Genomic DNA, 136,307 nt, shown 5'->3' with positions numbered 1-136,307 from the left:
ATTACACACTGTATAAGTGTACCAAGATATTACTCTGTGTCCCATAAACACGCACAATTATTACATGTCAACCTAAAATAAAAGGAGAAAAAAAGTATTCTATAAAGTGAAACAATAGAAAGCAAAACAAAAACCTTGTCATATTAAATACCAAGAAAACCACAATCTGAACAAGAAAAAACAATTGACTGGCACTGATACAGAGATGAACCACACATTTGAATTGATAAGGATTATAAAGCAGATGTGATAAAAAAAAAGACTCCAACAATTTATTATAAATTCTGTTGAATTTCCAAATTCTCTGGAAGCAAATAAAAATATTCATATCATAAGGGTCCCAAAAGACAGATACACATGAGAGAAAGTGGTACTGAAAAAAGAGTTTGAACTCATGATGGATGAAAATTCCCCCAAAGTTGACAAAAAACAAACCTACAGATTCAAGAAGCAGAGTAAATCCCTATTTGGATAAACTCAAAGAAATCCACCCTAAGATACAGCATAACTAAACTTCTAAAAATTAAAGACAAAATAAAAAAGTATTAAAAGCAACTGGAGAAAACCATGTCTTGCCTATAAGGGACCGCAGGAGAATCACAGTGAGTTTTTCACATGGCATGATGGAGGCCAGAAGGAAGTAGTGCATATTTTTTAAGTAACAAAAGAAAAGACCTGTCACTCACAAATTCTGCATCCAGTGGAACTATCACTCAGGAATGAAGAGTGAAATCAAGACATTTTCATGTGAAGGAAAACTAAGAGAAAGAATATGTTACTAGCAAACCTACCCTGAAATAATGGCTAAAGGTAATTCTCTAAAGAGAAGGAAAATGTTGGTAGTGCCTGTGGCTCAAAGGAGTAGGGTGCTGGCCCCATATATTGGAGGGGACAGGTTCAAATCCAGCCCTGGCCAAAAACTGAGAGAGAGAGAGAGAGAGAGAGAGAGAGAGAGAGAGAGAGAGAGAGAGAGAGAGAGAATGTTAACAGAAGAAGGCATGAGTTTTTAGAAAAGAAAGAAATATAATGGAAAGGATAAAAATAAAAGTAAACATAATAGAATATCCTTTACCTCATGAGTTTTTTAAATCATATTTTGTAGTTGAAGCAAATGCTCTTATACTATCTAATCTGAAGTGCAATGTTTACAGAGAAAATACTTTAGAAAATTATATTTGAAAAGTGGGGAGATTAGAGGATCTAGCAAGATGGTGGCTGAGTAACAGCTTCCCTGCAACTGGGCACAGTGAGTCTGGGGAGATAAGACTCCAGGCATCACTGGCTGGTGGGATCTGCTTATAATCATCCCCTTGAGGATACAGGGAGTCAGCAAGGGACTTCGGGACCCCAAGAGGAGGAAAAAAATAGTGGAAAACTGGCAAGTGGTTGTGTGTGTTCGATCAACCTAATCCCGCCGGCAGCCGTAAGTACAAGCAGCAGTGAGACTGCAAACAGGAAAGGCCTTACCTGTGAACTGTTTCAGTGTTTTTGGACTTGACACTCAATTGAACTGCATTGGGGAGAGCTTGAGCAGGAGTGTGGAGAACTTTGGGCATTGTCTAGGGCACCAGACTGAGCCGCCGAGCCAGAGGAAGCTTAGTGTTCGAATGTGGGCTGCAGGGAGTCATTGTGAGAGAACTGCACTGGCAAGCTCCACCCTCAGGGTCTCAGAGCAAGGATAGGGTGGGAGATAGTAACCTAGTGACTGAACAGCCTAAAGGCAGGGACTGAGCTGCCTTATAGCCTTAACCATCAGGGGCAGAGTGAGACTGGTTTTGTCACACTGGAGCCCTGGACTGTTGCCCAGGGTAGAGTGCCGTGGCATCACAGCCCATAGCAACCTCAAACTCCTGGGCTTGGTGCCACCTGAACCTCCATAAGAGCTGTGCTGCCACCCCCGACCCACAACCTGCACCTGCTGGGCCTCCTCATGCCCTGACCAGGAATTGCGGGAGCCGTGCAACCCTGCGTCCTCCCTCCTGTACCCTCCCTGCCTCCACACTGGCCCGCTCATCTGGCCAGGAACTCTGGTAGCCACATGCCCTCCAGAGCCCTCCCTGCCTCTGCGCAGAGCCCTTCCTCCTGGCCAGAGACTGCTGGAGCCTTGGGCTCTCTGTGCCAAAGTCACTGGGCAGCAGGCACTCCCAGAACGATGTGCACCACCTCCTGCCCTGTTGCTAGATCCAGGTGTGTCACACTCCGGAGCTGCTTCCACAACCAGAACTCCCTGGCTAGAGCAGCCCCAGAGGAACTACACGGGGTTACTCACTATAAAGATCCAGCCACAATAAAGTGATCCTGCTGGTGTCTAATCTTTGAGACACCTCCCCAAATCTGAGGACAGCCAGAGGCAATGGTGAAAAACAATCATGAGGCAAAATCAACAGAAAAACTCTGGCAATATGAATAATCAGAGTAGATCAACTCCCCCAAGGATCAATGGGGCAGACACAGCACAAGATCCCATACACAACCAAATAGCTGAGATGTCAGAAATCAAATTTAGAATCTGGATAGCAAATAAGATCAAATCAGAATTCCAAGCAGTAACCCAAAACATATCTCAAGATTTCAATGAATTCAAAGACCAAATGACCAAAGATTTTGACACATTGTGACAAGAAGTTTCAGCCCTCAAAGATCTGAGAAACACAGTAGAATCCCTCAGTAACAGAATGGAGCAAGCAGAAGAATGGATTTCTGACATTGAAGACAAAGCTTTCAAATGCTCCCAAACTCTCAAAGAGGAAGAGAAATGGAGGGCAAAAACAGATCACTCTCTCAGAGAGCTCTGGGATAATTCAAATAAAACTAATATTCATCTTATAGGGATCCCCAAAAGCGACAAAGTGGCTTCACAAGGCACAGAGTATCTTCTACGTGAGATTATGAAGGAGAAATTTCCAGACATGCCAAGAGATTCCGAAGTTCAGATAGCAGACACTTTCAGAACCCCAGCACGACTCAACCTGAATAAGACATCCCCAGACACATCATAACCAATTTCACTAAAGTTAATATGAAGGAGAAAATTCTGAAAGCAGCCAGACAAAGAAAACCATTACTTACAAGGGGAAGAATATTAGAATAACTGGAGATCTCTCTGCTGAAACCTTTCAAGCTAGAAGAGGATGGTCATCGACTTTTAATCTCCTAAAACAAAATAACTCTCAACCCAGGATCCTGTACCCAGCTGAACTGAGTTTCATTTATGATGGATAAATTAAATACTTCAATGACATTCACATGTTGAAGAAATTTGCCATAACTAAACCAGCTCTCCAGGATATTCTCAGACCTATCCTCCATAAAGACCAGCGTAATCCTCCACCACAAGAGTAAACCCACCCAGAAAATTTTGATCAAATTCCAACTTCAACAGTCGCAAAAGGATTAAAAATGTCCACCAAACTCTCAAAAGGCTTATCAATATTCTCAATTAATGTGAATGGTTTAAATTGTCCTCTAAAGAGGCACTGGTTGGCTGACTGGATACAAAAACTCAAGCCAGATATCTGTTGCATACAAGAATCACATCTTACATTAAAAGACAAATATAGACTCAAGGTGAAGGGATGGTCATCTATACTCCAGGCAAATGGAAAGCAGAAAAAAACAGGTGTTGCTATCCTATTTGCAGACGCAATAGGCTTTAAACAAACCAAAATAAGGAATGATATGGATGGACACTTCATATTTGTTAAAGGTAATACTCAACATGATGAGATTTCAATTATTAATATTTATGCACCCACCCAGAAAGCACCTCAATGTATAAAAGAAACTCTAACAGACATGAGCAACTTGATTTCCTCCAGTTCCATAGTAGTTGGAGATTTTAATACCCCTTTAGCAGTGCTGGATAGATCCTCCAAAAAGAAGCTAAGCAAAGAAATTTCAGATTTAAACTTAACCATTCAACATATGGACCAGACATCTACAGAACATTTCATCCCAACAAAACTGAATACACATTATTCTCATCAGCTTACAGAACATACTCCAAAATTGACCATATCCTAGGCCACAAATCTAACCTCAGCAAATTTAAAAAAACGGAAATTATTCCTTGCATCTTCTCAGACCATCATGAAATAAAAGTTGAACTCAATAACAACAGGAACCTGCAAACCCATACAAAAACATGGAAGCTAAACAACCTTATGCTGAAGGATAGATGGGTTATAGACAAGATTAAGAAGGAAATCACCAAATTTTTGGAACAAAACAACAATCAAGACACGAGTTATCAGAACCTCTGTGATACCACAAAGGCAGTCCTAAGAGGGAAATTTATAGCACTGCAAGCCTTCCTCAAGAAAACGGAAAGAGAGGAAGTTAATAACTTAATGGGACATCTCAAGCAACAGGAGAAGGAAGAACACTCCAACCCCAAACCCAGCAGAAGAAAAGAAATAAACAAAATCAAACCAGAATTAAATGAGATTGAAAACAAAAGAATTATACAACAAATCAATAAATCCAAAAGTTGGTTTTTTGAAAAGATCAATAAAATAGATAAACCTTTGGCAAACCTAACCAGGAAAAAAAAGAGTAAAATCTCTAATTTCATCAATAGGAAATGGTAATGATGAAATAACAACAGACCACTCAGAAATTCAGAAAATCCTTACCGAACACTACAAGAAACTCTACTCTCAGAAATATAAAAATCTGAAAGAAATCGAATAATACCTGCAAGTACGCCACCTAAGAAGACTTAGCCAGAATGAAGTGGGATTGTTTAACAGGCTCATATCAAGTTCTGAAATAGCATCAACTATACAAAATCTCCCTAAAAAGAAAAACCCAGCACCAGATGGCTTTACGTCAGAATTCTACCAAACCTTTTTTTTTTTTTTTTTTTTTTTTTATTGTTGGGGATTCATTGAGGGTACAATAAGCCAGGTTACACTGATTGCAATTGTTAGGTAAAGTCCCTCTTGCAATCGTGTCTTGCCCCCATAAAGTGTGACACACAACAAGGCCCCACCCCCCTCCCTCCTTCCCTCTTTCTGTTCCCCCCCATAACCATAATTGTCATTAATTGTCCTCATATCAAAATTGAGTACATAGGATTCATGCTTCTCCATTCTTGTGATGCTTTACTAAGAATAATGTCTTCCACGTCCATCCAGCTTAATACGAAGGCTGTAAAGTCTCCATTTTTTTTTAATGGCTGAATAGTATTCCATGGTATACATATACCACAGCTTGTTCATCCATTCCTGAGTTGGTGAGCATTTAGGCTGTTTCCACATTTTGGCGATTGTAAATTGAGCTGCATTAAACAGTCTAGTACAAGTGTCCTTATGATAAAAGGATTTCTTTCCTTCTGGGTAGATGCCCAGTAATGGGATTGCAGGATCAAATGGGAGGTCTAGCTTGAGTGCTTTGAGGTTTCTCCATATTTCCTTCCAGAAAGGTTGTACTAGTTTGCAGTCCCACCAGCAGTGTAAAAGTGTTCCCTTCTCTCCACATCCACGCCAGCATCTGCAGTTTTGAGATTTTGTGATGTGGGCCATTCTCACTGGGGTTACATGATATCTCAGGGTTGTTTTGATTTCCATTTCTCTAATATATAGAGATGATGAACATTTTTTCATGTGTTTGTTAGCCATTCGTCTGTCGTCTTTAGAGAAAGTTCTATTCATGTCTCTTGCCCATTGATATAAGGGATTGTTGGCTTTTTTCATGTGGATTAATTTGAGTTCTCTATAGATCCTAGTTGTCAAGCTTTTGTCTGATTGAAAATATGCAAATATCCTTTCCCATTGTGTAGGTTGTCTCTTTGCTTTGGTTATTGTCTCCTTAGCTGTACAGAAGCTTTTCAGTTTAATGAAGTCCCATTTGTTTATTTCTGTTGTTGCAATTGCCATGGCAGTCTTCTTCATGAAGTCTTTCCCCAGGCCAATATCTTCCAGTGTTTTTCCTATGCTTTCTTTGAGGATTTTTATTGTTTCATGCCTTAAATTTAAGTCCTTTATCCATCTTGAATCAATTTTTGTGAGTGGGGAAAGGTGTGGGTCCAGTTTAAGTCTTTTACATGTAGACATCCAGTTCTCCCAACACCATTTATTGAATAGGGAGTCTTTCCCCCAAGGTATGTTCTTGTTTGGTTTATCAAAGATTAGGTGCTTGTAAAATGTTAGTTTCATTTCTTGGGTTTCAATTCGATTCCAAGTGTCTATATCTCTGTTTTTGTGCCAGTACCATGCTGTCTTGAGCACTATGGCTTTGTAGTACAGACTAAAATCTGGTATGCTGATGCCCCCAGCTTTATTTTTGTTACAGAGAACTGCCTTAGCTATACGGGGTTTTTTCCGGTTCCATACAAAGTGCAGAATCATGTTTTCCAAATCTTGAAAGTACGATGTTGGGGGCGGTGCTTGTGGCTCAAGGAGTAGGGTGCCGGTCCCATATGCCGGAGGTGGCGGGTTCAAACCCAGCCTCGGCCAAAAACCACAAAAAAAAAAAAAAAAAAAGAAAGTACGATGTTGGTATTTTGATAGGAATGGCATTGAATAGGTAGATTGCTTTGGGAAGTATAGACATTTTAACAATGTTGATTCTTCCCATCCATGAGCATGGTATGTTCTTCCATTTGTGAATATCCTCTGCTATTTCCTTTCTGAGGATTTCATAGTTTTCTTTATAGAGGTCCTTCACCTCCTTCGTTAGGTATACTCCTAGGTATTTCATTTTCTTTGAAACTATGGTGAAGGGAGTTGTGTCCTTAATTAGCTTCTCATCTTGACTGTTATTGGTGTACACAAAGGCTACTGACTTGTGGACATTGATTTTATATCCTGAAACATTACTGTATTTTTTGATGACTTCTAGGAGTCTTGTGGTTGAGTCTTTGGGGTTCTCTAAGTAAAAGATCATGTCGTCAGCAAAAAGGGAGAGTTTGACCTCCTCTGCTCCCATTTGGATTCCCTTTATTTCCTTGTCTTGCCTAATTGTATTGGCTAGAACTTCCAGCACTACGTTGAATAGTAAGGGTGACAGAGGACAACCTTGTCTGGTTCCAGTTCTAAGAGGAAAAGCTTTCAGTTTTACTCCATTCAGTAAAATATTGGCTGTGGGTTTGTCATAGATAGCTTCAATCAGTTTTAGAAATGTGCCACCTATGCCTATACTCTTCAGTGTTCTAATTAGAAAAGGATGCTGGATTTTATCAAATGCTTTTTCTGCATCTATTGAGAGGATCATGTGATCTTTATTTTTGCCTCTGTTAATATGGTGGATAATGTTTATAGACTTGCGTATGTTAAACCAGCCTTGCATCCCTGGGATGAAGCCTACTTGATCATGATGAATGACTTTTTTGATGATAAGCTGTAATCTATTGGCTAGGATTTTGTTGAGAATTTTTGCGTCTATATTCATGAGTGAGATTGGTCTGAAATTCTCCTTTTTGTTTGGGTCTTTTCCTGGTTTTGGTATCAGGTTGATGTTTGCTTCATAGAATGTGTTGGGGAGGATTCCTTCCTCCTCAATTTTTTGGAATAATTTCTGCAGTAGAGGAATAAGCTCTTCCTTGAAGGCTTGATAGAATTCTGGAGTGAAACCATCTGGACCAGGGCATTTTTTGGTTGGAAGATTTTTTATTGTTTCTTTGATCTCAGTGCTTGAAATTGGTCTGTTCAAGAGCTCTATTTCTTCCTGGCTAAGTCTAGGGAGAGGGTGTGATTCCAAATATTGATCCATTTCCTTCACATTGTCAAATTTCTGGGCATAGAGTTTCTGGTAGTATTCAGAGATGATCTCTTGTATCTCTGTGGGATCAGTTGCTATTTCCCCTTTATCATTTCTGATTGAGGTTACTAGAGATTTTACTTTTCTATTCCTCGTTAGTCTGGCCAATGGTTTATCTATTTTATTTATTTTTTCAAAAAACCAACTCCTTGTTTCATTAATTTTCTGAATGATTCTTTTGTTTTGAATTTCATTGATCTCTGATTTGATTTTGGAGATTTCTTTTCTTCTACTGAGTTTAGGCTTAGATTGTTCTTCTTTTTCCAATTCCATAAGATCTCTTGTGAGATTGTTGATGTGCTCTCTTTCTGTTTTTCGAATGTAGGCATCTAAAGCGATGAATTTTCCTCTCAAAACTGCTTTTGCAGTATCCCACAGGTTTTGGTAGCTTGTGTCTTCATTGTTTTTATGCTCAAGGAAATTAATGATTTCCTGTTTTATTTCTTCCTGCACCCATCTGTTATTCAACAGAAGATTGTTTAATTTCAATGCCTTTGGGTGGGGTCAAGCATTTTTGTTAGAATTGAGTTCCACCTTTAGTGCCTTATGGTCTGAGAAGATACAAGGTAAAATTTCAATTCTTTTGATTCTGTTGATATTTGTTTTGTGTCCCAGGATATGATCAATTTTGGAGAATGTTCCATGGGGTGATAAGAAGAATGTATATTCTTTATCTTTGGGATGGAGTGTTCTATATGCGTCTATAAAGCACAGTTGTTCTAGGGTCTCATTTAAATCTCTTATATCCTTGTTTAATTTCTGTTTAGAGGATCTGTCCAGCTCTGTAAGAGGAGTGTTAAGGTCCCCTGTTATTATGGTATTATCAGATATCATATTGCTCAGACTGAGTAAGGTCTGTTTCAAGAATCTGGGAGCATTTAAATTTGGTGCATAGATATTTAGAATTGAAATGTCTTCTTGTTGTATTTTTCCCTTGACCAATATAAAGTGACCATCTTTGTCTTTTTTGACTTTAGTTGCTTTAAATCCACATGTATCTGAAAATAAGATTGCAACTCCTCTTTTCTTCTGAATTCCATTTGCCTGAAAAATTGTCTTCCAACCCTTGACTCGGAGCTTTAATTTGTCTTTTGAAGCCAGGTGTGTTTCTTGCAGACAGCAAATGGATGGCTTGTGTTTTTTAATCCAGTCAACCAATCTATGTCTCTTCAGTGGGGAATTCAAGCCATTAACATTTATTGAGATAATTGATAAGTGTGGTAGTATTCTATTCGTCTTATTTGGTGAGAGTCCATTGCTTAGTTTTATCTTTTGCATCAGTGTGGAGGTTAGGTTCTGTCCTTTAATTTCTGAGTTCTTACTTTGCTGCTGATCCATTGTGGTGGTCAGTGTGCAGAACAGGTTGAAGTATTTCCTGTAGAGCTGGTCTTGTTGTGGCGAATTTCCTCAATGTTTGTATATCCGTAAATGATTTGATTTCTCCGTCAATTTTGAAGCTTAGCTTAGCAGGGTACAGAATTCTGGGCTGAAAATTGTTCTGTTTAAGTAAATTAAAGGTAGATGACCATTGTCTTCTTGCTTGGAAAGTTTCATTAGAGAAGTCTGCGGTCACTCTGATGGATTTGCCCCTGTAGGTCAACTGGTGCTTACTCCTGGCAGCTTGCAGAATCTTTTCTTTTGTCTTGACTTTGGACAGGTTCATCACAATGTGTCTTGGAGAAGCTCGGTTAGAGTTGAGGCGACCTTGGGTCCGATAGCCCTCTGAAAGCAGTGTGTCAGAATCTTTGGTGATATTTGGGAAATTTTCTTTTATAATGTTCTCTAGTATGGCTTCCATTCCTCTGGGGCATTCTTCTTCCCCTTCTGGAATTCCTATAACTCGTATGTTGGAATGCTTCATAAAGTCCCATAATTCTGACAGTGAACGTTCTGCTTTCTCTCTCTTCTTTTCTGCCTCTTTTACTATCTGAGTTATCTCAAAAACTTTGTCTTCTACCTCTGAAATTCTTTCTTCTGCATGGTCTAACCTGTTGCTGATACTTTCCATTGCATCTTTAAGTTCCCTGATTGACTGTTTCATTTCCTTCAGCTCTGCTATATCCTTTTTATATTCTTCATATCGTTCATCTCTTATTTGATTCTGTTTTTGGATTTCCTTTTGGTTATTTTCCACTTTATTAGCAGTTTCCTTCATTGTTTCCATCATTTCTTTCATTGTTTTCAACATGTGTATTCTAAATTCCCTTTCTGTCATTCCTAACATTTCTGTATAGGTGGAATCCTCTGCAGTTGCTACCTCATGGTCCCTTGGCGGGGTTGTTCTGGACTGGTTCTTCATGTTGCCTGGAGTTTTCTGCTGATTCTTCCTCATGAGTGATTTCTTGTATCTGTTTCCTTGCCCTAATTTTCCTTTCACTTCCTCTTGCTCTTTAAGTTCTCATGCCCATGGAATTTGTGGGCGGGTTTAGAAGGATTGAACACACACGACCACTTGCCGGTTTTCTGCTGTTTTAGTCCTCCTCTTGGGGTCCAGAAGTCTCTCGCTGACTCCCTGTATCCTCTCAGGGTTGATGATGGGCAGATCCCACCAGCTAGAGATGCCTGGAGTCCTATATCCCCAGACTCACAGTGCCCAGATGCAAGGAAGCTGTTACTCGGCTGCCATCTTGCTCCGCCGGATCAGAATTCTACCAAACTTTTAAGGAAGAACTTGTTCCTATATTACTAAACCTCTTCCAAAATATAGAAAAAGAAGGAATATTACCCAATACATTCTATGAAGCAAACTTCACCTTGATCCCCAAACCAGGGAAAGACCCAAGAAGAAAAGAAAATTATAGACCAATATCACTAATGAATATTCATGCTAAAATACTCAATAAGATCCTAACAAACAGAATCCAACAACACATCAAAAAAATTATACACCATGACCAAGTGGGATTTATCCCAGGGTCTCAAGGCTGGTTCAATATACATAAATCTATAAATGCAATTCAGCACATAAACAAACTAAAAAATAAGGACCATATGATTCTCTCAATTGATGCAGAAAAAGCTTTTGATAATATCCAGCATGCCTTCATGATCAGAACACTTAAGAAAATTGGTATAGAAGGGACATTTCTTAAACTAATAGAGGCCATCTACAGCAAACCCACATCCAATATCATATTGGATGGAGTTAAATTGAAATCATTTTGTGGATTGATGGGCACTTGGGTTTTTTCCATGACTTAGCAATTATGAATAGGGCTGCAATAAAGATTCTGGTACAAATATCTTTGTTATGATGTGGTTTTTGGTCTTCTGGGTATATGCCCAGCAAAGGAATTACAGGATTGAATGGCAGATCTATTTTTTAGATCTCTAAGTGTTCTCCATATATCTTTCCAAAAGGAATGTATTAGTTTGCATTCCCACCAGCAGTGCAAAAGTGTTCCCTTTTCTCCACATCCACGCCAACATCTCTGGTCTTGAGATTTTGTGATATAGACTAGTCTCACTGGAGTTAGATGATATGTCAAAGTAATTTTGATTTGCATTTCTCTGATGATTAAAGATGATGAGCAGTAAAGTGTCTCAAGAATGGAAGAAAAAATATCCAATGTATTCACCCCTACTATGAAACTAACCTAGGACTTTCACATGAAAGCTATAACCAAGCTACAACCTAAGAACAGGGGGAAGGGGGAAAGCGTGGGGAGGGAGGGGGGATGTGGGTAGAGGGAGAGGTATTGAAAGGATCACACTTGTGGTGCATCTTACAAGGGTACATGTGAGCCTTGGCAAATGTGGAATGTAAATGTCTTGGCAAAGTAACTAAGAAAATGCCAGGAGGGCTATGTCAACTAATGAGATGAAAATATGTCAAATATTCTATGAAACAAGTGTATGGTGCCCCATGATCATATAGATGTACACAGCTATGATTTAATAAAAAAAAAAAAGAAAGAAAGAAATCTTTTCCACTCAGATCAGGAACCAGGCAAGGTTTCCCATTGTCTTCATTGATCTTTAACATTGTAATGGAAGTTTTAGCCATTGCAATTAGGGAAGAAAAGACGATCAAGGGTATCCACGTAGGGTCAGAAGAGATCAAACCAAGGATGACTTGATCTCCAAGTCATCCTCTTCACAGATGATATGATCGTATACCTGGAAAACACTAGGGATTATACTACAAAACTTTTAGAAGTGACCAAGGAATACAGCAATGTCTAAGGCTACAAAATCAATACCCATAAATCTGTAGCCTTTATATATACCAACAATAACCAAGCTGAAAAAACAATCAAGGACTCTATTCCTTTCACAGTAGTGCCAAAGAAGATGAAATATTTGGGAGTATACCTAACAAAGGACGTGAACAATCTCTACAAAGAGAACTATGAAACTTTAAGAAAAGAGATAGCTGAAGATGTCAACAAATGGAAAAACATACCATGCTCACAGCTGGGAAGAATCAACATTGTTAAAATGTCTATACTACCCAAAGCATTATATCATTTTAATGCAATTCCTATTAAAGCTCCATTGTCATATTTTAAAGATCTTGAAAAAATAATACTTCGTTTTATATGGAATCAGAAAAAACCTCGAATAGGAAAACATTACTCAGCAATAAAAACTCAGCAGGAGGAATCACGCTACCAGACCTGAGACTGTACTATAAATCCATAGTGACCAAAACAGCATGGTATTGGCTCAAAAACAGAAAAGTAGATGTCTGGAACAGAATAGAGAACCAAGAGATGAATCCAGCTACTTACCATTATTTGATCTTTGACAAGCCAATTAAAAACATTCAGTGGGGAAAAAGATTCCCTATTTAACAAATGGTGCTGGGTGAACTGGCTGGCAACCTGTAGAAGATTGAAACTGGGGAGGCGCTTGTGGCTCAAGGAGTAGGGCACAGGTCCCATATGCCAGAGGTGGTGGGTTCAAACCCAGCCCCGGCCAAAAAAAAAAAAAAACACAGACTAAAAAAAGAAGAAAAAAAGATTGAAACTGGACCCACACCTTTCACCATTAACTAAGATAGACTCTCACTGGATAAAAGATTTAAACTTAAGACATGAAACTATAAAAATACTTGAAGAAAGTGCAGGGAAAACTCTAGAAGGAATTGGCCTGGGTGAATATTTTATGAGGAGGACTTCCCAGGCAATTGAAGCAGTATCAGAAATACACTACTGGGACCAGATCAAACTAAAAAGCTTCTGCACAGCCAAGAACATAGTAAGTAAAGCAAGCGGACATCCCTCAGAATGGGAGAAAATATTTGCAGGGTATACCTTTGATAAAGGTCTAATAACCAGAATCCGCATAGAACTCCAACATATTAGCAAGAAAATAACACATGATCCCATATCAGGGTGGACAAGGGACTTGAAGAGAAACTTCTCTAAAGAAGACAGACGCGTTTGAGTTCTCTGTGGATTCTGGTTATTAAACCCTTGTCAGAGACATAACCTGCAAATATCTTCTCCCATTCTGAAGGCTGTTTGCTTGCTTTACTTACTGTGTTCTTGGCTGTGCAGAAGCTTTTTAGTTTGATCAAGTCCCAATAGTGTATTTTTGAAGCAGCTTCATCGATCCATGAATGGATCAATAAATTGTGGTATATGTACACCATGGAATATTATGCAGCCTGAAAGAAAGATGGAGACTTTACCTCTTTCATGTTTACATGGATGGAGCTGGAACATATTCTTCTTAGTAAAGTGTCTCAAGAATGGAAGAAAAAGTACCCAATGTACTCACCCTTATTATGAAAGTAATCTAGGACCTTCACATGAAAGCTATATCCCAGTTATAACCTAAGAATAGGGAGAAAGGGGAAAGGGAGGGGAGGGAGGGGGTAAGGAGGCGGAAGAAGGGGGACTAATGGGATTACACCTGCGGTGCATCTTACAAGGGTATATGTGAATCCTAGTAAATGTGGAATGTAAAGGTCTTAGCAAAATAACTAAGAAAATGCTACAAAAGCTATATTAACTAATGTGATGAAAATGTGTCAAATGATATATGAACCAAGTGTATGGTGCCCCATGATCATACTAATGTACACAGCTATGGTTTAATAAAAAAAAAAAAAAAAAAAGAAGACAGATGCACGATCTACAAACACATGAAAAAAAGCTCATCATACTTAATCATCAGAAAAATGCAAATCAAAACTACTTTGAGATATCACCTAACCCCAGTAAGAGTAGCACACGTAACAAAATCCCCAAACCAGAGATATTGGCATGGATGTGGAGAAAAGGGCACACTTCTACACTGCTGGTGGGACTGTACAGTAATAACGTTCCTTTTGGAAGGATGTTTGGAGAATACTTAGAGTACTTAGAGACCTAATAATAGACCTGCCAATCGATCCTATAATTCCTTTACTAGGTTTATACCCAGAAGACCAAAAATCACAATATAACAAAGACATCTGTACCAGAATGTTTATTGCAGCCCAATTTATATTTGCTAAGTCATGGAAGAAGCCCAAGTGCCAATCGACCCACGAATGGACTAGCAAATTGAGGTACATGTATACCATGGAATATTATGCAGCCTAAAAGAAAGATGGAGACTTTACCTCTTTCATGTTTACATGGATGGAGCTGGAACATATTCTTCTTAGCAAAGTATCTCAAGAATGGAAGAAAAAGTATCCAATGTACTTAGCTCTACTATGAAGCTAAATTGTGGCTTTCACATGAAGGCTATAGCCCAACTATGGCACAAGACTATGGGGAAGTGGCCAAGGAAGGGAAATGGAGGGGGAAGGTTAGGGTGGAGGGAGGGTGATGGGTGGGGCCACACCTACAGTGCATCTTGGAATGGGTACAGGCGAAACTTACTAAAGGCAGAATAGAAATGTCTACATACAATAACTAGGAAAATACCATGAAGGCTGCCATGAACAGTTTGATGGGAATATTTCAGATTGTATATGAAACCAGCACGTTGTACCCTTGATTGCACTAATGTACACAGCTATGATTTAACAATAAAAAAAAAGAAAAGTGGGGCAGTTAAAGAGACTTAAATGGATTCAGTTTTCTATACTTCACTGAAAGTGGTAAAATGTCAACATATGTAGGCTATGATAATTTATGTATGTATATAGTAAGACTTAGAGCAACCACTATGAAAACTATGCAAAGTAATATGCTCAAAAGCACTAGAAATAAATAAAATGCAAACCTAAAAATTATTCATGTAACTACAGGAAGTCAAGAAAAAAAGAACCTAGAGGAACAAGAAACAGAGAATAAACATAAAATAAATACTAAAATTGCAGACATAACCCCTAAAAATCCAATAATTACTTTTTTTTTTTTTTGAGTCAGAGTCTCAAGCTGTCATCCTGGGTAGAGTGCTGTGGCATCATAGCTCACAGAAACCTCCAACTCTTGGGCTCAAGCAATCCTCTTGTCTCAGTTTTTCTATTTTTAGTAGAGACGGAGATGTGGGTGGGGGGGTCTCACTTTTGCTCAGGCTGGTCTCCAAGTCATACTCAAGCCTGCCTCGGCCTCCCAGAGTGGAGTGCTAGGATTACAGGCGTGAGCCAATGTGCCCAATTTCCTTTTCATTTTTTTTAAAAAGGTAAGTTTATTAAAACTTTGAAGTTATCCCACAATTTTTTAATGTCAGAAATAAATATATTAACACAAAAAAAAAATCTAGAAGGGGAAGGAGCATAGCACTCATGGGAGCTTCCGCTTCTCTGCGCTGGAGCCTGGCTCCCTCCGGCTGGTGCTCCTTGGGGTCCTGGACTGCAGCGGATGCCTTGTCCTAGAGCCGCTGAGGGAACTCGGACCAGAGGTCCTCTGCAGAACGTCGCAGGCTTGCTGAGGGCTCAGTTCGCCCCTGCAGCGGTAGCACCCGAGAGTCTAGGCATTCCACTGCCACATGGGCTGTGTCCCCTGAAAGCAAGAAAGGCTCTTTTCAGCAGGACTGGAACATTTGGTATCATGTCCGGGATGGCTTTAGTCAGTTCTTCAGGAAACCCTCACCACTAGCTTTTTGGAGATTGCTGGTCCAGGCTTTTCTGTCATGCTTTTTAGCAATGGTCTTCATCTATTTCTGGACACAATTTATTACGAATGTTTAAAATTTTAACCCATTTTTTACCTGCCTAACTGACTGACTAATGATTGGAGGTGAGAGAACAAGAACTGAAGTAAATCACCTTCTCTGGGACATTTTTACCTGAATGTACACAAGGAGTCCTGAGGTGATGAGCTGGCCAGTGTTTTAACTCAAGTAATCAGAGGTGTTTGGAAAAGGACAGAAATGGCTCTTCTTTGAGTGGAGAAACTAGACTCATTGCTCTAAAGAATTGCAGAAGAAATTACATTCCATTAAATGAAAATATGGTGCTATTTGCTAAATTTAGCTAAGAGTGAATACAAACCTCTCATGTACCCCTGACTATATGTGTTGCTGCTAATTTTAGCCATAGTTCAGAGGCAAAATGATCCTCAGATTGATCTAAGTATCAGTTGAACATGATGCTATATTAAAAGGTTTTGAAAGGAATTCTTTGAAATCTAAATCCTTTGAATTCTAATTTCTGAGACTTCGAGTTTTTTTGTTAATATATTTGTTAATATATTTATTTCTGACTTTAATAAATTTTTGGGTAGGCTTCACAGCCATAGCACAGTGGTTACAGCACCAGCCACATACAACGAGGGTGGCAGGTTTGAACCCAGCCCAGGCCAGCTAAACAACTGCAACAGAAAAATAGCTGGGTGTTGTGGAGGTCACCTGTAGTCCCAGCTACTTGGGAGGCTGAGGCAGGAGAATTGCTTAAGCCTAAGAGTTTGAGGCTGCTGTGAGCTGTGATGCCACAGCGCTCTACTGAGGGTGATATAGTGAGACTCTATCTCAAAAAAAAAAAAACAATGTTGGGTAACTTCAAAGTTCCAATAATTACTTTAAATGTAGGTGGTCTAAATTCACCAATTAAAAGATATTTGCAGAGTAGATTTAAAAACCATGGCCTGACTATGTGCTATCTATAAGCAATGCACTTAAAATATAACAAAATAGTTTGAAAATAAATGGATGGAAAAAGATATATTATGTAAACCTTAGTCAAAAGAAAATAGAAGTAATGATATTAATATCAGGTAAAGTAGACTTCAGAGCAAAGATTACCAGACACAAAGAAGGATATCACATAACAATAAAATGGTCAATCCACTGAGAAGACCATCAAGGAACAGAACTGCTAAATATTTGAGCAAAGTCTACAGAGCCAAAAAGAGAAATAGACTAGTCCACAATAATAGTTAGAGACTTCAGTACCACCCTTAGCAACTGATAGAATTGCTAGAACGAAAATTAGCAAGGATATAGATCTTAACATAATTAACTGACAGGATCTAATCAACATATATAGAACATTCAGAATACACATTATTTTCAAGTGCCCAGGGGTTGTAAAACAAATTTTAACAAATTAAAACAATAGAAATTGAATAGAATGTGTTACTTAACCAAGATGGAATAAAACTAAAAATCAGTAACAGAATGATAAAAGATAAAATCTCCAAACAAGTGGAAACTAAACAGCACACTTAATAATCCATGGGTCAAAGAAGTAGTCTCAAAGAAAATTTAAAAATACATTGGACTGAATGAAAATTAGAAAATAACATCAAAATATGTGAGAAGCACCTAAAGTGGTCTTAAAAGGGAAATTTTAGCACTCAATATTTATATCAGAAAAGAGAAGAAGTCTCAAGTCAATAATATAAGTTCATACCTTAAGAACCTAGGGGGGAAAATAGCAAGATAAACTGAAGGAAAACAGGAGGAAGAAAATAATAAACATAAGACTGGTGTATGTCTTTTTATTTTTTATTTATCTTATTTCATTTTTTAGAGACTGGGTCTAGCTCTGTCACTCAGGCTGCGGTGCATTGCCGCAATCACACTTACTGCAGCCTTGAACTCTGGGGTTCAGGTGATCCTCTTGCCTCAGATTCCTCCCTGGCTAAAACTATAGGTGTGCAACACCTGCAAAAAAATTCAAATACCCAGGAATACACTTAGGCAAGGAAGTGAAAGATCTCTATAAGAAAAACTACAAAACGCTGATGTAAGAAATCCTAATTGACACAAACAAATGGAAAAACATCCTATGCACATGGATAGGAAAAATTAATATTGTAAAAATGACCATATTCCCAAAGCAATCTACAGATTCAATGCAATTCCTATCAAAATGCCAACACCATTTTTCAAAAAATTAGAAAAAATAGTCCTAAAATTCATATGGAACCAAAAAAGAGCCCGGATAGCCAAAGTAATCCTAAGCAAAAAGAACAAAACTGGAGGCATCATATTACTTGACTTCAAATTATACAAGGCTATAGCAACCAAAACAGCATGATACTGTTATAAAGCCAACATATATCTCTTGCGTGTGTGTGTGTTTTAATTATTAAATCATAGCTGTGTACATTAATGTGATCATGGGGCACCATACACTGGTTTCATAGACCGTTTGACACATTTTCATCACACTGGTTAACATAGCCTTCCTGGCATTTTCTTAGTTATTATGTTAAGACATTTATATTCTACATTTACTAAGTTTCACATGTATCCTTGTAAGATGAACCGCAGCTATAATCCCACCAATCACCTTCCCTCTGCCAATTCTCCCCCCTCCCTCCCCCCTTCCCCATATTCTTAGGTTGTAACGGGGTTATAGCTTTCATGTGAAAGCCATAAATTAGTTTCATAGTAGGGCTGAGTACATTGGATACTTTTTCTTCCATTCTTTTTTTTTTTTTTTTATTGTTGGGGATTCATTGAGGGTACAATAAGCCAGGTTACACTGATTGCAATTGTTAGGTAAAGTCCCTCTTGCAATCATGTCTTGCCCCCATAAAGTGTGACACACACCATTTTTCTTCCATTCTTGAGATACTTTACTGAGAAGAATATGTTCCAGCTCCACCCATGTGAACATGCAAGAGGTAAAGTCTCCATCTTTTTTTAAGGCTGCATAATATTCCATGGTGTACATATACCATAATTTATTAATCCATTCATGGATCAATGGGCACTTGGGCTTTTTCCATGACTTAGCAATTATGAATTGGGCTGCAATAAACATTCTGGTACAAATACCTTTGTTATGATGTGATTTTTGGTCTTCTGGGTATATACCTAGTAGAGGAATTATAGGATTGAATGGCAGATCTATTTTTAGATCTTTAAGTGTTCTCCAAACATTTTTCCAAAAGGAATGTATTAATTTGCATTCCCACCAGCAGTGTAGAAGCGTTCCCTTTTCTCCACATTCATGCCAGCATCTCTGGTCTTGGGATTTTGTTATGTGGGCTAATCTTACTGCAGTTAGATGATATCTCAAAGTAGTTTTGATTTGCATTTCTCTGATGATTAAAGATGATGAACATTTTTTCATATGTCTGTAGGCCATGAGCCTGTCTTCTTCAGAGAAGTTTCTCTTCAAGTCCCTTGCCCAGCCTGAGATGGGATCACTTGTTCTTTCCTTGCTTATACGTTTGAGTTCTCTGTGGATTCTGGTTATTAAACCTTTATCAGAGACATAACCTGCAAATATCTTATAACATTCTGAGGGCTGTTTGCTTGCTTTACTTACTGTGTTCTTGGCTGTGCAGAAGCTTTTTAATGTGATCAAGTCCCAGTAGTGTATTTTTAAAGCTGCTTTAATTCCCGAGGTGGGGGTCCTCCTCATAAAATACTTGCCCACACTGATTTCTTCAAGGGTTTTCCCTGCACTCTCTTCTAGTATTTTTATAGGTTCATATCTTAAGTTTTAATCTTTGATCCAGTGAGAGTCTATCTTAGTTAATGGTGAAAGGTGTGGGTCAAGTTTCAGTCTTCTACAGGTTGTCAGCCAGTTCACCCAGCACCATTTGTTAAATAGGGAATCTTTTCCCCACTGAATGTTTTTAATTGGCTTGTCAAAGATCAAATAACGGTAAGTAGCAGGACTCATCTCTTGGTTCTCTATTCTGCTCCAGACATCTACTTCTCTGTTTTTGTGCCAATACCATGCTGTTTTGATCACTATCGATTTATAGTGTAGTCTGAGTCTGGTAGCATGATTCCTCTTGCTTTGTTTTTATTTCTGAGTAATGTCTTGGCTATTTGAGGATTTTTCTGATTCCATATAAAACGAAGTATTTTTTTAAGCTCTTTAAAGTATGTTAGCGCAGCTTTAATAGGGATTGCATTAAAATTGTATATTGCTTTGAGTAGTATGGACATTTTAACAATGTTGATTCTTCCCAGCCATGAGCATGGTATGTTTTTCCATTTGTTAACATTTTCAGCTATTTCTTCTCTTAGAGTTTCCTAGTTCTCTTTATAGAGATCTTTCACATCCTGTGTTAGATAAACTCCCAAATATTTCATCTTCTTTGGGACTACTGTGAAAGGAATAGAGTCCTTAACTGTTTTTTCTGCTTGACTATTGTTGGTATATATAAAGGCTACTGATTCATGAATGTTGATTTCATAACCTGAGATGCTGCTGTATTCCTTGATCACTTCTAAGAGTTTTGTAGTAGAATCCCTGGTGTTTTCCACATATACAATCATGTCATCTGCGAAGAGCAAAAGTTTGATCTCTTCTGACCCTATATCGATACCCTTGATCGCTTTTTCTTCCTTAATTGCAATGGCTAAAACTTCCATTAAAATGTTAAAGAGCAGTGGAGACAATGGGCAGCCTTGTCTGGTTCCTGATCTGAGTGGAAATGATTTCAATTAACTCCATTCAATACGATAATGGCTGTGGGTTTGCAGTAGATGGCCTCTATCAGTTTAAGAACCAATTTTATAAGTGTCCCTTCTATACCAATTTTATTAAGTGTTCTAATCATGAAGGGATGCTGGATATTATCAAAAGCTTTTTCTGCATCATTTGAGAGAATCATATGATCTTTGTTTTTTAATTTGTTTATGTGCTGAATTATACTTATTGATTTATGCATGTTGAACCAGCCTTGAGACCCTGGGATAAAACCAACCTGGTCATGATGTATAATTTTTTTGATGTGTTGCTGGATTCTGTTTGTTAGGATCTTGTTGAATATTTTTGCATCTATATTCATTAATGATATTGGTCTATAATTTTCTTTTCTTGTTGGGTCATTTCCTGGTTTGGGGATCAGGGTGATGTTTGCTTCATAGAACGTGTTGGGTAGTCTTCCTTCTTTTTCTACATTTTGGAACAGGTTGAGTAATATAGGTACTAGTTCCTCTTTTAAGGTTTGGTAGAATTCTGACGTGAAGCCATCTGGTCCCAGGCTTTTCTTTTTAGGGAGATTTTGTATGGTTGATGCTATTTCAGAACTTGATATTGGCCTGTTCAACATTTCCACTTGATTCTGGCTAAGTCTTAGAAGGTGACATGCTTCCAAGTATTGGTCAATTACCTTGAGATTTTCATATTTCTGAGAACAAAGTTTCTTGTAATATTCATTAAGGACTTTTTGAATTTTTGAGGAGTCTGTTGTTATTTTGTCTTTCTTGTTTCTGATTGATGAGATTAGAGATTTTACTCTTTTTATCCTGGTTAGGTTAGCCAAAGGGTTATCTATTTTATTGACCTTTTCAGAAAACCAACTTTTGGATTTATTGATCTGTTGTATAATTCTTTTGTTTTCAATTTCATTTAATTCTGCTCTAATTTTGGTTATTTCTTTTCTTCTACTGGGTTTGGGGTTGGAATGTTCTTCTTTTTCCAGTTGCTTGAGATGTCCCATTAAGTTGTTAACTTCTTCTCTTTCTGTTCTCTTGAGGAAGGCTTGCAGTGCTATAAATTTCCCTCTTAGGACTGCCTTTGCAGCATCCCAGACAGTCTGGTAATTCATGTCTTCATTGTTGTTTTGTTCCAAAAAATTTGGCAATTTCCTTCTTAATCTCATCTCTGACCCAGCTATCTTTCAACATAAGGTTATTTAACTTCCATGTTTTTGTATGAGTATGCAGATTCCTGTTGTTACTGAGTTCAACTTTTATTCCATGGTGTTCTGAGAAGATGAAAGGAATAATTTCTATTCCTTTAAATTTACTGAGGTTAGACTTGTGACCTAAGATGTGATCAATTTTGCAGTATGTTCCGTGGGCTGATGAGAAGTATGCGTATTCAGTTTTGTTGCGATGAAGTGTTCTGTAGATATCTGCTAAATCCAAATGTTAGATGGTTATGTTTAAATCTAAAATTTCTTTGCTCAGCTTCTTATTGGGGGATCAATTCAACACTACTAAAGGAGTGTTGAATTCTCCAACTATTATGGAACTGGAGGAAATCATGTTGCTCATGTGTGTTAGAGTTTGTCTTATAAATTGAGGTGTGTTCTGGTTGGGTGCATAGATATTAATAATTGAAATCTCATCATATTGAGTATTACCCTTAACAAATATGAAGTGACCATTCTTGTCCTTCCTTACTTTTGTTGGTTTAAAGCCTACTGTGTTTGCAAATAGAATTGCAACTCCTGCTTTTTTCTGATTACCATTTGCCTGAAATATGGACGACCATCCTTTCACCCTGAGTCTATATTTATCTTTTCAGGTAAGATGTGACTCTTGTACGCAGCAAATATCTGTCCTGAGTTTTTGTATCCAGTCAGCTAACCTGTGCCTCTTTACAGGACAGTTTAAGCCATTCACATTAATGGAGAGTATTGATAAGTCTGGTAAAATTTTGGGTATTGAGTTTTTCAAAAGTCCAGTGGACATTTTTAATCCTTTCACCACTGTGGAAGTTGGAGTTTGATCAAAAGTTTCTGAGTCAGTTTTCTTTTGTGGAGAGGATTCGGCTGTTCATTATGGAGGATATGTCTGAGAATATTCTTTAGAGCTGGTTTGGTTATGGCAAATTTCTTTAATATATGAATGCTATTAAAGTATTTAATGTCTCCATCAAAAATGAAACTCAGTTTAGCTGGATACAGGATCTGGGGTTGAAAGTTCTTTTGCTTTAGGAGATTAAAAGTCAATTACCACCCTATTTTGGCTTGAACAGTTTCAGCAGAGAGATCTGCAGTCATCTAATATTCTTTCCTCTGTAGGTAATGGATTTCTTACCTCTGGTTGCTTTCAGAGTTTTCTAATTCATATTAACTTTAGTGAAGTTAATTATGATATGCCTGGAGGATGTCTTATTGAGACTGAGTCGTGCTGGGGTTCTGAAACTGTCTGCTATCTGAACTTCAGAATCTCTTGGCATTTCTGGAAAATTCTCTTTCATAATTTCATGGAGAAGGGCCTCTTTGCCTTGCGAGGCCACTTCATCATTTTCAGGTATTCCAATAAGTGGGTATTAGCCTTCTTCGAATTATCCCAGAGCTCTCTGAGAGAATGATCTGATTTTGCTCTCCATTTCTTTTTCTTTCTTTCTTTCTTTCTTTTTCTTTTTTTTTTTTTTTTTTTTTGAGAGTTTGGAAGCATTCAAAGGCTTTGTCTTCAATGTCAGAAATCCTTTCTTCTGTTTGCTCCACTCTGTTATTAAGGGATTCTACTGTATTTTTCAGATCTTTGAGGGCTGCAAATTCTTGCTTCAGTGCATCAAAATGTTTGGTGGTTTTGTCTTTAAATTCGTTAAATTCTTGAGACAACTTTCAAATTTCTTCTCAAATTTCTAATTCTGACTTTTGAATTGCTTCTTGAATTTCTAATTCCAAATTTTCCTCCATTCTATTAATCTTGTTTGCAATCCAAATTCTGAATTCGATTTCTGACATCTCGGCTAGCTGTTTATTAATGGGATCTTCAATTAAATCTGCCATATATTTCCTTGGGGGGTGGTTGATCTATTCTGGTTATTCATGTTAGCAGAGTTTTTCCCTGATTCCGTCCCATGATTATTTTACACCATTTGACTTTTCCCCTGGAGCTTTGTTGAGTACCCATACAATACTACAGCCTGAGAAACTGGGGACCTGTTTGGTGTGGTCAGGCTAAGTGGCTCTGTAATTGTTTCCAGGTGGTCTCTGTTTGACACTAGTGAAACAGTTACTCTGGGTTGAAGTCTCAGCTGTGGAGAAATACCAGCAATTAAGTCACCCCACCCCCAACAGGCAACAATTGGAAAAGGAAAATCAAATCCTCCTACAACCACACACTCAGGGCACCACTTGAATAGTCCTTGGGCTATTGGCTCAGTTCAAAAGGTCCAAATCAATTATCTCAGTCAGCACCTGTCTCAGGTGTGAGAGTTTAAAAATTCTCTGGCAACTGGATCACAGGGGTCTGCTAATAACTCAGATATGACTTCCTGCAGTACTCCGTGAAGTCAGGAGGACCCACCCAGCAAATAGATTAGTCTGGGAAGGTTGATGCCTCTTTCCCCACCTTGCACCTTTGTCCCACCCAGTCACTGATAGCCCCGCAGGGCTGTGACCCAGTTGCCTATAGTGAACAGATACTCTAGGGGTTTGCACCTGCCTGAATCATGAGGAAATCTATATCTTCTCAGCCAGGCCGCTGCGCCCTGCCTCTATCCAGCAGGGGGAGGTGAGGCCTGACAACCTCAGGCACTTGATGGAGGCTGGGGGGTGTTCACTCAGTTCCAGCTCCGCCCCTGATTGATGTTACTGACAGAATAGAACAGAACAACTTTGCGGGAATTTGTTTCTGTCCCTGCTAAATTCCCATGCAGAAGAGAAGCAGTTTTGAGTTTCCAGAGCCTGTGCTTCAGGCCTGTCTTTGCTCTTGCAGGTTTGTATTTGATTAGCTGTCAGTTCTAGCCTCCTGCCTTCCTTTGTCTGTAGGCTGACAATCCCACCCAGGCTGGTACTGCCTCAGGCAAACCTTTTACTCACGAGGCCTGAATTTCTGTCCCAGATTCCACGATGGTTGCCACCTAAGAATATGTACGGCCTCCTCTGGTTGCCCAGGGAGATAGGGGGTGTGGCTTTGGAATATCCAGGAATGAGCACTATTATTGCCAAAAACAGCTGCTGCTTTGTGCCTCGGGGCACTGCTGCTCCAATGTGGTTTCCTCTCAGCCGACCGTCCTCTCCTCACTCCCAAGCTGCAGAATCAGCACTGACCAGCTGCAGTCTAGGCCCTGTCCACACCCCTCAAGAAATCACCCAAGAATCTGGACTCCTGGGGGACAGGCTTCCAGACCTCAGAGTGAGAGTGGAGGGGAGTGCTGGGAGCTCAGATTTGTAGGTAGAGATTATGTACAGTTTTATATAGTTTTATGCCTGGCAGGAAAATGCTGTGGCATCCTAGTAGGGGATGTAGGTCCAGTTTTTAGAGGGTCTCTCCCATGGAGTGTAGTAGGAGGACCTTTGAACTCTGCTCATTTGTTTGTGGGGCACTCCGAGCCATTCTCATGGGGGAGGGGACTCCTGTCCGCTTGGTGATGAATTTTGTACCTTTTCTTTGTATCCTTGGTGTCGTAGCTCACCTCAGCGGGGTTGATGTGTGCTCTTCAACCTTCTCTCTTGGTGCAGCTCTAATCCACCAGCTTACTTGCTAAATTTCTGTCCTTTAACTCTCCTTCTGGACGGGAGCCTCTGTGGAAAGCTGGCTTCAGTCAGCCATCTTGTCTCCGCCCTGCAAACACATATCTCAATGGGACAGAATAGGAAACCCAGAAATAAATACTTATATCTGCAACCAACTGGTCTTTAACAAAGCTGACAAAAACATACACTGGGAAAATGGCACTTTATTCAATAAATGGTGCTGGGGTCCAGATGCAGTGGCTTACGTCTGTAATCCTAGCACTCTGGGGGGCTACGGTGAGTGGATAGGTTGAGCTCAGGCATTCAAGACCAGCCTGAGCAAGAGCGAGACCTCTTATCTACTAAAAATAGAAAGAAAAAAAAAAACTGGTGGGGCATTGTCATGGGTGCCTGTTGTCCCAGTTCCTTAGAAGGCTAAGGAAAGAAGGATTGCTTCAGTCCAAGAGTTTGAGGTTGCAATGAGCTATGACACACAGCACTCTACCCAGGGCAATAGAGTAAGATTCTGTCTCAAAAAGAAAGAAAGAATGAAGGGAAGGAAGGGTGGGAGGAAGGAAGGAAAGAAGGACAGAAGAAAAAAAGGAAGGGAGGGAGGGTGGGAAGAAGAATAAATAGTGCTGGGAAAACTAGGTAGTCATTTGCTGAAGAATGAAACTGAAGCTGGACACAGTGGCTCATACGGGTAATCTACCACTCTGGGAAGCTGAGGCGGGTGGATTGCTTGAGCCCAGCAATTCGAGGTTATACTGTGCTATGATCATGCATGTGAATAGCCAATGCTTTCCAGCCTGTGCAGCAGAGTCTATTAAAAACAAAAGTCCCCAATATCAGGAATGAAATAAGGTTATCACAGCAGCTTCTGTAGCCATTAAAAGGATAACAAAGGAATACTACAAACAACTTCACAGTCATAAGTTCACATGCAGAAATGTGTGGCATACAAATATTTATAATACCTTTATTTGTAATAGCCAAAAACTGGAAAATACCTCAATGTTCTTCAATAGGTGAAATATTAAACAAACTGCAGTACATCTGTACCGTGGCATACTACTCAGCACTGCAAAGGAATTAATTCCTGATACAGGCATTAACTTGAATGTATCTCAGGGGAATTATGCTAAAGGGAAAAAAAAAAAGCTAATCTCAAAAGGTTATGCACTGTATAAGTCCATTTATACAACATTCCCCAAATGGCAAAACTATTATGATAGAGTACAGATTAATGGTTGCCAGAGATGGAGGAGAGGGGCTGGGTGTGGCTGTAGAGGGATGACACGAGAGTTTTGTGCTGATGGTACAGATGAGTATCTTGATTATGGTGGTAGTTACACAAATCTCCATATGTGATAAAATTGTGGAGAGCTAGACACCCACACACAAATGTGTAAATAATTAATAGAATTTGAATAAGCCTTATTTTTATCACTATGAAGAGGACCCCAGAGGATTGCTAGACTGAGTCAAAGAGGTAAAAAATGCTTAAACATACACCTCCTGGCATGTAGTAAAAGCTTAATACAGGTGGGAGTAGTAGTAGTTATTATTATTACTATTATAATTTTACCACCCACTTCTAGTGGTAGCCAATACCCAGAACCCATGGTTTTGGATTCCCTCCTTATTGTTTAATATAAATCCAAGTAAGGTTGGTCTTTTCTATCTACGTCCTCTCGAAAGCTTTTGCGAAAATCTTCAGGTTTCAAGTAAACCTTTACTTATTTGGGGTCTAGTCTGTGGTTTTGACTGAATTTCATGCTGATATTTGGGTTCAGTTAAAGCCAGAGTTCAAAGTGAAATTTAAAGGGGCAGGCACCCTTTTATGCAACTACAGCTGAAGAAGCTTTGCAAAATGGAAACAGCTGAGTTTTGCACACATCTTCAGTCAGTTTGCTTGCTTAGGCCAGACAACTCTGTCTACACTGATGGGTATGGGGAGAGAAGAAGCATCTTCCTCTATCTAGTATTACCCTGGGTGAGAAGGAGAGAGAGATGATTGTAGGAAGGGTGAACACAAGATCTTGTCCTGCTCAGTGTCTGCGGGGTGGACCGAGTCACCGTCAGGCACTTCGCTTTAGTCAGAGGCCTGTTTGACTGAGGCTGTAGGTGGGCAGGGGTCAATGAAATGCCTCCTCCCAATCTCTCAGATGGGAAGAAACGGTGGAAACACACAGACCTGCCAAAAGCACAGGAAATCTGCCATGTAAAGTGTGAAACACAAGTCAACAGTGTTATAAGTTTTACAACTGTATACAAATAAAAAATTGTTCGTGAAGATGGAGAGTTAAAATTCAACAGTGTCATGTTTAAATAATCAGCACTCCCACATTTTATTTTATTTCTTTTTATGGATCATCTTTCTTTTTTATTAAGTCAAATACATATAGATCATGAATACATTCATGACTCCCACATTTTAGTCATTATACCCACAAATTAGGGTATATATTTACCAATGAAAATTTCTTTCTGAGATGCCTTCTGGGTATAGTGCTGTAGATACATACTTTTTTAAAAAAGGAAATTTTATACCAAAATATTAAGGGGATGCAAGTGTTTTTGTTACACAGATGGATTGTATAATGTTGAAGCTACAGTTTTGGTGTGCCTTTCACCGGAATAGTGTACAATGTACCCAATTGGCAGAATTTTTTATTCCTCACTCCCTCCCACTCTCCCCCTTTTTAGTTTCCAATGTCCTTTACACCACTCTGTGACCATGTATGCCATCGTTTAGTTCCCACTTATTAGTGAGAACAGGGATGCACACCTTTTAAATGTCATGCTAAATAGCAATTTTGTCAGTAGTCAAGAAATAAAGCCCCGGGCAAATGGAAGGTCTGGGAACATCTGTTCCTGGAAAATACGAGCATACTGGTCAAAGGAGCCTGCGAGCATAAGATAGATTAGGAGGTTGTTTCTCTACATTGTTCGTGAGTTTTAATTTTTCAATTTTCATGGACATTTTGTAATGTATTGCCTGATAAGGTAATTAGGTATAAAAACAAAGGTACCAGATCATGCCCCTTTCATCCCAGCTAAGTGCATGCTCCTGAGTTTGCTCAAATATCACTTCCTCAGGGAAACAGTCTCTGACCTTTCCTCAGCCCCATTAGAATGAAGCTCTGTGGGACCTCACAGTCCCTCCCTCCTTTCCCTCAGAGCACACATCACATTTATAATTAAATAACAAATTGTGTAATTGTTAGTTTTGGTGCTTTGGTTTTATGCTAGACAATATACTCTGTGAAGACAAGGACTGTTCCATCTTAGTCACTGCTTCCCAGGGACTCCTAGCTCAGAACCTGGCATATAGTGGGAGCTCAGTTAATATTTCTAAATTAATTCAATTTCCCTACCTATTCTTTATCTGAACGAGCTTAACAATTTCTGTTCCTTGCAAATAAGAAACTTGAACAGAACACAAAGGAATAAATAAAAACTCAAAATCTCTGAGAAAGCTCGGCACATGTTTCTTTCCTCGAGTTAATTTGCACAAAGATTCATTCTGTTTATAACACTAAAGGCCTGCATTGTAGACCTGGGCACTTGGATGCCTAGATGTGCTCCTTCTTCTTAGCCTCAGCATAAACTGTTACACTGCTCCCTCTTTTCTCACCTCCATTCTAGTTTCATTTTTAGGTTGCTAATCTGACCTTTAGCTTTAGAAAAAGAGGCACTGAATGCAAAGAGAAAGTAGGTATTTTCCCCAGACGTTATTACCAAAGTAAGACAACAGCAATTCTTAGATTCTCTGTAGTTAGGGACCTGATAGCCGGCCAAGGTCCCTGTTCCTTACACATATACCAGAATGTAATCCATCCTTATCCCAGGGCCAATTTTTCTTAGAATAGTTAGGCTGTGGTGTTTGTTGAGAAGAGAATGGTGCTGTTTTATGCTTCCTCCAGGAAACTCAAGGGCTTAGCAAACACCAGACTTTTGAATATAGTATTTAATAATCACTGTGCCGAATGAGGTCTTTTGTCCCATTTAGTTCAGTATTTAACACATGCAACCAGTTTCCTTCTCCCCCCTCACCTACAGTTTTCAGGCAGAACTTGGAAGCACTGTGCCGGGGCTGCTGTAAAGCAAAAGCCTATAAGAGGTGGAAGGCTGCACTAGTACCCCAGCACTCATTGTGCAAGGCATTATTTCAAGGATTACACAAATTCACAAATAGTGCGCACTGTGTTGACAATATGTTTTAATGTATAAGAAGACATAATTTTCTCCCTCGTTTTCAAGAAGGATGGCTGCTCCTAGTTGTCTTTTGATTTCAGTATAAGGTGATACATCACCTCCTCCAGGAAGCCTTCCTCTATTTTCACTAGTACGATGCCCCCTTCTGTGCTCCCACAGCAGCTCTGGCAGGCTCCACCAAGCACTTGACCCTGAGCCTTCTTCTTCCTTTTTCTCCCTAGACTGAGAGCCCATGAGGGTAAGAACCACCACATCTTTTTCATTCAATCAATTCTGTCCTATCTTGTCTCTGGGCCTTCATTTCTAATTATCCTTAAGAGGTTTGCTCAGGCACCTACCTTCTAGTGAAGCCTTTATTAACACTTTCCCGTGCTCCCCCACCCTGAACTGTAATCCTACACCATGCAGCCCACTGGATTTACTTTAATCATTTATTTGCTAGTCTATCTCCAGTGGTGTGATGGTAAATGTTTAATAACTGATTTTTGGAAAGGAAAACAAATTCCTAGTTTGGAGTGAGTGCCTATTTCCATGGTGTAAATAATCCTACCATGGCCAATTTCAAGCTGCCAATATGATGTTACACAACACTGAGTTGGAGAGAAATGCCACTGTACACTATTTCTACTGTACTGCTGTAATAATGTCACGAGCATAGATAATAATAAAAGGCAGTAAAATATTTAGGAACTGATATTTTGGGGGTATTTATGACCTTGGTTTTAAATATATTTTATTTAATTGTATGTTTTTATAAATTTATTTATTTATTTATTTATTTTATTTATTTATTTTGCAGTTTTTTAGCTGGGGCTGGGTTTGAATCTGTCACCTTCGGCATATGGGGCTGGCACTCTACTCCTTTGAGACACAGGTACCGCCCCTATAAATTTATTTTTAATAATTATGTATTTCACAACCGATTTGCAAAATTTCTGAACATTTATCAACTCTCATGAATCAGTAGGAACCGCCTTCAGCACAACACCATCTGTCTTCCTGACCAGACTATGAACTTGACAACTAGACTGGGACTGTCTTGTTCCTCATTGCCCCTCCAGCACCTAGCACAGAGGAAGCACTAACTAATGTTCTTCGGAGGCAGCCAGGCATATCCATGCTTTTGTCTTCACTTTAGAAAAAGTAGGAGAGAGCTCAGTGTGCTGTTTAGCCACAAAGGCCACTTGGCAAATGCTCTAACGCAGGCATCCTCAAACTTTTTAAACAGGGGGCCAATTCACTGTCCCTCAGACTATTGGAGGGCCGGACTATAGTTTAAAAAAAAAACAAAACTATGAACAAATTCCTATGTACACTGCACATATCTTATTTTGAAGTAAAAAACAAAACGGGAACAAATACAACTCACACTGCTTCATGTGGCCCGTGGGCCGCAGTTTGAGCATGCCTGCTCTAGAGGAAGCCATACCAATGTCAGCTAAAAACAAGGTCAGATGTCTGTCATCTATAGGACTTCACTGCCAACTTCTTGCATGTTAAGGTAATGTGCTGCTCCCCATTGAGAAACTGAATGAGGCTCTGCTAAGTGTTTTGTCTTTCCTTGAGGGATTAGCACCAGTTTTCCTCATAAAGAGGCAAGCAACAGAGTATAGGTCTTATCTTAATGCCAGAATCAACACCAAATCCCATTCAGCAAAGGAGAACTCTTGCCTTTTCAAGCCTCAGACACTGACCCAATTATTTCAAGATCCATTAGGGCTCACTTAATTCCAACCCAGTAGGAGAATTTAGGCATTTCCCTGAGGTTTCCTGTAATGGTTTTTAACTATCCTAGAACACCAAGCCAGCCACCAGCAGGATAGAACCACAGGAATAGTTACGGTGTGTTTGCAGCAAACGTAGGCTTACCAGCTGCAGTAAGCTTACCTTTCAACTACTGGTAGAACCCTATAGAAATGAACTTTTTTTCCTTACCTAGCAGTGAATATTCGTCAATAGAAATGAACTTTTAATAATCACAGCCATGGCTAACATGCCATGAGTGCTTTCTACCTCTGTGCCAAGCACCATGTGAGGCCATCCTCGTAGACTAATTAATGGGGCCTCATATAAAGTCCTCAACCAGCAGCCCCCTCATTTAAATTGTCAGTTCGCTGGGGCTTTTGCCAATCCAGTAAGACTACACTGTGGTTGGGATCAAAAGTTTCTGCTTCATTAAACATCAAAATACTGCCATGGCTCTCTGAGAAATCACACTTGGGGGAAACCTTGGTGACTGGTTTCCTTTTTGCCAGGATGGTGCCATTCAAACTGGCAGGAGATGTGGCTTCCTCAATGAGTGTGCCCAAGTCACCTTGAATCACTGTGCTGTGAAGCATGGCAGGAAGGGATTCCATGGGCTCAGCCTTGCCCTTCTCTGACATCTGTTCAGAGAGTTAAAATTCATTGTTTTTTCAGGGCGGTGGGTGACATTACTCACGGTCCCCTACAGATTCTTCAATAGGTTGACATTTCAAATCATTTGAATAAATCAAAGCGACAGAGGCACCTTAAGTTGCTGAGTTGGGTAGATGATTACAGAGAGTGAAAAAGACATTTTCATTTTCTTGCTGATAAGCAAAATAAGTAAATTTTGAAAAGGAAGTGGGATACATTGTGGGAGGAACCTTCTCAGGGAAAGGGCTACAGTGGTACCTCTGTCTTGGCCAGTAATAAACTGGTATGGAAATGCTTCAAAACTATCCATCATGTGTACCTTAAAAGCCCAATATATAGAACCCAATGCCCTCGCTTAAAACAAGAGAATCCTGATTTGGTAAATCCTAACCGTAGTGTAGAAGCTCTCAGTGTCACTTGGAGAAATGAATTCAGTTTTCCTTAAGGGAAACTTGAGCCTTGGTCCCCCATAGCTGTTGCCCCATATCTTTTCCTACAAAAGACCATTGGTGGAAACACAAGTTTAGTTGTTCTTCTGTTTGTATGCAGAAACTGCCTAACCATAATTCTATTCTCCAGCTGCTTTGTTCAAAATGTATTTCACACCCAGTGGTCTAGTAACTAAAACAAAACAAAATGTATTTCAAGGATTTGGAGAGTGGGAAAAAAATAAAGCAAGCAAGCAAACTAACAAACAAAAACCCTAAATTAATCTGCAATTTAGGTCACAAGTTAGAAAATACAGTTGCAAGTCTAATTCAGGAAGGAAGATCTTTTTGATGCTAATCAACTACTAATTATAAAATAGGTGATAGCAAGCATTATGAGGAACTAAAAAGGAGGGGGTGGGGTGGTGCTACTTCATAATTTAGTCACCCTTGATTGGAAAGTGGGCGTTGTAAGATTTGGCACCAAACCCAGCGAGTCACTGTGTGGCCTGGGTGTCTCTCACTTTGGGCTTTTAGTTTGGACACAGAATGAGCCAAAAATTAAAGCCAAAAGGGACGATTTAAGAGAGTAAGCTGCTAACATGGATGAGTTCCAAGCTCCTTTGCGAATAGAGGTAAAATAATGAGAATAAAATCTCAAAGGCCTGAGGGAAGGAAACACACAGAAGTTGTGAATTCCAGGCCCACATAATGCCCTTGAGGTAGGCTCTAAGATCCCAGACATAAGAGGAAGGGCAGCACTAAAGCTACTCTAACACCAAGTCATGACATTGCCATTGTCAGCCCCCTAGAACCAAGTCAGGGGAAGTGTGTTTGGGGCCTAGGAAGTACAGTCGCATGTTTCTTAAATGACAGGCATAGGTTTGGAGAAAAGCATCCTGAAGTGATTTTGTTGTGCAAACATCATGGAGTGCATTGTCACATACCTAGATGGTGAAGTCTACTACATGAGACACACCTAGGCTATATGTCCAGTCTATTGCTTCTAGGCAACAAAGCTGTACAGCCCGTGCCTGTGCTGAATACTGTAGAAAATTGTAATGCAGTGCAATGTAATGCGAGGCATTTGTGTATCTAAATGGACATATATGGTATGGTATCATTTATAAATATGGTATAAATGATAAAAAATGGCACACCTGTAGAGGGCAGTTCCTATGGATGGAGCTTACAGGACTGGAAACTGTTCTGGGTGAGTCGGTGAGTGAGTGGTGAGTGAACATGAAGGCCTAGGACATGCTGTACACCCTTGTAGACTTTATACACACTGTACACGTAGGCAACATTACATTTACCTTTAAAATTTTCATTCTTTTATTTTTATTGTTGAGCAGTCACTGAAGACAGCTAAAATTTTCTTTCTTAAAAAATAAACTTTCCTTAGCCTACTACAATTTTTTACTTTATAAACTTTTAAATTTGTTTTTAACTTGCTTATTTATTTATTTTATTTTATTTTATTTTATTTTTTATTAAATCATAGCTGTGTACATTGATATGATCATGGGGCATCATTCACTAACTTTACAGACTGTTTACCAAATTTCACATATACCCTTGTAAGATGCATCGCTGGTGCAATCCCACCAATCACCCTTCCTCTACCCACCTCCCCCCCTCCTCCCTTTCCCCCTTCCCCCTGTTCTTAGGTTGTAACTGGGTTATAGCTTTCATGTGAAAACCCTAAATTAGTTTCATAGTAGGGCTGAGTACATTGGGTACTTTTTCTTCCATTCTTGAGATACTTTGCTAAGAAGAATATGTTCCAGCTCCATCCATGTAAACATGAAAGAGGTAAAGTCTCCATCTTTCTTTAAGGCTACATAATATTCCATGGTGTACATGTACCACAATTTATTAATCCATTCGTGGATCGATGGGCACTTGGGCTTCTTCCATGACTTAGCAATTGTGAATTGAGCTGCAATAAACATTCTGGTACAAATATCTTTGTTATGATGTGCTTTTTGGTCTTCTGGGTATATGCCCAGTAGAGGGATTACAGGATTGAATGGCAGATCTATTTTTAGATCTCTAAGTGTTCTCCATATCTCTTTCCAAAAGGAATGTATTAATTTGCATTCCCACCAGCAGTGCAAAAGTGTTTCCTTTTCTCCACATACGCACCAACATCTCTGGTCTTGGGATTTTGTGATATAGGCTAGTCTCACTGGAGTTAGATGGTACCTCAAAGTAGTTTTGATTTACATTTCTCTGATGATTAAAGATGATGAGCATTTTTTCATATGTCTGAAGGCCGCGCGCCTGTCTTCTTCAGAGAAGTTTCTCTTCAAATCCCTTGCCCAGCCTGCGATGGGATCCCTTGTTCTATTCTTGCTAATGCGTTTGAGTTCTCTGTGGATTCTGGTTATTAAACCTTTGTCAGAGACATATCCTGCAAATATCTTCTCCCATTCTGAGGGCTGTTTGTTTGCTTTACTTACTGTGTTCTTGGCTGTGCAGAAGCTTTTTAGTTTGATCAAGTCCCAGCAGTGTATTTTTGAAGCTGCTTCAATTGCAGGGGTCCTCCTCATAAAATACTCGCCCAGCCCGATTTCTTCAAGGGTTTTCCCTGCACTCTCCTCTAGTATTTTTATAGTTTCATGTCTTAAGTTTAAATCTTTTATCCAGTGAGAGTCTATCTTAGTTAATGGTGAGAGGTGTGGGTCCACTTTCAGTCTTCTACAGGTTGCATCCAGTTCACCCAGCACCATTTGTTAAATAGGGAATCTTTTCCCCACTGAATGTTTTTAATTGGCTTGTCAAAGATTAAATAACGGTAGTAGCTGGATTCATCTCTTGGTTCTCTATTCTGTTCCAGACATCTACTTCTCTGTTTTTGTGCCAATACCATGCTGTTTTGATCACTATTGATTTGTAGTATAGTCTCAGGTCTGGTAGCGTAATTCCTCCTGCTTTGTTTTTATTTCTGAGTAATGTCTTGGCTATTCGAGGTTTTTTCTGATTCCATATAAAACGAAGTATTGTTTTTTCAAGATCTTTAAAGTATGACAGTGGAGCTTTAATAGGGATTGCATTGAAATTATATATTGCTTTGGGTAGTATGGACATTTTAACAATGTTGATTCTTCCCAGCCAAGAGCATGGTATGTTTTTCCATTTGTTAATATTTTCAGCTATTTCTTTTCTTAGAGTTTCATAATTCTCTTTATAGAGATCTTTCACATCCTTTGTTAGATAAATTCCCAAATATTTCATCTTCTTTGGCACTACTGTGAATGGGATAGAGTCCTTAACTGTTTTTTCAACTTGACTGTTGTTGGTATATATAAAGGCTACCGATTTATGAATGTTGATTTTGTAACCTGAGATGCTGCTGTATTCCTTGATCACTTCTAAAAGTTTTGTAGTAGACTCCCTAGTCTTTTCCAGATATACTATCATATCATCCGCGAAGAGCGAAAGTTTGATCTCTTCTGACCCTATATGGATACCCTTGATCGCCTTTTCTTCCCTAATTGCAGTGGCTAAAACTTCCATTACAATGTTAAAAAGCAATGGAGACAATGGGCAGCCTTGTCTGGTTCCTGATCTGAGTGGAAATGATTCCAATTTAACTCCGTTCAATATGATATTGGCTGTGGGTTTGCTGTAGATGGCCTCTATCAGTTTAAGAAATGTCCCTTCTATACCAATTTTCTTAAGTGTTCTGATCATGAAGGGATGCTGGATATTATCAAAAGCTTTTTCTGCATAGATTGAGAGAATCATATGGTCTTTGTTTTTTAATTTGTTTATGTGCTGGATTACATTTATCGATTTACATATATTGAACCAGCCTTGAGATCCTGGGATAAAACCGACTTGGTCATGATGTATAATTTGTTTGATGTGTTGCTGGATTCTGTTTGTTAGGATCTTGTTGAATATTTTTGCATCTATATTCATTAGTGATATTGGTCTATAATTTTATTTTCTTGTTGGGTCTTTTCCTGGTTTGGGGATCAGGGTGATGTTTGCTTCATAGAACGTGTTGGGTAGTCTTCCTTCTTTTTCTACATTTTGGAACAGGTTGAGTAATATAGGTACTAATTCCTCTTTAAAGGTTTGGTAGAATTCAGACGTGAAACCATCTGGTCCCGGGCTTTTCTTTTTAGGGAGGTTTTGTATGGTTGATGCTATTTCCGAACTTGATATGGGCCTGTTCAACATTTCCACTTGATTCTGGCTAAGTCTTGGAAGGTGACGTGCTTCCAAGTATTGGTCAATTTCCTTCAGATGTTCATATTTCTGAGAATAAAGTTTCTTGTAATATTCATTAAGGATTTTTTTTGATTTCTGAGCAGTCTGTTGTTATTTCGTCTTTGTTGTTTCTGATTGATGAGATTAGAGATTTTACTCTTTTTTTCCTGATTAGGTTGGCCAAAGGTTTATCTATTTTATTGACCCTTTCGAAAAACCAGCTTTTTGATTTATTGATCTGTTGTATAATTCTTTTGTTTTCAATTTCATTTAATTCTGCTCTAATTTTGGTTATTTCATTTATTCTACTGGGTTTGGGGTTGGAATGTTCTTCCTTTTCCATTTTCTTGAGATGTCCCATTAAGTTGTTAACTTCCTCTCTTTCCGTTCTCTTGAGGAAGGCTTGCAGTGCTATAAATTTCCCTCTTAGAACTGCCTTTTCGGTGTCCCAGAGGTTCTGATAGTTCGTGTCTTCTTTGTTGTTTTGTTCCAAAAAATTGGCGATTTCTTTCTTAATCTCATCTCTGACCCAGCTATCATTCAGCATAAGGTTATTTAACTTCCATGTTTTTGTATGAGTATGGAGATTCCTGTTGTTACTCAGCTCAAGTTTTATTCCATGGTGGTCCGAGAAGATGCATGGAATAATTTCTATTCCTTTAAATTTACTGAGGTTAGACTTGTGACCTAAGATGAGATCGATTTTGGAGTAAGTTCCATGGGCTGATGAGAAGTATGTGTATTCAGTTTTGTTGGGATGAAATGTTCTGTAGATGTCTGCTAAATGCAAATGTTGGATGGTTAGGTTTAAATCTAAGATTTCTTTGGTCAGCTTCTTGTTGGAGGATAGATCCAACACTGCCAAAGGAGTGTTGAAATCTCTGACGATTATGGAGATGGAGGAAATCAAGTTGCTCATGTCTCTTCGAGTTTCTCTTTTTTTTTTTTTTTGTAGAGACAGAGTCTCACTGTACCGCCCTCCGGTAGAGTGCCATGGCGTCACACGGCTCACAGCAACCTCTAACTCTCGGGCTTACGCGATTCTCTTGCCTCAGCCTCCCAAGTAGCTGGGACTACAGGCGCCCGCCACAACGCCCAGCTATTTTTTTGTTGCAGTTTGGCCGGGGCCGGGTTTGAACCCGCCACCCTTGGCATATGGGGCCGGCGCCCTACTCACTGAGCCACAGGCGCCGCCCTCGAGTTTCTCTTATAAATTGAGGTGCATTCTGGTTGGGTGCATAGATATTAATAATTGAGATCTCATCATATTGAGTATTACCCTTCACAAATATGAAGTGACCATTCTTGTCCTTCCTTACTTTTGTTGGTTTAAAGCCTATTGTATCTGCAAATAAAATTGCAACACCTGCTTTTTTCTGATTACCATTTGCCTGAAATGTGGACGACCATTCTTTAACCCTGTGTCTGTATTTGTCTTTTAAGTTAACATGTGACTCTTATATGCAACAAATATCTGGCCTGAGTTTTTGTATCCAATCATCTAACCTATGCCTCTTTAGAGGACAGTTTAAGCCGTTCACATTAATGGAGAATATTGATAAGTCTGGTGAAGTTTGGATATCGAGTTTTTCAAAAGTCCAGTGGGCATTTTTAATGCTTTCGCCAGTGTGGAAATTGGAGTTTGATCCGAAGTATCTGAGTGAGTTTACTTTTGTGGTATAGGATTGGGTTGGTCATTATGGAGGATAGGTCTGAGAATATCCTGAAGAGCTGGTTTGGTTATGGCAAATTACTTCAACATATGAATGTCATTAAAGTATTTAATTTCTCCATCATAAATGAAACTCAGTTTAGCTGGATACAAGGTCCGGGGTTGAAAGTTATTTTGCTTTAGGAGATTAAAAGTCGGTGACCACCCTCTTCTGGCTTGAAAAGTTTCATCAGAGAGATCTGCATTCATTCTAATATTCTTCCCTTTGAAGGTAATGGTTTTCTTTCTCCTGGCCGCTTTGAGGATTTTCTCCTTCATATTAACTTTAGTGAAGTTAATTATGATATGCTTTGGGGATGTCTTATTGGGGTTGAGTCGTGCTGGGGTTCTGAAGCTGTCCACTATCTGAATTTCAGAATCTCTAGGCATGTCTGGAAAATTCTCTTTCATAATTTCATGTAGAAGGGCCTCTGTGCCCAGCGAGGCCACTTCATCTGTTTCTGTAACTCCTATGATTCGGATATTCGCCTTCTTCGAATTATCCCAGAGCTCTCTGAGAGAGTGATCCGTTTTTGCTCTCCATTTCTCTTCCTCTTTGAGAGTTTGGGAGCGTTCAAAGGCTTTATCTTCGATGTCAGAAATCCTTTCTTCTGCTTGCTTCATTCTGTTGCTAAGGGATTCTACTGTATTTTTCATATCTTTGAGGGCTGCAAATTCTTGCTTCAGTGTGTCTAAGTCTTTGGTGTTTTTGTCTTTAAATTCGTTAAATTCTTGAGACAACTTTTGAATTTCTCCTCAAATTCCTAATTCCACTTTGTTAATCTTGTCTGCAATCCAAATTCTGAATTCGATTTCTGACATCTCAGCCAGTTGTTTATGAATGGGATCTTCAATTGCATCTGCCATCTCTTTCCTTGGGGGGGTTGATCTATTCTGGTTATTCATGTTACCAGAGTTTTTCTGCTGATTCCGCCCCATGGTTGTTTTACTCCCTCTGATTTTTTCCCCTGGGGCTTTGTCGAGGGCCTGTACAGTGTTGTGGCCTGAGAAACTGGGGCCCTGTCTGTTGTGGTGGGGCTAAGTGGTTCTGTCTTGTTTTCAGCTGGTTTCTGTTCCACCCTAGTGAAACAGATACTTTGGATTGAAGTCTCAGCTGTGGAGAAATATATCAGCAATTAAGTCACCCCGCCCCCCACCGGCAAATAATTGGAAAAGAAAAATCAAACCTTCCTACCACCGTGCACCCAGGGCACCACCTGATTTGTCCTCAGGCGATTGGTTCAGTTCAAAAAGGTCCAAATCAATTGTCTCAGTCTGCACCTGTCTCGGGTGAGAGAGTTTAAGAGGTCTCTGGGAACTGGATCACAGCAGTCTGGTGACTACTCTGGTGTGGCTTGCTCCAGTGCTGTGCGGAGTCAGGAGAAGCCACCCAGCCAATAAATCAGTCTGGGAAGGTTGCTGCCTCCTTCCCCACCTAGCACCACTTCACATCCAGTCACTGATAGCCCTGCAGCTGGCCGACCCAGTTGCCTATAGTGAATCGGTACTCCAGGAGTTTGTACCTGCCTGAATCACAAGGAAGTCTGCCAGGCCGCTGCGCTCTGCCTCTCTCCAGCAGGAGGAGGTGAGGCCTGACAACCTCGGGCGCTAGATGAAGGTTGAGGGGTTTTCACTCAGGTCCAGTCTCGTCCCTGATTAATGTTACTGACAGAACAGAACGGAACAACTCTGCTGTTCCCCTGCAGAAGATAATCTGAATTGAGCTCCAAATCAGCTTGTCTTTGTTCTTGTATTGTCTATAGGCTGTCGATCCCCTGAGGGCCAGATGCGTCTTAGGTTTAGTAAAGTGGACCTCTGGGTCAGCCCCGCCATGGGAGTTTCCCTGGTTTGCTAGTTGGGGTTGGCTCAGGCAAATTCAGAGTCTCTGGTTGCCCAGAGAGACAGGGGTTGTGGCTTCAGAATATTCGGTAGTGAGCCGTATTGCTAGCAAAAGAGGGCTGCTGCCTTATGGCTCAGGCAATGGCCACTCTGGTGTAGCTCCCCTCCGGCCAACTGTCCTCTCTCTGCTCCCGTACCCCAGAGTCTGCACTGACCGGCTGCAGCCCAGCACTGTCTACACTCCTCGAGCAACCGCCCAAGAGTCTGGACCCCTGGGGGACAGGCCTCCAGACCTTGGAGCGAGAGCAGAGGGGAGCATGGGGAACACTGGGAGCCTGGGGTTGCGGGCAGAGAACACACAGAGCTTTACACAGTTTTATGCCTGGCCGTATTGTCACCAAAAGACGGCTGTCGCACTGTGCCTCAGGGAACTGCTACTCCAGTGCAGTCCCCTCTCCGCCGACAGACCGGGACTGGCCTCCAGACCCCAGTGTGAGCGAAGGGGAGCGCTGGGAGCTCAGAATTCCAGGTAGAGACTATATACAGTTTATAAAGTTTTATGCCTGGCAGGAGGACGCCGTGGCACCCTAGTAGGGGAGGTAGGTCCAGTTTTTAGAGGGTCTCTCCTGTGGAGTGTAGTGGGAGGACCTTTGACCTCTCACTGGTTGTTTGTGGGGCACTCTGAGCCATTCTCATGGGGGAGGGGACTCCCGTCCGCTTTATGATGGATTTTGTACCTTTTGTTTGTATCCTTGTGGTCGCAGCTCGCCTCAGCAGGGTTGACGTGCATTCTACAACCTTCTCTCTTAGTGCAGCTCAAATCCACCAGGTTACTTGCTGAATTTTTGTCCTTTAACTCTCCTACTGGACGGGAGCCTCTGTGGAAAGCTGGCTTCAGTCAGCCATCTTGTCTCCTCCCCCCTTTATTTTTTTTTTTAGAGACAGTGTCACTCTGTTGCTTGGGCTAGAGTGCAGTGGCAGCATCATAGCTCACTGCAATGTCACACTCCTAGGCTCACAGATCCTTCCACCTCAGCCTCCTGAGCAGCTGGGACCACAGGTCTGCACCACCATGCCTGGTTATTTTGTTCTATTTTTAGTAGAGATCATCTTTCTCAGGATGGTCTTGAGCTCCTGACCTCAAGGGATATTCTCGCTTCAGCCTCCCGGATTATAGACCATGCTTGGTCTATAGACCATGCATGGTTAGCCACCATGATTGGCCCTTGTTTTTAACTTTTTGACTCTTTTGCAATAACACTGGGTTGAAAACACAGATACATCGTACAGGCATACAAAAGTTTTTTTTTATTAAGTCATTTGTATGTAGATCATGAATATATTTATCCTTACTCTCTAAATGTTTTTTCTGTTTTTAATTTTTTTTTTTACTTTTTAATTTTTGTTGTTGTTGTTGTTAAAAGCTAAGACACAAACACATGCATTAGCCTAAGCCTACAGAGGGTCTGCATCATCAATATCACTGTCTTCTGGCGGTGCCCATAGCTCAGTGGGTAGGGCATTGGCCATATACACTGAGGCTGACAGGTTCGAACCTAGCCCAGGCCAGCTAAAATCAACAATGACAACTGCAACAAAAAAACAGCCGGGCGTTGTGGCAGGTACCTGTAGTTCTAGCTACTTGGGAGGCTGAGGCAAGAGAATCGCTTAAGCCCAAGAGTTAGACATTGCTGTGAGCTGTGACACCACAGCACTCTTCCAAGGGCGACATAGTGAGACTGTCTCAAAAAAAAAAAAAATCACTGTCTTCAACCTTCACCTCTTGTCCCACTGCAAGTTCTCATGTTGTGTGACCACAATGCCTTCTTCTGGGATACCTCCTGAAGGTATTATGTTGCACCTGTCTCAAGGACCTTCCTCCATTCACCCCAAAGCTCTTTATACAGTACATGATAAATTTCAGGTGCTAGTGTAAGATGAGTAAAATCAGCTACGCTGGGGAGGTCCCAGTCTTCTGGGGAGGACAAACAATTCCAAAAGGGCTGAAAGAGTACAGAGGACAAGAAGGACATGATAAGGAAGAGTTTCTAGAGGAATAAATAGGTGCTCCCTAGGCTGAAAGAGCTGGGAAGGACACTCAAGGCATGGGAGACAGGGAAAAAGTATATTTCTGCTGGACAGCATGTGCAGATCAGTGTGGCTGGCGTGTTCAGTGTGAGGTAGGCAGGGCTACAAGACACAGATGAACAGGTGGGCATAGGTCAGGTGATGAAGGACCTGGGCCTTATGTTATGGGTGATAGGGAGCCACTAAAGCAGTGTTTGTTGGGGTACATATTGAAATCACCTGGAGGAGCTTTAGCACTACTGATGCCTGGATACCACTCCTAGAGATTCTGATTTGATTGGCCTGAGGTGCAACCCAAGCATTAGGATATTTGAAATCTGTCCAGGTGATTCTACAGAGCAGCCAGGGTTGAGAGTCACTGCATTAAAGAGTTTCAAGCAGGGCAATAACATTGACAGAGGCTCGTTTTAAAAATCTCATTCTGATGGCTGGTGGAGGGGCAGCAAACCAGTTTGGAGACTGTTGCAGTAGTTCAGGGAAGAGACGATGTAAGATTGACCAAAAGCAGCAGTAGTGGCACTAGAGAGCAAGGGGCAGTTTCGAAAGATGTTTAGGATGTTAAACTGGCAAGACTTGGGTGATTAATTGTCTGTGTGGACTGAAGGAGAGGAAGGAACCAAAAATGACTCCTGAAGAAATGGGAACCATTGTACATTGCTGGTGGGGTTGTAAAATGTGCACTCACTTTGGAAAATGGCTTAACAGTTCCTCAAAAGCTTAAACACAGAGTTGTCACATGACCCAGCAATTCCAATACTAGGTATATATTGACAAGAATGGAATACTTGTATCCACACAAAATCTTGTATGTGGATGTTCATAGCAGCATTAGTCATAATCGCCAAGAAGTGGAAACAACCCAATGTCCATCAACTGATAAATGAATAAAGCAAATGCAGTGTATCTATGCAATGGAATGTTTTTCAGCTATATAAAGGAATGAAGGACTGATACATGTGACAACATGGGCGAACCTTGCATATATTATGCTAAGCGAAAGAACTCAGTCACAAAAGACCGTATATTGTACGTAGCATTTACATGAAATATCCTGAGTGGGCAAATCCCAAGCAGACAGAAAGGAGATTAGTTGTTTCCAGGGGCTGGGAGGAAATGGGTATGGAGATATTATTGTCAACATATGAGACAGATTAACCTTGGACAAGTGGGACAAGGGTGAGTAAATTGAAGGAAGGTGCTAAGCGTTGCTGAAGTCACATCTGATTTGTTACCCTTGCTCAAGGAAGAGGAAATATCCTTCTGACTCTCTACACAGAGTCCACTCTGACTCTTCTGAGGAGTGATGAAATGTCCTAAAACTAGATTGCAGGGTTGCTTGGGCCTTTGTGAATTTACTTAAAAGCACTGCATTGCACACTTCTAAAAGGTGAATATTATAGTATATGAATTATATCTCTATTTAAAAAAAGAATGATTTTCAACTTCTTACCTTGGCTGGCTGGGTTAATGATGGTGTCATTCAATAATGGAGAGAACACATGTGAGGGACCATACTTGGCAGGGTCTGGTGCCATGGAGGCCTCTGGGTGTCCAGACCCAATTCACAGGAGTCAGAAGAGAAGCTGTCAGAGAGGTATGAGCAAAATCAGCAAAGTGGAAGAAGCAGCTGGTCATGTCATCTCAGAGCACCGTGATAGAGAAAAGCACCAATATAAATACTGCTACATAATCAAGTCTCTGTGTACATTCTCGGTACCTACCCATGCTGCCCCTGTTTTGCAGATACGAATACGATGAATTTTGTTCAGTAACAAACCCTGAGAATAGACTTTTTTTTTTCTTTACAAATCCTGGTCCTCTGATGGTTTCCTTCTGCCCCTGACCCTACAAAGGTAAATGTTAGCCCTCCAGGGAAGAATTAGTTCCCCCCTCTCACTGCAGCCCCATTACTCCAGTGAGTACTCTTGGAGACAGGACGAGGTATTGTTTCTGGAGGACTGAAAAATACGCTGGCCGAGTGGACTCTGCGTAGAGAGTCAGAAGGGTTTTTCCTCTTCCTTGAGCAAGAGTAACCAATCAGATGTTACTTCAGCAACGCTTAGCACCTTCCTTGAATTTACATATCTTTGTCATACTTGTCCAAGGTTAATCTGCCTCATATGTTGACAGTAATATTAAGAGCCCACATTTATAAAGGGTGTATTATGTGGCTGGCATAAGCATTCACTCATTTAGTCCTTATAATCTTCTAAGTTAATTGCTGTTATCCTGCCCATTTAAAAGACGGTGAAAATGAGGCACAGAGAAGTTAAATAATCTTCCTGATGCTGGAGAGTGGTACAGTCAGACTTTGGTTCCAGGCAGCATGACTTTAGAAGCACTTGGCCTTATTAACCTACCCAGCAGTGTGGTGCAGCAGTCTAGAGAGTGGATTCAAAGTCAAACAGTCAAGTCCAACTCTCTATAACCTAGCAGCTAGCTGTATTGCATTTGGCAACTCATACAACCTCTCTGAGCCTGGATTTCCTAATCTATGCAAGGTGACTATTACTATTATTAATATCCGCCCTGCAAAGCTCACAGGATTGTTGTGCTGAGCAAATGAGATGAAATGCATACCAAGTGGACAGCTCAAGCTATAAAACTCTGTGCTTGTATTTGCAGAACCCCACTGGGCAGTTGCCACAAAGTAGGAACCTAGTACCACTGATTGAGGGAACCTACGGATGTTTTTTTCATGCTCCTTTTCAACACTTAACTGCACTTTATTGCAATTCTCTATTTGAGACTCTGTCTTCCCCGCTAGACTGGGCTTGCAAAAAATGAGGACAAGGACTTGTCATCTTTTCCTCCATGGCACTTAGCTCTGAACTTGGCACTGAGAGGGCACTCAAAAAATGGTACTAGTTAGTGGCAGTGATTATAGTAGTGGGAATAATAGGAAAAATCCCAGCTGCAACTCTGAATTAGTCACTTTCTCTGTGACTACAGCAATGGCCTGTGGCCAGCAGAGAGCAGCAGAGACCCCAAAACATATATTACCCTGTTTCCCCAAAAATAAGACAATGTCTTATTTTCAGGTGTGCTCCCAAAGATGCGCTAGGTCTTATTTTCAGGGGACGTCTTATCTTTCCTGTAAGTAGGTCTTATTTTCGGAGGGTGTCTTATTTTCGGGGAAACGGGGTAATATTACACATTTCCTTGTAAGCCCTTGTGCCTATACCTTGCCCAGCAATTGCCCTTCTGTAAAGGGGTGGGAATAGCATTTGATTTGACTAAAATGTGCTTCCTCATTACCTAAGCAGTTCGCGAGTTTTATCCTGAAATTAGGGCAACAGGACCAGTTTGAGTCACCAAGGCTATTCCCAATGTTAACTAAGCCACAACGTCCATGAAATCTGAAACTCTCCAGGGAAGGACAGTATAAAGGGCAGCGCATACCACTTCCTTCAGGCAGAGCCAAAAGGTCTTAGAGAAATTTGAAAGAATTCCTTGCTTTAGAATATTGAGAACTGACGCCTGCTTTAAAAAACCAAAAACCAAAAAATAGTGCTTGTGAAGTTCCCTTAGAGAAAGTGGTCTAGCTACACATTATTTTGATGCTCTACAGTTAAGTCGAGAGCCAAATGAAACCTCCACATCTCCAAGTCAGGAGTCATTAAAGCAGTTGAAGGGATGGTAATTATTTTCACTAGCAATGGGAAGAAAGACCCAGCATACTGGTAAAATGGCCTGTTTACTTCTACTAACAGATGGGCCAACCTTATTATTTTTTCCATTTAACACCAAAATGCTGCTGGAACTAATGGACTTTCAAGAGAAGGCAAAAGCTTTTCTATTTATTTACTTTATTCTTTGGCTTTTGCAGGTTTCCATTTTAATATCCCTTAATTACTTTACGGAAGTTGAGTACAGGCTTTGGAGTCAGACAAAACCAGGCTCGAATCCTGGCTCTACAGCTTACTAGCTACCTGGGCCGGGCCACTTACTAAACCACTCCAAGATTTAATTTTCTTATCTCTATAGAAAATAGCACACCAATTGTTGCCTGAAGGGTTATTGTGATGATTCAATGAGATGATGCATCTAAAGCACTTAGCCCAGAGCCTGCTGCATGATGAGTGCTCCATAAATCGTAGCCTTTATTACCCAAACATTGTAAAAATTCTAAAAACACACGGGCACACACGTACGCATGCACACATACACACAATTATGAATTTACCTTGAGGACAGGCAATGGTAATGATAAAATTCTCAAAATGAGCCCTGGCAAAGAAATGAGGCTGGGGGGAGGGACGAGAAAGTACAGGAGATGGACTTTCAGCCTTTGTCTATCTAAAGCCAAGAGCTGTACACCTAATCACTAGAAAACTATGCCTCCTCCTTTCAACTTTGTTCTGGAGGAATAATGTACTCTTCCCTCTGATCTTAGGTGTCAAGACCTTGGTGTCAGGGAATGCTTTATGCCCACTTGGAGGTTTATTCCTGAGCCCACTACTCTGGGCTTGGCTCCCAGGAATGTGCTATTTGCCTAAGGTCACACAATTGTTTGATCAAGGACAGCTGGAGACAGAGTGGTAAATCCATATTATTCCCTAGCCTCCGACTTGTATTTCTGAAACACAGATTAGTTTTTCATCCACTCAATCACTCACAGACATGGCATTGGTGATGCAGTGACGGTTAGGGCAGCTCCCGTTCACAGTCCAGGAGGGAAGACAGACAAGGAAACAATCAACTGGGATAAACACAATGTGACCAGTACTATGACCTGGTGTCAGGGAGATAGGAAGGCCCAGGGAGCTGTGGGAGCTCAGGGGAGGGTGGATATTCCAGGCTTGGGAAGGTACAAAAGTTCATTTTTTTTACTTCGTTGGCATAGTGTTATTTTAACTTTACTTTTTGAAACAAAGGTTTCCTTAACTACGTCACTTGTGTGAGGCACAATAAAATACAAAGATGTTTCCAAAATGGCCATTGCCTTTCTGAAAGCTGCTTCTTTCCTTTAGGAAGTGGGTGGCGATGATGCTCTTCAGTTTATTCAGAATTATCACCTCCATTAGCTTCAGGTCACAGGTAATCAAGTCTGACAAATTAATTCATTGGTTGGATTTCTGCCTGGGTAAGACATCCATTGATTATTTGTTATTTTTGTATCACAAAGGGTGTTGGCTCGTGAGCAGGAAATTGTACCTGAATTTCTTAAACCTCCTGCATGGGATTAGCTAATGGAGCCTTGAATATTGAACATCCTTCAGCTTTTGAGGATGAAGTCAAAGTCAATGTCAGTGATAAGAGCAGATGTGTTAGTACTGAAAGTTGCTCTACTTGCCAGAGTGCAGAGCACTTAGGTAGGACGTGTTAAATTGCTTTGCTGGAGAGCTGAGACATTCCTAGCTGTGCGTTGGGGGAAATATTCAAATGCTCCTCTTATTATTCCCCCCAGAATGTCCCACCATAGTACCTCTTGGGTATAATTTCTGACACTCTTTCACTGGTTTGGAAGGCAACACTGCTTCATTCTATGTTTTCCATTTACTTGCTCTCATGTTCATCTTTTGCTGCTTCTGTCAAGGGAGCCTCTTAAAAATTCCATCCTGGGGTGGCACCTGTGGCTCAGAGGGGTAGGGTGCCGGCCCCATATGCTGGAGATGGCGGGTTCAAACCCAGCCCCAGCCAAAAAAAAAAAAAAAAATTCCATCCTGGAGCTTTCAAACCTGCATTTCCTCCTGAGTCTGTCAGAGGAACCTAGGCTTATGTACCTTAAAGATCAGGAAAGAGTAATGATCAACAGATTTCATGATCAGAAAAAATCATGATTATGATTTTCTAATGAAATGCAACAATGCTCCCTGCTAGGTTTTAGTGGGTCATTTGGGGGGGAAAACCCACAATGATTAGGTTCAAACTGTAACTGTGAGTATGAATTTCTACTCTGGGTGGAGTTTGACCATCTCGTTTGGCAAGTTATCTTGAAACTGCTCAGAGGAACTGCTTCATGTCCCCTGGGAACTTAGCTCTTTGGTAATGAATTTAATAGGCTATAGGAATTCATTCCTCTCCCTTGGGAGAACTCTGCAAAGCTTATCTACATTGGAAAGCTTTAATGAACACCTTGCCCAGAATGCCTGCACTAAACCACGGCTTTCAGCTCTGGGCCAAGGGAGCTATCCCAATATGCACTTCTCCCAGCTAGTATTGAATATTCTCTGTCATTCTCTGGACACGTTGAAGAATATCCTTTCTAACAGAGGGACTTCAGTAATTCAGTCCCCTCTGACTGAGGCTGCCTATCTATTTTGGCCCTCTGCAGCTGGAATAGAGTGGAAAGAATGTTGACTTTGGAGTCAGTCCAACAAGAGCTAAAGTGGAGACTCCACTACTTTTCAGCTGTGTGACCTTACACAAGTGACTTAACCCTTCTGGGCCTCCATTCTCTCATCAGTAAAATAAAAATAACAGTAGTATCTCCCTGATAAGTTATTGTGAAGGCTAATGAGATAATGCCTGTGAAGTGACATAGGATGCCCAACTGTCCCGGTTTTATTGAAAATGAGGGATTTCCTGCCACACGGGACTTTTAGTGCTAAAATTAGATCTGTCCCAGGCAAACCAAGACGGTTGGTCACTCTAGATGAATATGAGTAAACTGTTGCCCTTTTTTGTTATCATGGTAATAGCCACCATTGTCAGGCCAGGAGCCCTTCCCTCCACAAGTACATCTGATCTACATCCCTTGCCAGAGCCAAGCAACCTGTTGCACTTACATGGATGTCAAGGATTCAGAGCTTTGAATGAAGTGCTGTATGTGTTTCAACTATTACTCTTACTATATAATCTCACATTTTAATAACAGCAGGTTCAGTGGTGGGATATACTAAACCCTTAAAGGAGATTTCACATTTGTTGAGTGCCTTCTCTGTGAACGATACTATGCTAAACATCAGAGGAAAAATAATGTACTGGGTAAAACAGAATAATAAAGCCATAGGTTTTCTTTTAGGTACATTTTTAATAAAGTTTAAAGGGGCACAAATCTTAAGTTGGCAGTTCAATGAATTGTCAAAGAGTGACAATACACACGTAATCAGCACCCAGCCAGGGATATAGAACATTACTAGCACCTCTAAGGGACCCCTCCCTGAGGCCCCCTTTCAGCCACTACCCACTTCCTCCAAGGGAAACTTTGACTTTTATTTTTAACTTTACTATGTCTTTCCCTGTACCCTCTTTTGGTTTGCCTTGGTCTGTATCCCAGGTTAGAGTGCAGTGGTGCGGTCCTTGCTCAAATACCTGGGCACAAGTGATCCTCCTGCCTCAGCCCCCTGAGAAACTGGGACTACAGGCATCCACCACAATGCCTGTCTAATTCTTTCTATTTTCAGTAGAGTTGGGGGTCTCACTCTTGCTCAGGCTTATCTTGACCTCCCAACTACAAGTGGTCTTCCTGCCTCCTGGAGAGCTATGATTACAGCAGTGAGCCTCTGTGCCCGGCCTAGATTCTTATGGATAGTGTTTCTGTTACCATTATTTTTCAGGAAATGTGTAACTTTTTTTTTTTATAGAGACAGAGTCTCACTTTATTGTCCTCGGTAGAGTGCTGTGGCGTTACAGCTCACAGCAACCTCCAACTTCTGGGTTTAGGCAATTCTCTTGCCTCAGCTTCCCGAGTAGCTGGAACTACAGGTGCCCACAACAATGCCCAGCTATGTTTTTTGTTGTTGTTGCAGTTTGGCTAGGGCCAGGTTTGAACCTACCACCATCGGTATATGGGGCTGGTGCCCTACCCACTGAGCCACAGGTGCCACCCCAGGAAATGTGTCAACTTTTAATATTGTCCCTTTCACTCAAAAGTTGTTTAATAGAAGATTTTTAAATTTTCAAAATGGAAGGGATTTTCTGTTTTTTGGTTTTATTTTAAAATTCTAGTTTTATTTCATTTAGAACCATGGTCTTCAACACCATAGATTGTTCTCCCTGTTTGTTTTTGAATTCTATATAAACGGAATCTCACCATGCCCTTTCTTGGAACTTCAAAGCATTTCTTTTTTTCAGAAAAGATAATATACTCTCAAGGTATCAAGTTCTTCTGACTTTGAGTTGGAGATGTTTCTATCATAATTTCAATAGTTCTAGAAGTTACTGAGGTTAAGCCAGTTAAAGCAGACATATCACCATTAAAATAAGATTTTGCCTGTAGTTGAGCCCTTTACCTAATCATTTGTACTCTTATATTAATCTGAAATTAAAAAAAAAATCTAAAAAATTAAATCCAAAGCACACAAAAGAAGAAACAACTGTAATAGTTTTAAATAACTTTTATGGGAAATTTATGCTTGCTTGTTTAATTGGTTATGTATGTCTATCCGGGATAGACACCTTTTGTCTATCCAGACATAGAAAGAAAGGAAGGAAGGAAGGAAGGAAGGAAGGAAGGAAGGAAGGAAGGAAGGAAGGGAAGGAGAAAAGAAAGAAAGAGAAAGAAAGAAGGAAGGAGAGAGAGAGAAAAGAAAAAAGAAAGAGAGAGAAAGAAAAGAAGGAAAGAGAAAGAGGAAACAAAGAAAGAGGAGAAGACAGGCAGCACCTGTGGCTCAGTGAGCAGGGCGCCGGCCCCATATACTGAGGGTGGCGGGTTCAAACCCAGCCCCGGCCAAACTGCAATAAAAAAATAGCCGGACACTGTGGCAGGCGCCTGTAGTCCCAGCTACCCGGGAGGCTGAGGCAGGAGAATCGCCTAAGCACAGGAGTTGGAGGTTGCTGTGAGCTGTGTGACATCATGGCACTCTACTGAGGGCAATAAAGTGAAACTCTGTCTCTACAAAAAAAAAAAAAAAGGAGAAGGAAAGAGAAAGAAAGAAGGAAGGTAGGAAGGATAGAGAGAAAAGAAAGAAAGAGAAAGAAAAGAAGGAAAGAGAAAGAGGAAACAAAGAAGGAAAGAGGAGAAGAAAAGAAAGAAAAAAGAAAGGAGAGAGAGAAAAGAGAGAGTGAGAGAAAGAAAAGAAGGAAAGAGAGAAAAAGGAAACAAAGAAAGAGGAGAAGAAAAGAAAGAAAGAAAAAGAAAGAGAAAGAAGGAAGAAAGGAGAGAGAGAAAAGAAAGAAAGAGAGAGAAAGAAAGAGAAAGAAAGGAAGGAAGGAAGGAGGGAGGGAAATTAGCTTTGGGGACACAATTCAGCTAAAGAGTTAGGAAATTTTAAAAATGTGTCTAAGTTGTCTTCTCTAATACACCTTTTCTGTCACCGAAGTAAACTAACAGAAGATGAGAATGTAGTGCTTTTTTTCTCCGATGTTACTACAACATATTTCACTTTCCAACTTCACAAGCAACATAATCATAGCGATTCAAATTAAGCACTCTGCCATTTCCTTCAAATTCAAACAAATAATTACCAGAAAACTATGTTTTTGTACCATCTAGTGGTACATCCAAATATAGCTGACATTTAAATGTTTAAGTTCACAGTTCCATACGAGACTCCATGAGAGCTCAGGTCATTGTAGATTGTTTCCTAGGAGAATTATAAGTACAAAGAAATGGTCAGCTCCCTCACTCTTTGCTGTTAGATGAGCTCTGTGGCTGCCATCTAAAGGCTCTAGATCAGGGGTCCTCAAACTTTTTAAACAGGGGGCCAGTTCACTGTCCCTCAGACTGTTGGAGGGCCGGACTATAGTTTAAAAAAAAAAAAAAAAACTATGAACAAATTCCTATGCACATTGCACATATCTTATTTTGAATTAAAAAAAAAGTGGGAACAAATACAATATTTAAAATGAAGAACAACTAAAGTTAAATCAACAAACTTACCAGTATTTCAATGGGAACTATGGGCCTGCTTTTGGTTAATGAGATGGTCAATGTCTGGTTCCATATTTGTCACTGCTAGTCGTAACAAGTGATGCAAGTGTGCATCAGTTAGTCCTGAGACTGAGAGGAGAGGAGTCAGAGAGGAGAGACAGAGAGGAGGGGAGTCAGAGAGTGCTGCACACATTCCACACATGCGCTGCGGGCTCAGGATGAGTCAGCTGCTAAGCAGGACAGGAAGCAGCCGCAAAAACACCCTGTGGGCCTGATAAATATCCTCAGCAGGCCGCATGTGGCCCATGGGCCATGGTTTGAGGACCCCTGGTCTAGATCCATGCTGATTATAAGGGTTAGGGCAAACAATAAATGCACACTGTTAGAGTAAAGAAAATACATGTTCATCACCTCTGTCTTTTTTTCTTTCATGTTGTTTAAAAGTTCTCAGAAGTCTCTAATAGATCTCATTTTTAAATTTTAAATTGCGGTTAAAAACACGTAGCATAAAACTTGTCATCTTAATCATTTTCATTTTATTTCTTAAATTTTTGATTACTATAGATACATAATAGTCGTACATATTTATGGGATACGTGTGATATTTCACCTCAAGCATTTATCATTTCTTTATATTAAGAACATTCCAAGCGTGCGGGAGGGGGCGGGTGGGGAAGGATCGCCGGCTAGATCCTGAGGCGAGGCTCACACGCCCGCCCCCCGCCCTGGCCCCCAGCCATGATCAAGGTAGGCCCGGCCCAGCCATGATCAAGGCTATCCTCATCTTCAATAACCACGGGAAGCTGTGACTTTGGAAGTTCTACCAGCCCTACAGTGAAGATACACAACAGCAAATCATCAGGGAGACTTTCCATTTGGTATCTAAGAGAGATGAAAATGTTTGTAATTTCCTAGAAGGAGGATTATTAATTGGAGGATCTGACAACAAACTGATTTATAGGCATTATGCAACTTTATATTTTGTCTTCTGTGTGGATTCTTCAGAAAGTGAACTTGGCATTTTAGATCTAATTCAAGTATTTGTGGAAACATTAGACAAATGTTTTGAAAATGTCTGTGAACTGGATTTGATTTTCCATGTAGACAAGGTTCACAATATTCTTGCAGAAATGGTGATGGGGGAATGGTACTGGAGACCAACATGAATGAGATTGTTATGCAAATTGGTGCACAAAATAAACTGGAGAAATCTGAGGCTGGCTTAGCAGGAGCTCCAGCCTGTGCTGTTTCAGCTGTAAAGAATATGAATCTTCCTGAGATCCCAAGAAATATTAACATTGGTGACATCAATATAAAAGTGCCAAACCTGCCCTCTTTTAAATAAAAAATTCAAAAGGCCACTCCCAGGTAAAATCCAGGGGGAAGTCATCTAAGTTTACCATGCAGTCGTTTACCAAAAATAGAGAAGGAGTGTCTTAACTTTTGCTCTTGGATTAAAGTCAAGGTACTGTACAGAAATTATGTAAAATCAGTATGGAAGTTCAATGTCGCTTTTCTTGCTCAGTGATTTTAAAGACGTTGAGTAGTTCCTGTGTGTGTGGTTTTTTTTTTTTTTCTTTTCTAAACTGCATTCCTATGGCCACCTAAGGCATGCCTGTATGTATTGGCTTCTACAGTGTTTCAAAAAGTGTTTGAGATATTTCTTTAATTATGTACAACCCTAAATGTTGGTGTTTTATATAGATCACAAGTGCAGCTTTCCTTAATTCATTCTGCTATTTGTTACACAATTGTTATTTTTAAAAAAAAACAAGTATGTATTGCATGAAAACGTTATGACCCTTTTCTCTTAGTTTAAATAAACTCTAAGGTAACTGGACTTCTAAAAAAAAAAAAGAACATTCCAATTCCACACTCCTAGTTTTTTTTAATATACAATCAATTATTAACTATAGTCACCTTATTGTGTTACCAAACACTAGATTTTATTCCTTCTGTGTTTTTGTATGCATTAATCGTTCCCTCTTTATAATTGTTTTTAAGTATAGAGCAGATTACTGTCAAAAATATTCATATTGTTATGCAACAGATCTCAAGAAACTTTTCATCTTGCAAAACTGAAACTATACCTATTAAATAGAACTGCCATATCCCTTTCCCCCTTGTCCCCCCTTTGAAGAGTAACACTGGGAAAACTCTGTGTGTGTGTGTGTGTGTGTGTGGTGTCAATCAGGGAAATATTACTTTTCACATTATATCCTTCTGGCTACTTGAATTTTTTTACAAGCCTGTGTTGCTTCCATGCGAAAATCATTTTCATATCTTGCACAGAAAAGGTGGGGTTGTCAGGTTGTATCAGGGACTCACTCATAGACATTCCTATATATGCCAGTGTATTTATCAAAAGCAATGATTACTGCAAAAATAAACTGTTGTCTCCTTTTCCCTGCCCACCACCTCAGGAACAAGAGAATGATCCTTAAAGAGTACCGCTCTTATCTTTTTATTAAGTCAATCTCAAACCTGGGTCTGTGTTTGTAACTCATCATTGTTCACAAGCAGAAGTTTCCGAGACCCTCACATACAGAATTCTATAATATATAAAAATTAAAAGTTAATTTTTTGTGTGTGTGTGACAGAGTAGAGGGTAGAGTGCTGGGTAGAGCACCCAGGGTAGAGTGCTGTAGTGTCACAGCTCACAGCAACATCCAGCTCTTGGGCTTAGGCGATTCTCTTGCCTCAGCCTCCTGAGCTTCTGAGACTAGAGGCGCTCGCCAGAATGCCCGGCTATTTTTTTGTTGCAGTTTGGCCAGAATTGGGTTCGAACCAGCCACCCTTGATATATGGGGCCTGCACCCTACCCACTGAGCCACAGGCGCCACCCTAAAAGTTAATTTTTTTTAAACTCCAGGGTTGTATCAAGGGAACAAAGCCCACCAAGGAAAAGTTGCAAAGAGAGCCCAGCAGGCTAATGAAGAGAATACTTCCCTTAGAAAGGGAAAAGCTGGCGTGGAATCCTGGCTCTGTCAAGTTTCAAGCTGTGCGACCTTGGAGGAAATCACTGAACCTCTCTTAGCCTCAGTTTCCTCATCTGAAAGATGGGAATAATAACACCTACATGTCATGAAGATAAAATGAAGTAAGCTATATACTGGAATGAGCACATCGTAGACGCTCGTAAAACATTGGTTCCCCACGGTCTTCCCATTTTGGTGATATGTACAAATCTCCCTCTGTTTCCCCAGAGGTCAACCGCAAAGGGTCACTGTGAGGTTTAAATTGTGACAATGTATGTGAAAGCAACTTCACAATAAACATTCAATAAAAGTTTTAAAAAATTCATATTTATTTCTTTGGAAGTTATAACTAGTCAAGAAAGAAAATAATTACTAAGCACCAATAACAGTCGAGATGAGAAGCTAATTAAAGACACAACTCCCTTCACCATAGTTTCAAAGAAAATGAAATACCTAGGAATATACCTAACGAAGGAGGTGAAGGACCTCTATAAAGAAAACTATGAAATCCTCAGAAAGGAAATAGCAGAGGATATTAACACATGGAAGAACATACCATGCTCATGGACGGGAAGAATCAACATTGTTAAAATGTCTATACTTCCCAAAGCAATCTACCTATTCCATGCCATTCCTATCAAAATACCAACATCGTACTTTCAAGATTTGGAAAAAATGATTCTGCGTTTTGTATGGAACCGGAAAAAAACCCGTATAGCTAAGGCAGTTCTTAGTAATAAAAATAAAGCTGGGGGCATCAGCATACCAGATTTTAGTCTGTACTACAAAGCCATAGTGGAAGACAGCATGGTACTGGCACAAAAACAGACACATAGACACTTGGAATCGAATTGAAAACCAAGAAATGAAACTGACATCTTATAACCACCTAATCTTCGATAAACCAAACAAGAACATACCTTGGGGGAAAGACTCCCTATTCAATAAATGGTGTTGGGAGAACTGGATGTCTACATGTAAAAGACTGAAACTGGACCCACACCTTTCCCCACTCACAAAAATTGATTCAAGATGGATAAAGGACTTAAATTTAAGGCATGAAACAATTAAAATCCTCCAAGAAAGCATAGGAAAAACACTGGAAGATATTGGCCTGGGGAAAGACTTCATGAAGAAGACTGCCATGGCAATTGCAACAACAACAAAAATAAACAAATGGGACTTCATTAAACTGAAAAGCTTCTGTACAGCTAAGGAGACAATAACCAAAGCAAAGAGACAACCTACACAATGGGAAAGGATATTTGCATATTTTCAATCAGACAAAAGCTTGATAACTAGGATCTATAGAGAACTCAAATTAATCCACATGAAAAAAGCCAACAATCCCATATATCAATGGGCAAGAGACATGAATAGAACTTTCTCTAAAGATGACAGACGAATGGCTAACAAACACATGAAAAAATGTTCATCATCTCTATATATTAGAGAAATGCAAATCAAAACAACCCTGAGATATCATCTAACCCCAGTGAGAATGGCCCACATCACAAAATCTCAAAACTGCAGATGCTGGCGTGGATGTGGAGAGAAGGGAACACTTTTACACTGCTGGTGGGGCTGCAAACTAGTACAACCTTTCTGGAAGGAAGTCTGGAGAAACCTCAAAGCACTCAAGCTAGACCTCCCATTTGATCCTGCAATCCCATTACTGGGCATCTACCCAGAAGGAAAAAAATCCTTTTATCATAAGGACACTTGTACTAGACTGTTTATTGCAGCTCAATTTACAATCGCCAAAATGTGGAAACAGCCTAAATGCCCACCAACCCACGAATGGATGAACAAGCTGTGGTATATGTATACCATGGAATACTATTAAGCCATTAAAAAAAAATGGAGACTTTACATCCTTCGTATTAACCTGGATGGAAGTGGAAGACATTATTCTTAGTAAAGCATCACAAGAATGGAGAAGCATGAATCCTATGTATTCAATTTTGATATGAGGACAATTAATGACAATTAAGGTTATGGGGGGAAAGCAGAAAGAGGGATGGAGGGAGGGGGGTGGGGCCTTGGTATGTGTCACACTTTATGGGGGCAAGACATGATTGCAAGAGGGACTTTACCTAACAATTGCAATCAGTGTAACCTGGGTTATTGTACTCTCAATGAATCCCCAACAATAAAAAAAAAGAAAGAAAATAATTACTAAGTACAGGTAATTAGTATTTCCCAAAGAAGGTTGTTAACATTTTCTTGAGAAGCAATGATTTTTCCTAGATCATTTACATCATTTGTCTGTCTGAAGGCAAGGGCCTGGCCTAGGTAATTCCTTGAGGCTGTATCTGCTCCCAGGAGTATATGATTCTCTCCTAGTGTTAGAAAAGGAACAAGACAGGAAACATGAATTGGTGGGGTTATCAGAGAAGCTTCAAGAGAATAAAGCATATTTTGCTGCTTCCCGGTTATCATGACCACCAGAGATAGCCACAGTTCATCTTTCTAAAGCTTTTCTGCGTAAGATATATATTAAAATGATTTTCTGATGGAAGCAACACAGGCTTGTAAAAAATTCAAACAGTACAGACGGATATATGTGAAACGTAACATTTCCCTGTTCGACTCCCCCCTGCACACACACACAGTTTTCCCAGAGTAGTTTTCCTCCCCAAAGGAAACTACTGTTAACAGATTGTTTGGGACTATTGTAGTCATTAACTACGCATTTCCTATGCACGAGCAAATACATACAGCCTGTATACACGTACTATATGTGTGTACAAACGTACATCCTGTATACACGTACTGTATGTGTGCACAAACATGCATGCATGCATACATACACCCTGTGTTTCAGGGAGCCTTTGTCACGTGGAATATCACGTGATAGAATGTGAACAGTCTTCCCTGGAAGTGTGCAGCATTGAACAAAGCAACAATTGCACATGCACGCGCACACACACACACAGAGACATCTTTTTATTTTTTAGATTTTAATTTTTTATTTCAGATTAACATGAGAATATGAGGGTACACATGTTAGGCTACATCATTCCCATTTCTAAGGTAAAGTTCAAATTGTATTTGAGCCCTTCATCCAGGAGGTGTGCTGAACACCCTCACACTGTGCACATCAGGTGAGATCCCAGCAATTGCCCCTCCTCCTCCCCGCTCCTCTCTTTCCTCACCCCTCCCTCTCACTAGACTATACTTGTGTTTTTCTTTTGTGTGGGTGTGTAGTTGCTTATATATTGGTTTCATATTAGTACTGAATACATTGGATACTTGCTTTTCCATTCTTGAAGAATGTGTTCCAACTCTATCCAGGTAAATACAAAAGATGTAAAGTCTCCATCTTTTCTACCACAGTTTTTTTAATCCATTCATGGGTTGATAGGCACTTGGGATGATTCCATATCTTGGAAATTGTAAAGTGAACATCTTACTTTTAAAAAGTACAAATGGGATAATACTCCATAGACTACTATATAACCTGCCTTTCTCAACTAATGTTATATTTTAGATGTCTTTCCATCAGTATAAATAAATCTATCTGATCATTTGTACCTGCTCCCTAGTGTTAAGTTTTATAGATGTATCATAATGGTTTTCGTCAATATGTTTTTGATAGCAGTTGGGGTCACTTCCAAACTTGTGCTACTATTAATTACAATAACAAATAATATACTATTTTTATTATACATGTTTAGTTTTACATGTATAAAGTGCATGTGTATGTGTGCAGTATACAACTTTTTGTACTCAACATGCATTTTCACGAATAGATATAGAACTATAGCATCATTTTAATGGCTGTGTATTATATTATATGGGATAAATGGAACATAATTTTATAATGAATTTTCTATTGTTGGATATTTATGTTGTTCTTGATTTTTCATGATTATAAACAATGCCATATTGAACATCTCTGTATTTTAATTGTCAGATTTGGTCAAATTTAGTTTCTGTGGTTACATCTGTACAGGCGAAGTTGCCAGGTCAAAGGGTATGCATATTTTTAAGAGTAGCCACTTCACTTATAGGAAATGACAGTCAATTCTGTCAGGCAGATTTGTGATATCACATAGGTTGGTGGTTTCCAAACCTGGTTTAGTAGGCTGAATGACAGCTCCGACAGTATCCTCATCCTAATCCCCCAAGTCTGTGAATACGTTATGTTACATGGTGAGGGGAACTAAGTGTGAAGATGGAGTTAAGGTTGCTAATCAGCTGACCTCAAAATAGGGGGAGTGTCCTGGATTTCCTGGGGCCCAACATAATCACAAAGATCCTTAAAAATGGAAGAAGGCAAAAAAAGAGAGTCCACAGGAGATAATGGTTATGAAAGAACAATCCAAGTGATACCATGTTTAGAAGCCAATGCTATGTCGGAAAAAAAAAAAAAAAAGGAAAGAAAGAAAAAGAGATGCAATGTTGCTGGCTTTGAAGATGAATGTAGGAGGCCAGGAGATAAGGAATGTGGGCTGTCTCTAGAATCTGGAAAGGGTGAAGGAAACAATTCCTCACTTAGAGCCTCCAGAAGGAATGCAGCCTTGTAGCCAACTTGAGTTTAACATAAGACTCATGTAGAAGGACTGCTGATGTCCAGAATTGTAACATAGTGTTGCTTTAAGCCACCAAGATTGTGGTAATCTGTTATAGCAGTGAGTGATACATCTAGTTTCACATGAGACTAGTGGCAGGGGTAGGGGGGTGAAGTTCCTTACCCACAGAGATGCTGCTTCATCCAGTAAGTGAGGGAAGAGCTGAGAAATATTTATTTTCAGCAAGCTCTCCAGGTAATACTGACAGATCCAGTGGGGATTTGAGGAACCACTGACATAGACCACATAGATCTCCAAAAGTAGCCGTCTCCTATTTGGGAAACAGTCACTTGCTGGCCTGGAGGATGGTCCAGGTAGGTGATTGAAGATGTGGCTGGAGCAGACCTGGGGCTCCAGTCGGCCTCTGGCACCTATCTTAACTCTACCTCTCAAGAGACAGTGTCATTCAGCCTCATCAGTCTGACCCTTATCTATCTTTCCAGCCTGATTTTCACCTGCTCAGCTACTCAAACACTCTGCCCCACCCAACTATTTGATGGGTCTTGGGATTTTTTTCCTCTGTATTCACCCCTAAATTTCTGCTATAACCTTTTCTGGCAGCTGGGTCCTGGAGAAAACAGACACTAAAAGAAGTTGTGGGTGTGAGAGGTTTATGGGGGCTTAGGGCTAACACCTGTGCAAGAGAAAAGGGAGGGGAAACAGGATTAAGCAGGGAGAGACCCAGACCACAAAGCTGATCTGACAAAGTCTCAGCCAACTCAATGGGGGTTCTGGAACAAATATTGCCCTTTAGAAGGATCCCACTTTTGAGTAGAAATGGCCATGCTCTAGTACCCTATATAATGCTCAGTCATTGGCCAGGGGACACGGGCAAAGACCATAGCTGAAGCAGACCCTAAGGCACTCATAGGTGGAGGCGCTCAACTAAATACACTTCTCGCAGCTAAATGGCATATTTGTTCTTGAAGGGCGTTCCCGGCAGCACCCTCCATGGCTGCTATAGTTCTCCCTTCTGGTCTTCAGTTATCCAGATCCTGGCTTCTTCTTTGAGACCTAGTATAACAACTATTGATGTGTCCTGCTGTCACTATTACATTTATTTCAAAATATAGGCTCTCAGAGCTGGAAGTGACCTTAGGATCATCTCATTATATACATGGAGAAACTGAGACTGGGGGTGTGTGGGGGACAGATTCAAGATGACACAGCTAGCTAATGGCAGAGCAAAAACCAGAACCCAGGCATGTTAACTCTTAGTCCAGATTTGCAGCAACATTAAGAAAAGGCTTTGTGCCTCAAAGGGTCAGTGGAGGGTCATGGTTTTCAACCAAAAAGTAACTGTAACTGCTATAAATAAATAGGCTGGTGAACTTGCTGTAAGAATACACGATCATTAAAATGAAGAATAAAAAATCCCAAACATATTTTTGAGACTTAATAAATGTATAAAGAAATAGTGATAGGCCAGGTACCCTGTGGTTCACACTGGTAATCCCAGCACTTTGGGAGGCCAGGAAGATTGCTTGAGGCCAGGCTGAGCAAGATTGAGATCCCTGTCTCTACAAAAATAGTAAAACTAACTGGGAGGGATGGCGCGAAGCTGAGGCAGGAGGATCACTTGAGCCCAGGAGTTTGAGGTTGCTGTGAGCTATGATGACACTGCCACAGCACCATAGCCCAAGTGTTAGAACGAGATCATGTCTCAAAAAGAAAGGAAGGAAGGGAGGGAGTAAGGGAGGGAGAGAGGGAAAAAAAGAAAAAAATAGTGATTGAATGTTGAATGATAGAACTGTAATTATGAAAACTTTATAGTCCAGTTCATTTTATAATCAGTTAATGTGTAAAAATTTACAGTAGCATGCTGTTTTGAAATCTTACACATTAAGGTGGATCATTGCATTAATACTTCATATTTTGAAAATACAAATGGTTTGCAAAATTATTTTCAATTAATTATGTTAAAGCAAGAGAAATAATTAGGGAAAGCTCAGCATTCATTGTTTATATGAGAGAAAAATAACTGTTATGTTCTAGTTAGCATTTATTGTAAAGGAGTTATTTTATTTGACTTTTAGCATAAAAACATACTTAAACACAAGTCTCAACTGAATTTACAAACAACATTCTTTTTTTTTTTTTTTGAGGAGTCTCACTATGTCACCCTCAGTAGAGTGCTATGGTGTCACAGCTCACAGCAACCTCTAACTCTTGGGTTTAAGCGATTCTCTTGCCTCAGACTCCGGAATAGCTGGACTACAGGCACCTGCCACATGCCCGGCTATTCTTAGACGCGGGGTCTCATTCTTACTTAGACTGGTCTCGAGCTCCTGAGCTCAAGCAATCCGCCCGCCTTGGCCTCCCAGAGTGCTGGGATTTCAGGCATGAGCCACTGCGCCCAGCCTTAACAAACAACATTCCTATTTAGGATTTTTTTTTTTATTTTTGGATAGAGTCTTACTCTATCACCCTTGGTAGAGTGCCATGGTGTCATAGCTCAGAGCAACCTCAAACTCTTGAGCTCAAGAGATCCTCTTGCCTCAGCCTCCTGAGAAGCTGGGGCTACAGGTGCCCACCACAACACCAAGCTAGTTTTTTTTACTTTTAGTAGAGACCGGGTCTTGCTCTTGCTCAGCCTGGGTCTCAAACTCGTGAGCTCGAGCAATCCACCTACTTCAAATGCTAGGATTACGGGCATGACCCACGGGGCCCAACCCTTATTGGGGATTTTTAAAAGATAGTCTTTGCTACCAGAAATAGAGAATTATTACCGTTTTTCGCTTTTTCAGAGACAGGCATCACTTAAGTACGTGAGAGTTTTCAGTCCATTTAAAACAATTTCAATTCTTTCAGATTGTAAAGGCCAGAAATGAGTGTCCATTTGGGGGTGGGGAGTATAGAGCTGAAGCAACTAGTGAGTCACAGGTGATCGGGCCACTTATCAATTTTTCAAAACTGTACAGAAAGATGTGAATGAGGTTTATGGGCTGTAAGTCCTATTGGGCCCGGACTTAACTACAGTTTTAAGAGTTTGATTGATCCAGTGGAAAAAAATCTACCTCCCCTCCCCTACCCAATAAGCATCTCACAAGATTATCAATGCAAGGGTCCTCAAACTACGGCCCACAGGCCACATGCGGCGGTGTGATTGTATTTGTTCCCATTTTGTTTTTTTACTTCAAGATATGTGCAGTGAGCACAGGAATTTGTTCATAGTTTTTTTAAAACTATAGTCTGGCCCTCCAATGGTTTGAGGGACAGTAAACTGGCCCCCTGTTTAAAAAGTTTGAGGACCCCTGATAGAGTATAGATGAAGCCACAGAGGCAACACACAGGAGCCAACTACACACCTTAGTGTGTTAAGGGTGGCATACATCTTGTGTGGGTGGAGGAGTTGGTATTTTTTTAATTGCAAGAGTAAAATGCCAAAGTGGGTCAAACAAATGCTTTTCAAGGTAGCTCTTTGGACATAAGGTGGGAAAGAAAAAAACAAACAAACAAAAAAAACAAGATGGGTATAGGAAAGCCAGAAATCTAAGTCTGAGATGAAGTAGCAGTGGATGTGGCCAGAGGTTTATCTCTGTGTGTCAGAGGATCAGGGGTGTTTTAGGGCCAGGAAGTCTTCTCTTCCCTCTTTATTAAAGTAGGAATAGCGATTACTGCTTTCAGCTTTATTCTGGAGATAGCGCCTAGGAATTTGCAGGGAAATGCTATCAGATCACCCGAGCTATGTAAGATGCCAGATTGACTGGAATCATTTCTTCGTTTACCTAAACTACATGTTAAGAGTTCAAGTCTGATGATAGCTGTTATCTTCTAAGGCAGATGAATCTTTCTAGAACAAGCCAAGGTAAACACACACTTGTATAATTACACATCACAAGTGGTAGAATCAGCTTTCACCCTGAATTTTTTCAACCATAACCTATAAAAGAATATGGCTTTTGAAGGTAAATACCTTGGAGAGAAAATGTACTGCTTAAGTCTTTTCTCCTCTTACTAAATCTAGTAACATGCTGGAAAAACTGTCCTTGAGACAGGAGAATTGCTGTATTAATGCCAAGATCATCAATCCACTCGTACAAGAATTGTGGTCTTTATTTACATAGAAGATGGGAGGGAAAAGTATGTAGGGGCCATCCTGATATCAACCTTTGATAAGTATGATGGTGGAGAGGAAGGCTCAGGGAATTCAGAGCCCTGGGTTTCAGTGTTAGCTGTGCTATTGGCCATGTGATCGTGGGCAGGCCATTTACCTTCTCCAAGCCTCAGCATTCACACATATTAAATGAAGATAATAATTCCAATCCCCAAAGTTGCTGGAAGTTTGAAAGAGATGATGGGTATGAAATAATTTAGTATTCAGAATAATGCCATTCAAAAAAGTACAGTTTTATTATTTTTAAAAAAATTTTAAAGTACAGTTTTATTATTATTCACACTCTTAGCTGTTACATAGGAACAAGCAGGATATGCATGAGGAATATTGACACCAGGGACTTCTAGGATTGTTACAGGTATCTGGGTCATACTAGACACAAGGCCAGTCTGGAGTAAGAATGAGTTTGAGAACTTGTCGTTTTATCTGGAACAATCTGTAGGCTTCAACCAAGTCTTCCCTTTCTCCTCCAACTTGACTAAAGATGCTGGGGGTACCCACATGGGTGGCCCCAATGGTTTTGTGTTGAAAAGAAAGTATTTTCCAGGTGGTACTAACTGTGAGCAAACTAAAGGAAAAGTTACATTGTTAATGGAAGCCAGGTGGGCCTCCTTGGAAGGCTGTGAGGCTCCACTAAGGGGCAGACAAATCCTGCTGTTGTGGATACCATGTGATCAGTTTGGGTTTGAAGGATCCTGCTGGGGAAGACAGAGGGGGCTTTGATTCTAAGTAAAAGGGCAGCGAATACAGTGAGGGGTGGCATGAACAGATGGGCCTCTATGCCCCCATGGCCAGATCAACTCTTTCAACCACTTAATACATTTGAAAAGCCCTGTTGTAGGGCATAGAAGCCAAGGAAAAGAGAAGTGCACAATTTTAGGGAAAGCCATAAACTTGCTGTGAATTCAATGCTCAGAAACAGGAAAGGACAGTGATGTCTCTAGACCCTCTGGATTCACAGTAGAAAATTACGAGCAGGTTTCAAAACAAGAATTCTCTTCTTCAATCTGGAGTTCAATAAAAGAACAGATCTTTTCCTTTCTCTGGAGACTGGCTTCCTGAAAAACAGGATAAGCATGATCAGTCCTGGCTCCATCACCGCCTAGCTGTGTGACCTTGGGCACCTTATAGAGCCCATGTGAGCCCCACTTCCCTCATGTTAAATGCGGGATATTAATAACAACTACCTCCTAAGAGTCTGGTGAGGATTAAGTGAGTTAAACACATATAAAGCTTTTTAGAACAGTGGCTGGGGCATAAATATTCAATAAGTGCTTACTATTATTTTGTTTAAAAGGTAGTGTCTGTTTTTTTGTTTGTTTGTTTTGAGACAGAATCTCATTCCTTTGCCCAAGCTAGAGTGCCGTGGTGTCGGCCTGGCTCACAGCAACCTCAAATTCCTGGGTTCAAGCCATCCTCCTGCCTCAGTGTCCTGAGTAGCTGGGACTACAAGCACTCGCCAAAACACACAGGTAGTTTTTCTATTTTTAGTAGAGCGGGGTCTTGCTCTTGCTTAGGGTGGTCTCTAAACTCCTGAGCTGAAGCAGTTCTCCCACCTTGGGCTCCCAGAGTGCTAGGATTACAGGCATAAGCCACTGAGCCCAGCCTAAAAAGGCAGTGGCTTTATATGTGATTGAATCAAATTATTGTGTTGTCAAGCTGCACTTTAGCTTGGTGAGTAAGATCAAGGACTTTGAAGCCAGTAAAAACTGACTCTAGAACTGACTTAGACTCTGGATAAGTCACTTAACCCGCTAAACCTCAATTTTCCCATCTTTGAACGAGGATAAAAACAGAACTGTGTGGTATGTAAGTAGCTACGGGTTCTTATTTTGCTTTACTTTCATGATTTTTGTCATTCTCCTCATCTCTAATGACCCTGTACTTCCGTCTACCTCAGCCATCCATTCCCATGGCCACATGCTAGCCATTGTCATAACCCACACTCATAAGGCCTTTGCAATATTAATTTCAAACATCTACTCTCCAACCACCGCCTCCCATGTCACTGGCCCAAGTAGTTTCATCACTGCTTTTCTTAAAATTTCAGATTAATATGAGGGTACAAATGATTAGGTTACATTGTTTCTTAGATAAAGTTCAAGTTGTGGTTGAGCTCTTCACCCAGGGAGTGTGCTGTATACCCTTACAAGTATACATAAGGTTCACCCTTGTGAACCTTAAGTGAGAGCTTACAAATCCCCCTCCCCTCCCTCCTCCCCCCCATTTAAATTCAGTTGTATTTTTCTCTCATGTGGGCATGTAGTTGTTTATCAGTTTCTTAATAGTATTGAGTACATTGGATATTTGCTTTTCCATTCTTGTGATACTTTACTAAGAAGAAGGTACTTCAACTCCATCTAGGTTAATACAAAAGAGGTAAAGCAGTGATTCTGAACCTTCCTAATGCTGCAGCCCTTTAATACAGTTCCTATGGGTTGTAACCCACAGGTTGAGAACTGTTGATGTAAAGCCATCATCCTTTTATATGGCTGAATAGTACTCCATGGCATACATATACCACAGTTTATTAATCCATTTTATGACATCACCACATTTTTATTAATTAGTATTAGATCATAGCTGTGTACAGTAATACTATCATGGGGCATCATACACTGGTTTTATTTTTATTTTTATTTTTTTCATACACTGGTTTTATAAACAGTTCGACACATTTTCATCACACTGGTTAACATAGCATTCCTAGCATTTTCTTAGTTATTGTGTTAAGACAATCATATTCTGCATTCACTAAGTTTCACATGTACCCTTGTAAGATGCACCGCAGGTGTAATCCCACCTATCACCCTCCCTCTGCCCAACCTCCCCCCTCCCTCCCCATCCTCTCCCCCTTCCCCATATTCTTAGGTTATAACTGGGTTTTAGCTTTCCTATGAAAGCCATAAATTAGTTTCATAGTAGAGCTGAGTACATTGGATACCTTTCCTTCCATTCTTGAGATACTTATATAACTTGCAATCCACCAACATCCCTTTGCCTATCAACTTCCTTCTGCCTCCATTTCCTTCTTTGTGCAGCTAGGATACCATGGTCTCTTGTTATGATCATTCACTTGCAAACACATTCAGCTTCTTTTCCTTATTTTCTATGCACCGTATCCACTTGATACAACCTCACACCTGGCTGAGGCTCCCCATTTGCCTCCTCTGTGTATTACACTAATACTGATGAAAATCACAGAACCCAGCTGACTTCCCTTGAAATTCATGATCTCAGACTTCAGATCAGTGCTCCAAAATTCTGCTTCTGTTTGTGTACTAGCAGGCTTGTGCCCAAGCAGACTTTTGCATACTCTTCAAACGTCCTCTATTCTTGCTCTCAGCTCATGGCCTTGCCCCAGAGTTGACTGAGGAGGTAGAAGTTGGAGTACTGATCTATAGCACTCTTAACCTCCCCACCAGTAAGCCCACAAATTGGTCAGCACCCATGTCCTTATTTTCTTTCTTTGTATGCCTTCCATGTCGTGTCTTTCCATGACAGAACAGTCTCTGTTCCTATCAAAGATAAATGCTTCTACATATCCATTCTGTCTTCTCACTGACTTCACCCCGACCCTAGTTATCCGCATCCTCCTACATCATTAATCTCTTCATCTATATTGGATCATTTCCATTACCATACAAATAGGCTCAAATATTTGCCTTCTTACAAAAGACCTCTTCAAATCCCACTAGTCTCTTTATCTACCACCTCATTTCTCTTCACTACTTCAAAGCTAAATGTTTCTAAGAAGCTACTGCCATTTACTTTCTTCATTTTCTCCTCTCCCATTCATTCTTCAACCCACTCCAATCTGCTTGGTCCACATCACATATTGAAAAATGCTCTTAACAAGGTTACCCAAATTGCTGATGCCACATCTAATAGAAATGTCTGTGTCTTTGTCTTATTGGACCTCTCGGCAGCCTTTGACAGAGTTGATCATGCCTTCTGTTATGAAACACTGTCCTCTTTTAGTTTCTGTTGTCCGTTGCACTGTTCTGGCTCTCCTCTTACCACACTGGCCACTCCTTTTCAGGCCCATCTATTGGTTCTTCACGTCGTCAATCTCTAACTGTTGGCATTCTCCTGGCCTCTGTCCTCAGCCCTTCTCTCTTCTACATCCACATCCTCTGCCTACATGATCACAACCAGTGGCCTTAAATACCGTATTTATGGTAGTAATAAATTCTAAGTGCTTACTCAGCTTTCTCTTCTGAAATCCACACTGACATATACAACTGTTTAAAAAGTCTGTTCACTTAGATGTCTAATAAGCACTGCAGACTTAAAACGGCAAAAACCCAGTTGTGTTTTTGCCTGTCTTCCTCATCTTGACACATGTACTACCATCCACCCTGGTACTCCAACAGGAAACCTAGGAGTTAACCTGGTTTCCTTCCCTTTCTTCACTACTCCTATCTAATCTATTAGCAAGTCCTTCCAAAGGGTTAGCTTTTAGGATAGATACAGGCATCAGCCTGTATCTATCTCTGTTGCGGCCACCTCCTCCTACCTTCCTTTCAAGTTTGCCTCCTAATTAATCTCTCTCTCTCTCTCTTTTTTTTTTTTTTTGCAGTTTTTGGCTGGGGTTGGGCTTGAACCCGCACCTCTGGCGTATGGGGCCAGCGCCCTTCTCCTTTGAGCCACAGCCGCCCACCCACTCTCTTTCTTTTTATTCTTCCCTTTTTTCTTTTGATCCTCCCCACAACCGCTTTTGTGACGTTATCAGATGCAAATTAGATCACACTTAAAATTTTTCCAGGGCTATCAAATCACTGAGAATATGGAATGGAAACACCCAACATGACCCCTGAGGCCGTGCCTCACTTGGCTCCTGCCTACCTGTCCAGCCTTTTTTCCTACCACACCCTCCCTTCCTCCTTGCCCCCCAGCCACACAGGTCTGTTTTTCCCTTCCTCTCATAATTTGGCTCCCATTCCCTGTTGTTTCAATACCTTGTGTTATAGCACTTCCCATAACTTGAGAGTATTTCATATTTTCCCATTTGGGGGAGGGGTATGTCTTCCCCACTAACTCTCTGGGGACAAGGACCAAGACTGCTTTATTCACTGTTTTATTCAATATGTACTATAGCACTGTGTCTGGCAAGTAGCACTATCAACTGTCATTAGTATCTGTATGCGTTGAAGCGATACACAGTGTCTATTTCTACAGACCAAAAAAAAAAGCCAAATTCATGAAAACTTTTGGCATCCATTTGGAACTCATCCCCAGAATGCTCTTCTCCAAGGTCTGTCTACTCTTGTGGCTCTGATTGCTCTTCTGTCGTACATGACCCCTGCCCCTTTGATGTCTGACAACCTGCAGGAAGGGACAAGATCCATGATGGAGGGGCAGGAAGAGATTTTGCCTTCATTCCTTGGACAAATATTTATATGGGGCCTCATATAGGAAATCTTTCAGAACTACCAAAATTCCTACTGAAAGGTACATGCAATTTCACTGCAAAATGAGGTTAATATAAATAACATAAAGAATAAAATATATGAAGAGGTGACTGGGTCCTTAGTCGAATCTACCCAACTAGGTGGTGAGGGGGCATGATTAGGAAGTTAACAAGCTTGCCAATGAATATTGCCATCAGGCAAAATTGGGAGACAGCTACCTGAGAGCAGGGGTTTGACTGGATTCTGTGATCCTTCTACTTGAAGCCCTAGGAAGTCCCCTCTCCCACTTGGTGCTCCCTGCTGCCTGCTTCTGCCCGGGGCCATGGTGGTAGAATGGCAGATGTGGAGCTATTAGTTTAGCTGGGTACCCTTTCCCCACTTTCTCCAACTATGCTGTGCAAGGGAAGAACATCCCTTTGCCACGTTCTCAAGGTAATATTACCCCTTTGCTCTTCTGCTTGCTTTCTGAGCCTTCTGCATCCACTTTCCTTTATTCTAGGATGGTATCCTGGGCACAGATACACAGGGAACCCGTATATAGAGAAATAATCTCACTAGTTGTTAATTTTCACATTTGTGCAATTGATTTAAGTTGAGATCATTTTTGATGATTTTATAACACTGTGAGAGCAAAGACATAATGCTTTGCCTGCCCCCTGCTGCTGTGTTATCTTAAGGTAAGCCCTTTTACCTCTTTGAGGCTCAGTTTCCTCATGTATAAAATGGGGGTGCACATTCACTCAACGACTATTTACTGAACATCTATAATGTAAAGCTTGTGAACATCTCATCCCAAGGCCATTATGGGCAGTGAGCAGGACAGGGGATGTGGTGTGTGATTCATGGTCAATACCCAATAAATGTTCCTGTTATTTTGGGCCTATGAACAGTTTTAAGCATCAAGTTCTCAGTAACTCCAAAATTCACAATAAATAAATGTAGAAAACTGTTCATGTGTGCTTAGGAGACATAACAGTCCTGACTCATTCTCTTGGGCAGGGACTTATATGAAGCCTGGCTCAGCCATGCTAAGGCTTTCATATCAGCCCTAAATATATCTCCTCACTTAGACATGGCCAATTAATCACTGAGGTTGTTTTTTGTTTTGTTTGTTTGTTTCACATAAGGGCCTCAAACAGAATCATTTTTAATAGATTGGCAGATTTTTCTTATCATCTCCATTTAAAACACTCTTTTTATTATTTCCAGCATTAACTCACTCATTCTTGTATTCAACAAATATGTATGAACCTTGCCAAGTATAATTGCAGGTGCTGGGGATACAGCAGTATAACCCTTAAAGTCTCAGCCCTCATTCTAGTGGGGAGTTTATATATTTCCCTGACTCCCACTTCACAGCAGACCGTAAAATCCCTAGATCAGGGGTTCTTTCCTTTGGTCCTCTCTTAAATACAGAACACAGAGCACAACTTGGGGCACACAGGAAGACTTAGACTTCTGAATGGCTTGCTATATGTCAGGCATTATTCTAAGCCCTATTGCATAATATTTCATTTAATCTTCTCACCTCATCCTGCGAGGTAGACACTATTTTTTATGCTCATTTTACAAATGAGGGACCTGAGGCACAAAGTGGTTAAGAAGTGTGAGTTCTGGCGGTGCCCATAGCTCAGTGGGTAGGGCGCCAGCTGCATACACTGAGGCTGGAGGGTTTAAACCCGGCCCGGGCCTGCTAAAACAACAATGACAACTGCAACAAAAAAATAGCCAGGTGTTGTGGTGGGCGCCTGTAGTCCCAGCTACTTGGAAGGTTGAGGCAAGAGAATTGCTTAAGCCCAAGAGTTTGAGGTTGCTGTGAGCTGTGATGCCATGGCACTCTACCCAGTGCAGTAGCTTGAGACTCTGTCCCCCATGCCCCCCCCAAAAAAAGAGAGAGAGAGAGAGAAGTGTGAGTTCCTAAAATTAGTAAATAACAAAGCTGAGATTTGAACCCCGAGCCCAGACCCCGATGATCCTCTCGTCATTCTGCCCAGATTGTCCTCTTGGTGGAGTTCCTACTGACACCACTTACAAATTTGAGTGTGGAGCCCAGAGTTCTGGCCTTGGGCCTCAGCTGACATTTTACCTGACTGCAGAGTCCTGAGGTGGCCCTATGTACTAGGCTGCAAAACGAACATCTGGGACAGAGCACGCTAATCCTCATGAATTTGTTCATTTTTCTGAGTCACCCAGCTCAGATTCAAAAAAACAAAAACAAAACAAAACATACAAACCAAAAAACCCCCAACGCAATAGTAGCTATAGCAAAATGAGAAAATATTTAAGAAATTTCACAGTATGGGGAAGTGCATCGGTTCCTCTTTGAGAGTAAGATAAAACAAATTCTATCTATGAAAATACTGAATAACAAAAACAAGAACTCTGTCAGCTGCTGGAAACCCTGGCTTTTTACACTATATACTCCACAACTTTTTCCAGAATACAGAGACATACTTTCGAAGGCTGAATCAAATACCTACTTTCATTTGCAAGGCTGGTGCTGGCAGGTCCACGATTGGGGGAGGCATATATTTTCTTATCTACAAAACAATAAGAGAAATTGATTGGAAACACAATCTCTAGGGCTGGGTTAGAAAGTGCCCAGTGAGATCTCAGGGGCCCCCAATGGCCTGATCCTCAGCTTATGAACACCTGGCATTCTTCTCTTAACAGATGTTACAAAAACAGAAGAGCTTCTGTTTTTAAGGGCCCTTGGACCCTGTTCCTACTTTTTCGGCAGTGTTCCTGATTAAGGGTCTTTGACCTTCGACAGTTCTGGACTGTCAATCACCAATTAATTAATGTTGGTGTCAACATTAGCAGGACAGTGTGAGAGTTCACCACAGCAAGACCTGAGTGATAAACATTTGTTTGTGAATGTATCTAGAGGTTTCAGGAAGAGTATGTTGCCTGCATTATAGTTTCTCACTGATGTGCCTAGCTTACAATGGATGCTCACTAAATATTTGCTGAATTGGATTTGAACTGTATAGAGTTGCTATTTTTGGAAGGTGATGATTTGAGCCATCTGTGTTCTAACCAACTGTTGAAACAGGGCCCTGCTGTGTGTATGCATAGGCAATATACAAGCACAGTTGGCCAAATTTTCCCTCTGAATCCAGTAGGAGAAGATTTTTGAAAAAGAGTCCAGGGGGTGGAAATTTTCACAGGTTTCCCAAGCATGATGTTTTTATGATTTCCTCTCAAGTACCTTTCTAATCAAACTCTGGAAGTGACAGAGTGGCATTTTAATGGGAAATTTGTTTTCAACATTAGAATGGAACATAGTACCTGACTTAGGTACTGAATGACCCTTTGTGTACTACATGTTAGTTCAGAGTAAAGACAGCTTCCAGTAATTTCTTTCAGGCATGAAACCCTGGGACCACAGATATGCATGGACCAGGAGGATATGAAGAAAACTCATGCAGAGTACAAAATGCTGGAGGATGAAGCCTTGGCCCCAGGAAATTATAAAATATGTACAATTACCAGTGTTTCATAGGAAAGGCAAATCTTTTCACCAGAAAGGTTGCTTTTCTGGTGAAAATATAATTCAGATCAATCCTTCCTTGTACTTTTACAAGGAAGGAAGCCTTGTGTTTTGATGGGTATTTTGCATGTTGTGGGCAGGCACTAATGAAATATTTGCTAGATGAATGAGTGAATAAAGTAAGGATTAAGTCGTAGGGGTATTTCTAGTTCAAGGGGAGGAGTAGTGGTCAGGGAAACCCAAGAGAAGCTAAGCAGGAGGATCCCAGGGTGCAGGAGTGAGCTGATGACAGCCAGGCACTGTTACATTTCAGGCAGCCATGGGGCTGCCTCTATTAGTTGCTTTGAATTTTAATGTGTGGAGCAGATGGTTGGTATAGATTGCCCTTGTTCCTGCCCAGGAGCTTGGCATCATTGCAAGTTGCCAACCTGTTTGGGGGATAGAGTTTGAAGCATCACGGAGCTGTTTTACAAATGGATTATTTAGTGGTTCCCATTCAGGTAAACACAGACCCTATGATTTTAGGCATCATTTTTCTAGGGTAAGGCCAAGTACACGGACTAGGCCAATTTCATCTGGCTGGCTCTCCGTGTAACCCTTTAGCCATTAAACTGTGAATGTCAGTGAGGCCTCATGAGGATATATGGAATGTTTAAACAGAACACCCTTAGCAGTCCTGTGTCTGGAGTGGTAGCAATTAGTCTTGGCATCCCACCCCATGCCAACTCACTCTCAACCACAACCCAATCCTCCAAGTATCTGTAGTCATTTCCTTACAATGGACTGAGCTGGGAGGCAGGTTGAGGAGTAATCCCGTGCTTCCGGCTATCTGGACTGGGTTGCAGTCTTCCCTCGTGGCAGATTCCTGAGGACTGGCTAGGCATCTGTCTTGTGGGAAGAGACTTCGAAGGGACTCAGATTTCCCATCAGGCTCTAGAACCAGATGCCCAGTGGGGAAACCCTGAGAGTAGCCAGGATCTGGGGAGTTGGGGCTAGCTAGGGAGGAGAAATGCCACATACCCCCAGGCTGAGCCGAGGGCCTCCCAGTAAAGGACTGTGGGAACTGGTCCCCAGCCACAGGACCAGATGCCTTCAGGTTGCATTTAACGGCATGGTTTTCGGGAGATACTTCTGGTTGTGCCTTGGTCCATGGAGAAGAGAAACGCCACTGACTTGGAGACATGTCACTATCTGAGAAGGAAAGATTTAGAAAACACATTAATTAGATGCTTATTTATTGTCTTCAAAATGGAAGTAGCTCGATTCTTTCCAGTTAATATATATGCAATATTTTTTTAACTTGAAGAAAATATAGAAAAGGTGATAAAAATCATCTGATCATAATATCCAGAAATAGCCATAGTCCTCCTTGGGTGTACTTCTTTCTAGAATTTGTTTCTATTCATGTATGCATTGTTTTCACAACACATTGGTATTCAAGCTGCTTTTGCTACATTAAAATATCATGAATTGCCTCCTGTAGCAATAAATACAGTCAAAAATCAGCTTTTTAAAGGGCTGTACTATATTCCAGGGTAAGGCAGTCACGTGACTAGCAAATGTCAAGTTTGTGGGAAGCTTGGTTATTTCCCCTTTCTCAATTGTATTAACAACTCAATGAGCATTTTCATATAATGAAAACCAGGTACATCTTTGTACCCTGGTCCAATTTGCACTTTAAAGACACTTTTCTAGAAGTAAAAGTACTTGATTTGTGTTCGGTTGCTGCTATTGTTTAGCTTTATTTTATAGCTGGTGTTTTTTTTTTTTTCTTTTTTTTTTTTTTTATTGTTGGGGATTCATTGAGGGTACAATAAGCCAGTTACCCTGATTGCAATTGTTAGGTAAAGTCCCTCTTGCAATCATGTCTTGCCCCCATAAAGTGTGACACACACTAAGGCCCCACCCTCCTCCCTCCATCCCTCTTTCTGCTTCCCCCCCCATAACCTTAATTGTCATTAATTGTCCTCATATCAAGATTGAGTACATAGGATTCATGCTTCTCCATTTTTGTGATGCTTTACTAAGAATAATGTCTTCCACTTCCATCCAGGTCAATACGAAGGATGTAAAGTCTCCATTTTTTTTAATAGCTGAATAGTATTCCATGGTATACATATACCACAGCTTGTTAATCCATTCCTGGGTTGGTGGGCATTTAGGCTGTTTCCACATTTTGGCAATGGTAAATTGAGCTGCAATAAACAGTCTAGTACAAGTGTCCTTATGATAAAAGGATTTTTTTCCTTCTGGGTAGATGCCCAGTAATGGGATTGCAGGATCGAATGGGAGGTCTAGGTTGAGTGCTTTGAGGTTTCTCCATACTTCCTTCCAGAAAGGTTGTACTAGTTTGCAGTCCCACCAGCAGTGTAAAAGTGTTCCCTTCTCTCCACATCCACGCCAGCATCTGCAGTTTTGAGATTTTGTGATGTGGGCCATTCTCACTGGGGTTAGATGATATCTCAGGGATGTTTTGATTTGCATTTCTCTAATATATAGAGATGATGAACATTTTTTCATGTGTTTGTTAGCCATTCGTCTGTCATCTTTAGAGAAAGTTCTATTCATGTCTCTTGCCCATTGATATAAGGGATTGTTGGCTTTTTTCATGTGGATTAATTTGAGTTCTCTATAGATCCTGGTTATCAAGCTTTTGTCTGATTGAAAATATGCAAATATCCTTTCCCATTGTGTAGGTTGTCTCTTTGCTTTGGTTATTGTGTCCTTTATAGCTGGTGTTTTAAATACACTGAACGGGAGGATTCCACAGAACCTTAAAAAAGGCTTAATGCTTACTCTAGGGTTGAGACCCCATTTTCCAGAGGAATCTGGGGCACAGAGATGTTAAGCAACCAGACCAAGGTAGCAAAACAGATTATCCAAGTAGGGAAGTAAGCGGCCCTGGTAAGTGACAGGTAGGGAAGTACTTTCTTGGACCTCATTCTGCAAAAAGCACAATGCTTGGGGTCAAGAGGTGACTCGGTTTCTTCTTGCAAAGTTCACATGGACTGCCTAATAGGGATGGCATCTCCTTTGATCCCACAGGCATGATTCTAATTGTGCCTATGCTAGTGGCTGAAACTGAGGTCTCAAGTGTCTAGGAGAGTTCACGACATAGATGGATGTTTTCCCCATTGTCAACACCCACTCAGGCAAGAAGGGAAGAGGGAACGAGCTCTGCCAGACGGTGCTTAAAGCCTGGAGCCTCTCATCTGTCCAAGATAATGGAGGGAGCTGTGGGCGTGGAGACAAAAGAAGACTGGCCGACTGGAAAGGCTGTCTGGAACGCTGGTCCTCCCTCCCGCCATGTGTGCCACTCCCAGCTCTCCTGAATGTTCAATTTGACTGGATTTTGTGCAAGATAAAAGCGTCTGAGAGGCCTGCACAGTGTTACAGGATTGCCACCACCCACCACCCTAGCTTTCTGTGTAACACAAATGATGAGAGCAGAAGCCCAAGCCCACGTGGCACAGACATTGTGCCCAACTTCGCACACCATTCACAATGAGTGATGGGCGATGGCCGGCCTCTTCTAATGAAACCAAATGCCAGGCAATATATTAAGATGTGCTCCGGGGGTGAATGGTACTTCTGAAAATTGATAAAGCCAGAAGCTAGTCAGAGCACTGTGTGGCACAAATACAGCAATTAAGCTGGCTCAGTATAATCACTGTCTGTACTTCATATTGAATAAGAGTACTGCGTGTCCTTAGCACAAATTAGAAACAAAGTGTAGCCCCTGACAACTGGGCACTTTCCATCTGGACTGGCCTTACAGATCTCATACACACATACACAATGTGGAAGGCAGGGCCCCAGAGGATTTTGAATTTTTTTTTTTTTTTTAAGCAGAGTCTCACTCTGTTGCCCAGGCTGCAGTGCCATGGTGTCAGCCTAGCTCACAGCAACCTCAAACTCCTGTGCTCACGTGATCCTCCTGCCTCAGCTTTCTGAATATCTGGGACTACAGGTGCCCACCACTGTATCAGGCTGATTTTTCTTTTTTTAGTAGAGATGGGGTCTCACTCTTGCTCAGGCTGATCTTGAACTCCTGAGCTGGAGGATCCCCGTGCCTCGGCCTCCCAGAGTTTTAGGATTACAGTCATGAGACACTGCACCTGGGCAAAAAGTTATTTTTAAAGCAAAACTGTAAGAAATCACTTACTCAGTGAGTGTTCCAAAAGAGAAGTCACCATCATGAATGACTAATCCCTGACTGCCTGATTTCCTTTCCCCTTTCTTCCCTTCTCTTCCCTCTGTCTGTGTCTTTAATACAAACCCCGCCTTAGAATGAAGTGGAAACTAAGAAGCCTGTGAACATACACACTTAAGTCTTACACCACAGAAGTCCCACCTTTGGCCTGTGCAATCTGTGCACATAGACTGTCCCCTCTCAGCTCTCTTGGCTGGTAACACTTGCTGCTCATTCACTCACCCAGGAACAAAGAGGATATTCTTTGCATTAACTGCGGTCAAAATAACTCCGGAGGCAGAGGGACAGCTTAGAGGAGATAGTCCTATTTCAGGGCAGCAGGAGGGTCTGTTCAGCCCCCACTCTTTGTTATAGCTACCTCCCTGGGAAACCTAGATTTATGATGAATAGTCAAGTTCCTTTTCCCAACTGAAAATGATCAAATACAGAACATGCTCTAGTATTTTGAAAGTTGAGTGGCTAAGAGCTCAGGATCTGGAGTCAAACCCTACTGGTGGTGAATGCTATAGCCACCTCTTACTAGCTGTGGGACCTTGGGCAAGTCACTTGACTCTCTGAGCCTCAGTTTGCTCATCAGGAGAGTGAGCACAGTAAGAGTTAACCTGTAGAATTGGTGTGAGGATTCAACAAATTAATCCACATGACAGCCCCTAACAAAGGGCCTGACATCCAGAAAGTACTCAGTAAGTATTAGCCATTATAAACGTTATTACCAATAATTCTCATTGGGTATTCATTCTGTTGCTGGGGTGTTGTCAGGGTCTATACATGTGTAACAGTGGGGTGGTCAAGAGACTGGCTCTAGAGTCTGATGGACTTGGGTTTTAATCTCCTTTACTCACTGGTTATGCGATCCACCTCCAGACACTTACCCTTGCTGCGCTGCAGTTTTCTGCTCTGTAAAATGAGGGTAATAATAGCCGTTGGAAAAAAACATTTTGTGAAGTACAATCAACACAAGGAAAAATGCACAAAGAGAAGCGTGCAGCTGGGGAGAATTTTCACACACTGGGGAAGGAGCGCGCAGGTGTAGGTCGAGTAGCAGAAGGTGAGTACCAGCCCAGGAGCCCCCTCCAGCTGCAACCCCCCACAAAGGTAACCACTGTCCTGTTTTCTAACACCTTAGGTTCAGTTTGCCCGTCTTTGAACTTTGAAAGTCACAGGGATTTTGAGGACTGAAGCAAGGGGTTCAATATACATTTGTGCAGATTCCTTCCCCCACTGGAAAGAAAGCTGTCAGTGTTTGCAAGCGCTGTAAACAATTAGCACGACTATATCTCATAGATATTTGCTCTGAAAAAGAAAGCTCGCATTTCTTCCTCACCCACATGGACTATGACAGATGGGAGGGGAGAGAGAAGGGGGAAAGACCCTTTGAGACTGGCTAGAAAAGACCTCTGGGTGCTCAGGTATGCACGCACGCTCCCACCTTTTCTCAGCCAGGCCTGAGGTTGGGCTGGTGACTGGGGCTGTGGTGGGGGAGGACTATTTCAGAGTGAGTGTGCACCAGGGTGATGTCCCTTCCCCACAGAAACCATAGTCGCTGAAGCTTCTCATTACCGGCTCTGAAATCCCCAACGTCCTTTTAAAACAGACATCATTTAAAACGATACCTGCAACTTGTGCTTTCTTTTCTGAAGTATAGCCACTATAAATTATAAGTAAGTAAATAAGAACATAACGTTGATTTGGGAAGAGAAGCCATAAAATTTGATGGCATTTCCTAGCCACATGGGTCTCTGTGTTTGGGTTTTGCATATTTGGCTCCACAGAGTGCCCTGAGAATGTGGGTGAGTCAGCAATGGGAGCCCGTGAATGGGGGCCTGTTTCCAGTATGGCCTAGCCGGGTTGGGTGGCTTGGTGCCGGCCTACAGGGACTGAGAGGATGTTAACAGTCAATAACGAAAGACTACTGTATAGATTCCCCACTGCTTTCAAACCTGCGTGTGTGTCCTGTAACACCTCCAACGTGAATCTCTCTAGGAATGGAAGTCTTTCGTGCCCCCCACCCCGAGGCAGCAGAGTTTATGAGAAACTTGACTCCTAAGAATGACAAGCGAGGCTTTGAGGGAAGTAGTCTTTCCTTCATTTGTTCAATCAGCAGACAAATATTTGCCTGGCCCACATCAGGCTGTGTTCAGAAGACATCTTCACAGTCAAGGGATTTGTGAGATTGTCACAGGGAAAACACAACCACCGAAGCCTGGCTTAGCCAAGAAACATGGTGGTGCCCAAGCTTCCTTAGCGGGCAGAGTCTGCGCAGAAGGAGGTGAAGTCAGAAGGCACAGGAGACACGACGGCAGCCGCAGAGTGGGAAATGTGGAAGCTTACAGGACAGGCCAGCTGCTCTGTGGTCCTTATGTTTTGAAGGGAGGTCCTTGCATCCATCCAGCTTTCAAGAACGTGAGCACGCTTTGGCATCTCTTCCTCCAAAATAACTTACTATGTGCCACTTGACGTGCTTACCATATTGACTCCTTGCAAGTACCCTCTTGTAGTTCAATAATATTCAATTTTAGAGATGAGGAAACTGATGGACAGAGAGGTGACATAAGATACGCTGAGATCACTGGCCTGTCCCCAGGCTGCCTGGTTCTAAATCTGTATATCGCCCTGTGCCCCCTCTCTGTGGTGACCCCATCTGTAGGGAAAATGCCCTGTGATGCAAATCACAGTTCCATTCATTCAAGCAGTATGGACTGAGCACTTCCGTGTGTCAGGCCTTGTGCTGGGTACTTAGAAACAGCACTTAACAGACTGAGTCCCTCCGCCATGGAGTCAGAGGCTAAGGGAGGAGTCCAGAAAGGAACAGGTTAACATATGATGCACGCCCTGCAGTGACAAATGCTAAGAAGAAAAATATAACAAGGTAAGAAGACAGAAAGTAACAGAACCGGGGCTTTTATTTTTAAATAGATTGTTCAGAGAAGGCCTATTTGAAGAGGGCCATTCAAATGGAGACCTGGATGGAGGGAAGGGAGGCCATGCTGACATCTGGGGAAAGAGCATTCCAGGGAGAGGGGAGACCAAAAGTGCAAAGGGAGGCCCAGAGGCAGGGTTGTCCTTGGAAAGTGGTAGGATTTGAAATCAGAAAGTCAGCAGGGGCTGGGATGAAGTAGGGCTCCACTGTGACTTTGGATTTGGTACAAGTGAGATGGGAAGCTGTCGGAGGGTTTTGAAAAGAAAACAGCTATGTGGCATGACTCCTACATTAATTAGTGCTATCACTCTGACTGCTATCCTGAGAAAAGACTGAAGGAGAGGAAAAACAGAGGCTGTGAGAACAATTAAGAGGCTACTTTAATAATCCAGGGGGTGGGGTGGACATGACTGATGGCTTCTTAGGCCCAGGTCAGAAATCCATTCAGGGCTGCAGATACATGTTGAAATTGATTGACATATAGATGGCATTTAAGACCAAGAGAGTGGGGGATTGCCTAGCGCGTGAGTGTAGGTAGAGAAAAGAAATTGCCCAAAACCTAAGTCCTGGGGCCCTGAAATGTTCAGAAGGTGGAGAAAGGAACAGGTGTGGTGGCTCACACCTGTAATCCTAGTACTCTGGGAGGCTGAGGCAGGTGGATTACTTGAGCTCATGAGTTTGAGACCAGCCTGAGCAAGACTGAGACCCATCTCTAAAAATAGCCAGCTGTTGTGGTGGGCGCCTGTACTCCCAGCTACTAGGGAGGCTGAGGCAAGAGGATCAACTGAGGTTCCTCCTCTACAGAGGGCAATAGAGTGAGGCTCTGTCTCAAAACAATAACAAAAAAAGAAGGTGGAGGAAGGAGTACATTCAGTAAAAGAGACTGAAAAGGAGCAAGGAAGTGGGACCAGGGAAGGAGGAAAACCAAGAAAAAGCGCTGTTGTGGAAAACCAAGAAAAAAACCAAGAGAAGAAGGTGTTTCCTGGGGGAGGGCAAAGTCACTGCAGCCAGTGCTGCTGATAGGTTGCATGAGATAAGGACAGAGAGGGACGGTCAGACTTGGCAAGTGGAGGTCACTGCTAACCTCGAGGAGAGTGGTTCCAATGATGAAGCTGAAGGTGCAAGTGGACCAGGGTGTCCATACAGCACGACAGGAGGCCAGAGTGTACACGGATACCACTTTTGAGTTTTGCTGCAAAATGGCGCAGAGAAATGGGGCAACTGGCCGAGAGTGAGCTTGATCCCAGAGTGGGTTTCCCCAGGCAAGTAGAACAGAGGAAGTGGGAAACTGTGAATGTAGGATGCTTACAGGAGAATGATTGTAATGAATCCAAGCCAATGGGCTCAGAAATAGAGTCAAATAGCCAAAGTCAGCGTGCTTGTCCATATATTAAAAGTACCCAGGACTTTGACCCCTCCGAGGAGCCAGCGAGATCCTCTGAAGCTCTTATGACATGTCAATCCCCCAAATGACTCTAGATCAAAGTCATTCCTGCTCCTGGTCTAGTTGTTTAACACACTCTCAGATATTACCTCCCTGCTCTGCACCCACCTTCTCCTGCCTGTTTTAACACCAAGCTCCACACGGCTTCCTTTCAAATTTGTGGCTGGTACGTACCCTTCCATGTGTTTACTTAACCCATGAGATCCTCTGAGAAAATCCTGTCACTTGACTGGAAAAGCAATTTCCAGAGAGAAGTGGATTCTGCGAAGGTAAGCACATCAGATACTCACCAACTCCCTGTCCAGACCCAGAAGCCAGAGTGATGGCATCTGGGAACAGGTGAACTCTTCACACTCAGACAGAGGCCCTTCTTAGAGGCACATATGTCCACCAGTGACAGCAAGACGCTCCACACATGCTCTCAGCAACAGCAGCAAAGAACTCTTAAAATCAACCAGACACTCATCTATTTGCAAGGCATGTTTCAGAAAGGTAAGGAGAGGCATATCCATTCACATCTGGCCAGCAGGAGGCACAGAGCCTAGGGCCCATGGATACTTTTAGGGACCCACAAAACGTTTTCACTGCTTTTAAAATAGGAGAAAAAGATGGATTTGATAATGACACTGAATATAGAAAAACGAATCCAGCCTAGATTATACCCCTCTTTACACCAATGAAGTCATAAAATGTAACTTTTAATAGTTTTATGCAGGAAGGGGCCCATGGTGTCACGTGTCTAGGGTCCGTGAAAGTCACACTGTGGCCCCTGCCAACTTGGTGTTTGTGGCTTTCTCCAGAGCCGGATATTTTGATGTACACGTCTTGATATATCTCTATTGAAATCACTGCTTTGAAATGTAAGAATACTTGTTTCTTAACAGTTAGTTAATATTGTGTGCAGTAGACACCCCTGGTCCTGTGAAGGGTAGGATAGTGTGTAGCAAGACTCTTCAACCTCCCTATAACCCCACTCTTGTTCACCAGAACATGCACTATTAGTCAAGAGCAGGCTGGGAGTACCTACATGGATCTGTCCGTCCTTCCTTCCTTCCTTCCTTCCTTCCTTCCTTCTTTCCTTCCTTTCTTCCCTCCCTTCTTCTTTCTTTTACTTTCTTTCTTTTTTTGATAGAGTCTCAATCTGTTGCCCAGCCTGGAGTACAGTGGTGTAATCACAGCTCACTGGAGCCTCCAACTTCTGGTCTCAAGTGATCCTCTCACCTTAGCCTCTCAAGTAACTGAGATTACAGGTGTGAACCACTGTGCCCAGCCTTGCTTTTTGCTTTATAGATCCTTTGGTACTCCTGGTCTGTCAGGCCAATAGTAATAGTAATAATAATGAGAATACTGATTAAGATTACAACAGTGAAAAGTTGTGGGACTCTCCCTGTGTGCTGAGCAGTGCACCCAGCACTTAACACAACTAAGGAAATCAAAAATTAGGTGGTCTCACCTGAACAAACAGCACCCATTTTTACATTCAACTTCTAAGAAGGAGTGTGGCTTCTCACTAGACAGCCTGACTTGCCTTTAGCAAATATATGCATGTCCAAATGTGTCAAGTACAACCAAGAATGGGTCTTGGAGTGATCTCCTTGACAGGGAATTCCAGCCTCCTCCCTCCCAATACACTCACCATTCCTTAGGATCACATCTTCAATCTGCCTCGAGGGGCTCAGCACCCGGGGACTCTTGGCACTGCTCAGAGCTCTGGAGAAGTGCTCGTCCACCACGCTGCTGATGTCCCCTTGGAAATACGTGAAAAGGACACATCGGGAATTCCATTCGGTCTTTATAGGCTTCTGCCTCTCCCTGGGCAGCTGGATGGCTGTCTTCTTCATATCTTCCATTGTGGGAGAGGGACACAGATGATAGCTGTGGATGAAGCGGAAATTGTTACGGGCATTTCCAAGTGACTTGGCTTTAGTTCGGACAAGTGGCATCCTTGCAGAAGGACAGTTTACTTCTGACAAGCACAGGTTCTTACTGGGACCTGAGGAGCTGCCAAAGCTCCTGAAGGTCAGCAACAACACTGTTGCAGGCCTTTGTCTAATCAGTGTTCAGGGAACAGCATGACTAATCTCTGCAAAGCACCAAGCAGCGCCTGCTTCCACAAATGAGAATTATCAGGTAACGTGAGTAGAGGAGTATCAGGAAATGAGGAGATGGGAGGACATTAAGGCCAAGTAGCAGAGCAACTTTCCTTCCAGGGAGGTAGGTTTCTTTCTCCCAAAAGAATGAGCCATGGTTGGCCCAGAACTACCTATAATCAGGAGGTCCCCTAGAGAGCCAGACTGAGCAAGACAGTGGGAGCTAGCCAATTCCAGCTTGCATAGCAGGCATCCCAACTACTTCCAGGCCAGAGAATAAACCACATCAAATTCTCCCACTCCTCCTGCTGCCTTAATCTACAAAAGACCCAACCCATCTTACACACAACCCATCTTAGAAACTAGCGATTGCAAACACCACCAGCTCTATGGTCTGCAGACAGATATATTCTGAACAAAGTGCAGATATCTAAAAACCAGTTTGATGCTGACATATTAAGGCTACATTTGAGGAAAGCTCCTGAAAGCTTGTAAGATAGTCATCTCTGTTTGCCACCATATCTCCTGGCTTTAGAACAGTGCCAGGAATAAAGTCCCTGAATTGCCTTAGACCTGGGTTCTAATAGCGATGTCATCATCGTATCCTACCTTGTGAGTTTCTGGGAGGCAGAGGCTGTCTGTTTGCATCCAGGACAGGACCTGGCATGCAAGACATGGTGTGGTCCTTCTCTATTAGGGAAGTAGCCTGTCTGGATGCTTCCTTGCCTTTGGCCACCCAATCTGGCTTGCCAGCTGCCCTGGCTAAGAATGTATTTAATCTGTCCATTCTTGTCAATACAATGAAAATGCTAGAGTTTAATAGACTCTTTCCCTCTCTAGTTGATGAGGTCCTTGAGGATAGAGAATATTTCTTATTCATTTCTTTATCTCCAGAATCTAGCACAAAGTAGTTATTCAGTAACCAATGCCTGAACAATTGAATGCCATCTCATTCAGAGAAAGCGCATTGTAAAGAAATCACACAGGGTTAGGAGTCAGAAGGCCTGAGATTTCCCTTGGCTGTGTAACTTTGCGGAAACCACATAGCTTCTCTGGGTTTCAAAGTACTCGGGTAAAAGGAAGGAGTTGGGGTGTGTGAATTCTGCAGCCTGGTCTTTTATGGTACTGTTGGAAGTGTCAACAGGTTATTATAGGGACATTAGGAAAAAATCTGGCAATAAGTAAGGGGCCCTTTAAAAAAAATGTCCTGCTTTCAGAATCGTTCTAGCTTCAGTTATGACTAGATGATGAAAAGCCTTTGACTCAGCACCATTACTCTGAATCCCAGGCCGACTGTTATGCTAAGCATAATCGGGTGCTACCTCAAAAATGAATCCATGGCACCCTTATTTCAAAAAACATGTGAACAACCACTTTGGAAAACTGGTAGTCCCTTATAAAGTTAAACACATTCTTACCACGTGATCCAGCAAATCTCACTTCTAGGTGCGTATGGCCAAGAGAAAGAAAAACCATGTCGACACAAAGATGTGTACGTGAATGTTCAGAGCAGCTTTCTTCATAGTAGCCCAAAATGGAAACCACCCAAATGGCTATCGCAGGAGAAGAAATAAACTAGCTATGCCGTACCTCTACAATGGAATGCTACTCAGGAATCCAATAAACTACCAACCACACAACAGCAGGGATGAATCTCCAAGACATTGTGTTGAATGAAGAAACCAGACGCAAAAGACCACAAATTGAATGATTCCACTTATATGGACCAAGCACAAATAATCTATGGAATAGAATTCAGAGCAGTGGTCAGCTGTAGGTGTCCTCCAGGAATGAGGACAAGGGAGCCCTCCGGCATGTGGAAATGTCCTACAGCTTGATGAAGGTGATGGTTACTACATGAATGTAGACAGTCGTTAAAACTCATCAAACTTCACACTTAAGGCTGGGCATTGTAGTGGGTGCCTGTACTCCAGCTACTTGGGAGGCTGAGGGGGGAGAATTGCTTGAGCTCAGGAGTTCAAGACCAGCCTGAGAAAGAGCGAGACTCCCATCACCTCTAAAAATAGAAAAATTAGCTGGGTGTGGTGGTAGACATCTGTAGTCCCAGCTACTCAGGAGATTGAGGTAGGAGGATTGCTTGAGCCTTGAAGTTTGAAGTTGCTGTGTATGGCACTCTAGTCTGGGAGAATGGAGTGAGAGACTCTGTCTCCAAAAAAAAAAAAAAAAAAAAATTACACTTAAGGTCTGTGCATTTCACTGTGGGTAAATTATCCCTCAATTTTGAAAAGCCCATAATATCTTCAGATACTTAGAGTGGTAGAACAAAGCAAAGGTGTGATGAACCATAAAGTAATAATAAATGTAGAGGCAGCACTTTTGAAAAAGCTACAGTTCACAGAATACCTACTTTGTACCAGAAACTACATATATATAACTGTATATGTAGACACACACACACACACGTATCTTCTCCAATCTTTTTTCTTTCTTTTTTTTTTCTTGAGACAGAGTCTCACTCTATCACCCTTATCACCTTGGGCAGAGTGCCATGACATCATAACTCATAGCAAACTCAAATTCTTAGGTTCAAGTGACCCCTCTTGCCTCAGCCTCCCAAGTACCTGGTAGTACAAGTGGCCGCCACAACGCCCAGCTAGTTTTTCTATTTTTAGGAGAGACAGGGTCTCACTCTTGCTCAGGCTGGTCTCAAACTCCTGAGCACAAGTGGTCACCTGCCTCAGCCTCCCTAAGTGCTAAGATTGCAGGCATGAACCACTGCACCTGGCTCTTTTTTTTACTTTTTAAGACAGGGTCTCTATCACCCAGATTAGAGTACAGTGGTATAATCAAAGCTCGCCAACTCCTGGGCTCAAGTGATCCTCCCATCTCAGCCTTTCAAGTAGCTGGGACTACAAGTGCACACCATCATGCCCAGCTAATTCCTTTTCTTTTTTTGTTTTGTAGAGACAGGGTCTTGCAGGCCTGGGCTCAAACTATTAACCACAAGTGATCCTCCCACCTCAGCCCCCCAAATCACTGGGATTACAGGTGTGAGCCACTGTACCTGGCCACTTCTCTGCTCTTTACAACCCTCAAAGTAGGCATTATTAGTCCCTTTTTACAGATGAGTGATTTGGTGGTTAGGGAAGGTGAAATAAACTGCCCAGCATATGCAGTTAGGTGTGGGAGAGCTGAGATCTGAACACAGGTCTTTCTCCTCCCACCACCATCCCTTGCTTTCTACCTGGTGGGTCTAATAGTCCCTTCGCCTCTATGGGTATCAGTCTCCCCATCAATCAAAGGTGGAGGCAGGCATGACTCTAATCCCTGGGGGGCATTGAGCCAGGGCCCTAAACCAGAGTTATCTGGTTTCCTTAAGGCAATGGGAGCAGAATCTCTGCCACCCCTTCAGGGCTTCTCCTTGAAGCCCCTGCTTATTAATGCAAGGGCCAGAGAGCAGCTCTGGGGAACTCACCCTCTAACTCTCAGAAGTGCCAGCAGCCACTGAGTAGGTTCAGGCTTGACACAGCTTGCAATCTCTCTTTGCTAACTTCCCCTGAAGCCACAGAGAAGGAGCTGGCGGGATCCTGGGGACACATCAGAGCCCTGAAGCCTGTTTGTACTCTCCTTGGGGATAGTTCCCAGATACCTCAGGCCAACAGGCCCCAGCCAGGAAAGGTTAGAGATGGAGAAAGTCAGAGACTGTATTTCAGCCTCTTCACCTTGGAGGACTCAGACCTCAGGCAGCCAGGGATCCTGAATAAACCCATAAGGACCCTCCTGACCCTGTTTCCCTCCCAGAATACACAACACAAACTGGAAAGGAAAGCTACGGATTACCTCTCTGGATGCAGCTCCCAAGCAACTCCCTGGGCTGTACTAAGACCGCAGAGGAACTGTGGAGAGGAAGGATATTAAATTCTGAGAATTGTCATTGGCTTAACCCTGTGAAGAACAGTGTCCCCCTGCACCTCTGGAGAAAACTTGAGCAGCTTTGTTCTCAAAAGAGCACTCCATAGGGGTCTCTTTATTCACAAGTGAATCGGAAAGGTGGGTCTGGCCCGGGAGAAAGAGATACTATAAGGCTGAAGAGAGGGTGGGGGGCTCCTGGAGAAGACGCTTCTGTATCGGTGCCTGGCTGGTAGCAAAACCCTCTCATAGACAAAACCTCAAGGCCACACTTTGCCAGCTGTGCAGAGAGAATGGCATAATCCCCAAACTACACACAGCTTGCAACCTCTCCAACGCACAATATATAAAGACACCAAGGGAATGCAAGTGGACCTCAACATAGTCCCCACACTTCTGCCAAAGAAATATCTTTGAACACGGAATCTGAAACCAGCAGTTTGTCTTGAACTCCACCAGGGTCCACCTGCATGGATACGGTTACCACACTTCTGCAAAATGTTCTCTAGCACTGCAGGGCTGGGGTGGGAAATTACAGGGGTTGGTTATCACAACAGTCCCTCAGAACAAAAGCCCCAAAGGGACAAGATTGTATCTCATTGAGCAAAGCATGTGATGCCCCCCATTTTTCCCCAGGTAAATTTTCATCTTTCTTCCTCTCCTGCACCCCCCCACGCCCCAAAGACCCCAGCTTCTCTTACCTTAGTTCCGGACCATCACCTGAGACAGAGCAACAGTCTATGGCTAGAAAAGGTGTGCTTTGCTGACCAGAGCTGCCTGGCCTACTTAAGAGCAGCCAGTACTTGCGGAAGCAGGAGCTGGAAATTTGTACCCCCCCTTGCTACTTTCTACCTCTGTAAGCTGGGGCTATCCAAGGCGTTTCCTGCTAGCTATCTATTAAGAATGCAGAAAATGCACTCCAACGAGTCAACCTGGTTGGGCACCTACAGGAATGAGGAAAGTGGGAACTCATTTTTATTTCTTTCTTTTTGCATTAAAAAAAGCACTTTGTGAGATTTGTCTGTGGAACTAGGGGACCAATCATTTGCCTGACACCATACACAGGGTCAGTAAAATCTAAAACATCAGTTACAGGGGTTGGGGGGTTAGATCAACTTCATGTCACATTTGATCTCGGGAACCGTGAGTTAGTTTGGGTTAACCCTAGTTTCTCTCTTTCTCCTTGGGAAGAAGAGGGGAGCCCAGACCCCCAGGATTCTGGACTAGTCACAGGGCTGCAGAGGGAGGAAGGATTTCTCTGAACCTGGGATGGACAAAGCAGTTCAGGGAGTCCAGTAGGCAATTTGGAGCAGGAGGTCCTAATCCTCATTTTAAAAGCCCCTCAATATTACCTCAGTAAGTGGCACTGTCATTCGGACCCCAAACCTTGGAGTGATTAAATTTGTTCTTCTCTTTCTCTACTTCAACAACAACCAATATTTCTTGAACACCTACTGTGTGCCAGGCACTGTTCTGGAAGTTATGTTCTATAATGAACATGACAGACCAAATCCCTACCTGCATGGAACAAATGTGCACAAGTTACATGTTAGTGTGTACACGTACATATGTACATTATGTGTATAATGTCATATAATGATAAGTACATGAAGATAAGCAGGGAAGGGGAAGAGGGAGGGCTGGGATTGGGTGCTGGTTTATAGATGGTGGCCAAGAAAGGACTCTCTGATAAGGACACTTGAGCAGAATCCTGAGTAAGAAAGCCATGTGGATACCTGATCTCCTGATATCTGAGGGAATGTCAAATGCAAAAGATGAGATGATGGTGTGTTCCCAGAAGGCCAGTATGGCTGGAGGGGAAGAGGAGAAAGGGTCACGGGAGCCAGATCACATAGGACTTCATTGGCCAAGCTAAGGCTTCTGGCTTTTCCTCTGAGTGAGGAGGAGGCCCACTGGAGGGTTGGGGGAACACATCCACAAATCCTGAAAGCTCTACCTTCCAATCCTTACCCAATCTGTTCTTTCTCACCACGTCCCCAATGCTCACCCTCACCTAAGCCGTGGTCATTTCTCGCCAGGACCACCTCCACAGCCTCTTAATTGGACTCCTCACTTCCACACGTACCCTGTCTAATCTATTTACTCCAAGACAGCCACATGATCATTTTAGACCATACTTCGAATGCTGTTGCTCCTAGTTTAAAAGCTTCCAGTAAAAAACATTGATCTCATGAAGATAGAGTATAAAATGATAGATATCAGAGACTAGGAAGTTTGTGTGTGTATGATGAAGACAGTTTGGTTAATGAGCTTAAACTTACAATTAGATAGAAGGCATAAGTTCTAATGTTCCAAAGCAGAGTAGGGGACTATAGTTAGCAACAATGTGTTGTAAATTTCAAAGTAGTTGGAAGAGGGGACCTGAAATGTTCCCCATACAAGGAAACGATAAATACTCAAGGTGGTGGATACCTCAAACACCATAACTTGATCATTACACAGTCTGTGCATGTAACAAATATATGTACCCCATAAATATGCAACATATTATGTATTAATAAAAAAAGCTTCCTGACATGACCTGCCAGACCCTCCCTGATCAGCCCTGCCTCCATCTCTGTCCTTTTCTCTTATAACTATCCTCTGCACACCATTCTCCTTTGCTGACTTTCCAGCTCCTCTTTAAACAGGTTAAACACCCTTTGCCCCTGGCTATTTCCTGTCCCCAGCATGCCCACCCCCAGGCATCCTCATGGATGCTCTCTCTGTGCCTTCGAACCTCTGCTCAGTCACTTCTTCCTTCTCTAACCATCCCATCCTACTTTGGATTTTGAAATCTCTATCCTGTCACTCTAGTTTGTGTTTCTTCATAGCACTTTTCATCTCTTGATATCATCTTGCATATTTGTTTATAGTTTGTCAGCCTTCTAAAATAATATCTGGTATAAATGGGGACTTAGTATTTGTCGAATGGATGTGTGAGGAGGAGAGGTTATTCAAGTATTCACACAAGTAAATGTACAACCGCAACAGTAATGATTCGAAGCCTGGTACTGGGAAAGTCTGTGATTAGGACCCCCGACTTAATCAGGGAAGACAGAGTAGCTTCCCTGTGGGAATAATGCTTGGACTCAGATGTGATAGGCTGAGAAAGAGTTAAAGAAGCAAAGGGGGAGGAATGCTCCCAGCCTTGAGATGGGAGGGGCCTGGAAAACCTGAGTGGCAGGAGCAGAGGAAGCAGTGTGGAGTGGAGGCAGAGAAAGGGAGCTTGAGAAAGGACAGGTGGGAAGGTACGCAGGGGCCAGAGCAGGCCAGGCTTTGTGGGCCACGTTGTGGAATTTCTGTCTTCTTCCAAGAATAAGAGGAAGTTATTAAAGGGGTTTATAGAACCGTGTTGAAGAGTGTGGGGAAGTGGAGGAGGCGGGAAGTGACATAAATAGATGTGCATTTTGAAAACAATCTGGCTACAGTGGAGAGAGTAAGTGGATGCTAATAGACCAGTTAGAGACCTGTTGGAAGCGATGATAGTAGCTGCATCTAGGGGTAGGGGGCAGGAGTTGGAAGTAGAGAGAAGTGGATAGATGATTGAAGAGGTATTTAGAAAATAAAATTGACAGATCTAGTACTGAATTAGATATAGGGAAGGAGGGGTACAAGAATAATTCGTAGGTATGGGGGTTACATAACTTGACTGTGGAGTGTTCTTTTGACTGAGATATGAAACACTGGAAGAATGTCACATTTAGGAAAGGAAATAAAGACATCTATTCTGAGCATGTTGATTTTGAGGAGTCTTAGACTCATCTAAGAAGACATGACAGCAGTTGGTTAGTCAGGAGAGAGATGTTAGTTAGAGATGTAAATTTGGGGGCTAATGATATACAGATGGTTATTGACATCTTGGGCTCTAACTCATGCCGGGTAGAAAATGAGACATAAATAAGGACTAAGACCAGGCTTTGTGTCACGCCAACATTTACTGGCCAAGTAGATGCAATGAGCCATCAAACATTACTAGAAAGAATTGGTAGGGAAGTGGGATGAAAAACAGAAGGATGCTAGTATCCTAAAGCCCAAAGAAAAATGTATTTCAGCATGGTAGAACTGATCACCTGTGCCAAATGTTGCTGAGAAATGGGAAAGTCTGATAAAATTGCTGGATTTAGTAGCATATAGAAGTTATAAGTGAGAGCTGTTTGCTAGAGTGATGAGGCCAAAGGCAGGTTCAAGTGGGATGAGTGAAGAGGAGAGGAAGACCTGGGACAACAGTGTGGAGTTGGAGGTGGAAGAGTGGAGACATAGAACAGAGTATGGAGTGGGAGTAGGAGGGGTCAAGTGAGATTTTTGTTTCTTTTTCTTAAAGGGATAGATTTTGACACAATTAAAGGCCAATGGAAAAGATCCAGTTAAATATACTACAGAAACATGGTGTTGTTAATAATATAAAATTTTGGAGAAAGCAGGAGGAGAAAATGAGATTAAAGTCCAGGTGGAAGCATGTTCTTTCTTTCTTTCTTTCTTTCTTTCTTTCTTTCTTTCTTTCTTTCTTTCTTTCTTTCTTTCTTTCTTTCTTTCTTTCTTTCTTTCTCTCTCTCTCTTTCTCTCTCTCTCTCTCTCTCTCTCTCTCTCTCTCTCTTTCTTTTTCTTTCAGATAGGATCTCACTGTGTTGCCCAGGCTGTTCTCAAACTCTTGGCCTCAAGTGATCTTGTCTTATCTCAGTCTCCTAAAATGCTTACATTACAGGTGTGAACCACTTACTGCACCCACCCAGGATGCCTTTTTATAGTAGGAGGCACCCTTCTGTTGTTAGAAAAGGAAAGGGACATCAGATGGGCACAGACACAGTAACGTTTATAACCTTGCTACATGTGGTAGACATTATTTATTCACTTATTTTTAGTTATACAAAATTGGGCTAGAAGGCCAGAGATCTTTGATTCTAGTCTAGGATCTTCCTCTAAATAGATTCTCAGCCTTAGGGAAGTTATTTCTCATTTCTTTGCCCATTTGTAAAGTGAGAGTGTTGTGTCACATGACCTCTGAAGTTTCTTACAGCTATTCTAGTCTAAGTAAATCTAAAGAAGGTAAAGTCCAAAATGGTGGAAGACTAATAATTTAGAATGTTCATTTTATTATGTTTTCAAATGCAAGTGTTCATTTCCAGTTAAGGAAATGGACAGAGCCAATGTATTTAATTTTATCTTCCTTCCAAAATCCCACTAAAATGTCAAAATAAGTATAAAAATAAGAAGAAAATATCCAGAGCAATGCTAGAAAGCTAGGAAAAATATCACTAGTAGACCAGAAAAACACCAGCAGGTCAATACTTCACTACGCTATTTGTGTGTATTAAAGCATTTAAATAATTCTGCAAGGCATGTGCTATTATTATCTAATTTTTAAAAATTGAATAAAGAGAGTCACAGAGAGGTTACATCACTTGTCCAAGCCAGACAGTCTGCATGCTAAACTACTCACTACATTATGTGACCTCCCAGAAATAGTAGGAAATTTCTGGAAATTATAAGGTGGAACCCACACCCTGCTAACACCACATTTATAGGAGAAAGATATTGGAGAAATGATCATGAATCTTTCAAATTGACCCCCGGAAAAAGCTGAGAGTTAGCAGGGACTAGGAGCTAGAGTCATGGAGCAGAAGGAAAGCAGAGAAGTGAGTTGAAGATCTGCCAGTGCTCCTGGGCCACTCTCCAACTCTGTGCAGTGTCTTGCTGTAGTGTTCACTCCTGTCTATAGCCAGTGAGAGTAGCTTTCTAAATAAAGTTCTTCTGTGCACAGAAAAGGAACCTAGTGTGGACTTTGAGGTTGGAGAGAGAAGTGGGAGTGCCCAGGTAATTTGGAGACCATCATAAGGATCTAGACAAAAGCCATCTTGGTCTAGCAGTTAAATCCTCTAAAGATGTGATCCCCAACCCCTGGACCCCCCCCAGACCTGTATGGGTCCACAGCCTATTAGGAGTCAAACCATAGAGCTCCCCCTTCCCCCACTACCCCATCTGTGGAAAAATTGTCTTCCATGAAATTTAGGAACTGGAGGTACACAGCAGGAGGTGAGACGGCCGGCATTCAAGTGAAGCAACTTCATCTATGTTTACTGCCACTCCCTATCACTTGTATCTCTTCAGTTCCCTCACCACCACCCATCCATGGACAAATTGTCTTCCATTAAACTAGTCCTTGGTACCAAAAGAGGTGGTGACCATTGCTCTAAAGCACTATACACTATATACTTTCTCCACTTCTGAACTACTAGCTTCTCAGAATCCAACCAGCTCCCTATCCACCTTTCATAAACAGGAACCCTCCTCCACCACAGCCATTCACAAGCACAGAGTTGTCACATTCAGAAAGGAGGCCCATCAGGTGAATAGTGACCTCCACAACTGCTGAGGACCCCAGACCAGTTACCAAAGTGTGGCAATCTAGACCTTCATATAGCCAATCACCAGACATTTAAGGAAAACCAACAGCATGATACAGAAATACTAAGATAACAAAGCCAGACAATTGACTCCTAAGGGAAAAGTCAACGTTTAAAAGTTATAATTAGCCAGGCATGGTGGCTAATGCCTGTAATCCTAGCACTCTGGGAGGCCAAGGTGGGTGGATTGTCTGAGTTCGGGAGTTTGAGAGCAGCCTGAGCAAGAGCAAGACCCCCTTCCCTAAAAAAAAAAAAAAAAAATAGCCGGGCATTATGGTGCCTGCCTGTAGTCCCAGCTACTCAGGAAGCTGAAGCAAGAGGATCGCTTGAGCCTAAGAATTTGAGGTTGCGAATTGAACACCAAGAAATGAAACTAACATCTTACAACCACCTAATCTTCGATAAACCAAACAAGAACTTACCTTGGGGGAAAGACTCCCTATTCAATAAATGGTGTTGGGAGAACTGGATGTCTACATGTAAAAGACTGAAACTGGACCCACACCTTTCCCCACTCACAAAAATTGATTCAAGATGGATAAAGGACTTAAATTTAAGGCATGAAACAGTAAAAATCCTCAAAGAAAGCATAGGAAAAACACTGGAAGATATTGGCCTGGGGGAAGACTTCATGAAGAAGACTGCCATGGCAATTGCAACAACAACAAAAATAAACAAATGGGACTTCATTAAACTGAAAAGCTTCTGTACAGCTAAGGAGACAATAACCAAAGCAAAGAGACAACCCACACAATGGGAAAGGATATTTGCATATTTTCAATCAGACAAAAGCTTGATAACCAGGATCTATAGAGAACTCAAATTAATCCACTTGAAAAAAGCCAACAATCCCTTATATCAATGGGCAAGAGACGTGAATAGAACCTTCTCTAAAGATGACAGACGAATGGCTAACAAACACATGAAAAAATGTTCATCATCTCTATATATTAGAGAAATGCAAATCAAAACAACCCTGAGATATCATCTAACCCCAGTGAGAATGGCCCACATCACAAAATCTCAAAACTGCAGATGCTGGCGTGGATGTGGAGAGAAGGGAACACTTTTACACTGCTGGTGGGGCTGCAAACTAGTACAACCTTTCTGGAAGGAAGTATGGAGAAACCTCAAAGCACTCAACCTAGATCCTGCAACAATCCCATTCGATCCTGCAATCCCATTCGATCCTGCAATCCCATTACTGGGCATCTACTCAGAAGGAAAAAAATCCTTTTATCATAAGGACACTTGTACTAGACTGTTTATTGCAGCTCAATTTACAATCGCCAAAATGTGGGAACAGCCTAAATGCCCACCAACCCAGGAATGGATTAACAAGCTGTGGTATATGTATACCATGGAATACTATTCAGCCATTAAAAAAATGGAGACTTTACATCCTTTGTATTAACCTGGATGGAAGTGGAAGACATTATTCTTAGTAAAGCATCACAAGAATGGAGAAGCATGAATCCTATGTACTCAATATTGATATGAGGACAATTAATGACAATTAAGGTTATGGGGGGGAAGCAGAAAGAGGGATGGAGGGAGGGGGGTGGGGCCTTAGTGTGTGTCACACTTTATGGGGGCAAGACATGATTGCAAGAGGGACTTTACCTAACAATTGCAATCAGTGTAACTGGCTTATTGTACCCTCAATGAATCCCCAACAATAAAATAAATAAATAAATAAATAAAAAAGAATTTGAGATTGCTGTGAGCTATGATGCCACAGCACTCTACCCCAGGGTGACTGAGTGAGACTGAGTGAGACAAAATAAATAAATAAATAAATAAATAAAATAATAAAAGTTATAATTAGTATCTTGAGAGATATCTAAGAGAATATTGCATCCATAAGACAAAATCAGTCTGCTATGAAAAAAAGTAATCAGAAACTAAGACAGAGTCCTTATAAATTGAAAACATAATTGCTTAACTAAAACAACTCAGTAAAATGGGTAAGTGGCAACAGAATTAACTTGAAAACTGTGTTAGTAGTTTGGAGGCCCAAGTCATGAAAGATCAGTGGAACAGACTATAGAGTCTAAGTATACACAGGAATTTCATGTTTTTAGAGGTTTCGAATCAGTGAGGAATGAATAAGTTAATCAACTGATGTTATTGAGACAACTGGCTAGTCATAGGAAAAGAATCAAGTTTAAGGCTTTTCTTAAACCTCAGTTGTCCTCTTTCTCTCCTGCCTCAATTTCTCCATCTCTATTAGATTATTATCATCCTTACTTAAATTTGCCTATGTTTCTCCGATCTCTCACACCCCTCCCGCAGATCCATTTCATTTCTTTGATCCTCTTTGCAGCAAAATTTGTTGTCCATAGTTGGTCCCTATGTCTACAGGATGTCCCAAAAGTTGCCCTAAAGTAGCCATACATAGGGAAAATGGAAATTTGTACCTAAATGTATCTTTGGTTTTTTTTTTGCAGTTTTTTTGGCTGGGGCTGAGTTTGAACCCGCCACATCCAGCATATGGGGCCAGCGCCTTACTCCTTTGAGCCACAGGTGCCACCCCCTAAATGTATCTTTATTTACAAAATATTAATTACAAAATTTTACAAAGAGGCATCCAACTATAGAGATCATTTCATAAATATTTTGTAAACGTTTACAATAAATATTTTATAATAAAGGTACATTTTGCTGCAATTCTCCAATCTTCCTACTATGACAACTTTAGGGTGACTTTTGGGACACCCTATACTTTTCAACTTGTCACCTTTCTATTCTCTCTTCAACCTGCTCCATTAGTGCTTCCATTTTCACCACCACAATGATCTGCTCTTGTCAAGGTCACCAATCATCTCAAAATCCAATGCTGCCACTCGATCCTCATCCTACTCAGCTCTCACAGCCAGTTAGCAGAGTTAATCACTCCCTTTCCTTCTTCGAACATTCTCTTTAACTTCATGGCACCACCCTCTCTTGTTTTGCTCTGACTTTACCAGCTCTTTTTCCTCAAGCTCCTTTACCCAACTCCTAAATCTCAGATTGCCTCAGGGATTGATTGATTTAGGACCCCCTCCTCTGATTCTAAAATCTCTCCTTTGATAATCCCGGCCCAGAGTTTTAACTATTTTCTATGTTTCTATGACTCACAAATGTATATCTTTAGTTTAGATTTCTTCTCCTTAATATGTATCTCAAACTTAATAAGTCTAAACTGAGGTCTTTACTCTCCCCACCCCAATTTGTTTCTCATACTTTATGTAAAGATAAATACCATAAAGTTAATGATATAAACATGAAAATTGAAATACCAAAAAATATATAGAAATGTATATATGGGAAATACATTACAACAAATATAATACTGAAGTGGGGAAGGTCTTTCTAACCCTGACATGAAGTCAGAAAGAAGAAGATTTACCAATGGACTATGTGCCTGAAACCAACATAAAGTTGTAAGGGAAGGGTGAGAGAAACTACTTGCAATACTTCTCCATCTGGTTACTATCCATAATTTTAAAAAAGACATCTATGAATCATTAAGAAAAGTCAAATATAATTGGGTTATAGCTTTCATATGAAAGCTATAAATTGATTTCATAGTAGGGCTGAGTACATTAGATACTTTTTCTTCCATTCTTAAGATACTTTGCTAAGAAGAATATGTTCCAGCTCCATCCATGTAACCATGAAAGAGGTAAAATCTCCATCTTTTTTAAGGCTGCATAATATTCCATAGTGTATATACACCACAATTTATTAATCTATTCATGGGTTGATGTGCACTTGGGCTTCTTCCATGACTTAGCAATTATGAATTGGGCTGCAATAAACATTCTGGTGCAAATATCTTTGTTATAAAGTGATTTTTGGTCTTCTGGATATATACCCAGTAGAGGAATTGTAGGATCAAATGACAGGTCTATTTTTAGATCCTTAAGTGATCTCCAAAGTGTAGAATATAAATGTCTTAACACAATAACTAAGAAAAAGTGGTGAAGGCTATGTTAACCAGTTTGATTAAAATATTTCAAATTGTATATAAACCAGCACACTGTACCCCATGATTGCATTAATGTACACAACTATGATTTAATAAAAAAAAAAAAGAAAAAGAAAAGGCAAACAAGCAAATAGAAAACTTTGCAATGGCTATGACCAACCAAATGAAAGAGAAAGAAATGCGGAGTCAACAAATATTTCAAACAGTGCTTAACTTCAGTAGTTACTAGGAAAGTACAAATTAAAATAAGATGCCATTTTCAAATATAAAATTGGTAAAAGTTTGAAAGATCAGAGTACCTAGTATGGGAACAAAATGCTCTCATACACTTGTGAGTATAAATTAGATGCTTCATTTTAGCTAAAAGGTTAAGAAGTGATGTGAGGGTAAATTAGATCAACATTTCTGGAGGGAAATTTAGTAGAATCTATCAAAATTTAAAATACACATGATTTATGATGCAGCAAACCCACTTTATAAAATCTATTTTAAAGAAATACTATTTTTTTAATATATTAAAGGATTTTTAAAAGAAAGTTGCACTTAACAAATACAAATTTTTGATTTATAATAAGATAACTGTAAGCCAACGATGAAATTTCAGCATAAACACTGTTCATCTCTGCAAACCCTCAGAGAGATGAATAACACCGCTGGTCTTTGCTTAATTTAAAAAATAGACTACATAAACAAAAGAATATCAGTCTATAGAGAAGTATAGCAAAGCTGCCTCTTCATGAATGGGTAGAGCCTAGAGCTAGTAAATAAACAGAAGTTTTCTGGGTAAAGGGAGAACAGTGGATTTTTTCTGAAGTGTTTATTAATGATCTATTATGTTATGGTCTGAAATGAAACACATCTTTGTCCTTTCTTCCTTTATAAATGAGTTAGGATTCACAGAATCTAAATTCACAACACAGTAATAATAAAATGTCATTGAAATATTTTCCCATCATATTTATTTGGTAAAACTAACACATCCATTAAGACTGCATTACCTAAAACAGTATTTCCTTAGAATGGTTGGTAGCACAGCAGATATGTTCATTACAGTTTTATCAGCAATCAAAGTCGATTACCGCATGATCAATTTAGCTTCAACTGCCATCAAAACAAACAAACAAAAGGCCTTCCTTTCCTCCCATTGTTGGCTTACCCAGTGCTTACGCATCTTCTTCTCGGCTCACATGCCTTTCCCATAAACTAAGCTTTTCCTGACTTCCCCCATCAGGAAGGGGTCAGCCTCTTTTTTGTGCCAGCAGCTCTAAAGTGTGGCCTCTGTCCCAGCAGCATCACCTGGGAACTTGTGAGAAATATGGAATCTCAGGCTCCACCCCAGAGCTACTAAGTCACAATCTCCAGTGGGGGCCCAGTGTTCTAACTAGCCCTTTAGGGTTTGCATGTTAAGGTTTTAGAAGCACTGATTTAAGGATTCTTTACTTGACAGGAGCCTCTACAATCCCTGGGCACAAATGAGGTCACATTAATATGAGTGCCTCAATTATACTAGATCACTCAATCACCTACATTTGCAAAACAATCAAATCTGTTCAAGGTGAATTTTCTTCCCCCAAAGTATTTCTTGGAGTGCCTAGGGCCTGTTCACACATGCTCCAGAATCTAAAAGGGCTGCTCACCTCTGCCGTGCCTGGTCTCCAATGCTGTAACGTAAGCAAGTGACTTAAGAAGATCTGCAGGAATCCATTTAAAAGCTAGTTCAGTCCCCCAGTTGAACAAAAGTACAAAATGTATGATGACTTGATGGAGCAAGATGCGGAAACCACTGGACACAATGCAAGGCTAAACATGGTGTTAGCTGCCCTACATGTTACACTGATTAATTGAATTGCCCAGCCGAAAGCAACAAGCATCTTTCCAATGGAAATTGCCTACTCCAAGGCTTCAACCCTGTAATCCTCCTCTCCTCTCTTGCACATCCATTTCTCTCTTCTGCACTATCACATCATTATTATTTTTATTTATTTTTTTGAGACACGGTCTCACTCTGTCACCCTGGGTAGAGTGCCATGGTGTATCATACCTCACAGCAACCTTAATCTCTTGGCCTCAAGAGATCCTTTTGCCTCAGCCTCCCGAATAGCTGGGACTACAGACACCCATCATGATGCCTGGCTAGTTTTTCCACTTTTAGTAGAGATGGGGTCTTACTCTCACTCAGGCCAGTCTCCAACTCCTGAGTTCAAGCCATCCACCTAGCCTCTGCCTCCCAGAGTAATAGGATTTCAGGCATGAGTGACCAGCTTGTATTATTATTTTATAATACTCATTTCTTAAAAAAAAAAAAAAAAAAAAACTTCCCTGACCCTCATAGTCTTTTCCAGAATCTGCCCTATTTTCTACCCTCCTTTGCAACAAACCTCAAAATAGTTTCCTGTAGTTGCTGCCTCTACATTCTTTTCTTGGAACCCATTCTCTTCTCAACCCCTTCTATTTGGGTCTAATTCCCAGCACTCTGCTGAAATAGCTTTTAACAAAGATGACCAACAACCTTCAACTTGACAAATGCAATGGCCAACTTTCTGTCCTCATCTTCACCTTCTCTCAGCATTTGGCACATTTGACTATTTATGTCTTCTTGAAAATATTTTATTCTCTAGGCTTCCAGAAACCCATACTCTCCTCTTTTTCTTCTTGTATCACTGACCACTTCTTGCCAATCTCCTTTTCTGGCCCTGTCTCCTCTTTCTCACCTTCAAATGCTCAAATGCCTGAGGGATTGGTCCTCTTCTCCTCTCTCTGTCCATCCTCACCTGTGGACAGCTCATCCAGTATTCTGCTTTAAATTTGTATCTCCAGCTCTGATTTCATCCCTGAGCTTCAGACTCATATGTCTAATTGCCTGTTTGACATCTCCTCTTGGGTATTACACAGGCATCTCAAACTTAACCTGGCCATGATGGAAGACTTCAGCTGTTCCATTCCTCAAACCTATCCATTCCCCTTTCTTCTCTACCACATTTGGTAGCACTACCAGTCAGCCATGCAGCTGCTAAGAACAAAATCCTAGATATTCTTGATCTCTTTCCCTTAATTTTTTTCTCTTTCATCTCTTTCCCTAATCCCTATATCCAATGCATCAGCAAATGCCATCATCCTTACCTCCAAAATATATCCAGAATGAATCCAATCATTTCCTTACCATCTCTATTAGCCTAGCCTGAACCACCATCACCTCTCACCTGGACTACCACAACAGTCCCTTACAGGCCCCCTTTCCACCAGCCCTCCACAGTTGGTCCTCCTCTTGCAGTCGAAATGATCTTCCTGAAGTCTAAATCAGATCACATCACTCCTCTCTTTAACATCTTCAAAGGCTTTCTTTTTGTAGTCTGTTGGCTACAGTGTGTGGTTCTTTTTTGGTAATTACTTAATAAGCAATAGGAGAAAAATGTTGGTATCAAACAGAAATTATGTTGTTCACACACTATTTTTCTAGCACATTAACATTTTGAAGTGATCTGTGTCAAACTTGCACACAATTAAAAAGAAGACCTTAGCAAAATACGAAGACCGTGAGCAACAGGCAGGAAATCTACAGAGCCCTCCCTTTAGTATTAGTGTGGCTCGTTTAGTGGTTGAAATATTGACTATGTTTTTTTTATTATTGTTGGGGATTCATTGAGGGTACAATAAACCAGGTTAAACTGATTGCATTTGTTAGGCAAAGTCCCTCTTGCAATCGTGTCTTGCCCCCAAAAGTTGTGGCACACACCAAGGCCCCAACCCCCTCCCTCCTTCCCTCTCTCTGCTCTTCCTTTCCCCACCCCTCCCTCTGTCTTTCTCTCTCTGCTCTCCCCTTCCCCCACTCCCACCGTGTCCTTAATTGTCATTAATTGTCCTCATATCAAAATTGAGTACATAGGATTCATGCTTCTCCATTCTTGTGATGCTTTACTAAGAATAATGTCTTCCACTTCCATCCAGGTTAATACAAAGGATGTAAAGTCTCCATTTTTTTTTAATAGCTGAATAGTATTCCATGGTATACATATACCACAGCTTGTTAATCTATTCCTGGGTTGGTGGGCATTTAGGCTGTTTCCACATTTTGGCGATTGTAAATTGAGCTGCAATAAATAGTCTAGTGCAAGTGTCCTTATGATAAAAGGATTTTTTTTCCTTCTGGGTAGATGCCCAGTAATAGGATTGCAGGATCAAATGGGAGGTCTAGCTTGAGTGCTTTGAGGTTTCTCCATACTTCCTTCCAGAAAGGTTGTACTAGTTTGCTGTCCCACCAGCAGTGTAAAAATGTTCCCTTCTCTCCACATCCACACCAGCATCTGCAGTTTTGAGATTTTGTGATGTGGGCCATTCTTGCTGGAGTTAGATGGTATCTTGGGGTGGTTTTGATTTGCATTTCTCTAATAGATAGGGATGATGAACATTTTTTCATATGACTTTTTTTTTTATGTGCTGAGCTATCTGACAAGCTGTGAGTACAAATGAAGACACTACAAAGGCATAAATGTTAAATGGTGTTAACATGAAAAATGAAACAGGCTATGTCCCAGATCACTTTTTAAATGTTGATGAAAATGGTCTCTATTCAAAGTAAATGTCCTCTAGGACTCACATCTTGGAGGAGGAAGCTGACTGGGGTTTAAGGCTTTAAGGGGTTAACTGGTTGGTATGTGGGGCACAAATGCCAGCAGAGAGAGAACTCCACTCCACCATTACCATCATTGCAACTGGTATTGCTCTTGTTAATGCTCTAGTTACAAAGTTCCATGGGTTTTGAGTAGTTTTCTCTCACCCTAGATTTCCTTTAAGTTCTATTGTTTTTAGCACACTTGCATAATATGAAGTTTTATAGAGGCATTATTATAATAGGAATATCTTTACTTAATAAAAGCTGAACTTTTTAACATCTTCATTTCCGCATGTTATATCTACTTCCAAAATATGTCCTTCACCCAACCACCTCTCACTATGTCCACAGCTACCACCCTCATCAAAACGGCCATGTTTGCCTGCCTGGGCTACCAAAATAGCCTCCTTTCTAATCTCCTCTTTATAACTCCTTCTCTACACAGCAGTTAAAAAGATCCCATTCTAAGTCCTATTGGATCACTGCTCTGTTTAAAAATCTATCTCTATGGGGTGGCGCCTGTAGCTCAAGGAGTAGAGCGCCAGTCCCATAGGCCGGAGGTGGCAGGTTCAAACCTAGCCCCAGCCAAAAACCACACACACAAAAAAAATCTATCTCTAGCCTTTCCATGATGCTCAAAATAAAACCCATCCTCTTTCCATGACTCTCAGGCATCCCTCCTTTGTGGTCTGGCATCCATGCCCTCTCCAACCTCATCTTCAACTACTCCCTCCATCACTCACTCTGCTCCAGTCACACTGGCCTTTTCTAGATCTTGGAAATGCCAAGCTTCTTCCTGTCTCAGGGTCTTTACATTTGCTCTCTCCTGTGCCTGGAATCATCTGCCAGCAGCTCTTCACTTGGTGGGTTCTTTCTCATCATTTGGGTATTGGCTTAAATGTTACCTCCCATCACTCTAGTAAAGAACTCACCTCACAAGTTGTCTCTAGAGCATCACCTTGATTTGATTTGTTCCCAGCATTTTCCATCTGAATTTTATCTTTCAAAAATAGATATTTATTATCTATCTTTCCTCAGTTTCACCGTGTTAATTCTTCTACTCCCAGATCTGGAACAATGGCTGGCCCATAGTCTGCATTCATTGAATGAATGAACAGTCTAGCACTTCTGAAAGTTTTATACACAAACTCCCAATTGTGTTGGATTCAAACGTAGAAAGGAGAAAGTTCTAAGATTTGCAAGCTTGTTATTGTATTCCACAGATACACCTGCACACTCTCGCTCATTCATTGGAAGTGGTTTCTTGGCTTCACCATTATCTCTGTTGTCATTCTTGGTAACTTCAGTATCAAAGTGGAACTGGAAACAAAGCTCAGTACCTTGGTGTTGAGACTAAGTTTTTAACAGAAATATTCGTGAATATATAAATGAAATATAGATTTCTTGCCATCTGGCCCAAATTCCCACTCCCCTGCAGTAACGCTGGCATCTGCATTTGAATTCGGCTCTGATTTCTTCCTTTTAATTAAAGATAGAGATATTTTTCTAATGATTAGAGATAACATATATCATAAAGCTGAAAGAGATCCAAACAAGTTTATAAAGACATGATGCTGGTAAAATTTCTGATTGTCTGCAGAACACGTAGAGAGTATAAACAGACAAGGAAGAAGAATGTAGGAAAGTCAGAGAATCAAATCATTTTAGAAATCAAACCAACGGGGCTGTCCAAAGAAAATTTTACATAGTTCATTTAAGAAAGACTTTTTGTTCTAGTAAGATTTTCAGAAATGAGAAAAATAATGATTCTGTAATCTCCTGAGAAGCCCTAGAGATTAGCTGTAAGAAAGATTAATATATTTCACCAAGGCCTTTTGCTATAATTCAAATCCAGTTCCCTATGAAGAAGAAAAAGAATATCAAAAAACTGTAATAATTGCAATTTTTTGTTTCTAAATACTGATTAACTCTACCCTTGAGCCTTGTGTTTTCAAAATCTTATCTCACTGGTTTTATATTATAAAATAACTATACTGCTCCTCTTCCCTTGGCCTACTTAAAGCTCTTCACGTTCTCCTAAAAATGTGAATCTCCTAACAATACAACGTGTTCATGATGATTATTCTCAACCCTGAAGAAAAGTTGGTTGCTGATTATGTACCCTTCACTCAAGCACATCCCAGAACAAAGCCCTGGCTATTAGAGCTTGCATCCCACTAGGATGGAGGGAGGAGGAGGGAACAAACAAGATGGTCTGAGAATGCAATAATTGCTCTGAAGAAAGTTCAACAGTAATAGCATCATGCAAGATTTGGGTGGGGAGAAAGGGTGGATTGCCATAGATAGGATGGTCAGGATTTTTAAGCAGGTTTTACTTAAGTTGTTTGAGGGATGGGAAAGATGCAGCGTGGCTGGGGTAGGGGCATCCCAGGTTGAGGCATGTGAAAAGGTTCTGAGGTAGGCATGTGAACCTGAAGTAGCACCTGTGTGACTTAAGAGTGGTGGACTAGGGAGAGTTCTGAGATAAATCTGGAGAGACAAACAGACAAGATCATTCAGGGCCTTGTGAGCAAGCCATACGAAAGAGTTTGGATTTTAACTACTATGGGGCATTTTAATAGACAATCATCAGGGCATTTGGGGCAGTGATTTTTTTAAATCGCCCTGGCTGTTGAATAACAAATCACTTAGAAGAAGACAAGAGTGCAAGTAGGGAGTCCAGCTCTGAGGCTTTTTCAGGTAAGCAGGTGAGAGATGATGGTGATTTGTACTAGTGTGGTGGGAGTGGAGGTAGAGAAGAATTCAGATTCTGGATATATTTGGAGTTAGAGCAAACAGAGCCTAGATGTGGGGAATGAAGGAGAGAGAGAAATGTATGATGATCCCTAGACTTTTGATTTGAGCAGTTGGGCTGCTGAAGTAGAAAGGCAAGGGGAAGAACAGGATCATTTACTTTGATATTGAAATCACCAAGAACGACGAAGTAGTGATGAAGTCAATAAACCTCTTCAAATGAAGAGTGGAAGTGTGCAAGTGTATTTGTCAGATAAATTAATTCATTTAACAAATATTTATTGAGCCCTGCTATGTGCTAGGCACTGTTCAAGGCTCTAGCTCTAGAAATGGTACTGCCGAATGAGTGTTTTTTTTTTTTTTTGGCTGCCTTCTCTCAAACTAGACTTTACAACTGCCATTTGAAGAGGGTCCATGCTTAATGCTGCCTTTCTTCCTCACTGCCCTTTTTTATCTAGCATGTTATTGAGCATGCACTTGCTAATTAACCAAATCAAGTTATATTAAATAGATGCTATTGTGAGTGTAAACACTAAATAAGTAGCCTAACAATACTAGTATTTCAATAATTAATATAGTCCCAGTAAAATATCAAAAGCACTAAAGTGCTATACATATTTTTATTAACCTTATGTATAATTTCTTAAGAATCTCCTAAAAACCAAAGCTTATGGTGTTTACTCAAAAGATAATATTAAAATACCTTAAGGAAAAAAAAAGAAAAAGTCAAGATAATTACAATTTTCAAGCTTTAACATTAGGCAAATAGTTAAGTCTAGAAATTTTTACATTCAGATGCAAGTTTATCATTATGTTTAAATCTAATTCCTATGATAAACCAGGAAAATGACAAATTAAAGATGTTTTATTTTTAGAGCTTAGCTCTTCTATCACTACTCTTTCAGCGGACATGAAGAAATGGTACAAAAAGTAGAATACAGGCAGCAAAAAAGCCACCTTTGTGCTTCACTGCCAGCCTCACTTTTTAAAATCTGGCTTAGGATGACCAGTGCATCTCAATAGCACAGCCATTAAGTTTCACAGATAACAAAACTATAAACACAAGCCAAACTGTTTATGATATTTGAGCATAATGCATTTGGCATACTGTTAATAGCAGTATCTTCTTGGTTTCAAATGGAAAAAACAAGCCTGTAGGATTCTGAAGAGCTACAAGTCAACTTCATACTATGAAATCTTTCCTTCAGTCATTCCCTCCATGTAGAAATTGATGTCCAAGCCATCTTCAGACCGTCCACCTACTTGCAGTATCAATTTAGGATGTTAGAAAGAAATAATTTTAACATTTTTTTCTTCCATCAGGGAAATATTTCACTTAAGAGTACCTAAACAAACGGTCTGTGAAGCTAGTGAATGACGCCCCATGATCATATCAATGTACACAGCTATGATTTAATAAAAAAGAGTATCTAAACAAAGCCCGTTACATAAATGAGATATGAGACAAAAATCATCGGAGCAAATATTTTAAATGAAGTGATTGTTCAAAAAGGCATTCAGCTTGTGTCTCAAAGAGATACAATTATCTCAAGAAAAAAACAACCTGTAAAAATGTTGACAAATGTTTGTATAGGACAAATTTATAAGCCTTCTGTTGTTCTCCAAGCAATGGCTTTGTTCAAACTTAAGAGCACTTATCCACATTACATAAAAATGTTTAGTTTGCTTTTAAAAAATAAGATTTATATTATTAAGAAAGACATAATCAGAATATTAGCTAATTCCTACTTTTTCTCCAAGCCTCAGAAATGAGCCAATATTTTACATCATGAAAATTGTACTCTGAAAAGACTGGATTTGGCAGCTCAGGGCTTCAGAAAGAGCCCTGAGTTATTAGAGAAGGAAGGGAAGAAAAACAGAGAGACTTGGAATAAATTACTCAAATTTTGCCCTTATCAGTTTTCTTTTGTAGACTGCATATTTCAGTATTTCCTTATTGTCAAAAGTAGGCATGTTTATCTTTTAACAAATGGTTTGTTCATGTACAAGGTACTTATGAACTCAAGCCATTCAAAGACATGCCTGTAGCTACTTTGGTTCACACATTTAGGATCCAATGCATTAATATTTCTGAAAATTATATAGCCTTGGGCGGCGCCTGTGGCTCAGTGAGCAGGGCGCCGGCCCCATATACCAAGGGTGGCGGGTTCAAACCCAGCCCCAGCCAAACTGCAACAAAAAAATAGCCGGGCGTTGTGGCGGGCGCCTGTAGTCCCAGCTAATCAGGAGGCTGAGGCAGGAGAATCGCCTAAGCCCAGGAGTTGGAGGTTGCTGTGAGCTGTGTGACGCCACGGCACTCTACGGAGGGCGATAAAGTGAAACTCTGTCTCTACAAAAAAAAAAAAAATTATATAGCCTTAATAATGAGTATTAAACTTAAAAGCTGTAACTGTTGAGCATTGCTGTGCTTAAAATTTACCCTCTATATGGGTTGGCACCTGTAGCTCAGCAGCTAGGGTGCCAGCCACATACACCACAGCTGGTGGGTTTGAATCCAGCCCAGGCCCGCCGAACAACTACAACAAATAGCCAGGCATTGTGATGGGCGCCTGTAGTCCCAGCTACTTGGGATGCTGAGGCCAGAGAATTGTTTAAGCCCAAGAGATGGAGGTTGCTATGAGCTGCGACACCACAGCACTCTATCCAGGGTGACATAGTGAGACTGTCTCAAAAAAATAAATAAAAAATAAAAAATTTACCCTCTATATATTGTTGATAATAATGATATATTCGTGGCTCACAATAAACTGTTCTTGGTACCAATAAAACCTGTTACTTAGTAAACAGGTGGCTGTGTGCTTCATGATTAATTTATTTTTATCACTGCATAAATTATTCACCATTTTACAGCTGTTTTTGACTTTCACTTCCAGTGTGTTTATATGAAAAGAACCTGAGTATATGGTATCAACCAACATAAACAGCAGGAGAAAGGTCAGAATATGGCGACAGCATCCGGTAAGTGAAACTCCTAACACACACGTACGTGCACGCACACACACGTTCACACAGATGGCAACATACCAGGGTTGGCAGTATTTTGTTGTTTTCCAGCCTCCAGAATAGTAAGTTTCCTATCTTCTTAATGTATTTTCCCATCCCACAATGATGGGAAGGAATCTTTAAGCAATGGCTAGTATCTAAAACAGACTATATACACACATACATATATATTTATATCTATGCCTTCTACTGAGATTCTGGAGTCCCAAAATTACATTCTAATATAAAGAAATGGCCTCCTCTTAAGGATCTCAGAACTAATTCTTGTTCTAGAGCAGTGGTTCTCAACCTTCCTAATGCCACGACCCTTTAATACAGTTCCTCAAGTTGTGGTGACCCCCAACCATAAAATTTTCATTGCTACTTCCTAACTGTAATTTTGCTACTGTTATGAATCGTAATGTAAACATCTGATATGCAGGATGGTCTTAGGCAACCCCTGTGAAAGGGTCGTTCAACCCCCAAAGGGGTAGTGACCCACAGGTTGAGAACTGCTGTTCTAGAGTTACATGTCCAACCACTGGGTGTGAAAGATAAAACATTCTTTTCATTTAGAAAACCAATTTTCCAATCAACTCGTGCTTAAATGCTTCTGGCTTTCCTTTAAAGGGGATAGTATTTTGATCTGCAATTTTTCTATATGTAACTTTCTTCGCCTCAGTTACTGACTTTACCATGGTGAAAATCCAGAAGATTTTAAGAAATAACAGGTATCAACTAAAAAAATTCTCAGAAAACGGGCTTGAAGTACAGGAACTCTTTCCTGTTTAGAGGGTAATGATTACACTTAGAGACACTATAATTAAAGAGCATCAATGCACTTTATTTTAATGCTAACTTATGAGAATAATTTCTTAATGCTACATCAGAAGTAAATTCACCAATGCTGAATTTGGAAAGCACAATCAAATTCCACAATTGGGACTACACAGCTTCTCACAATACTAGGCATCATGAATTTAAAAAACAAACAACTGAGTTATGCATGACAAAAGTTCATAAACTTCATGTGATCGATGAACCTCCCTCAACTGTACACAAGAAATTGTGTAGTGTGTGTGTACCTTTTACTGGAAAGAGGTCTTTTACCTTTAATCGACTTCCAAAGGGGCCCAAAGAGGCTAAGCAACAGTCAGTACAAGGTAAATTTCTAATCTCTTTCTCTGTATTTTCAATAATAATGGAAGCTGTGGACCATAGGAAGTTCACTTTTACACATCTAAGAGTCAATTTTAATGTAAAGAGGGTATAAAACAAACAGAAGTTAACTTGCAAGGCAAGAAAAAAACTCTTTCAAAGGGGTTAAAGGCTCAGTGAGCTGGAAGGAGAGACTCCCAGGGATTCTACAAGTGCTCAGAAAAACCAACCTTTAGTATGCATAAAGCAACTGCATGAATTTAAAATGCAATTTAACTCAAGTCCGATTTTCCATTTCTGCATATTATCAACTTATTTTTATTGTTGAATATCACAAATTTCAATCAGAATACTTTAAAAAATATTATTCTGCATGCATTTAACAAATCTGACAAAAGGACAAGTATCCAGTTTACTTGCATTATGACTATGACATTTTAACCAAACAATTAACATATATTTAAAATCATTAGATACAGGTATAACAATGAAAAAACTTTAACGCATTAATCTGATGGGATCCTATCACTATGCACATGTTCTTGTAACACTACTAGTAATTACCCTGAAGCACAGGCAAATAAATGTAGATGGAGGACTCTCCCTAAAAAGTGTGTTTAAGGTATTAAATATCATCATCATCATCACTACTACTGAGGACAAAGCTGCTGTCTGTGGACAGGGCCCCTTCTTCCTTAACACTGCCCAAACCACTCAAAATCCCTCTCTCATCGGAATCATCAAACAACTTCTCACTGGACTCTTCTTCCTCCTCCTCAAACAATTTATCCTTAGAATCATCATCTTCAAACAACTTTTCATCTGGGTCGTCTTCCTTTCCATCTGCATCTTCTTCATATTCCTTGTCATCTGAATCTTCAAACAGCTTTTCATCTGCATCATCATCTTCCTCCTTCTCATCAGCATCTTCAAGCCCTTTTTCTTCTCCGTCTTCATCCTCTTTTTCATCAGACTCATCATCAAATACTTTTTCATATGCATCTTCCTTTTCATCTGAATCTTCTTCCAATTCTCTTTCAGAGCCTTCTTCATCTAACACTTTTTCAGAGACATCATCCTCAAATTCAGAGTCTTCAGAATCATTTTCTCCTAACTCTTTGTCAAGAACATTATCATCCAAATCTTTTTCAGAGCCATCCTCATCAAAATCTTTCTCGAGACCATTTTCTTCCAATTCTTTTTCAGAGACATCTTCAGATTGTTTTTCAGAGCAGTCTTCATCCAACTCTCTCTCTGAGTCATCCTCTTCTGACTCTTTTTTAGGGCCACTCTCCTCTTCAGATTCCTTGTTGGGATCATCTTTAGACTCTTTTGCAAGGCCATTCTCTTCATAATCATTTGTGAACCTCATCTTTTTAGATTCTCTTTCAGGGACATTCTCTTTCGCCTTTTTAAGACTACCCTCTTCAGACTCTTTTACAGGAGTGCCTTTTTCAGACACTGTCTCAGGGTAGCCTTCTTCACGCTCTCTCTTGGGGCAGCCTCCTTCAGACTCCCTTGTAGGGTAGCCCTCTTCAGATTCTTTTTCAGAGCAGCCTTCTTCAGCTTCTTTTTCAGGGCCACCTTCTTGAGCAGCTTTTTCAGAAGCATCTTCTTCAACTTCTCCCCCATCTTCGGTCTTTTCAAACTTCTTCTCATCTATAGGTTCTTCAAATGCCATTCCAGTTGCAGCTTCTTGAGCATTCATTTTAGATGTGCTAGGGTGCTCTGAAAAATGCCTTACTCTAGAAGGCCCTGCCCTTTCTGAAGTACAGACAGAATTTGAACGCCGAAAGCCTCTGTTGTCCTCAGGAGTATTGAGGAAAGCCTCCCAACCTCTCAGCCTTTCCTCTCGTTCTCTTGAGGTTTCCTCCACCTGTGGATAAATGAAAACTGTCATTAAAATAAGTTCTAGTTAAAAGGAAGTCACAACTTCCTGAGCATTTCTAACACTAATGAAACTACCTTGATTTTATAAGGCATCTCTTCTCAGGAATCAACTCAATCCCTGTTTTTAGTTTGCAAACCATTACATCTTGATTTATTAGAGCTGACCTTCAATAAGATCATTTAAATAAAGGCCAAATACCACAGTACTGCAGAAACATCCCATCTCTTTAAAAAGCAAATATTTGAGCTCACTCTGTACTTTACAATACAGAAAAGAAAAGAAACATTTTGGTTTAATGTGTTTTGTTATCACTAGTCTCAGCACCTCAACATTTCAAGTTTATCCACTAGAAGACCGAAATATTTCTCTTTGGATCCTCTGAATGCAAAGTATTGCTTCAAAGTACTGTTACATGAAACAGATTAAATTGAACCCAAAACTTAAGCCTTTGTTGGTAATGAAACAATTTGGGTGCCCTTGCCAGTTGCAAAATTTTACCTGATAATCTGTAGTTCCATCCCATGCTTCAGCAGTGATTTGACGACCACCAAACCATCTTCCATTGAGTGTATGAATACAATAATCAGCTTCCTCTGCATCCCGAAAGGACACAGAGGCCACACCATCTGGGTGCCTCTAGAACAATAAAAGAAAAAAAGGAATGAACAATAAGGTTAAAAATAAAATACATATGTGACAAAGAGGTAAGCTGTTCTAATACTAAGAGGCTTAATGTATGAAGTCTTTCTTCCCTCTCATCCCAGCCAATTACATGTAGTTAGCTGCTTCTCTAGCGTAATCTTTTCTAGTGAGAACCAAGCACAACATCACTGAAATATTTCTGCTGATATCACTATTTAATAGGAAAAAAGACAGTATAAATTATTAATATGAACTCTGAAGTCAGATTGTCCTGGGATTAAATCCTGGCTCTGTCAGTTACCAGCTGAATGACTTTGGGCAAGGTGCTTAATCTCTTAAGGTTTCAGCTTCCTCATCTGTAAAATGGGCAGAATAGTAATTACCTGTCTCAAAGCCTTGTGAGGATTAAATGAGATAACATGTAAAGTAGCTTGTAGTACAAAAGCAATAAATAGTGACTCTTATTATTGTGTTAATTCTGAAGGCAAAAAAAGGTGAGAAGGAGAAATACAAAGGAGTTATTTTTCCTGATTGTTCCAAATATGAAGGAGAAGAATTCACAAAGAAGGAAAAATATTGGCAAATAGGGAACCATAGGTTAAATATATTTTTCTTGTACCTTCTTTCACTTGATCATGTACTCTAAAGTTGATGATAAAGGAAAGTAAACAAGGCATACCAAATCTATCAAAGCTGTGACTTGTAAGCCATGTTCATCTAATTATTGCTAACAGATGGACTACTACCACCAGATAGCAGACCTACTATATAAATACATTAATCTAAAATTCAGGGGCACATTGACATCTGGTAAATAAAAAGTTATTAAGCTGAAAAAAATGATTGCTTTAGGACTCATGTGACCAAGCCATGAACTTACATCAAAGAGAAGGAGCTTCCTAATTTGTCCAAACTTTGAACATTCTACTCGAAGGTCTTCTCTGATCTCATTCAGCACCAATGGGTCATCCTGAAAAAATACACATGATTAAAATGAGTTTGTCCCATTCTTTACTATAAATACTGTCAATCAAATTTCTGGATGTGACAAACCAACCAACAATAACAACAAAAAAGGTTGTGCTTAAGGTTGGTTATGTTTGTTTGTAGCCCATAAAAGTTTAAAAATATCAGAAACAAATGAAGTTAGACTACTACAGCCACTGCTACTACTACAAGTCTGCCCTACACAGAGGAAATGGACAAATATGGCAGGTAGCAGAAGGGGCCTACTGTTACAGAGAAGGGAAGGAGGACAGGACAAATCTTGTGGAACACATTCAGTTAGACAACTAATTCCTATGTTCTACATGGGTATTATCAGTGCACTGATGAGAGACCTTGCCTTGTGTTTTTGATAGATTCCTATTTATAGAAATGTTGTAATGGATAGACACATCCCTTTCAGTGACTAAGGGTTCTAAGATCGGTTTTCGTGCTTCCAAAATTCCACAGTAACACACAGAGCAAATCTTCCAAGGATTCCTGTTCATCTTGTCTCCTACTTGCAATAGAACCATATAAATAAGTAGCTCTCTTAAGCACACAATAAAATATATTTGTAGCTGTTGCTTTCTTGTGACAATAAGTCTATTAAACTTTCCTCTCCGCAGTGACAAAAGGATTTAAGACTCCCTGTGGGAATTAACAAATCTTTCTCCAAGTCCCTAAAAAGGACTCAGAAAAAGCTAGATTATCAACTTCAATTGCATACCAATATAAACAAAGATACCCAAATCTAAGAATTTATATTGAAGTCAATTTACACTTTCTAGAAAACATTTTAATGCATCTATCTTTCTTAGAGGTTTTTGTTTTTCTCACCAAATAAAAGAGGAATGACATACAAAGAACCACAAAAAAGTGGCTTTCTTCCTCTAAGTGCTTCAAAATGCAAAACTAAAGTAACTGGTGAGGGTTAGTGAAATCAGATTTAAAGTAAAGAAAAAAAAAAATTCTACTCATTTGTATAAAATACCTGAAGCTTCTCTATAGCAGATAGAACTCTGGATTTCCCCACTTCTAAAACTTAATTTTGGAGAAGCCAATTTGTTTCATACAGAATTATCAGTCCTGAGAAAAGCTGGGAGAGCTTAAAAGTCATCTGGTAAAGTCACTTTGTGGCTTTTGGTAATAACGTGTGGTTAGCTCTTACTGGATCATATATGCTTTCAGAAGGCAAGTTTCAGAGACCTTACAGAATACAGCTCAGTCTTTTACACGTAGCCAACACTCACTAAAAGTTTTTTCAGAATCTGATAAAAATCTTCCCAATACCTTTCTTTTATTCACCAAAGGAAATCAGGATTATAATAAAAACAAACATAAGTCACTTCAAAATACTTAACAAATTATGGGGAAAGGCAGCAAGTATCACCCTTATTTCTGTACCAACATCTCAGGCATTTCAGATATTAAATCTTAGCCAAGTTCCCCCAGACTTCTGTTTTCATTTATAGCAACTTGAAAAACCAATATATCTTCATTGCTGCATAATATCCTGAAGCCTACAGATAGTGATCTTCTCCTTTAGAAAGACTCTTTAACCTACCTAGGTATACATGGAAATTTTCAAAAGACAAGAATTTGCAAGTAACCTGAGACTAAAATCAAATGTATGTACTAAAACCTTTTGCAGACTCAATTCTCAGAATTTTTTTTCCCCAGGGTGGTATTTTGCCTTTTCTTTGGAAGAAACCATGTTTCTCATTTCCTTGCATTCTACACTTACACTGTCCAAGACAGTGACCACTAACCACATATGACCACTGAACACTTTAAATGTGGCTAGTCCAAAATGAGGTGAACTACTAAGTGTGAAACCCACACAGGATTATTTAGTACCAAAGAAAAAAAAAAACCTGTAACATAGCTTATTAATATTTCTGTATTTATTACATGTTGAAATTATAATATTTGGGATATACTGGGTTAAATAAAATTCAACATTAAAGTTAACTTCTCATTTCATGTTATATTTTTATTGTGGCTACACAAAATTTAAATTACACATAAGGCTAGTATCACATTTTTACTGGACAGTACAGGTATATACAATGAGAAATGAAACTTTGCACCTGAGTTTTGATTCTTCATTTCTTGGTATTCAAATATGCAAGGCAATGCATTTTTGTAAGATTTTGAATTAAATACTGAAGACCCTCGACCCTCTGAAGTTACATTAAAAATATTAGCCTTCAATGTTTACCCTGATATCAGATAGTATTTTTAGGTATACTGCTTCTAATACTAGTCAACTGTTTGGAATAAAAGTATACATCCTACCCTCCAAAATCCAATTTCTTTCCAACACCCAGGGGTAACCTACAATCCAGTTTTTATTGCCCACTAAAAAGTCCAATGGTGATGTATGTTCTTTAGGTTTATATGGAGTCTTCAGTCAAATCAAATACTCCCCCAAAACATGCAATGAAAGCAGGCTTTCTGTTGAAGACTTCTACCAAGTTTCATAATGTCTATACTAGTGCTTCCCAAAATAACTTCTGTGGTGATGGAAATGTTGTATAATTGCATTATCCAATATGATAGCTACTAGCCACCTATGGAACTGAATTTTTAATGATGTTATTTTTTTAATGAATTTAAATTTAAATAATCAGGCAGGTCAACAAACAAAGATAATACCACCAAGGATTTCTTTGCATGTGAACTCTAAAGCTACCACTGCCAGGACAAAATGTCCTGTTACCCTTTGTGGCATAAGTATCTAAAATTTCCCTTCATTTACAGAAATGCTAAAGAGAAAATGTTTTAGCCACTGGGTGAAGAAAGACTCCTACTTGTAATAGGGGTTTCATTCAATCATTTTTTATATTGAGGGACTACTGTGTGCCAGGCACAATTCTATGCACTGAGTAGCAAATAATGGAGACAAAAATACTGGCTGCCACAGAGCTCACATTCTAGTAGAGAAGATAAAATTATTTCAGATAATAACAAACACCATGAAGAAAACAAACAGGGTATTAACAAAGGCTCTTTAACTCCACAGTAGTTTATACTAAATCAAGAAGGCTTTTAAAAATCAGAAATTTGCAAACATGAAACATCTTTAAAAATATTCACTGAAGGGAATTTGTATGAGTCAAGGTGGCTTTGAGGGGAATGTGTTATTTATTAAACTAGGAAAAGCTAAGTCTACCCACGGTGATAGTTAGACTCAAGGTGTATCAATGACCAAAGCAGGAGGTAGAAACAAGAACAGATAAAATTACACAACAGAATCCTCCTTGCAAAGGTTCCTGATGCATTGAATTAAGCTTGCATTTACATTCATGTTTGAGTATGGAATGTGCAAAACAAGGACCTCAAGTCACAGAAATAAATAAGTCACTTAAGAAACCACTTACTTAACAGGGAGATAAAATGTGATAGTCGTAGGAAATTCTGGAGTTGTATGCAGACTAGATATTGTGACCCATTGATGTATTCCTTTTAAAGTTTCAGCAAGCAAGGAGTGTTTCAAAAAGCCACTGTGTGCATGTGTACATGTGTTTTTTAAACATACCCTGTTTCCCCGAAGGTGTCCTCCCAAAGATGCGTTAGATCTTATTTTTAGGGACGTCTTATCTTTCCTGTAAGTAGGTCTTATTTTCGGAGGATGTCTTATTTTCGGGGAAATAGGGTACTTCATTACTCTATGTCAAAAGTAACTGTTGTATTTCTAGATTCTTCCAGATCTCTGATCGGAACACCAAGCAACCTTGTAAATAAACCACAGGTATCTTCTCAATGACCTCAAAAGATGTCCAAACTCCACAGGTACACAGTAAGGTCTATCACATCGCTATTTGCCAAAATGGAGCTCAACTGTCCATTTTGAGACCCTCTCAAAGGAGCCAAAATGATATTACCATTGTGACTCTGTTTAAATGCACAAGAGGGACACTGATGAACACTGGTTGTAACTAGGTCATTTGTAAACCTGGAATCTTACATTATAAACATTTTTTTCTCACATGTAACTTGCTATCATTACTTTCTGAACCAAGGAGAGAATAGAAAGTTGTTTTTCCATGATCATGTCAGTCCACACTGAGAAGACAGATAACAGAGGCACAAGGTACTCAGACAAAAATTAATATTCCTTAAACCTCTTTAGCAACTTGTTCTTCCTTTAATCACTTTTGGTGGCAGGAGAGAAACAGTTCCATGCCTTTTCTTTTTTAAAAATTGATACATAATAGAAAATACTTCTACATACTATTCTTGGAATTTTCCATGGACACTAAATATTTTAATGTCCTCCTAATATTGACTAAAGAGTTACATAAAAGTTAGGTCCTGAAAAATCACTCCCAACTATTTCATCAGGTCTATTTCATTAAAGTATGTTAAAGGATCAAACTTTTAGTACCACAATAAAGTTTTCATTTACAAGTGTGAAACTGGTACTCTCCATCAAAATCAGCCCATACTTACTGAACTGCACTCAAAATCCACAGGCAGTTTCCATAAATCTTTTAATGATGACAGTTTAAAATGATTTCCCATACCAAGTAGCTGCTGTCTGAGGCCACAGTATGGATATTAAACCGTCTTACCTGGGATACAATTAAAAAAAAAAAAAAAAAAAACAACAACAGGGTGGCGCGTGTGGCTCAAAGGGGTAGGGCACTGGCCCCATATGCTGGAGGTGGCAGGTTCAAACCCAGCCCCAGCCAAAAACTGAAAAAATAAAAAGAAAAAAAGAAAACTAGTCTAAACAAAGGGAAGGGAAATTCAAAAACTTTTGGATTTTTCTTGGCTCCATTTTCCTGCATTATCTGCTCACTGCACAAACATGTAGAAGGCGATGTGACAAAAATGGGATGAGACAAGCCTCCGGCTCACATTAAGGAAAGAAAGCCTATCAATATCTCTATCACTCAACAGCACTTCCTACCTCAAAATCCATAGGATGAAACATATTCTTGATGATGACAACTCTCTCATGGCGCATCCGGGATGGTCCAGCTCTCCTCTCAGGTCTCCAATCCAATTGCCTAATGCAATGAAGTAGTAACAACAAACTGTATGTTTTGTTTCAAACTTCTCAGAAAGGAAAAAATAAGCTGTTCATATAATCCTTTCTTGACTATTTAATAATGATAATTATTTCATTACAAAACAATAATCTCTATTTCAGTTACTGAAATAAAAATAATGAGCAGGGAAAATATGGTCCCAATATCTGAAATCCCAAGAATGTATTTTTTCCTAGAGCAAATGTTATCTGATTATGCAAACATGCCAAGCAGACATTTGCAAAACTGCTATTTTGTGCTTAAGACTCTCTAGGAAGATATACTTTGAGGCCAAAAAAAAAAAAAAATTACATATATACATATATATTTTGAAACCGTCTGACTCTGTCACTCTGGTTAGAGTGCCATGGCGTCATAGCTCAAAGCAACCTCAAACTCTTCGGCTTTAGCGATTCTCCTGCCTCAGTCTCCCAAGTGCCTGGGATTATAGGCACCCACCACAACACCCGGCCAATTTTTCTATTTTTAGTAGAGATGGGGTCTCACTCTTGCTCAGGCTGGTCTGGAACTCCTGAGTTCAAGCAATCCACCCATCTCAGCCTTTCAAATATAGGCGTGAGCCACCATATCCAGCTCCAAAAAAGTATTTTTAAATTGTGTTAGTTTTTAGGCACTTTTAACATTACAAAGAACAAACTGCACTGAAATATGTAAAAGTACTCTTTGTTATAATCATAAATTTCACTGATAACCGTCTACAAAATTTGTGGTTATCAATTTCAACCACTCTTGTAAAAACAATGGGCCATCACAACTAAATGCTTTTATGATCATTTTATCATTAAAGTATAATGTCAGAAGTGCCTTTAGAATTCATTCTGATAAAAACATTATCAATTTAGCTAATTCCTTAAAAACTAGGATATTTCAGTGTATTAAATAGCATGTAAGTCTGACTATACACACATACACAATATATAACTACGTATAATGTAAATATAATGATAAAACCTATCATTTCTAATTCCTGCAACAAACCTATATATAAAAACTTAGTTCCTGGTATGGCTGATTTCAAGCCACACAGAAAATAAACTAATGGTTCTTGAACATAAGCCTAAACTATATTATTGGATGTTCAACATTTTCCAAAGATATAATTACTCTTATCTCATTTAAGTCCCTGTATACTACAAATAAACACTCTAGAAAACTTAAAACCCACTACTGCCAAATCATCGCACTATACAGATTACCCAGAGGTGCCACACAATCCAATGAAATTCTTTTAAAATAATGTGTAGGCACATTTGATGGAACAAAACTAGATAGCTATTACCAAGAATATTCTCTACAGTATTTATATGACACCTTTCAAAAAGGAAAAAAAATACAGACTTTTGTTGCAGAGACAGCTTCTTCTTATAGTCTTTGCACTTCTTCTTCTTCTTTGAGGCATCATATGCCCCCTTCAGTTGAAACTTTGCCACCTCAACATGTAATTTGTAGCCTCTAATTTCATCTTCATCCAAAAGTTTTAATGCAAGTTCCACAGATTCTCTCTTTATGAAGGTAAGATAAAATATAGTAAGTTACACAAAGAGATAAAACTTAAGGAATTTTTAGATGAACAATATATGTATATGAAAATTCAAATGCAACTACCCACACTGGAGTAAAAATCTCTAGAATGCAAATCAGGAAATCTGCATTCCTAACCAGCTGGGTGAACTTGGGCAAGTTACTCAAGTAACCCCAGTAACTTGTCCAATTTCTTCTTCTGTAAAGTAAAAATAATAATACTTTCATCACAAGGTTCTTAACAGAATGAAATGAAATAATGCATGGAAACAAAGACTGGCACAATAGATAATAAATTATATTATTATTGGATTTTTTTTATTTTTACATATGCATGTGTTTATTAGGTTTCCATTTTTTTGCCTTCACAAAATTAAAGAGGCTTAAAATTTAATAATAACAATGTTTAAGATAAGGACTAGAAACAAAAACCTCGTAAAGAATGAACAAACAAATACATTCAGAAAAAGAAATCAGAGAATTGCTGCATCGAAATATTAAGCAATAATAATAATAATAATGCAAAGAAAGTAACATTCACACTGTCAAATAAGAGTATGTCTATTATAGAATGCTTTGACTCTGAGATTCAGTATGGAGTCATCAGTTAACATCATCTTATTTTTTTTAAGTCTCAAAAAACACACAACTAATATTTATAAATAAAAGATAATTTCAAAAAACAGATCACGCCAAATCTTATAGACAATAGAAAAAGAAGAAATACTTCAAAATCATTCTACAAAATTATTGGATAATTTTGCCTCTTGAAGCCCCAATTTCTTATCTGTAGGGTGAATGGAGTGAACTTGCAAAATTTCTAAAGCACATTTCACTTAAAATCCTGTAATATTTCTACTTTAAAAGACTAGATGACTCAAAACTGAGACTAACATAGCCAGCCTTTAATTTTTTGGTCTGCCAGTTAAAACGTAGGTCTGCAACACACTGAGAAGGTAACTGTTAGACAGCTTATATACTGCACATTAAGTACGTGTATGGATTCTGGGTCCTACACAAAGGGGAAGTTATCAGCCCTACATAAAAAAGTCAAAGCTCTGAGGACCTGTGAAATATACAAAAGGGTAACTAAGCTCAGCTACTCATATTGAATATGGGTTCTAGAATAATTAATTGCATTTTCTGGAACTCAATGTGCTGGTTTGACAAGCCTGTACTTTTATACAAGTACATTATATATATTTTTTACATTATATATTTTATGTCATACATATACCTAAATTATACCTATACAGAGTCTCAAAACCTCATTTTTTAAAGAAAAAATCCAATCAAACCCTCTTAAGAATCTGTTTACAGATTTTTAATAATCCTTAAGGAACTTACAGAATTCTCAAATCTCTTTGTATTTGAACATTACAAAACCAACTTCCTAAAATAGTAATGCTTGTGTCCCATATCCATCATGCTTAAGATCCAGGTCAAAAACATATCTCCCAAAAAGCTGTCAGCTTAATCCTACCCCCTTCTGATCCCACTGGGATACTATATACTCATGGCACATCTCTGGTGTTTGTACTGTTAATACATCAGTTCAATATTACTTTGTAATTATTTTCAAGTTCTATCACATATGTACATGTATACACACTTCTAAGGTGGCAAGTGTTCCAGAAATGATGGCTGCCTTTGGCACTGAGTTTTCTCTGTGCAATTTATGGTACCACGACTACACGAAGTTCTGTTAACACCACTTTCTATTCTCTCCAATTCAAAAAAATATTTTACAGCAGTAAGCATAAGTGATCATCTCCTTTATGGTCTAAGTCAGGGGGTTTTATAAAAGGGCCAGTTAGTAACTATTTTAGGCTTTGTGTGTTGTGCTACAATCACCCTTGATGAAACACAAAAGCAATTATGGACAAATACATGAGTTGGTCTGTCTGTGTTCAATAAACCTTTATTTACAAAAACAGGCGGCAGGCCAGAGTTTGCTGAACCCTGGTCTAATTCATTCCAATGGGCAAGTAAAATGTCACTTCTTCCCTTGATTTTTAAAATGTGTTCTGAATCGATTACATGCATTGATAAAGAACTCTTTACAGTGAGTTTAAGACAAAAGAAGCACCTCAGGCACATATAATACTTTAACACAAAGACATGTTTTCTTTTTTTGGCACTTAGGAGAAAGACTTTAAAGACTTTAAAGACTTTCTTAAAACCTTACCATTGTGATACACATAGGTACCAAATGAAATTTCAGTTTCCTTCACATCCTTTTTCAAATAGTTGTTGGTTTTGTTATCATGTATAAAAATTATAGCTCTGGTTCCTAAGTTAAAAACAGAGATACACAAAAAAACCTATTTGGCTATCTCACTAACCTTCAAATAACAGCAAAGGCCATCTCCTTTAAGATTTCCTTGATTATCTTTGTAAAGTTTGACCTTAAATTCTTCTGTCTGAGGATCTCTCATAATAATGCCAAACTTGGACATAAGCTGTATAAATTCATCCACTGTAATGTCTGGAGGCAAACCTATAATATTAGGAAAAATTTTAAAAATGTATAGACATCTGTAATAAAGGAAAGAGTTATGTAGAACTCTACCAATTAAAACTCTACATCTTAGGTGAATGCAATATTGGTTTTTTTAAATGTGAAATTTCTAAAATTTTACATCTACAGAACTGTGTTCAAATATATATTAAAATAATGTTTTGCTTAAGGCCTCACTAAATCTGAAGGGGCAAACCACCATAAGTTACCTAAAATAGGTAAAAATGATGGCATGCAAAATTAATTTTTCTTGGTTCTCTAATAAACATATACCTCAGTAATATAAAATGGTTTAACAAAAAAAAAAAAAAAGTGTTAAAAATGGACTTTACAGAAACGGAAAGCCGAAAATCACTTTGTGAAAAACCTCAAAATATACTATTTCCTACCCTAAATTTGTTTAAAAAGGTATACATACCAGACACATACACATTTGTATTTCTGTCTTCTTCAACTTGAAACCATCCTAAAAATCAAAATAAAACAAAGCAAGTGCGGAGAGTCACATTACAAAATCTTAATAATGTGGTAGTTTCTTGAAAATTCCAGGAACTTCTCTTATCTTTAGAAGACCCAAGACAGACTAAGTCAAATCACTACTCAGTTTTCAAAGTATCTGAATCTTTTGACAGATAATTAGTTTTAGAGTCCTGTCTGGAATAAAAGATAGCTAGTTTATCTTGATTCTTTATTATTTGACACTACCGTAAAGAAAAAACTCATCATATTCCTTCAAAGCTATTTTAATTCTCCACAAAGTACACACACTCACAATTTGCAAGCTAGAACCACTTGCCTGATTCGGCCTTTCTTTTTTCTCCCTTCTTTCTGGAATCAGTGGGTTCAGGGGGTTGTCTTTGCGGAGGTTCCTCTGCAGACCTAGCATCGACGTCTGGTACGTTTGAAGTAGAACTAGATGCGCCATCATTAGAGAAGCCGTAATTGGCTTGATAGGTAGCAATGAAGTCTTCAGTGATCTAAGTAAGAAATTCAGCACACACACATCCAGAAATTCAAAATTATTTCTTCCCACAAAAAGTTAAAATTGTGCTTTATTACAGCATATTTGGTTATACAACTTAACAGAGAATTGTTTCTGTGGATAACAGTTGTAGCCGCTGAAGTGCAAATGAAAGAATAATCACCCTATATAAAAAACTGCATAAAACAATGAAAAGATACAAATATTTAGATGATCAACACAAAAATCTGAGGTACTATTTAACTAACGGTGGCACCTTTTCTAATTGTTTCATTTATTAGTTACTACCTCTCTACAGTCTACATGACTAAAGCTACCAATACATATAACAAAGGAAGTACCAAATAACAATACAACAAAATGAAAACCAACAGTCAACTAATAATACAACCACAGAATCCACTTTTACTGCATAGATGCACCAATGTATGTGCAAAGTAATTAAATATCTGCATTCAGAGAGCGCACAGAATGAAACTCTGACTTGGTGTGTAAAGAATGGGATTAACAACTGTACAACTAAATGTTGATTTTTACTCCGTCACTAATTAATATCATCCTTTAGTGTCAGAACAAATTAAGTACAAATCCAGCTCATTTCTATCTTTCTGGATTTTGGGGGGAAAGCACTATTGCACAATGAAAAAAATATAGTTATATCATCATACTGATCAGTTATAGACACACATGAATGGGGAAAATTTTAAACTCTGTTTCAAGACAGATGTACGGACTTCAGTAACATAAAAAGATAGAATTACAAAATAATCCAACATCAGACTATTGTTAAAAGTACTCAAATGGCTGAAGAAACCATATCTGCACTCCAACTGGCACTACCAATACAGAAATGAAATAATAAATTTTAATTATAATAAACACACAAAAACAAAATAGGAAAGGAAGGTTGAAATACTTTTTAAAATAACAGTCCAATCACACAACGGAGATATTTTGTATTATTGGCTTATAAGCCAATTGGTTTGCTATTAATATCCTTTCTCCCATCCCTAAGACTTAGACTTGTAAGACTTAGACTTGGGGTACTTTTACCACAAAGTTTACAGAACCAAGTTTAACACCGATTATTTTACTTCCAGCTGAAATAAAATACTTAACAATTTCCAAGTACTCCAAACAAACATACACAGATCTTTTCCATCTGTAGTCTGCGCATCTCTAAATCACATTCCTGTGGTAATATGGTTCAAACATACACCTGCCTAGGAACAAAATTTAGTAGAAAACCAAAGCAAGGTACAAACAAACCTCTATTAGTAAAGATATGTAAATGGCTATTTTCGTAAAAAATCAAGACGCTGTGTTTTTCACATAGTACGTAAGTTCAACACTTGAATTCCTAGGATAAGTGAGGTTGTCTAACAGGCATGAAGAGCAACTAAAATTGCTCTCGGTGTTTTTCCTCCTTGCAATAAAAAGCAGTCATCAATGTAATAATCAAATGTGTGACCTTCACAGACAAAATTAGTAAGACGCAGAAGAGACTTAAGAATTAATTACATTTAAAACGCCGCTGTAAAGATTTACATACATTTCTTTACCCATCGATTCTGCACTAAACACAACAAAAAACCCGTCACTGGATACCGGGGCTAGGATCAAGTACCTCAAAGCAAAAAGGAGCGCCCCACGAGGGTGGCCAGAGGGCCCACCATACAGTGCGGCCCGTGCCACTCTCTTACCTTGGGGAACCAAGCCTTCTTATCCAGGTCCCACTCGTAGGGGGTGTCGGACGAATGCTGCCCGAAAGCATCGGTTTCTCCGCTGGGATCCTTCTGAGTGTCGCCGTCCTTGGCGTCTCCGTACAATTCTTGCATTCGCAACTGCTCATCAAACTCATCATTCCCACTCAACTTGTCGCTCATGTTTCCTACCTAGCCCAGGGGCACGGTTCAGACCGGCTAAGAGGCCGAAATGACGCTGGAGGGGAACAGAGAAAGGGAGGACGGCCGCACTCAGCTCACGCCCCGCCGCCCCCCGGCCCGCCTCCCCGTGGCGCCCCAGCAGTCCCTGGGAAGTCGCGACCGTTTAGCAGCCGCGCCACGCCGCACCGCCCCTCGCTCCGCCCCCGACCCATGCGCGCGCGCGCGGATGCTCCGAACTCGGCCGCGCCGCCGCCCACCTGGCTCGCTCTGCCGGGCCTCAGCGAACTGCTGCCGCCTTTGACCGGCTCTGAAACGACTGCGGCTCCCGCGTCACGTCAGGAAATTGCTGGAAAACGAAGCCTCCCTCAGGCTGACCGAGTCGCCATTGTAGGCGCGTCGCGACGTCGCAGTTCGCGCCGACACGCCCACCGTGGCGTCAAAAGGCGCCGACGCGGGAACGCGGCGCAAGGCCCGGGGGCGGGGCGTCAGGGGGCGTGCTGCTTCCGAGAGTCGACGCCCACTGGGGCCCCCCTCAGGACGTGGCGAGAGCCGCGTGGTCCCGCAGTGCCGCAGAGACCATGGGCTCTGCGGGGGGTCCCCGGCGGGTTGGGCAGTTCTGGGACCCTGCAGGAGCCCGAAGAAGGCGGAGGGCTCGTCCCCCGCGGCAGGCGCGGGCTGTGTGTCGCAGCAGGCGCCATCTTGGGGGAGTGGGTGGGGCGGGCAGGACTGGTCTGGGGCTTCTGGAAAACGACGCGCCTCCTTCGTCCAAAGGCCCCTCCCTCCACGCCGGAATAGCGTGTTTTACTTATTTCTTCCCTGTTGCCTTGGCATAGACGCCGGCACTTGTTTATCTTGGTAGCCCAGGCTCCTGGCACTAAATCTGGGCTCTAGTGCAGAGTTAGTGAATGAATAAATGAATGAACAAATGAACGAAAGAGGGGTGGTAGGGCCAATCACCTTTTCTTAATGTCAGCTCCCTTTTTTGTCCATCTCTTACCCTCTTCAGGCTGGAGTTTGACTGTGGGAAGGCTGGGTGGAGGCAGCAGTTGCCTGCCTCCTTGTACTCCCGGATTCACAGGAGCCCAAGCTCCAAGCTTGAAATTTAAACACAAACGTATAAACACCAGCTTTACTGGCCAACTATTTGTTTGCATTCCTTTTTTTTTTTTTGAGACAGCGTCTCAGTCGCCCCGGGGTTGAGTGCGTGGCGTCATAGCTCACAGCAATCGTGAACTCTTGGGCTCAAACGATCCTCTTGCCTCAGCCTCCTGAGTAGCTGGGACTACAGGCACCTGCCACAACCCCGCTATTTTTTTTTTTTTTAAGAGACTGGCTGACACTCTGTTGAATGAATGAAACAAGGTATACAAAAAGGAATGGTAGCGCGGCGCCTGTGGCTCAGTCGGTAGGGCGCCGGCCCCATATACCGAGGGTGGCGGGTTCAAACCCAGCCCCGGCCAAACAGCAACTAAAAAATAGCTGGGTGTTGTGGCGGGCGCCTGTAGTCCCAGCTACTTGGGAGGCTGAGGCAAGAGAATCGCGTAAGCCCAGGAGTTGGAGGTTGCTGTAAGCTGTGTGAGGCCACAGCACTCTACCAAGGGCCATAGAGTGAGACTCTGTCTCTACAAAAAAAAAAAAGGAATGGTAGTTATTTATCCATGTGGTTGAAATAATCTAAAACTAAACGAGTTTGAATTCATAAATTTGTTAATGAATTTATTTTTATTATAATGTGAATTTAAATTTTTATCATTTTGTGATTGTCTCTCATAAATTAAAATGGTCAGCTACTAAAAAAAAAAAAAAGGAGAGACTGGCTGGGCCTAGCTCTTGCTCAGGCTGGTAGCTCAGGCTATCCACTCCCTGGGCCTCCTGGAGTATTTTTTCTGTGTTCCTTTTAGAAAGACACAGCATGCTTTTTCTCAAAACAGAACTTTGCTTTTAGAAATTAACATTGCTAAAAGTAATAATACAACAGTTTTAAAAAAGAAATTAACATTGCTTGAAATTAAGAGGTGCATATTTTTTTAATTGAGCAGCTGTTATTGAGCCCCTCCTAAGTGCAAGGTACTGCACTAGGGTCTGGCAACCCAGGAGTCAATAAGACAGGCACATCTCAGAGATCACAGGATGGTTGGCAAATGATTCGTGGGTAGAGGTGATGCAGGACAAGGCAGCACCACAACCTGCGGATGGAGGAACCAGCTTCCTGGAAGGGCCAGACACCTGTGGGAGAGATGCTGGCCTTGATGTCTCCTCCAGTGCACTTCTGACTTGTCAGTTTCCTGGATGGGGCCTTGATGTCTTCTCCACTTGCACTTTTGACTGGTCAGTTTCATGGATGGCATCTTGGTGTCTCCTCCACTTGCACTTCTGGCTGGTGGATTTCCTGTCAGTTTCCAAGGCCTGAGTGTTCATTGGACACTTGGCTGTAAATGACAGGACTCACCCCTAGCAGAACATCCCCCCCCACACTATATAACCCCCTGAGCAGAGCTCAAGGGCAGACCTGGAAGGGAGCAGGAGAGCTTGTTCTCCTCCTGGGTTCTCTCTGCCAGGAGGTTTGATTTTTGTACTTGTTGTAATTTTTGTTTCTGTAAATAAATTCTGACTTACCATTGATTCTGTGGTCCGTGGATTTATTCTTCAAATCACCCAGACCAAGAACCTGAAATTCCAGTATCATATTTGGTGAGCCAGCCAGGAGACAAGACACATTTCTGGTAACATATTTGGTGGCCCGTACAGGGACAGAAAGAAAACATCTGTGGTAAGTAATGGGACCGCTTACCTCTATCCTGTTTTTCTCTGTAGCTATCCTCCTGGAGATTAATAAATTCAATGCCCCCCAGCATGTAACTGTGCATAGTGTAGATGCTGACCTCCAGGTCATGGGCAAACTTTCTCATTCTCCTTGGCTTCAGAAAGAAGGCAAAGGGTGTGTTGAAAGAATGCTGACCATATTCTCTGTTTATTTCTTTTCCCTGGTTGAGAGCCGAGTAAGGAGGTAGCACCCAGAGGCCCTGGGGTCCCCAGCAATGGTTCTGACCCCAGGACTTGGGAGGGCCTTCGAACACTTGTGCTCTCCCAGCTTTTCCTATCTTCTCTTCTCTTCCATGGCCCCAAATTTTTTCTATTTCTGTAGACCTCTTCTCATTCTGTCCCTCTCCTTGATAGTAAATATGCTTTGTTTGAATGTAGGTAAGAATTATTTATATATTTAGTTAATGTTGTAAGGGTATTCTGGTTTTTTAGAAGTGCGTGTTAGATGTTTTAAGGGGGTTTCAAATGTTGTAGGTGGGTTGAGAGTTTTTACTGTTCATTAGTGTTTTTATGTCACTAAAAACACAAGGGCTGACCTTGTTAAAGAGAAGTCCGCCCCAAACAAGAGGCAACTTGACTCCCCTCCACAGTTTGGGCAACCAGAGGCCTGTGAAGGGAAACCCAGGATGACTCTCCAGGGTGGGACTAGCCCTGAACTTTGGCTACTGCTTAGTCTCTTGAAAATAAAGAAGAGCAACAAGGATGACCCTGGGTATTTGATTTCTTCTGGTATGGGGAAATTTAAGATAATTCTAGGTTTGTCTAGGACCTCGTTTTATTGTTGCCTTGCTAACCTTTGAGAAAGAAAGAGAAATTAGAAAAGCATGGTGTTTAACACCAAGACGTGTTCATGCTGGAAAGCCTACTTTCCTTTTTTGTTACGGGGAGTTTAGAAAAAGCTTGTACAGATTCTATAGAGTTAAATGTGCAAACATCACACAGCCATTTTCTCCAGGATGGGGCTCATCCCCACTTTGATTGATACTCTGAGGCTAGTGGGAGAAAGGGGCAGAATATATGCATCAGGTGGGACCAAGGCTCCCTGATACCTGATTTCTTGGAGCTGTGCTGCTGGCAACGTTATAAGCACAGGAGAACTAGAAGGCACTAAGCGCTACACTGGTAAGAGTGGCTAATTCCAGACAAGCGCAGGGCTGAGGAGGCCACAGCTCCTCAGGTACCCTTCCCCAAGCACTGGAAGGATGCTTCCTTTTGTTTGGTCGGAAGGCTTCTTGGGTTGGTTAGAGGATGCTCTGATGACTCAGGAATATGGGATGGGATTCTCTGCTGGGCTGTATTCTGGAGCACTGGGACATGTTTGATTCCCAGATGCTGAAACAAGAATGTATGGTTTTCTTCTGCACCCAGGCCTGGCCTCAGTATCAACTCTCCGCAGGTGAACAATGGCCCCCAGAGGGTACTCTTAATTATGACATCATTTTTCAGCTAGATGCTTTTTGTAAACAAGAAGAAAAGTGGTCTGAGGTGCCCTATGTGCAAGTGTTCTTTTCCCCTCAGGGACAACCCCCAGCTGTGTAAGACCTGTCAGATAGATTCTGCTCTCTTAGCTGTAGTAACTTCCCCAAATGGTCAGAGATTCTCAAGGGAGACACCATCACTCCCTAGTTCAAACCCTCCATCTACTTCTCCCACACCTTCCTCCTCCATGTGTTCAGAAAACCCCAGGAGGGAGACTGTCCCAAGAGTTTTTACTAGTCCTACTAGGACCCCCAGATGGCAACCATATCCTTCTTTGTGTCCCTTGGTTGAGATTTCAAGTGGTGAAAGGGGAAGTGTGTGAGTATACACTCCATTTTCTCTAGCAGATTTAAGGCAAATTAAAGTTGATTTAGGAAAATTTTCTGACGATCCTGATAAGTACATAGATGTTCTCCAAGGGTTAGGACAAAGCTTTGACCTCTCTTGGAGAGATATAATGTTACTATTAGATCAAACTTTAACGTTTAATGAAAAAAATGAAGTCCTGGATGAAGCTAGGAAGTGGGGTGATTTGTGGTTCATGTCCAATACTAATGGCAGTATGTCTCCTGGAGACAGGGACAGATACCCCACGGGAAGACAGGCAGTTGCCCTTCAGGATCCCAAATGGGACCCTGAGAAGGAAGGTGATTTGTGGCGTAAACATTTTCTAACATGTATCCTAGAAGGTTTACATTGGAAAAAGCCTGTGAATTATTCCAAGTTGTCTACTATTTGCCAGGAGCAAAACGAGAGTCACTCAGTCTTTCTTGAGAGACTTAGGGAGGCAATGAGGAAACACACCCAATTGACACCTGACTCCATAGAGGGTCAAATTATTTTAAAAGACAAATTTATTACTCAAGCAGCTCCAGACATTCAAAGAAAACTCCAGAAATTGGCTCTAGGCCCAGATCATAATCTGGAGAATCTTCTTAAAACAACTACTATGGTCTTTTATAATCGAGATCAGGAGAAGAAGGAGGAAAAAGAGAGAAGGGATCAAAAAAGAATGACAGCTCTAGTAATGGCACTCTGACAAATGAACACCTTCCAGGGGCAGGGGGAAGCCAGAGGTGCTAGGGATAAGTGCTTCCAATGTGGTCAGGCTGGTCACTTCAGAAAGGACTGCTCCCAGCAGTACCACCGGCTGGGCAAGCCACCTGGGCCCTGTCCAGAATGTAAGGGTGACCATTGGAGGTTGGCCTGTCCCCAGAGGCGAAGGCCTCCTGGGACAGTGATCCCATCTGCACCCAAACTGGGCTGAGGGTGCCCGGGGCATCTCATGGCTCCAGCTTGTGTCATCACCCCTCAGGAGCCCCAAGTTTGCCTTATAGTGGAGGGCCAGGAGATAGTATTTCTTCCGGACACTGGAGCAAACTTTTCTGTACTTCTCTCTAACCCTGGTCTTTTATCCCCCAAATCAGTAACTATACAGGAGGTGTCTGGAAAGCCGGTTACCAAAATTTTCTCTCAGCCTTTAAGCTGCAATTGGGATGACTGGCTGTTCTCTCATGTCTTCCTAATCATGTCTGAAAGTCCTGCTCTCCTTTTGGGGAGGGACATACTAACTAAAGCAGGAACAACCATTTATATGAATGTGGGACAGGAACCTATATTATGTCTTCCCTTATTAGAGACAGAAATTAACCCAGGAGTTTGGGCTACTGAGGGACGGGTGGGAAGAGCAAGATATGCTCAACCAGTCCAAATTAAGTTAAAGAATCCCACTATCTATCCCAATCAAAAACAATATCCTCTAAAAGCAGACGCTAAGAATGGGCTAATCCCTATAATACAGAATCTAAAGCGACAGAAATTATTAATACCTTGCAACAGTCCATGTAACACTCCTATTCCTAAAGTCAAACGGAACTTGGAGACTAGTCCAAGACCTCCGCATTATAAATGAAACAGTCATTCCTCTCCATCCTGTAGTTCCCAATTCCTATACGTTATTATCTCATATCCCTGAAAAGGTTGCCTATTTCACAGTCTTAGACTTGAAAGATGTCTTCTTTTGCATTCCCCTTCATGAAAATTCCCAACACTTTTTTGCTTTTGAGGACCCCTCTGACTCCAACACCCAGCTTACTTGGACTGTGTTACCCCGGGGATTTAGGGACAGCCCTCACTTGTTCAGACAAGCCTTAGCCAAAGACTTGAGTCATTTTTCATGTCCTACAGCGACTCTTATTCAGTATGTAGATGACATTGGGAACATCAGATGCAGAGTAATGCCACACAGCTACCCAAGTTCTCTTAAAGTTTCTAGCTGATTGTGGGTACAAAGTTTCCAAGGCTAGAGCCCAATTATGTGTCTCAGAAGTTCACTATTTGGGTCTCCAGCTTTCACAGGGTAAGAGAGCCTTGGGCAAGGAAAGAATAGAACCTATATTGGCTCATCCTAAACCTCGAACTCTCAGACGACTTCGAGGCTTCTTAGGAATTACAGGCTTTTGTAGACTCTGGATTCCTGGATATAGTGAAATAGTTAAACCACTCTGTTCTTTAATTAAAAATGCTCAAAAAAAGGGTCTATTCACTTTAGAATGGGAACCGGAAGCAGATAAGGCATTCCAACAGTTGAAAAATGCTCTTTTGCAGGCCCCTGCTTTGAGTCTTCCCACTGGCCAGCAGTTTAATCTGTATATTACAGAACGATCTGGAATTGCTCTGGGAGTTTTGGCCCAATACCGGGGTCCAGTTCTACAACCTGTAGCATATCTTAGTAAAGAAATTGACACTGTGGCCAAGGGATGGCCACACTGTCTACGAGTTGTAGCAGTGGTAGCCCTCTTAACCCCAGAAGCAACCAAGCTAACTTTAGGAAAAGATCTAACTATTTACACTTCTCATGATCTTACTGGACTTTTAAATTCCAAGAGCAATCTCTGGCTGTCAGATAACTGCCTTCTGAAATATCAAGCCTTATTACTAGAAGGACCAGTGCTGCAATTATGCACCTGTGCTATGTTGAATCCTGCCACTTTCCTCCCTGAATCCCATGAGGAGGTAGGGCATGATTGCCAACAGATTATAGCACATAACTATGCAGCTAGAGAAGACTTACAAGAAACTCCTCTATCTAATCCTGAGATGGTTTTATACACAGATGGAAGTTCTTTCATAGAACATGGAACACAAAAAGCAGGCTATGCTGTAGTTACTCACTATGCTGTAATGGAAAGCGGGTCTCTCCCTCCAGGAACTAGTGTGCAATTAGCTGAGTTAATAGCCTTAACCCGTGCTTTAGAAAGTGGGAGAAACAAATGAGTCAATATATACACTGACTCAAAATATGCCTTCCTCCTTTTACACACCCATGCTGCTATTTGGAAGGAAAGACAATATCTATCGTCCAATGGCTCTCCCATAAAATATCATAGTGAAATAGACAGGTTGTTGCAAGCCGTTCATGCTCCAAAAGAAGTAGCAGTTATTCATTGTAAGGGACACCAAAAGACCTTAGATGAGATTTCTGAAGGTAACCAACTTGCTGATAAAGAGGCTAAAATGGCAGCACAGAAAGGACTGATTCCCCCTGTGGCACCCCTTATTTAGGACAGATCACTTGAGAATCATGCACCTCAATATACCCAAAAAGAGAAAGAGTGGGCTTTATCCAGAGACTATTCACTACTACCATCAGGCTGGTTACAAAATAAAAATGGATTTTTGTTATTACCTGCTGCAAGCCAATGGAAAATCTTAAACTTTACATCAGTCTTTTCATTTTGGCACTGAAAATACCTATCAAATGGCTAAGGCTCTCTTTAAAGGCAGAAACCTATTCTAAGCCATAAAACAGATAACAAGGACTTGTGAGATATGTCAGAGCTAAATCACCATCTAGCTCCCCCAGGTATACAGAGACACAGTAGATATCCAGGTGAAGATTGGCAAATCGATTTCACTCACCTCCCTAAAGTACAGGGCATACAATATTTACTGGTATTTGTGGATACTTTTATTAATTGGGTTGAAACATTCCCTTGTAGAACAGAAAAGGCCCAGGAAGTGGTAAAGGCTTTAGTACATGAGATTATCCCCAGGTTTGGACTCCCTCGAAGTTTGCAAAGTGATAATGGGCTGGCCTTCAAGGCAACAGTAACACAAGGAATATCTAAAGCTCTGGGCATAAAATATCACCTGCACTGCTCTTGGAGGCCCCAATCTTCTAGGAAGGTAGAGAAAATGAATGATAAAATCAAAGGACAGTCACGAAAGCTAACTCAAGAAACTCATCTCCCTTGGACTAAAATACTTTCCATTGTTCTCCTTAGAATAAGGAATTTACCTCAGAAGCTCAGTTGTAGCCCATTCAAATTATTATATGGAAGACCCTTTTTAACTAATGAATTATTACTAGATCTGGAGACTACAGAATTAGTAAAACATATCACTTCTTTAGCTAAATTTCAACAAATCCCTAAAAACCTCCCAACTACATTCTCACATTCAACACTGAAGGAGCTTTTCTCTCCTGGGGATCTAGTCATGATCAAAACTCTTCCCTCTAATTCACCTTCCCTAACCCCGACTTGGGAAGGTCCCTTTTCTGTTATCTTGTCTTCTTCTACAGCTGTTAAAGTTACAGGAGTGGATTCCTGGACACATCATTCACGAGTAAAATCCTAGAACCCTCCACCTTCTATGGAAGCAGACTATGAAGACAGCCAGCCACAGTCCACCTACACTTGTGAGCCAAAGGAAAGTTTGAAGTTATTATTTAGAAAACAGCAAAAAAAATTTAATATAGGTTTCTTTTAGCATCACTAAATTTGTGCTTCTAACCTGACACTGACACCTTTGCTTTGTACTGATTATACTAATCAGATTTATATTTTCCGGAAATGTTATCAGGCCACACACAGTAAAGATGGTTCCTGTCCAAGACCTGATTCTATCATGGACCCCGGGATCACTATCCCTCCGGAGAAACCTTACTGCCCCCCCACACACACCCATCAGTTAGATTGAGTCTTCACCCTTTTCCCTAACAGCAATTAGAGTTTCCACTTGGAGAGGGAGAATTGATGCAGGGCAAGGCAGCACCACAACCTGCGGATGGAGGAACCAGCTTGCTGGAAGGGCCAGACACCTGTGGGAGAGATGCTGGCGCCTTAATGTCTCCTCCACGTGCACTTCTGACTGGTGGATTTCCTGTCAGTTTCCAAGGCCTGAGAGTTCATTGGACAGCTGGCTGTAACTGACAAGACTCACCCCCTAGCAGAACAACCCCCCTCCCACCACTATATAAACCCCTGAGCAGAGCGTTCAAGGGCAGACCTCAAAGGGAGCAGGAGAGCTTATTCTCCTCCTGAGTTCTCTCTGCCAGGAGGTTTGATTTTTGTACTTGTTATAATTTTTGTTTCTGTAAATAAATCCTGACTTACCACTGATCCTGTGGTCCATGGATTTATTCTTCAAATCGCTGAGACCAAGAACCTAAAATTCCGGTATCAGAGGGAGGGGATACTGGAGAACAGTTGTCAAACTTTCTGGTGTCTGGAGTGCCTTTACATTAAAAACTTATTGAATATCTCACAAGCTTTTGTTTATGTGGATTACGTTTACCGGTACTTGCTCAAAAAGCTGCTGTTTACAAATATTCATTTTAAACCCATTATGTGTAAATATAAATATCATAACCCAGACTTGAGTGTGTGGAAAAGCTTCCCGGAAGAAATTATTTCCGCTAGTCTAGTGATCTTTGGTTCTAAACATAGCATTCCAGTACCAGTTCTAGAAAATCCTGGCTTCCCCACATACCAACTGTGTGAATCTATGGTTCCAATCATAACACAATAGTTTTTAAACAGAAATTTGGGTTTGTTTTTGTTTTCAATTTAATTTTCTTTCATGAAGTTCTTGTTCTGGTAGGAACTACTGGAGAACTGACCTTGCATGCATTTTAATAATAACATGAGGTTTATTAAGCTTATTTAAACATTGCTAAATATTTCTTCCTTGATCTACAAATAGTATATAGCATTGTTTTCAGCAATATGTTATTGGGCTCCCATTTTATTCCTGAGTTCACAGCATAGGTGATAATATGTGACACCACCCTACTGCACATGGCACCCTTGAATGCCTGCTGTAACCATAGCTCCTTTCTGAACAGGTAACCAAAAAGATTCATTCTGCCTCAGTTCCATGTTATCCAGCTACCCTGGGCCGACGGCTGCTTGGAGGCCTGCGTGGTGACCTAGCAGGGTAGCTCTGCATCCTAAAGGGTATTTGATAAAAAATAATAATAATAATAATAAAAGGGTATTTGAGCCGGTAGGAACCTCTCCCAAACAGTTTGAGTTAGGAACAGACAAAGGGCATGGTCAGAGCTATACATGTGCAAGGAGACACCCACGTGGAGAAGGGGATAAAGGCAGAACAGAGGCCTTTCAGGGACAAGTTCCCCAGGGGTGAGAGGAGCAGTCCCTCAGAAGGGTTACTGAGTCACTGTACTAGTGGGGCAGCAGCATTGGGAGCTAAGCACACTTGTACCTGCAGTGGCATTCTGTTTGGCCAAGAGACCTGACAGTCCTATTTTAACAATGCTGTGGTCTCTATGATGCCTGGTTCCTGTTTGTTCTCATTTCCCTAGTTGTTGAGGTAATCTGAAAGCATTTCTGTCTTTGTTACCTGTCTTTTTCAAGATTTTTTGCTTGTTAGAGAAACACTCGAGGTAACAGCAGAAAGGGGAGCTATAAAGATAGGGGTGGCTTTTGAAACTCCAGGACCACAATATATAAAGGTGCATTTACGTATAATTTCACATTTTCCTTTGGGACACCCTGTAGATGGGCTGCGTGAGGAGTTGCTGGACCTGGAAGAGGAACTACTTGGAATCTAGACAGCTTGCTTCTGTCAGAATACCTACTTCATTCTTCTCTCTTGAACCTTTGTAAGGGGTGATCTGTGTTGTATTCCTGGGCTGACAGGCGGTAACCTTCTTGATAGATACATATACATTAACCTATAAAAGCAGAAACTTCTTGGCTGGGGAAGGAACCTACCTGGCTTAGGAACTCTTCCTAGAAAATTACTAAACTACACCAAACTAGATTTTTTTTTTAAATGTCCCCTTCAAGCCCACTCTGTTCAGGAACATTCCTATCCCCATGTCCTATAATCTCCAGACTTAGTGGAAATAAAAATAAAAAAGGCTTTTGTCGTTCTCACAAAAATATCAATGAATTCCTGACCTAAGGTGGTTCAAACTGCAGAAATTCTTTAAACTTTAATTTGCTATTTCCAGCAGATATTCCAGTGCTAAATATTTTGTGGTGCTTTTATCTGCAATGATGAAGACTTGCCCGCTGGATGGTTTGGTTATTCCTAACTTTGTGATCATGTTTTCTTGCTTTCTAGTATATTACTGTATTGTGGTCCATATTTTATAAGTCTTGGATCAGGGAAGACCCTGAGTAAAATTACGACATATATACAATTTGTTTTGCCTATGATGCACCTCTCTTTCCCTTTAGGACTCTCTCCAAAGAAATGAAATCTTTCGTAGGAACATTTCTGACATCACAATAGTCAGTGTGAATGAAATTGTAGATATTGGGGCCTACCTGTTAGCCCTTATAAGAATGATCTGTTAAAAGAGAGACCCCTTC

The 136,307-nt window shown here is 40.7% G+C and overlaps 2 protein-coding genes and 1 pseudogene across 4 annotated transcripts; 1 reads left to right on the top strand and 2 right to left on the bottom strand.

Annotated features, from left to right (window-relative positions):
- Positions 1-52,634: 52,634 nt before the first annotated feature.
- LOC128577614 (AP-3 complex subunit sigma-1-like) lies at positions 52,635-53,719 on the top strand (annotated as a pseudogene). Its single transcript, XR_008377598.1, has one exon. The product of XR_008377598.1 is annotated as an AP-3 complex subunit sigma-1-like (transcript).
- Positions 53,720-64,020: 10,301 nt separating this feature from the next.
- Positions 64,021-82,876, bottom strand: VGLL1 (vestigial like family member 1). The gene is given in 5 exon segments (XM_053579874.1): positions 64,021-64,071; positions 64,073-64,110; positions 71,437-71,496; positions 73,227-73,640; positions 82,663-82,876. Coding segments are annotated over 5 exon segments (777 nt in total).
- Positions 82,877-109,181: 26,305 nt separating this feature from the next.
- Positions 109,182-124,811, bottom strand: HTATSF1 (HIV-1 Tat specific factor 1). 2 transcript variants are annotated; one of them, XM_053579871.1, is made up of 10 exons: positions 124,635-124,811; positions 124,195-124,432; positions 122,306-122,486; positions 121,928-121,975; positions 121,334-121,488; positions 118,806-118,969; positions 117,326-117,425; positions 112,301-112,390; positions 111,277-111,414; positions 109,182-110,763 (listed from the first exon to the last, which is right to left on the bottom strand). In XM_053579871.1, the coding sequence occupies exons 2-10, from the start codon at positions 124,375-124,377 to the stop codon at positions 109,513-109,515; spliced, it is 2,310 nt and encodes a 769-aa protein (XP_053435846.1). In that variant the 5' UTR covers positions 124,378-124,432; positions 124,635-124,811; the 3' UTR covers positions 109,182-109,512. The 2 variants fall into 2 exon arrangements, with proteins under 2 accessions (XP_053435846.1, XP_053435845.1); XM_053579870.1 differs by lacking the exon at positions 124,635-124,811 and having other exon boundaries at positions 124,195-124,548.
- Between the last annotated feature and the right edge of the window lie 11,496 nt (positions 124,812-136,307).

This window comes from Nycticebus coucang, chromosome X (assembly GCF_027406575.1).
Source record: "Nycticebus coucang isolate mNycCou1 chromosome X, mNycCou1.pri, whole genome shotgun sequence".
NCBI classification, from domain to species: Eukaryota; Metazoa; Chordata; class Mammalia; order Primates; family Lorisidae; genus Nycticebus; species Nycticebus coucang.
The sequence above is the reverse complement of the archived record's forward strand: the minus strand, read 5'-3'. Positions and strand labels throughout refer to the sequence as shown.

Bases quoted from the DNA above. Each gene is read 5' to 3' on its own strand.
- HTATSF1 (XM_053579871.1), bottom strand. From the start codon at position 124,377: ATGAGCGACAAGTTGAGTGGGAATGATGAGTTTGATGAGCAGTTGCGA. The intron at 118,970-121,333 runs GTTAGTGAGATA...ACCTTCATAAAG, and splicing joins GCCTTTGCTGTTATTTGAAG to AGAGAATCTGTGGAACTTGC. The intron at 111,415-112,300 runs GTAAGTTCATGG...TTATTGTTCTAG, and splicing joins GGAAGCTCCTTCTCTTTGAT to AGGCACCCAGATGGTGTGGC.